The 144,179-nt window shown below is 32.3% G+C and overlaps 8 protein-coding genes across 10 annotated transcripts in view; 5 read left to right on the top strand and 3 right to left on the bottom strand.

Annotated features, from left to right (window-relative positions):
* The window catches only part of LOC139528452 (DNA repair protein RAD51 homolog 4-like), a 23,248-nt gene extending 4,203 nt beyond the window's left edge, over nucleotides 1-19,045 (top strand). The window contains exons 2-9 of the mRNA XM_071324430.1: nucleotides 2,872-2,990; nucleotides 3,960-4,041; nucleotides 5,422-5,547; nucleotides 6,010-6,111; nucleotides 10,111-10,201; nucleotides 17,622-17,692; nucleotides 18,117-18,260; nucleotides 18,716-19,045. Coding sequence (XP_071180531.1) covers nucleotides 2,872-2,990; nucleotides 3,960-4,041; nucleotides 5,422-5,547; nucleotides 6,010-6,111; nucleotides 10,111-10,201; nucleotides 17,622-17,692; nucleotides 18,117-18,260; nucleotides 18,716-18,775 — 795 coding nt within the window. The 3' untranslated portion in view covers nucleotides 18,776-19,045. The remainder of the gene's footprint in view (nucleotides 1-2,871; nucleotides 2,991-3,959; nucleotides 4,042-5,421; nucleotides 5,548-6,009; nucleotides 6,112-10,110; nucleotides 10,202-17,621; nucleotides 17,693-18,116; nucleotides 18,261-18,715) is intronic.
* A 19,166-nt stretch (nucleotides 19,046-38,211) lies between these two features.
* On the bottom strand, nucleotides 38,212-42,393 carry LOC139528450 (thioredoxin domain-containing protein 17-like). The gene is made up of 4 exons (XM_071324428.1): nucleotides 42,010-42,393; nucleotides 40,489-40,570; nucleotides 39,954-40,035; nucleotides 38,212-38,396 (listed from the first exon to the last, which is right to left on the bottom strand). The coding sequence occupies exons 1-4, from the start codon at nucleotides 42,146-42,148 to the stop codon at nucleotides 38,325-38,327; spliced, it is 375 nt and encodes a 124-aa protein (XP_071180529.1). The 5' UTR covers nucleotides 42,149-42,393; the 3' UTR covers nucleotides 38,212-38,324.
* LOC139528451 (uncharacterized) lies at nucleotides 42,198-59,587 on the top strand. Its single transcript, XM_071324429.1, has 5 exons — nucleotides 42,198-42,290; nucleotides 49,171-49,338; nucleotides 58,036-58,135; nucleotides 58,469-58,599; nucleotides 59,265-59,587. The coding sequence occupies exons 2-5, from the start codon at nucleotides 49,177-49,179 to the stop codon at nucleotides 59,454-59,456; spliced, it is 585 nt and encodes a 194-aa protein (XP_071180530.1). The 5' UTR covers nucleotides 42,198-42,290; nucleotides 49,171-49,176; the 3' UTR covers nucleotides 59,457-59,587.
* Nucleotides 59,588-64,719: 5,132 nt separating this feature from the next.
* LOC139526627 (52 kDa repressor of the inhibitor of the protein kinase-like) lies at nucleotides 64,720-65,571 on the top strand. The gene has a single exon (XM_071321786.1). The coding sequence runs from the start codon at nucleotides 64,720-64,722 to the stop codon at nucleotides 65,569-65,571; it is 852 nt and encodes a 283-aa protein (XP_071177887.1).
* Nucleotides 65,572-65,656: 85 nt separating this feature from the next.
* On the top strand, nucleotides 65,657-66,607 carry LOC139526626 (52 kDa repressor of the inhibitor of the protein kinase-like). The gene has a single exon (XM_071321785.1). The coding sequence runs from the start codon at nucleotides 65,657-65,659 to the stop codon at nucleotides 66,605-66,607; it is 951 nt and encodes a 316-aa protein (XP_071177886.1).
* A 1,306-nt stretch (nucleotides 66,608-67,913) lies between these two features.
* Nucleotides 67,914-87,778, top strand: LOC139528449 (solute carrier family 13 member 2-like). The gene is made up of 13 exons (XM_071324427.1): nucleotides 67,914-68,184; nucleotides 77,077-77,226; nucleotides 78,168-78,283; nucleotides 79,063-79,208; nucleotides 80,151-80,409; nucleotides 81,883-82,017; nucleotides 82,645-82,728; nucleotides 83,432-83,542; nucleotides 84,280-84,386; nucleotides 85,017-85,129; nucleotides 86,112-86,273; nucleotides 86,665-86,802; nucleotides 87,509-87,778. Exons 1-13 carry the CDS (start codon nucleotides 68,071-68,073, stop codon nucleotides 87,647-87,649), a joined length of 1,776 nt encoding a protein of 591 aa, XP_071180528.1. The 5' UTR covers nucleotides 67,914-68,070; the 3' UTR covers nucleotides 87,650-87,778.
* Nucleotides 87,779-88,665: 887 nt separating this feature from the next.
* On the bottom strand, nucleotides 88,666-113,751 carry LOC139528448 (zinc finger Y-chromosomal protein 1-like). Of its 2 annotated transcripts, XM_071324426.1 has the most exons (9): nucleotides 113,665-113,679; nucleotides 113,463-113,524; nucleotides 108,164-109,603; nucleotides 107,475-107,684; nucleotides 106,980-107,110; nucleotides 105,546-105,622; nucleotides 104,987-105,073; nucleotides 103,346-103,428; nucleotides 88,666-89,322 (listed from the first exon to the last, which is right to left on the bottom strand). In XM_071324426.1, the coding sequence occupies exons 3-9, from the start codon at nucleotides 109,586-109,588 to the stop codon at nucleotides 89,029-89,031; spliced, it is 2,307 nt and encodes a 768-aa protein (XP_071180527.1). In that variant the 5' UTR covers nucleotides 109,589-109,603; nucleotides 113,463-113,524; nucleotides 113,665-113,679; the 3' UTR covers nucleotides 88,666-89,028. The 2 variants fall into 2 exon arrangements, with proteins under 2 accessions (XP_071180527.1, XP_071180526.1); XM_071324425.1 differs by lacking the exon at nucleotides 113,463-113,524 and having other exon boundaries at nucleotides 113,665-113,751.
* A 10,707-nt stretch (nucleotides 113,752-124,458) lies between these two features.
* Nucleotides 124,459-143,476, bottom strand: LOC139528447 (PR domain zinc finger protein 5-like). Of its 2 annotated transcripts, none has more exons than XM_071324422.1 (9): nucleotides 143,323-143,476; nucleotides 137,280-137,400; nucleotides 134,592-135,902; nucleotides 133,057-133,266; nucleotides 130,096-130,226; nucleotides 127,255-127,331; nucleotides 126,396-126,482; nucleotides 125,892-125,974; nucleotides 124,459-125,508 (listed from the first exon to the last, which is right to left on the bottom strand). In XM_071324422.1, exons 3-9 carry the CDS (start codon nucleotides 135,873-135,875, stop codon nucleotides 125,182-125,184), a joined length of 2,199 nt encoding a protein of 732 aa, XP_071180523.1. In that variant the 5' UTR covers nucleotides 135,876-135,902; nucleotides 137,280-137,400; nucleotides 143,323-143,476; the 3' UTR covers nucleotides 124,459-125,181. The 2 variants fall into 2 exon arrangements, with proteins under 2 accessions (XP_071180523.1, XP_071180524.1); XM_071324423.1 differs by having other exon boundaries at nucleotides 137,309-137,400; nucleotides 143,323-143,449.
* Nucleotides 143,477-144,179: the final 703 nt, after the last annotated feature.

Raw genomic sequence — 144,179 nt, 5'->3', positions numbered from 1 at the left:
TTTAAAATTGTTGTTGTGCAGTAAAAACCCATATGGGAACTTTCAAAAGTTGGCGGGTATGTAACAAGTCTTACTATTTTTATGCTCCATTTATGGGCAATATGTTTTCTAGTCGGTCCGTCCGTCCTGCTTCTGGTTATAAAGTTTATGGTCGAGGTAGTTTTTGATGAAGTTGAAATCCAATCAACTTGAAACTTAGTACACATGTGTTCCTCTTGATATGATCTTCTTAATTTTACTGCCAAATTAAAGATTTTACCTAATTTTCATAGTCAACTGAACATAGAAAATGATTGTACGGATGGGAAATCCATGTACTTATGACCTTTTTTTGTTTGAAGAAAAAAAATACATTTTAACGATAATGGAACAAAGCAGCCTGGGTAAGTGGGGCTGCTTTTATGGTAATTCAAGTTACCTTTTATTCACCTTCTTCCACTTCAGAGCTATCAGCTCTTTGATTCTTATATGTCACCGTTATGAAACTGATATTTGATACTGTACTTCCATTAAGAAATAGAGAACCATCTAGGTCGTTTAATTAACATTCAAATAAGGTTCTGGCTCCAGGGTTTGTTTAGGTTATTATGCGTATGCGTATAGTTTTCTTGACTTCAAGGGGTATTAGATTGAATGGTTGCTTTGGATTCCCCTCTCAATTGATTAATTTATAACTCATGGGATCCTTTGTATGTATGTCTGCTATTGAGGGTTATTGTTGTTGCATTATTTTAAATCATGTGCATCATTTAAATTAAAACAAATGTAGTCCACATCGTAAAGATGTAACTACAACACCCCTTCAGGCGAAATGGAGTCTTCAATATAATAGTTTCGAGTTGTCTCCCTTCCGGAAGTTACTTCCGTTATTTCTGACGATACAACACGTCGAGAAAAATTAACTTGTTCTGTCGATAAACGTCGTATTATATCATGTATATTAAAAACGATTGCAATTTAATCCGAGGAATGTGTGCGGAAAGGAGTCATGAACACTGAACCAAAGGAAATTAAATATTTAAAGAGTTAGGAATGGGGTTCCTCCTAGAATTAATGTAGGAAAATAGGTGATAAGGCTCTCTGAGTCTCAGTGACTGCTGTGGAATTGATAGTACAAAAATAAAACACATTAGGCCCAAGTACATTGTTCATACACTTGTACCCAGGATTGGCTATTTTGTAACTATTCAGATTACGTAAATTACATTTTACATACATGTGCAGTTGAATTAGTTTTGAAAATAATAATATCCAGCTACATGTATACATGTGTCAATGAAAACAATGGCAATCGTATCCCTCAGAGCAATCTGCTCTTTGATTACCATTCTAGAGTTGGCACTTTTAAATAGGAAAAATGGCTGAATTTTTTGTTCCTGTTCTATAACTTTAGTTTTCCTAAACATGCTACACATGTAAACCAAATGGTATGAAACTTAAAAACAATGCATTTTTCAACAAAGATCAAGTTTGAAATTGGTGGTGTCATTGATACTGTTCTAGAGTCCCCTTTTCATATGGAAAAATGCTGAATTTTGTTTTTATTCGACTCCAAAAAAATTTTGGGATCGTATATTGGTATGATGTCGTCGTCTGCGTCGTCGTCGTCCGAAGACACATTGGTTTCCGGATAATAACTTTAGTTTAAGTGAATAGATCTTCATGAAATTTTTTCAGAAGGTTCAATACCACAAAAGGAAGGTTGGGATTGATTTGGGGGATGATGGTCCCAACCGATTAGGAATTAGGGGCCCAAAAGGGGCCCAAAACAAGCTTTTTTCTAGTTTCAAGACAATAACTTATGTGTAATTGTATGGATCTCTCTGAAATTGTACCACAATGTACCATATAACAAAGGGGAGGCTGGGATTAAGTTTTGGGTTAATTGCTCAAAATATGTAGGAATTAGGCGCAAAAAAAGGGCCAAAAAGAAGCATGATTCTAGTTTCCAAACAATCATGACAATAACTTGTGTTTAAGTGTATGGATCTCTCTGAAATTGTACTACAAGGTTCAATACTGCAATGGAAAGCATGGGATTGATTTTAAGGGTTATTGCTCCAAGGGGGATTTTTTGTTTACCATTTTTTGAAGGGCTTCCTTTTTTTTCAAAGAAGTTTCAAGAAGAACAGTATTGTGCAATAGATTTGTTAGATCTTTGACCACATTAATTTTGTGACAAAAACCTATATTATGTCAAAAATTTGATCACAATCCAAATTCAGACAGAATCAAGCTTGAATATTGTGACCAAATTTGCCCCAACTATTCAGGGTTCAACCACTGGGGTCGTATAAAGCTGCGCCCTGTGGAGCACCTGGTTATTCTCTAACATGTCTATAACATGTCTAACTAAAACTTGAATCAACCAAATGTCATTAAACTTGTACACAATGGTTATTACCACAAAACTAAAAATTAAGTACAAATTTTGGTAGTAAAATCATTGTTATTATCACTTATTCTAATGCAATTTTTATGTATTAATTTTTTTCATTGGCTAAAAGTTGCCATTGAATCCACAGTAGACCAGGTGTAATTAAGGAGGGACCTGCTATTGAATCAACAAATGTTCCATTATTACAATATTATTGAAAATAAAAACAACACCTACCTCGAATATGCAGTTGTAATGTAATTTTATCCTAATTTGAATCATAGAGGTAACATGTTTGATCTGACAGTCGCAAATCTCTGTTTTACTGTCTCCACCACGCGTTGCCAGTAAAACTGTATTTGCGACTGTCAAATCGAAAATTGACGGTGGCAAATCTTCAACTACAATACTGTTATTCCTTAATTGGAATTACAGTAACATATATATGTTTAACAATATATTATAGATTCTGATGAATTCATTTTTTCCTGCAGGATTTGGTAGCCATTGTAAATGTTTTGTTAGCACAGTATTCTACATTCCCTGTGACTGGTGAGGCATTGTACAACACTGTCCTTACATCTACCTCAATCTTACCTACAGCTTGTCAAGGGTAAGTTTATGTTTAAAGTAATCTATGTACATATATATATATATATATGCATAAAAATGTTATTAATTTACGTTCTGTAATCTGTTCTTTCTGGTTGTTGTCTCTTTGACATATTCCCCATTTTTTATCTTAATTTTAAAGTTTGAAATTTAAAACATTTTTTGAGAAACCTGTCTGATATAATTATATATTGTTGAAAGGTGTATGTTGGCCTCATGGTGTCCTTTGAATTTATTTCTTTTAAGGTTGCCATCTCTTAAAATATACCTTATCGCTAATCCTGACTGACCCGGCCGCTTGAACTTTTGACGCATGCAACAATCACTTTTCCATTGTGGCGTCAGATATTTTGTTTTATGATGTCAAAATTTTACGGGAACCTGTGTGATTTACAAGAAATGGCGGATAAATAGCGATAAGGTGTATACGGAAATGTGGTATAGTTGCCAATGAGACAACGTGAATAAGACAACTATTCATAAGAGATCAAAGGACAGGGATGTGAACATATATAAGGCAGTATAGTAAGCTATGAAATGGCCTGTTTGATCATTACAAGGCAGTTTAAAGGAAAACCAATGGCCTGAATAATGATAAAAGTGACAAATAGAAAACAAATAAGGCTGTTATCAACCAGGAAAAATCAATAAGACAAAAGGATCCTGACTTCAAACATGCACATAAAGAGTGAAGGGGCAAACAATTTTACCTGGTTCCCTTAAAACATACATGGTACTAAAGGATTGCATGTTGTAAATAAAGTACTCACTTACATTTAGTATTTTTGAAACTTGTACAATATAACATGTCAAAGTCCCATCTTAGTCTATTACTTCAAATTACAGTTGCCTCCCCTTGTCCATGTTTGTATACTAGTAATGAAACAATCCTTAGCATTACACAGGCTGAAGGATGCCTGTGGTATATTTGATTTATTGTTACACTTAATCTTGATATGATTTGATGTAGGTTTGATCAGATATTGGACGGTGGATTGTATACTGGAGAAGTTACAGAAATAGCAGGAGAAATAGCTTCAGGGAAAACGCAGGTTTGTATGTCAAATCTTAAATTATTAGATAGGCATTTTGGAACATGGTATAAATTACACTAAAAGTGTGTAACATCCTACCAACATGTAGAACTTTACACAAAATTTATCTAAAGTGTGTAACATCCTACTAACATGTAGAACTTGACACAAACTTTATCTAAAGTGTGTAACATCCTACCAACATGTAGAACTTTACACAAACTTTATCTAAAGTGTGTAACATTCTACCAACATGTAGAACTTTACACAAACTTTATCTAAAGTGTGTAACATTCTACCAACATGTAGAACTTTACACAAACTTTATCTAAAGTGTGTAACATTCTACCAACATGTAGAACTTTACACAAACTTTATCTAAAGTGTGTAACATTCTACCAACATGTAGAACTTTACACAAACTTTATCTAAAGTGTGTAACATCCTACAAATATGTAGAACTTTACACAACCTTTATCTAAAGTGTGTAACATTCTACCAACATGTAGAACTTTATACAAACTTTATCTAAAGTGTGTAACATTAAGCCAACATGTTTTCACGTAAGAAATGAGTTGTTAGATAAATATTAATGAAATAGAAACCTAAGTATAACACATACAGAGATCTAAACATCCGAAATAATGTCATCTATGAAATATTCACAGTGTGCTGATGACTTGTAAAAGAATTAAACATAAATGCTTATTAACGTATATATATTAACAAACCACTTTCAGAAATAGTATTGTTATTAATGCTATGAACATAATGATTAAGATGACAAATCTAGCTAAAAACATAGTCTTAAAAATGGGATAAACTAGATGTACAACTATTTACTCCTCTGTAATCTTATAGTTTAAATAAAAAACAATACAATAAATAGATAGTAGTTAAAAATCATAATGATTAAGATTAATTAATACTCATTCTAATGCAACAACATTTGTAACGTCTATTTTGATTGGATAACGTCACTAATTCTCATGTCATCAATTCACAAATGATGCTATGAAAACATAAGCCCATACACAAACAAGGTATGGCAGATTTTAAATGTATTATTAAACATTGTTTTCTATCAGTTTCAAGAGAATGGAGATGAAGATATTGAATTTTAAGCTCTGACCGCATCAATTGGTGATTTGATGGTCCCCAGTAAACTTAATTTGCGACCATCAAATCACCAATTGATTAAGATACAATATAGTTATCTCCTAATTTATTGTTACTCAAAGCAACTATTTTTTTTTTACTTTGAAACTATACCTATATATGTAAACCTGAAGAAATGTTTCCTGCTGCACTTATACTTCTGAAACATTTTGTTAAAAATTTTATAAACATTATGAATTGCCAGAATTTATAGCACTCATGTATATTCTTTTGTTTTAGATATGTTTAAGTATGACAGCATTAGTTATATGTCATTCTAAACAGAATGTTATGTTTGTGGATACGTCAGGTGGATTTTGTGCAGAGAGACTGGAGGAAATCTTACACACAAAATATCAACAGGGGGTGAGTAAAAATTGTGCTGAAGATATCATATTAATAGTCAAAAATCACCTACACCTGCTTGGACACCATATAGATTTACCTCATTATAATTATTGATTAACTTTTCAGCATTTTTAAGGCTATTATTAATTTAGATTGTGAAAATTGTTAGAAACCCCCTGTTTTTTGAACAATCAATTGCCCCTCTCCTTTTATCCTGGGGTTGTGAACCCTCCTTTTGAAAATGGCTGCAATCGCCCTTGATTAAAGACCATGAAATGACAAATGTAAAAAATTCAAACTAGAAACTTAAAGGTCTGATTACCGTAAGTACAAAACAATGAACAAAAAACTTATATGAGATACAGCAACAAACGACAACTACTGAATATTTGCTGGCGTCAAACACTACATTTAATATGTTCTTTTTTAATTGTTAGCACAACTCATGAAATACATATAGACATTTAGTTTATTTTGTAGGACAACCCTGATGTGTTTAGCCATATCCGATGCATCCAAACCTATGATATATACAGCCTGTTATCTGAGCTTCAACAAATAAAAGTAAACATTACACAACAGGTAATCAATATATATTCATTACAGAGTGTTAATTGCCTTAGACGTAAAAACTGTAGATATAACTTGAGAATGCTATTTTAAGGTTCTGGCTCAAAAATGGCCAAATCTGTCTTGAGACCTTGCAAACTGACATCTCAATTAAAAGGCCTAGCTAGGACATGTAAAATTTAAATATATTCAAAACCAATAATAAGATCAGTTCAGAACTTTATAGCTGGCTTTAAAGAGATCTGGTGACCTTGGGCAATTATTAAAAGTACCTTGTGACCTAAGGGGATTCCCTACTGAAGCCTTTAGGGATTTTAAAACTTGTAGCTGTAAACATTGTTAGAGTGTGCACTTACATAAGCCATGATAAGGTTGTTCATATAAGGTCAAGTAAGCTTTTCTCATCACTTGTCGTCCGTAAACTTTTACAAAAATCTTTTCCTCCTTAACTACTGGGCAAAATTTTACCAAACTTGGCCACAATCATCCTTGGGGTATCTAGTTTAAAAAATGTGTCCGATTACCTGGCCATCAAACCAAGATGGCCACCATGGCTAAAAATAGAACACAGGGGTAAAATGTATATTTTGGCTTATATCTTTAAAACCAAAGCATTTAGAGCAAATCGGACTAGGTAGAATTGTTGATTAGGTCAAGATCTATCTGCCATGAAATTTTCAGAAGAATCGGACAACTTGTTGTGGGGTTGCTGCCCTTGAATTGGTCATTTTAAGAAAAATTTGCAGTTTTTGGTTATTATCTTGAATGCTATCATAATAGATAGAGATAAACTGTAAACAGCAATAATGTTCAGCAAAATAAGACCTACAAATAAGTCAACATGACCAAAATTGCCAGTCAATCCCTTAAGGAGTTATTGCCCTTTATAGTCAATTTTAACAACTTTTTTGTCATTTTTAACTGGATTTTTGTGACAAAAATGTCTGTTGACAATTAATATTGAGTCACATGGGTTATGTTCTTCTCATATATGTTATGATGGTATGATACTAAACCCCTAACGGGACGGATTGTGCCTGATGTTCATATGATGAAATCATAATCTTTCAGTCAGTTTAATTGAAGTCTGGAGCTGGCATGTCAGTTAACTGCTAGTAGTCTGTTGTTATTTATGTATTATTGTCATTTTGTTTATTTTCTTTGGTTACATCTTCTGACATCAGACTAGGATTTCTCTTGAACTGAATTTTAATGTGCGTATTGTTATGCGTTTACTTTACTACATTGGTTAGAGGTATAGGGGGAGGGTTGAGATCTCACAAACATGTTTAACCCTGCCGCATTTTTGCGCCTGTCCCAAGTCAGGAGCCTCTGGCCTTTGTTAGTCTTGTATTATTTTAATTTTAGTTTCTTGTGTACAATTTGGAAATTAGTATGGCGTTCATTATCACTGGACTAGTATATATTTGTTTAGGGGCCAGCTGAAGGACGCCTCCGGGTGCGGGAATTTCTCGCTACATTGAAGACCTGTTGGTGACCCTCTGCTGTTGTTTTTTATTTGGATGGGTTGTTGTCTCTTTGACATATTCCCCATTTCCATTCTCAATTTTATGTTATTGATTTGGGGATGTACGGCGGGTGGCCAGGCGGCAATCAAATGTTGTCCGTGCATTAACTCATAAACCGTTCAACCAAAGCTTTTAAATTTTAATATGTTATTACTGACAACTATACGAAGGTCAAGTTCAATAATGGCGATTTTGACTTTTACCGTGCAGGAGTTATATATGGTTCTTGAAAGATTGAAAAATGGAGTTTCCAGTCGTGTCCGTGCATTTATGCATGAACTGTCATACCAAAGCTTCCCAAATTTTAATATGCTGTTACTGATGACAGAATGGAGGTCATGTTCAATAATGACGATTTTGACTTTTACCGTTCAGGAGTTATGGTTCTTGAAAGATTGAAAAATGGAGTTTCCAGTCGTGTCCGTGCATTTATGCATGAACTGTTCTACCAAAGCTTCCGAAATTTTAATATGCTGTTACTGATGTCAAAATGGAGGTCAAATTTAATAATGACGATTTTGACTTTTACCGTTCAGGAGTTATGGTTCTTGAAAGATTGAAAAATGGTGTTTCCCGTCGTGTCCGTGCATTTTCTCATGAACCATTCAACCAAAGCTTTTGAAATTTTAATATGTTGTTACTGATGATAAAATAGAGGTCTAGTTCAATAATGACGATTTTGACTTTTACCGTTCAGGAGTTATGGTTCTTGAAAGATCGTTAAATGGTGTTTCCATTCACGTTGTTGCATTTACTCATGAACCATTCAATCTAAGCTTTTCAAATTTTAATATGTTGATACTGATGACAAAATGGAGGTCAAATTTGATATTTACTATTTTCACTTTCACCATTCATCAGTAATGGTTCTTGTGATATTGCCAGGACACAAATAAATGTTAATAAATCCGGTTTGCTGTCGTTGTGACAGCCTCTTGTTTGTAACTTGTACAAAAATCTTCTTCTCTGAAACTACTGGGCCAAATTTAAACTAACTTGGCCAGAATTGTAATTGTGGTATATAGTTTAAAAATTGTGTCTGATGACCCCACCTACCAAACAAAATGGCCGACATGGCTAAAATTAGAACATAAGGGTAAAATGCAGTTTTTGCTTTCTATCTTTGAAACTAAGACATTTAGGGCGAATCTGTCAAGATTTAAATGTCCATCAGAATAAAATCTATACCCTCGCAAATTTTCAGATGAATCTTACAACCCGTTGTTGGGTTGCTGCCCTAAAATTGGTAATTTTAAGGAAATTTTGCAGTTTTTAGTTATTATCTTGAATACTATTATAGGTAGAGATAAACTGTAAACAGCAATAATGTTCAGCCAAGTAAGATCTACAAATAAGTCAACATGACCAAAATTGTCGGTCAACCCCTTAAGGAGTTATTGCCCTTTGTAGTCAATTTTAACAACTTTTTCGTCATTTTTTGTAACTTGTACAAAAATCTTCTTCTCTGAAACTACTGGGCCAAATGTAAACTAACTTAGCCACAATCATAATTGTGGTATATAGTTTAATGCCTCTCCGATGACCCCACCTACCAAACAAAATAGCCAACATGGCTAAAATTAGAACATAGTGGTAAAATGCAGTTTTTGTTTTATATCTTTGAAACTAAGACATTTAGGGCAAATCTTTCAAGATTTAAATGTCCATCAGAATAAGATCTCAGATCCCCTCACAAATTTTCAGATGAATCCTACAACCTGTTGTTGGGTTGCTGCCCTAAAATTGGTAATTTTAAGGAAATTTTGCAGTTTTTGGTTATTATCTTGAATACTATTAAAGATAGAGATAAACTGTAATCAGCAATAATGTTCAGCAAAGTAAGATCTACAAATAAGTCAACATGACAAAAATTGTCAGAGAACCCCTTAAGAAGTTATTGTCCTTTAAATTATAATCAATATTGAACAAGTTTTCGTCATTTTTGTAACTTGTACAAAATCTTCTTTTCTAAAACTATGGGCCAAATTTAACCAAACTTGGCCACAATCATTACTAGAGTATCTATTTTAAAAAAGTGTCTAATGAGTACTGACCCCACCTACCAACCAAGATGGACGACATCAGTAAATACAGAAACAGGTGAGCGACACAGGCTCTTGAGAGCCTCTAGTTTAAAGATACCAATAAAAGAAGGTTGTCCTTGAATTAAAGGACATAGACAAAAAAAGGAGAGGGGATTAAAATACTGACAATTCTAAGTGAAAAACAATTTCAATCATTAATTGAAATGAAATTTTCTTAAATATATCTTTAACCTTGCACAAGAACAGGGCTTGCTGCTTGCACAACTTATTGGTACTATTTTTGACTTCATTTATTTGGTCATCAAAACTAGTATCAAGTTGCACTGGACTCTCAATAGCTGTCCTCAGTCAATTTAAAAAAAAAATTAGGCAAAGGTCAAGTTAAGATGAAATACTTTTTTTATGAAACAAGTCTTAATTTCATGTTTATTTTTCAGTCTGATCCCTTTTATGCTTGCTTGAAACTGATTATAATTGACAATGTTGCATCAGTGATTTACCCAATACTTGGTGGAAACCAGTTAGATGGTAGGTTGATAATAATTACTGATTTATCCAATATTTGGTGGAAACCAGTTAGATGGTAGGTAATAAGTATTTCCCATTTCCATTCTCAACTTTAGTGATTTACTCAATACTTGGTTGAAACCAGTTGGATGGTAGTTGTACAGTACTTGCAACCTTAGGCGTTACTGTTTGACGTGAACTTGACTGATCGGTGAATGATCGGTGACGGATGTTTGACTGATCGATGAGTGATCGGTGATCGGTGACCCATAGGATCCGTCAGATAAGTCAAATAACCTATGTGAGAGTTACCCTGACAACTGTCACCAATCGATCAGTAAATTAAATTTATGCACGGATCGGACAGATACATATATATTTAAAATTCTTATGTAAACCGAACTCCACAGTGTTTACAATCGATGAACGCAGACCTCTACGAAGACACCTTAATTTACACGTTATAATTTGTAATAAAATTAGTTGCAATACAAAAGTAAAAATAGTTCAACAGAATAAGATGCTTAGAGCGTTAAATTGTTTGTGTTGATTAATATTTTCGTATTAAATTTTATAAACATCAGAGACATATAATACATAAAAGAGGGACGAAAGATACCAAAGGGACAGTCAAACTCATAAATCTAAAACAAACTGACAACTCCATGGCTAAAAATGAAAAAGACAAACAGAAAAACAATAGTACACACGACACAACATAGAAAACTAAAGAATAAACAACACGAACCCCACCAAAACTAGGGGTGATCTCAGGTGCTCCGGAAGGGTAAGCAGATCCTGCTCCACATGTGGCACCCGTCGTGTTGCTTATGTGATTACAAATCCGGTAAATAGTCTAATTCGGTAGGTCATATATATGAAAGGGAAGGGGATTGTAGTTACGACGTAAGGAACATATCCGATATCATTTGTGAAACGGTTATTCCATAACGGTCAACCAACTCGTGATGGCGTCCGTAAAATTTACGAAGGGATGATTTCAACTTCACTATTTGGAACTCTTGGTTTAATAGCTTCCTTGTGAGCAGCAAACCTCTATCAAGAAAATCATGATAGGAAATGCAAGCACAATTGTATTATATGACTCTGTTAACATGAACTTATTTCTACGAAAATGGTTATTGTTGACCGCCATTGGATTTTTGAACTTTTAATAGTTTCGAATAGGTTGTTTTTTTCATGAAATTAAAAGAATGTCAAAGAAATGATATTAAAAGTGTGTTGCCATTGTTTAGAATTACCAAAATTAATGTTCTTTTTATCAAATATTGAACTATATTATTTATATAATGAGAATTAGAATACTTAAACTTTTATTTTTGTGGAATACATGTAAGAATGCAGTTATTGATTTATTTTGATGCATATTATTAACTGTAATATGATTTCAGTACTTTTTGTACATAATAATTGGCTGTTCTTCATAAAATAATCTTACTTTAAGGAAAAAGATATTAAATTTTTGTACGCGTTACCTAAAATGCAAATATTTCTTCATTTTACTGAAAATTATTGACCGCCATTGGATTTTTGTACTTTTTATAGTTTAGAATAGTTTTTTTTTCATAAAATTAAAAGAATGGCAGAGAAATCATATTGAAATTTTATTCGCATTGTTAAAAATAACCAAAATTATTCTTCTTTTTATTAAAAATGATACTATTTTATTTGAAATCAGTTATTTTTACCATCTAGAGACAAGTCTTCTAATCAGAATTGAGATATAGTGAGAATTAAAATACTTAAACTTTTACTTTTGTGGAATAAGAATGTACTTATTGATTAATTTTGATACAAATTATTAACCGTCATATGATTTCAGTACTTTTTGTACATCATGATTGGCTGTTCTTCATAGAATAATCTGACTTTCAGGAAAAAGATATAAAATTTTTGTACGCATTGCCTAAAATGCAAATATTGTTTCATTTTACTGAAAATTATTGACCTCCATTGGATTTTTATACTTTTTATAGTTGAGAATAGTTTTTTTCATAAAATTAAAATAATATCAGAAAAATCATACTAAAATTTTGTTCGCATTGTTTAAAATAATCACAATTATTCTTCTTTTTATCAAAAATGATACTATTTTATTTGAAATCAGTTATTTTTACCATTTTGAGACAAGTCTACTAATCAGAATCGAGATATAATGAGAATTAAAATACTTAAACTTTTATTTTTGTAGAATAAGAATGTAGTTATTGATTTATTTTGATACAAATTATTAACCGTCATATGATTTCAGTACTTTTTGTACATCATGATTGGCTGTTCTTCATAAAATATGCTTACTTTTAAGAAAAAGATATAAAATTTTTGTACGCGTTTCCTAAAATGCAAATATTGTTTCATTTTACTGAAAATTATTGACCTCCATTGGATTTTTATACTTTTTATAGTTGAGAATAGTTTTTTTTCATAAATTAAAAATTATATCAGAAAAGTCATACTAAAATTTTGTTCGCATTGTTTAAAATAATCAAAATTATTCTTCTTTTTATCAAAAATGATACTATTTCATTTGAAATCAGTTATTTTCTACCATCTTGAGACAAGTCTTCTAATCAGAATTCAGATATAATGAGAATTAAAATACTTAAACTTTTACTTTTGTGGAATAAGAATGTACTTATTGATTTATTTTGATACAAATTATTAACTGTCATATGATTTCAGTACTTTTTGAACATCAGGATTGGTTGTTCCTCATAAAATAATCTTACTTGAAGGAAAAAGATATTAAATTTTGTACGCGTTGCCTAAAATGCAAATATTGTTTCATTTTACTGAAAATTATTGACCGCCATTGGATTTTTGTACTTTTTATAGTTGAGAATAGTTTTTTTTATAAAATTAAAATAATATCAGAAAAATCATACTAAAATTTTGTTTGCATTGTTTAAAGTAATCAAAATTCTTCTTCTTTTTATCAGAAATGATACTGTTTTATTTGAAATCAGTTATTTTTACCATCTTGAGACAAGTCTTCTAATCAGAATTTAAATATAATGAGAATTAAGATACTTAAACTTTTATTTTTGTGGAATAAGAATGCAGTTATTGATTTATTTTGATACAAATTATTAACCGTCATATGATTTCAGTACTTTTTGTACATCATGATTGGCTGTTCTTCATAGAATAATCTGACTTTCAGGAAAAAGATATAAAATTTTTGTACGCATTGCCTAAAATGCAAATATTGTTTCATTTTACTGAAAATTATTGACCTCCATTGGATTTTTATACTTTTTATAGTTGAGAATAGTTTTTTTCATAAAATTAAAATAATATCAGAAAAATCATACTAAAATTTTGTTCGCATTGTTTAAAATAATCACAATTATTCTTCTTTTTATCAAAAATGATACTATTTTATTTGAAATCAGTTATTTTTACCATTTTGAGACAAGTCTACTAATCAGAATCGAGATATAATGAGAATTAAAATACTTAAACTTTTATTTTTGTAGAATAAGAATGTAGTTATTGATTTATTTTGATACAAATAATTAACTGTCATATGATTTCAGTACTTTTTGTACATCATGATTGGCTGTTCTTCATAAAATATGCTTACTTTTAAGAAAAAGATATAAAATTTTTGTACGCGTTTCCTAAAATGCAAATATTGTTTCATTTTACTGAAAATTATTGACCACCATTGGATTTTTATACTTTTTATAGTTGAGAATAGTTTTTTTTCATAAATTTAAAATTATATCAGAAAAGTCTTACTAAAATTTTGTTCGCATTGTTTAAAATAATCAAAATTATTCTTCTTTTTATCAAAAATGATACTATTTTATTTGAAATCAGTTATTTTCTACCATCTTGAGACAAGTCTTCTAATCAGAATTCAGATATAATGAGAATTAAAATACTTAAACTTTTACTTTTGTGGAATAAGAATGTACTTATTGATTTATTTTGATACAAATTATTAACTGTCATATGATTTCAGTACTTTTTGAACATCAGGATTGGTTGTTCCTCATAAAATAATCTTACTTAAGGAAAAAGATATTAAATTTTGTACGCGTTACCTAAAATGCAAATATTGTTTCATTTTACTGAAAATTATTGACCGCCATTGGATTTTTGTACTTTTTATAGTTGAGAATAGTTTTTTTTATAAAATTAAAATAATATCAGAAAAATCATACTAAAATTTTGTTTGCATTGTTTAAAGTAATCAAAATTCTTCTTCTTTTTATCAGAAATGATACTGTTTTATTTGAAATCAGTTATTTTTACCATCTTGAGACAAGTCTTCTAATCAGAATTTAAATATAATGAGAATTAAGATACTTAAACTTTTATTTTTGTGGAATAAGAATGCAGTTATTGATTTATTTTGATACAAATTATTAACCGTCATATGATTTCAGTACTTTTTGTACATTATGATTGGTTGTTCTTCATAGAATAATCTGACTTTCAGGAAAAAGATATAAAATTTTTGTACGCATTGCCTAAAATGCAAATATTGTTTCATTTTACTGAAAATTATTGACCTCCATTGGATTTTTATACTTTTTATAGTTGAGAATAGTTTTTTTCATAAAATTAAAATAATATCAGAAAAATCATACTAAAATTTTGTTCGCATTGTTTAAAATAATCACAATTATTCTTCTTTTTATCAAAAATGATACTATTTTATTTGAAATCAGTTATTTTTACCATTTTGAGACAAGTCTACTAATCAGAATCGAGATATAATGAGAATTAAAATACTTAAACTTTTATTGTTGTAGAATAAGAATGTAGTTATTGATTTATTTTGATACAAATAATTAACCGTCATATGATTTCAGTACTTTTTGTACATCATGATTGGCTGTTCTTCATAAAATATGCTTACTTTTAAGAAAAAGATATAAAATTTTTGTACGCGTTTCCTAAAATGCAAATATTGTTTCATTTTACTGAAAATTATTGACCACCATTGGATTTTTATACTTTTTATAGTTGAGAATAGTTTTTTTTCATAAATTTAAAATTATATCAGAAAAGTCATACTAAAATTTTGTTCGCATTGTTTAAAATAATCAAAATTATTCTTCTTTTTATCAAAAATGATACTATTTCATTTGAAATCAGTTATTTTCTACCATCTTGAGACAAGTCTTTTAATCAGAATTCAGATATAATGAGAATTAAAATACTTAAACTTTTACTTTTGTGGAATAAGAATGTACTTATTGATTTATTTTGATACAAATTATTAACTGTCATATGATTTCAGTACTTTTTGAACATCAGGATTGGTTGTTCCTCATAAAATAATCTTACTTGAAGGAAAAAGATATTAAATTTTGTACGCGTTGCCTAAAATGCAAATATTGTTTCATTTTACTGAAAATTATTGGCCGCCATTGGATTTTTGTACTTTTTATAGTTGAGAATAGTTTTTTTCATAAAATTAAAATAATATCAGAAAAATCATACTAAAATTTTGTTCGCATTGTTTAAAATAATCACAATTATTCTTCTTTTTATCAAAAATGATACTATTTTATTTGAAATCAGTTATTTTTACCATTTTGAGACAAGTCTACTAATCAGAATCGAGATATAATGAGAATTAAAATACTTAAACTTTTATTTTTGTAGAATAAGAATGTAGTTATTGATTTATTTTGATACAAATAATTAACCGTCATATGATTTCAGTACTTTTTGTACATCATGATTGGCTGTTCTTCATAAAACATGCTTACTTTAAGGAAAAAGATATTAAATTTTTGTACGCGTTACCTAAAATGCAAATATTTCTTCATTTTACTGAAAATTATTGACCGCCATTGGATTTTGTACTTTTTATAGTTTAAAATAGTTTTTTTGTTCATAAAATTAAAGGAATGTCAGAGAAATCATACTTAACTTTTATTCGCATTGTTTAGAATAACCAAAATTATTCTTCTTTTTATTAAAGATGATACTATTTTATTTGAAATCAGTTATTCTACCATCTTGAGACAAGTCTGCTTATTACATTTTTTCAATAACTGATTCTTTCATTTTGTTTTTCCCGAGAATGTTTGGAAAATAATAAAATAAAAATCGCGATGTAGACAGCATTTTAGAACTCACCGGTTGTGAAAATATATAACCTAAATAAAACGAAAAAGACCATTCTTTAATGATGATATTTTAATTTAGGTTTTATCTGTACATTTCTTTTCATTTCAATTCATAAAACTTTGCTAAATAATTAATAAACAAAATGTATCATTGAACGTTCGATTTTCAAGAATCGCCATTTTAATTAGATTAAACGAAACTAAGATTCCGTAATTTTTATTAGGTTATCATGTGACGTATTAAAGTTCAATCCGTCATCAAGGTCGATCGGTACTATCCATCCGATCAGTCAATTACTTTTTTGTATAAGTCAGACGGATTGCTGACGTGAGTTTGACGCGAACTTGACTGATCGGTGACTGATCGATGACCGCTGATTGATCGCTGAAATAGTAACGCCTAAGGTTGCAAGTACTGTATACTATTCATTGATATATCCATACTTGGTGGAAATAAGTTAGATTCTCAGCAAATTGATTTCAGTAATTTACCCAATACTTGTTGGAAACCAGTTAATTGGTAGGAAGCTGATATTTATGAATTTACCAAATACTTGGTTGATCAGTTAGACAAAAGTAAAATCACAAAAATACTGAAATCCTGGCAAAATCAAAAGATAAAACACATCAAACTAATGGATAACAACAGTTGACCTGTTATATTCCTGACCGAGTACAGGAATTTTCTTGTGTAGAAAATTGTGGATTGAACCTGATTTTATAGCTAGCTAAACTTCTCACTTGTATGACAGTCACATCTAATTCCATTATATGAGATTGTAGGTAAACAGTATTCATTGATTTACCAGATACTTAGTTGAAACCAGTTAGATGGTAGGTAAATAGTATTCATTGATTTACCAGATACTTAGTTGAAACCAGTTAGGTGGTAGGTATATAAATAGTATTCAGTGATTTACCAGATACTTAGTTGAAACCAGTTAGGTGGTAGGTAAATAGTATTCAGTGATTTACCAGATACTTAGTTGAAACCAGTTAGGTGGTAGGTAAATAGTATTCAGTGATTTACCAGATACTTAGTTGAAACCAGTTAGGTGGTAGGTAAATAGTAATCAGTGATTAACCCACTACTTGGTGGTAACCAGTTAAATGGTAGGTGTAAAGTATTCATTAATTTACCCAATACCTGTTTGACAAAAGTTAGATGGTAGGTTGTTGGTATTCATTGATGTACATTATACTTTCTCATAATGAAAAGCAATAATACATATTCTGGAACAGCTCTTTAATTTAATCACCAGATATTTTCCATTTCTATTATTTATTTTTAAATTCATATAAATACATAATATTATTGTTTACAGGTCATGGATTAATTACACAGTTGTCACAGCTCCTAAAACTATTGGCTGTTGATTATTCATTGGCTGTATTGGTAAGTCTTAAATAATTTTTATTTGAAATGGTGAGATTTGATTATTTCCCTTTGGAAATTATTCATTAACAAACAAGCAGGGAAATATTCGTTGCTTAATTTTTTTTATTTCCACACTAAAGGTACTTTTGGGATCATTTTACTCTTGTTTTATATATTCTTTTATCATTTTTTTGGGAAACTTATTATGATTTTTTTATAGTTAGTCCAGATCTTCAACAAGTGATTTCACCGGAAATACCATTAATTATGGAAACCCCCTCAGCATAAATTTAATTACTTTATTTCCTATTGTATATGTAAACTAGCAATTAAGGAAAATCTAACAAAATAAATTTAATATCACTAGCTTGCAGAGATTTTCACTTGTTTGAGGTTATTTTGCTTTAATTTGCTTTAGTGGTTTACATTAATTTAATTCTAGGTGAGCAATAATGTTGTAGTAAGTGATGGAGAAAAGAAGGCAAGTTTAGGCAAAGTGTGGTCACATGTACCACACACAAGAGTATTGGTGTCAAGTATGGGAGACCAAAGGAGACAACTCATATTAGTCAAAAGTTCTAGATCAGTAAGTGTACACATTCATGTATCAAAAATTGTTATGTTTTTACAAAAAAATATAAATGCATATGTTTTTATATAAACCAGGTCATCTGTTTTCCAAATTTTGTACACATTGCAGTTGCTTTAATTATTCAGCCATGATAATTTTAAATACTTGATTCTCACTTTTAGTCATTATATTTATGACATTGAAACATCAGCAACAAATCAAAATGTTGAATTATGCACTTTTGAAAAAGAATTTATGATAGACCCAGTGCATTGATATTTGGTTTACTGTTTCAACTTATAATGATCATAAAAGCATTAATTTTAATTTCAAGAAAAATCTGAAGCAATAAAACAGTTACAAATTAATTATTATAATTTAGGCTTCAATTAAAAATGAAAGCACACACAACAAAATAAATTTTTCTGCTTAGACTGCAAAATTAGAATTGATTTTGTTTTTAATTTCAGAAAACTGGACAGACTGCTAATTTTATTATCTGTGAAAAAGGGTGTGTAGATCCAGGATGAAGTTGCTGAATGGTGCTGGATCAACATCTATAATGAATCTCGTGAAGGTTCATCAAGTGTGAGAGCAATGATTTGACTTGATCAGAAGTGCAGTCTGATGTGAATATTGGGAAATAAAAAGTTTCAATTCAATATCAAAATTGTTTTGAAAGTTTTATCTCGCCTGCTCAAAGGTTTTTGAAAAAGATTTTGCTTTTCTGGTGAGTTTGTTGAAGGCAGTAGAGGATGTAAACCGGTTTTATTTTTGAAATAAAATTTAGTAAAAATTTATTCATTTTGATATTGCTTTATTAATGAATTGTTTTGAGGATAAGTTTCTTAAAACATTGTTGTGACGTCATTCTATTGTTGTACCAGTTCTTTATTTTAGTAATTTTTGGGATTACGATTCAGTGTCATCTGTTTGAGATTTTTTGGTGAATGCTACAATAATAAGGTTTTCCTACAAGAGGTCTATCATACTGATAATTATTTAGCAGTAATTATGTTAATTTAGGATGTAATGACAGGAATTCATGAGCTATATGCCTCAGGCTTTCTTGAAAAAATATCAATGACAATGTAAACAGGAACAAAACATTGACACGAATGATGCTCTCTTCTATGTTATAGTTATATATGGGTATCAGGTCCATTCGCCCTAATAACATGAATAACATGTTCGCCTTAGGTCCGTTCGCCCGTAGAAAATGCTATTCAGGTCATTGAAGTTAGATAAACTTATTTAGATATTTATATGGTACCGTATATATTTTGAAATTTAGGAAAAGGTATGGAATTATTTAAAAGTTTATGGCTTTTTTTGGATTGTTAATTGTTCAAAGACATAATAATTCTCACTGATTGTTGTGATACTTGTCTTTTGATGGATTAATAATAAAAACAAACATTTTTTCTTTACTAACTAATTACAGAATGGACTGTTATCGGCTTATATCCTTTACATAAGTTACCATTCACAAACCAAACACAAAATAGACCACACCCTGTTTTGGTAGGGTCCTTTTTTTGCATTTTGTCATAGGTATATGGTCTCTTTTTTTCTTGTGAGCTTTGAGTTTTCCTTTGGTATCTTTAACATCAATTTTATGTAAAACATGGACGAGTCATACATTTATATGCCTTCAACAAAATGTTTATGAATTGTGACCATGTATCAGATGCATATGGACTTATCCTAAAGGACACCTCCGGGTGTTGGAGTTTCTGGCTACATTGAAGACCCATTGGTGGCCTTGGGCTGTTATCTGCTTTTTGGTAGAGTTGTTGTCTCTTTGACACATTGTCTGTTTTCATTCTCAATTTATCATCCTAAAGAAGACGTAGGTATAAGATATCAGCATCACTTTGGGGTCATACTGGAATATAGAGATCATAACTCTTATGAAAAAATATAAAGAATATATGTTTATGATACCATACCAATAACACTAAATGTTGTACAACCATAAATAAAATGACTGGACGGTATGCGTCAATCATAGACAGATGCCCAACGACACAAAATACAAAGGCCACTTGGAGATCAACATACAGTGTCCAACATAAACATGTCTTCACCAAATGGCAATCTTTAATTGTCTCCAATCCAGAAAAGCTTTGAATGAATTTAACTGACTAACAAAAAAAGATATGCAAATATATGAAAGTTCCAAAATTTTTTAAAATACAACCACAGAAGAGACACTTGTAGGTGTGAAGGGTTAATACCTGGATAAAAATAAAACATATTCATGGAGCAATATTTACCTAATATTCTTTACACCAAATCTGTCCTTTATGAGTTTTTACCATTAAAAGATAATTTCTATTAGTTTAACCTACATGCATGTATAATCGTGAAAACTTTAATAGATATAGAATAAGAGTTTCATGTATTTGGTTTTGATGTTATATTTGTTATTCTCATAGGATTTTATCTAATGCTTAGTCTGTTTCTGTGTGTATGTGTTACATTTTAATGTTGTGTCGTTGTTCTCCTCTTATATTAAATGCGTTTCCCTCAGTTTTAGTTTATTACCCCGATTTTGTTTTTTGTCCAAGGATTTATGAGTTGTAACAGCGGTATATTACTGTTGCCTTTATTTAAACTAGAACACAACCGCGAAATCGCGGGCATGTACATCTTTTAAACTGTTGTAGGATGAATTTTTGTAAAAGATATTATGACTGGAGAATTTCATATAAGGTATCAAAAGCCCTCTCCTTATTTTCCAAAGTCCGTTATGTGTTTCCTTTCTGTTAAATTCAATTATTTTTCGTGTTTCCGGCCTTATACCACATTATTATTCTTCCCCTTTGCTACAATGCATTTTTGATAAAAGTCAAATTAAATTAAAAATTTGCACTGCTTTAAACATGAAATAAATGAAACTGCTTATAGACCATTATTAATGTAATAAAATCATTAATGTGCTTCTAGGACAATCCATCAGTTCTTTTCCTTTTGTGAGCCCTATTTACATGCCAATAATGGTAGGATTTGAATCTCGTATAAATGACTAAGGCTCATTTGAGGGGTGGCCTTGGATCTTCTTTCCAAGACCAACTTCTAACTGCCAATCCTTTGCCTTATTTAGCATTCCTGATATGTTCTTTTTACTTTTCTGGCCTACTTCACCCTCCTTCACAAACTGGATCTTGATAGGTTGTTTCTAATGTGTTTTGCATCTTTCCTCTTTTTCTCTATCACTTCAGCGAGTTCCCGGAGTACTTGGTTGTGTCGCCATGTATATCTCCCCTGTGTAAGAGCGATACTGCACCCTGAAAGAACATGTTGTAGAGTTCCTCTGTTTCCGCACAAGGGACAGTCTGGTGTTTCTGAAAGTTTCCACCTGTGCAGATTTGAAGGTGTCGGTAACACATCATACACTGATCTCAGAAGGAACTGCAGTTGGTATTGCGGATATCGCCATATATCTGACCATGTAAGGAATTGTTGTTCCAATTCCCATCTCGACCAAGCGCCTTGGCTCCCTAATTCTACTGTCTTTACTTGTCTGTTTTCTTCTTCTCTAGCTTCTATCTCAATTCTCTCTTTGGACAAGACTTCGTCTTTCTTGGGTGTTAGCGTTCTTCCAGTAGCAACTTTTTGATGTACCAAGGCCCTGTTGTCCTACTGCCACTGTTCCTACGATATCTTTATGCCTCAATCTACTCTCTGCCTCTGAAACTGCTTTTGATGCTGACCATTTTCGTCCTGTTCTTACTTGGACACCTGCTGTTCTTACTTTGTCATCTCTAGATTCTTTCAGTGTCATCACAAGGCGACATTTGCTAACTTTGAATTCTTCCACTAGAGATGTAAATGGTAGCTGCAACTTTGCAGTCCTACTGTACAGTCCTACAGTTGTAAAACTTGAAGGGACACCTAACCATTTCCTAAGATGTCTGTTGATGGTTCTTTCAAGCTTCTCAACTGTTGTCAATGTAATTTCGTACAGCATAAATGGCCATGATATCCTTGGCAGGAGTCCATGTTGGTATATCCATGCCTTTAATTTCCCTGGTAGACCTGTCTTGTCGATGTTCCTCATTCCCTCTGAAACCTGTTGTTCAATTCTGTTGATATTGTTTTTGTCACTTAAAGAGTCATCATACCATTTCCCTAAGCACTTGATGGGATTATCAATTATTAATGGAATTACTTCTCCTTGCACCTTCAGTTCGATCTGGTGTGCTCTCTTCCCTTTTCTTATTATTAGAGCTCTAGACTTCTTTGGCTTGAAAGACATCCTTGCCCATGTTACTGTCTCTCCCAAGGCCTTTAATACCCATCTAGCCTGGACATGGGTATCTGTAGTGATGGTTAAATCGTCCATGAACCCTCTATTTGGTGGTTGCCTGATGTCAGTTGATGTGTTCGGGCCTCTAGTTTCTCTCTCTCCAGATTTAATAATCATATTCATTCCCATGACAAACAAGATAACTGAGATGGTACATCTAGTAACTATTCCTTTTTGTAGTTTCTGCCATGTTTTTGTAAATGTGCTTGTTGTAAATCGCAGCTCAATCCCACTGAGATAACTTCTTATCACTTTCTTAAAGTGGTCGGGAATATGGTAATGGTCTAGTGACTGCTGTATCAGCATGTGAGGAACAGTACCATAGGCATTGGCCAAATCTAGCCATACTACTGTAAGATCTTTCTTGTTCACTTTTGCCTCTTGAATAAGTTGTGAAATGATGCTCGTATGTTCAATGCATCCTGAGAATCCTGGTATTCCGCCCTTCTGTACTGAAGTGTCTACATAGTTGTTATCTGTCATATATGATGTCATCCTTCTAGCCATAATAGAGAAAAAGATCTTTCCTTCTACATTTAGGAGGGAAATTGTCCGAAATTGTGGGATGTCCTCCGATTTCTTCTTTTGGAAGAAACCACCCCTCCCCTCTGCTTTCAGCCAACATGATGGTATGTCCCCTTTACTCCAAACTACTTTCAGTAGCCTACACAGTTGTTTCAAAATTTTTGGGCACTTCTTATATACCTTGTTCGGGATGCCATTTGGTCCTGGTGTTGATACAGACCTGGCTTTCTTCACTACATCTGACACTTCTGTCCATGATGGTTCCTTAGTGTTCATTGCTATTTCTGGTTCTGGTACATTTTCTATCCTATCGCAGTTGCCTAGATGTTCCCACTGCCTTTCGTCGCTGTGTGTCTCTGATAGATGTTTTTCCACTTCCTCTTTCGTGCTTTTTACTGATCCCGCCTTAGTTCCGTCCAGTGTTGCTTTGGTAAACTTGTAGGGGTTGACAACAAACATTGCTCTCTTCTTCCCTCTTTCTCTCCTTGCTTTTCTGATTCTTTCAGCTCTTTGTAGATTGTTTCTTCTTTCCCTCAGTATTGATCTTAGCTCATTCAATCCTTCTTTTCCCATCTCATTTGCTCTTCTATACTGCTTTGTGACATCATTTATTTCGGTTCTGAGTGTTTGTATTTCTTGTTGACGTCTGTTATGTTTCATGTTACCCTGAGTGCCTTCTCTGGTTTTGGTGTTACTAACTCCAAATCGATCTTGTCCTACTGCATATAAAATAGTTGACAATGATGATATCTTTCTTTGTACGTCTCCAGTAAGTGTGTTTTCCAAGATCTTGTCTAGGTCTTCATCAAAGATCTCCCATCTCCTATCATCTGTTGGTGGCCATTGTATCTTTTCTTTCCTGCTGTCTGCTGAAGGTGTCGATGGTCTCTGCTGGTTTTGATTCCATTGCTCCTCCTCAATGTTGATCTGAGTAGCTTCATTAGGTAAGAGGTCCTCAGCACTGTGGTGTGCTTCCTGGCTGTGGTCCTCCGTCGTCTCATCAGTGTTAACTGTGCGTTCCCTTTGCTGCTTCCCAGATCCACACTTAGTTCTTGCCTGGTGTATCTTCAAACCTTTTAAGTTCTTGCAAACTTCCCACAATGACACTTGGTTTCTGCCGTTGTTCCAGTCAAAGTCCGAGTTGTTACTGTCTATATCTATATTGAAAAATATTTAAATGATAAGATGTAAATCCTTGATGAAAAATAAATGATAATTAAGCATACATATTTAAAAAAAAAAAGATAATTAAGCATACATGTTCATATATTAAAAAAATTACTAAAATACAAGTTATATTGTTTCTTTTGTGTAAGTTCACATATCCCTTAAAATGTACAATCAAAATTTGAATTATGCGTTCATTTACACTATTACGAAGAATTCTTACAATATAAAAAATCCGTGTATATATGTTACAGTGAATTTGTATAATCAGGGATTATGTAGAATCCTTGATTTTTCAGGGAATATATAGAATCACTGAAATCATTAGTAATTATATATAATCCCTGAATATGACCAGTGATTTTACATAATCACTGAACATTTAAATAATAAAAAAAAATGTATCACAAATTATATCGGATATGTTCCTTACGTCGTAACTACAATCCCCTTCCCTTTTCTGAATGTGACCTACCGAATTAGACTATTTACCGGATTTGTTATCACATAAGCAACACGACGGGTGCCGCATGTGGAGCAGAATCTGCTTACACTTCCGGAGCACCTGAGATCACCCCTAGTTTTTGGTGGGGTTCGTGTTGTTTATTCTTTAGTTTTCTATGTTGTGTCATGTGTACTATTGTTTTTCTGTTTGTCTTTTTCATTTTTCCTTTGGTATCTTTCGTCCCTCTTTTAATAATTATTCTACATATTCCCTAGTATGAGTTTAAGGGATTATCAATAATGTAAGGATTTGTTTGTTGGAAAAATAAATAATTTAGACAAATTATCATTTTTATACGCCCGTCAAGATTTTGACGGGACGCATTATGGTATACAAATGTCCGGTGTCCGTCCGTCCGTCTGTCTGTCTGTCTGTCTGTCCGTCTGTCCGGCGTAAACATGTCGCACCGTAACTTGAGAACGACTTATCCAAATTTATGAAACTTCATATATTTGTTTCTTATGATGGTCAAATGATCTGTATACTTTTTGGTGAAAATAAGATTTAAACCTTTTGAGTTACGACACTTTGTAACTAAAACAGGGGTGTGTTTTTTTTCACATGTCGCACCGTATCTCAAAAACTTTTCTTGATTATTGCTTAAAACTTTACACACTTCTTAGTTATATTAATCTTTTTATCTGTATACTTTTTGGTGATGATTCAAAATTTCATTTTTGAGTTTTTGAGTATTTTGTAAAAATAGGGGAGGTTTTTTTTACATGTCGTGCCGTATCTCAAAAACGATTTATGATTATTGCTTAAAACTTTACACACTTCTTTGTTATATTAATCGAAAGATCTGTATACTTTTTGGTGATGATTCAAAATTTCATTTTTGAGTTATTGAGTATTTTGTAAAAAAGGGGGAGGGTTTTTTTTACATGTCGTGCCGTATCTCAAAAACGATTTATGATTATTGCTTAAAACTTTACACACTTCTTTGATATATTAATCTAAAGATCTGTATACTTTTTGGTGATGACTCAAAATTTCATTTTTGAGTTATTGAGTATTTTGTAAAAAAAGGGGAGGGTTTTTTTTACATGTCGCGCCGTATCTCAAAAACAATTTATGATTATTTCTTGAAACTGTACACACTTCTTTGTTATACTAATTTAAAGATCTGTATACTTTTTAGTTTGATTCAAAATTTTATTTTAGTGATATTTGTAATAAAAAAAAAACAGGGTGGGGGGTTTCACATGTCCCACCGTGTCTCAAAAACAATAAATGGTTATTGCTTAAAACTTCCTCAGAAATTATTTATGATTATTGCATAAAACTTCCACACAAGACGTCGGGCGTATCATGCGCTCATGGCGCAGCTGTTTATTTTCTTTCATATTCCTTGCCAGATGAAATAATTCTGCTTTTAAACACAGAGGATAATCTTAAACACAGGGTTTTGAGATAAAGTTGAAGACTTCAAAATTAATAATAATCAACATTCCCTTTTTAGCGATAACTTTACATGTATTGTTTGTTGCTATTTGTAATTCCACAGAACTTGTTATTCGTGGTACAGAAGATTATGGAACATCTGTTTTGTGGTGTTTTTTTATTATGTTTTTTGTCAAATGAACAAGAAAATTCAACTGAGAGAAATTACGCATCTAAATGTCATAATGATAAAACAGGCAGAACTAAGGATTGATAAATAGAACAAAATTTAGAGGAAGCTGGTATTTGGTATAATATTCTCCAAGTAAGTCTGCAGGGAAAAAAGAAAAGGGAAACTCAAAAAACATAATCATTGGCAATTGTTCACAAAAAGTCTGAAAAAAAATATTGCCTGGACACAAAACGTGGTATTTTGCTTGAACAGGTTCAAGGTTGCTCATTCCCTTTTTTCGGGATACCTTGAGATGGTTTTACTGGACACTTTATTTTTCTTAGGCGTGTCGAAATATTCGATATGTGAAGGAAAAGTTTTTTTTAGATGTTGGTATTGTGATAGAAACAGATGTGACACATATTATTTTAAAATATTGCGTTTAACATTTTAATATATTGTGCCTAACATTTTTTTAAATGGGGTTATCATTTTGATATATTTTTCTTAACATGTTACAATTAATGTTTATATTGATGTTTTAATATGATTTTATAGAATAAATTATTTGGCTTTTATTCATTTTCTTTATAAATAAAACTATTTCTTCATTTCAGTTATTATGTATAATCCCTAACATTTTTTCTAGTGATTCTACATAATCCCTGAAAATTTTAGTGATTATATATGTAGGACTCTAAAGTGCGATGGTACTCTAAAGTGCGATGGTCACGCTAAAGTGCGATGGTCTACGCTAAAGTACGATGGTGTCTAACGCTAAAGTGCGTTGTTCGTTTGTTCGCTAAAGTACGATGGTGTATCACGCTAAAGTGTGATAGTCCAAAGGGTAAGATTCGAAGTATTAAAACATTGAGGTTTAAAAAGTCTTTTTGCAAAAACTATTATGCTATATTATGCTAAGGTATAACATATGTGAAAGGCTTTACAATTTACCGGTAGGCGGAAGTAATTGTTTCTAAATTAACAAGTCCGACCAAGTAATAATTTCCTATAAAGGTAATTTATGTTTTGCTAATATTATATTTCATGTAAAATGAATTTTTAAAAATTCGGAGCGTATTGAATATTTGAATAATTGGTGTAGATTGCCGTTCACTCTAATGTTACAACCTACCTCCTATTACATTTGTCAGAAAATTAAAAATTCCTAATTCGCTCATTGTCGGAATATGTACATAAGCTTAAATTTAAATACGAGAGAAATGCAATGTTCGCCGAGCTTTCTCCTTTTGCATGTTTTTCTACAATACACAGTACGAACTTATGTTTTAGAAGACAATTTATAGTTAACGCATGAAAACATGTATCTCTATTATACCGACGTTATTATCGATCTACCTTTTTACGTCTATATTTTCCCGGACCATCGCACATTAGCGTATGAAACCACGTACTTTAGCGTAGACCATCGCACTTTAGCGTGACCATCGTACTTTAGCGTCCCAATCGCACTTTAGAGTCCTACATATATAATCCCTCAACTAGCCAGTGATTCTACATAATCCCTGAAAATTCTACATAATCACTGATTATACAAATTCACTGTAACATATATGCATTGTGTTAACTTTATATATTAAAGGGGCACTAGCTGTCAAATTTATGTTCATCGATTCTGATCAAATTCTCATATTTGATTTATAACAATGTAAAACATTTATACAAATTACCTATTTGATTTAATCAGGCAAAACAAAGGCCTATATGGAATTTTTATCAAACTATAAATACGGGATCAAAACTGTATCGTATGCCCTTCTTCTCGGTTCTTTTCGGTCCTTTTCGGTTCTTTTTTGTAAATCGTCGCTCTTTTCTGTAAATCGTTGGACCGCCTACACGCGTTAGCAACCATGACGTTACATATAGTGTAACGTCATGGTTGCTATGTCTTAACGTCATTGTATTCCAGCACTAAATCATCCATTTGTATAGACGTCTTTTTCTTACTTCAAAACACAACGCAAACTACAATTATACGATCACGAGACTGATTGGCTTATCTATTTTTCATTTTTGTAATCTATCATACGATTGGTTGTTCTTGTGCGTGTTTAAAACCGGAAGTCTTATCTATGACTAATTAAAGGTCAGTCTGATAACGGAAACAATATCCGGACACCTATTTTGTCGTTTTTCTCCCAAAATAACTCAATCTGAATAATCATTAGAATGGATGACAAATGCGACTATGCATGTTACCTAAAGAACACAGAGGCATGATGATTAATTTATTGTGGAAGGAAGAGAAGCGACACACAAAATGAGGTCTTCTCGTTTAATAGTATAGATAGTATAGATGACAATTTGTCAATATAAGCAAGAAATTACAGTCAACTCTTTACATGAGTTATTGTCCTTAAATGACGATTTTTACAAAACTTTATTATGAGTATAGAGAAGCTGAAAACTGACAAAAAAATGCTCAGCAATACATTTTTAGCTCACCTGGCCCAAAGGACCAAAAGAGGGACAAAAGATACCAAAGGGACAGTCAAACTCATAAATCTAAAACAAACTGACAACGCCATGGCTAAAAATGAAAAAGACAAACAGAAAAACAATAGTACACATGACACAACATAGAAAACTAAAGAATAAACAACACGAACCCCACCAAAAACTAGGGGTGATCTCAGGTGCTCCGGAAGGGTAAGCAGATCCTGCTCCACATGTGGCACCCGTCGTGTTGCTTATGTGATTACAAATCCGGTAAATAGTCTAATTCGGTAGGTCACATTCATGAAAGGGAAGGGGATTGTAGTTACGACGTAAGGAACATATCCGATATCATTTGTGAAACGGTTATTCCATAACGGTCAACCAACTCGTGATGGCGTCCGTAAAATTTACGAAGGGATGATTTCAACTTCACCATTTGGAACTCTTGGTTTAATAGCTTCCTTGTGAGTAGTAACCCTCTATCAAGAAAATCATGATAGGAAACGCAAGCACGGGAATATCGTATCAATTGGGAGATATATACCCCGTATGCAGGTGCTGCTGGAATGTTGCTACTTAGAAATGGAAAGTTCACCAATTGAGCTTTTCTCATCACTTGGCGACCGGCGTCGTCTGTTAACTTTTACAAAGATCATCTCCTCTGGAACTACTGAGCCAAATTCAACCAAACTTTGCCACAATCATCATTGGATATCTAGTTTAAAAAATGTGTTCAATGACCCAGCCCTCGTACCAAGATGGTCGCCATGGCTTAAAATAGAACATAGGGGTAAAGCGTAGATTTTGGCTTATATCCCAAAAACCAAAGCATTTAGAACAAACCTGAATGGGTTAAAATTGTTTATCAGGTCAAAATGTATCTGTCTTGAAGTTTTCAGACGTATAAGACAACCCGTTGTTGGGCTGCTGCCCCGGAATTGGTAATTTTAAGGAAATTTTGCAGTTTTTGGTTGTTAGCTTGAAACTATTATAGATAGAGATAAACTTTAAACAGCAATAATGTTCAGCAAAGAAATATCTACAAATAAGTCAGATTGACCAAAATGATCAATTGACCTCTTAAAGAGTTATTGCCCTTTAAAGTTAGTTTTTAAAGGTAATCTTTTACAAGTCTTTTTAAACTAAAGCAAAAGTATCACAGTTGCATAATTTCATGTATCAATTGTTTATAAAAATATCAGGTGAGCGACACAGGCTCCTTGGAGTCTCCAGTTTTAGAAAAAATAGAGATCTTAGTCATGAATTATATTCAAGTCTAATGTTTTTCGAGTGCATGGCTATTTTTTGAAAATGCACTTCTACTAAAGTCCAAGTGAGTTGCCTTAAATAAGTTTAGTATAAATATCGATTAGTGAGATAACAAGGATTACATTTATCGAACATACAATAAAAAAAATAGTATAGGACAATTATGGAAATTAACAAAAACACCATTAAAGTAAAAACAATAATGAACAATACTGTATTTACATAACACATTAAATTTACGAAATGTGATATTTGTTTTGTGGCTTAACGATTATGTTGACTAATTATATTTAAGAAATTTCCAGTTATTTTAATATCTATTTCAAAACAGTCTCATTGAGAACCATTTGATAAAAGACCTACTCAGCAATTATGGATTGTGATTCATAGAATCGTCGTTGTTTGTTTTTAGTGGTAACTAATTGGATTCTTTAATGTTACTGTAAGAGGACATGCGAACACAAATACCTAAAAAAAAAGTCAGGGACAATGGACAAATAGATTAGATCGTTACATGTTTATTTGGGGCCCTTTATAGCTTGCTTGGATGGAAAGTTGTCTCATTGGCACTCATACCAACATCTTCCAATATCTATATATGACAAACCGTTGGTTTACCCGTTTGAATGGTTTTACACTAGCAGTTTTTGGGGGCCTTTATAGCTTGCTGCTCGGTGTGAGCCAAAGCTTCGTGTTGAAGGCCGTACCTTGACCTATAATGGTTTACTTTTATAAATTGTTACTTGGATGGAGAGTTTTCCCATTGGCACTCATACCACATCTTCCTACATCTATAAACTGCCTCGAAACACAGGATCTTCTACCTCTAATATACGCCGCTGGATTAACAGCCATGTCGTGCTTTCAGCAAAAGAAAAAGATATATTTGAAATAAGAATAGAAACGCTTAATTGGATATGAATGCGATGAGATGTCAAAAGGGCAGCAACCTACCGATATATCATAAAGATCACGGTATAACAAATTCTTGAAATTTTGAAATCTTGGGGTAAATTTAAGTCTATAAGCTCAAAGCATCTATGTTCATAATTAGATAAATCAACAAAAACAAAGCACGTCAATTTATTTTCTTTTACAAGGAAACTGCTTACATATTTCTCGTCTGAATTGTCTACTCATGGCTATATAAATAACAACATTGTGTAAATAAGAGGTAGCTGTGAAAAGCTCACAGAATGTCTGTCCCGTTCGTGACAGTAACCAAATATCATCACGAGAATTGCCGTAAACCATTTTCAAAGTAAGATATATACAGTTTGGAATTTCTCCTGTTAAAATACTAAACATAACTAAAGCTAATAGTAATGTTTTCTTTCTATGAGACGTCAACATTGTTTCAACTCTCCGAGATTGCAACTTCCGTATTTTTGTTTTACGTACAGTGAGTAGACAGAATCCCATACAAAATGTAATTGTAATGCTTGGGATAATATGGAGAAAAATTATTCGCCAGAAAAGAAAAACCTGCAATATTTCTCCTGACAGCATTATTGGAGAAACGCATATAGCTGTATAATCTCTTATGTCAATGAAAGTTTCCTCTGATAACGTTTTATTATTCAATGCTGGGCAACTCCCTTGCTCAATATCAAAGTCAGTGAAACTTCTATTATACCATATAGAATCGTTTCCCAACGAATCCATATTTGAGAATGTAACTTTACGAAGTGTATGCAATCCATATATATGTGGACTCATAAATCCTATTGGAAGTATAAAGCTGATAGTTATCAACGCAATCTGTAGTTTCTTGTTACATATTCGCCGGCCTCTAAAAGGGAATGCACAAACTACAAAACGCTGCAACGCCAAACTCGTGGTCACTAGTACCGAAATCGAATGCAACAAGCCGGATAGTACATGACTCAGCTGGTAAACTGGACAAAACGAACCATCATTCCATTCGTCGCTGGTAAATCCAGTTAAAGCATGTGTTGTCGCACAGACAATAGATAGTACGTCGCAAATAGCCAACAGAGAAAGGCACATTGTCACCGCTGAACGATTCGAAGGTTTTATCCATATTATTAGCACGACGGTGTCAAAAAGTAGCACTACAGTCGTAAACATGATATAACGGACAACTTGTAGTAAACCTGGTATAGAGACATCTGAACACAACATTGTTTGTGCTGTATCCTTAATTACAGAGGTCTAAAAATAGAAATATGCAATTTGCAATTACTAGTTTATGATTAAACATGGTAATAAAAAAGGTTGTAACTTTTCAATTTTATACAACATCTACTTAATTTATGTTCACATACGTTTTCTTAGTTCTGCTTAGAAAAAAGTTTTACTAATTAAAAATAATATTAAGTATATAATATTTTCAGCGAAAGAATATGTCTAATTATAAACTTACAAAATACTCAGGACTTGTTTCTCATATATATATATATACATGTATATACTAGTATATAGTGTTTACTGCATTACAGCTAACGTTTCAGACTGAAACTTCATTGCCTGTCTGGTAGATTCACCCTCTCTTAGCGACTCCTAATGGGATAACATTTTCCTGAACACTCACAACATAAACTGCTATACTGTCATGAAAACACTGGCAGATAAAATTCAGTCTTTGTAGGTTAAAATCTAACCGAACAATAATATCCAACTCTGTATAATTAGATTTCTGCGTTTTGTTTGCATATCTTAGAACAATGTTCTTATAACGCACTCAATTTTTTAAGATTGTTTCTTTTCAATATGTTTTCTATTTGCCTAATCTTTCTGAATGGTGAATCTCAAGCACTCTCTACAATTTCAATATAGTTATTGCAAAAATCCATTAGAACACTCTGTGAATATTTCTAAAAGTGTCAACAGCCATCCCCACCTGTTTCTTCCTCAATTAGTTGTCATTAATTACTCAGAAAATGCTCATAATTTGTGCAATTCTACAAAAGCCACTTATTAACACTCTAACGGCACGTTTAGAGAATTCAAAATAAACAGACATTAGTTAATATGATGGAATTGTACTTTTAACATGTATATATAGAGAATAGGTTCGAAAGTTTATCAATTGTAAATAATCATTATCAGATTTTAATTTGAAATATTAATTGTACAACTTGTAACTGATATTCTAGAGGTTACGTTTCTATAGATACAAATGTACAAATATTGTTATCATTCACAGCCATCTTATAACCATGATAACATGTATATAACAGCAGCAGACGCTTGACGCATGTTCCATGTGTAAAGGTAAACAATTGATATTTATCAGGAAGGATGAATAGTGCGTGACAACCTCATGATAGTATTATTTATAAGTATAGGCATATTCCCAGAAATATAGATTTATACCTTATACCTGGAACCAGAGATGTTTATATGTCTCTGTAGGAACTGACTATTTCAACTTCGAATACCTCATTATTTAGTTCAACGTCATTCTGGTTTTTTTTTCAAAGTTCAAACATTTTTATGGAGACAAATATTTGTATACTGAAATCATTAGCTCTATTTGTGCTTTGATATCGTATTTTCAATATTTCTATATAAAATATAAAATTGAAGATATTATCTTGCATTTTCAATGTTTCATTTTTGTATGCAACAATGCCATACAGATTTTTTTTTATCAAATCACATGAAATTTTAAAATATTTGTAATCAATTTTCCCATTATTATTATTAATAAGCTTTTAATTCCTTTGATATCTTTTGTTTACATGTAGGCGTATCATTCGACCACTGTGGTCACATTTTCTTTATGACTTCATACTTTTAGTCTTCAAATGGACTGACTGACTCTTGTTTGGATAAGGTTGGTGAAACGAAAGGTTTACATTTTCCTTATTTTGTAATCATCTAGAGATACACTCGGATCTAAAATCGTGACCAGAAAAAAACAAAGATTTGTAAAGACAAAGGAGGCTATAACCAATAAGATCCAAAACAAATAACGTATCTTAATTGCTAAGGTACTAAATATGTGAAACTGATTTTAATAAGAAAAACTACACATTAAGAAAGTTTGTTATAAATCCCAACTACCGAAACAGTATGTTGATGACATTCTCAGATAGTAGCAATCCAACAAAAATGCATTTGATTCCTATTCAAGGGCTCCCGAGTTAAAGCATTCAACATTCAAAGCTCAAATCCCAAGGTTAACTCCAAACCACAGGACAATCTATAAGGCTACTGTACATGTCAAGCTTCTATTCACATGCCAAGCTCTAACTAACATGTAAATGACAAGCTTTCACGTATCACATGAAAATGTCTTACTTGCAACAGAACAAGCCAGCACTGACCACATGGAAAGTTCTAACGAACAAATAACAGGTTCTGGCTAACCCCAAATTACCGGTTCTAACTAACAACATAACATGTTTCAACGTTAACAAATAACATGATAGTTTCCTACAAACAAACATTTGGGTTTTAATCAACCACATGTCATGGTCTTACTTACCATAAAACAGGTTCTAATCAACCATATGCCAGGTTCCAAAAAAAACCCCAACTCAACACATACCATATTTTAACTAAAATCATAACAGATTCGAAATAACCATATTACAGGTTCTAACTAACGATATGACAATTTCAAACTTACCACATAACAGGTTCTAACTTAAACATGACAGTTTTATAGATTACGACATAACACATAACAGATTCTTACTAATCACATAACAGATTCTTACTAACCCCATAACAGATTCTTACTAACCACATAACAGGTTCTAACTAACATAATAACAGCTCCTTACTGACCACATAACAGGTTCAAGGTAACCACATAATATATTCTTACCATATAACAGATAATAACAAACCACATAACAGATTATTACTTACCACATAACAGGTTCTAACTTACCATATAACAGATTTTGACTTACCACATAACAGATGATAACTAACCACATAACAGATTATTATTACCACATAACAGATAACTAACCATATAACAGATTATTACTTACCACATAACAGATAATAACTAACCACATAACAGATTATTACTTACCACATAACAGATGATAAATAACCACATAACAGATTATTACTTACTATATAACATATTTTTACTTACCACATAACAGATGATTACTTACCACATAACAGATTATTATTTACAACATAACAGATAACTAACTACATAACAGATTATAACTTACCACATAACAGATGATAAATAACTACATAACATATTATTACTTACCACATAACAGATAATTACTTACCACATAACAGATGATAACTTACCATATAACAGATTATTACTTACCACATAACAGGTTCTAACTAACCACTTAACAGATGATTACGTACCACATAACAGGTTCTAACTTACCATATAACAGATTATTACTTACCACATAACAGATGATAACTAACCACATAACAGATTATTACTTAACACATAACAGATGATAACTAACCATATAACAGATAATTACATACCACATAACTAACCATATAACAGATTATTACTTACTACATAACAGATGATAACTAACCATATAACAGATTTTTACTTATCACATAACAGATGATAACTAACCACATAACAGATTATTATTACAACATAACAGATAACTAACCATATAACAGATTATTACCTACCACATAACAGATAATAACTAACCACATAACAGATTATTACTTATCACATAACAGATGATAAATAACCACATAACAGATTATTACTTACTATATAACATATTTTTACTTACCACATAACAGATGATTACTAACCACATAACAGATTATTATTTACAACATAACAGATAACTAACTACATAACAGATTATTATTTACAACATAACAGATAACTAACTACATAACAGATTATAACTTACCACATAACAGATAATAAATAACTACATAACAGATTATTACTTACCACATAACAGATAATTACTTACCACATAACAGATGATAACTTACCATATAACAGATTATTACTTACCACATAACAGGTTCTAACTAACCACTTAACAGATGATTACGTACCACATAACAGGTTCTAACTTACCATATAATAGATTATTACTTACCACATAACAGATCATAACTAACCACATAACAGATGATAACTCACCATATAACAGATTATTACTTACCACATAACAGGTTCTAACTAACCACTTAACAGATGATTACGTACCACATAACAGGTTTTAACTTACCATATAACAGATTATTACTTACCACATAACAGATGATAACTAACCACATAACAGATTATTACTTAACACATAACAGGTCCTTACTAACCACATAACATATTATTACTTACCACATTACAGGTTCTTCCTAACCACATAACAGGTCCTAACTAACCACATAACAGATTATTACTTACCACATAACAGGTTCTTCCTAACCACATAACAGATTATTACTTACCGCATAACAGGTTCTTCCTAACCACATAACAGGTCCTAACTAACCACTTAACAGATTATTACTTACCACATAACAGGTTCTTCCTAACCACATAACAGGTCCTTACTAAACACATAACAGATTATTACTTACCACATAACAGGTTCTTCCTAACCACATAACAGGTCCTAACTAACCACATAACAAGTCCTAACTAACTACATAACAGATTATTACTTACCACATAACAGGTTCTAACTTACTACAAAAAAGATTTTAGCTGTCTACATGACAGGTTCCAACTTAATACATAGCAGGTTTTAGCTTACCACATAACCGGTTCAAACTAACTACATAACAGATTTTAATTATTCATATTAGAATGTTCTTAGGGAGCTACCATTTGATTTTTATGGGGGGGCTAGGATGAAAAATTTTGTCCTGCATTTTTTTTTAGCTGTAATCTCTGTCCTGCCTTTTTATTTTTCACTCTGTTTTGTCCTGCCTTTTTTTTTTTAGTTTATCCTGACTTTGTTTTACCTAAATTGTCGTCCTGACTTTTTTTTTTTTGCAAGTGTCTCATCCTGCCTTTTTTTTTTTACTCAAAACTCCTGTCCTGCCTATTTTTTTCAAATTTCATCCTAGCCCCCCCCCCCCCCCCATAAAAATCAAATTGTAGCTCCCTTACTACCCAAATGATAGATTGTAACTCACTTTATTACAAGTTATCAGATGACTGACGCCAAGTGATGAGAAAAGCTCACTTGCCCCTTTGGGCAAGGTTAGCTAAAAATGAGTTATTTCCCTTTTGAACATAAATCTAGTAATTAAGTATTTCATTAAAAATTTAATTCTAGGGAAAGGGCTTTAACTGAACAATGAGAAAAGCTAAAATCATGAAAATCGAACTTGACTTGTAACTTGTCATGATAAAACAATACACCAAATATCAAATCAATATCTTGAAGCATGAATAAAAAAAGTCTGGAAAACTGATTTGCTGGACTGACAGATGGACAGACGGATGGACGGACAGAGTGCAAACCTAAAGTGTCCTTCAACTTCGTCGATAGGGGACTAATAAACCATAACTGAGGGGAGGGGTCAAATAATCTCAATGGTAATGAGATGTGCCAATGCTAATACAACTGCATACACCTGACTTACCACTATAAAAAGCCGACCTAATCACAAACTAATACAAGAAAACTAAGCAAAAGTTTCAAAGTCAATAAACTATAACTGAAGGGGGCGAAGCCAAATAATCTCCATGGAAATGAGATATGCCAATGCTTATACAGCTGCATACCAATTATCATTAACTCACTACTAGTGGTTTACCATAAACTGACCTACTCACAAACTAATACATGAAAACTAAGCAAAAGTTTCAAAGTCAATAGACCATAACTGAGGTGGCATGGCAAAATAATCTCTATGGTAATGAGATCTGCCAATACTAATACAACTACATACCAAATATCATTGACTTACCACCAGTGGTTCACCATAAACTAGACCTAATCACAAACTAATACATTGTTGACTCCGCCGTCGACACCAGAAACAGCTTACATATGTCTCGCTTTTTGACTATATCAAGCAAGACAAAAATGAGGTCAAGCATAATAAACATATGGCAGACCAAAACTTTGCAACATAAAGTTTGTCAGATTTTTAGTGATTTCCATGGCAAGTAAGACAAAATAAACAAAGGATAGTGTTTACATGTAAATAGTTAGGATTTTCGATTTTCAACTCTCATAACTTAAAGAGAAAATACAGCCACATTTGTTGTAATTTTATTACACTGAATAAATAAATACATGGTCACATGATAGCACCTAACACTCTGAATAGAATGTGCACAGCTGGAGACAAATCATCCCAGGAATGTCTAGATCAATCTTCATCAGTAAACATCATCTTTACCAGTTCTTCATTGGCACACTGTTCTTCTTGTAGTCTCTGTGGCTGCAAAAAATAATAATCATAAGTTGGAATTAAGCCAAATTATCAGCACTTTTGTTAGTGAATTAAGTGTTCTGGATTCGATTTTACAAAGAAACTTATGACTAAGATTGATTGTAAGTTTACTGATTTAAACATGACTTAAGACCAATCTTAGTCATAAGTTTTTTTTGTGAAACACACTCCTTTTAATTTGGATAAATTTTTCAAGACCATGAAGCACATTAATGAATACAGTCCAAACCTGTAAACAAAACCCAATGAAAAAAGAACATCTACTATACAGTACATATTAGTAGTAAATAAAGCCCATATACTATACAGTACATATTAGTAGTAAATAAAGTCCATATATACTATACAGTACATATTAGTAGTAAATAAAGTCCATATACTATACAGTACATATTAGTAGTAAATAAAGTCCATCAGTTTGTCCTTTGTTGCTGTCTGCCAATGGCCCATGATTGTTTTTCCTGAGCTTTCTTCTTTAATTTGGTTTCCCTGATAAATTGTTTCAATTTTTGCTATTCAGGGGCCTTTTATACATGTTTAACCTTACATTCCCTGATTTTTGCTTATCATTGAAAGCTGAACTGTTCTCTGTTGTTATTTCATAGTCCTTTTTTCTATGGTGGATACTTTTCTAATTGAAAATAGATTTTGATTGACAAAGTTTTCAGCAAGAGTTATTTCCTATGTGGCTGCTATGGAGGTCTTAAATGCACAAATTTCTTCAAGGATCAGCCAAATTCAACTTGTTATAATTTTAGAATAATAGTTTTCTAAAGCATTGCTTGATTCAAAATATTATCTATTTAGGATCTTTTATCAGATTTGTTTATAAAAGGGGGTAGGGAGGGTCCTGATCCAGAAACCCTGGACTTCCGAGGTCCTGAATTGAAAGAAATTTAAATCCACAGATTGTGAAAAAGGAGTTCCCAGATCCCGAAAGGATCAATCCCAAGCTTAAAAACACCCGATCCCAACGTCCCAAAAAAAAGGTCCTGCAACACCCCCCCCCTCTATATAAATACCATATGTATCAAGTTGGTTAGTCAAATCAGAAAAATCAAACATTTACATCTCCAAAATGGTGGTCAAGGGGAATAACTGTAACTCAAATTAAATCCTATTGAAACCTACCTATAATACTACTTACAGTTTCCTTATATATTTCTGTTTAAAATCTAATGTACAATGTAGTTTATGAGATAACTGAATTGTATTTTAAGCTGGTGATTTGATGGTTGCAATTTAAGTTTAGTGGAGACGCTTTAGTGGAGCCAGTAAACTGGCATTTGTCACCATCAAATCACTTATTGAAGCTGTCGAGGCTTCAAAAAATAAAATATTGTTGTCTTCAATCTAATGAAACTGACAGAAAACAACGTCAAATCATAAATTTAAAATCTGGCATTAGTAGTCTGTGCTTGCGCGTATGTTTTCATAGCATGCCATGAGAATAAGTGACGTTGTCCAATCAAAATGAATGTTACATACAATGTTGCATTAGAATGACCAATATCACTATAGACAAATGATAGAAACAATGTTTACCTTGCCAACAACCATTAATGTAGGAACACTTTTTAATTTGAGATCAGGATCTGTTCTAAACCCATTTGATTGGTCCTTCCAACTAAAAGTAAATAGTCACAAGATTAATAGTGTTTTAAACAAAGTACATTTTCCCAATCAGCATCCAAAACTTTGTGTCTTTCTTGTTCTGTTTTTTCTTTTCTTCTGTACACCAACTGTTATGTGTGCAAAAATTTGTTAGATTAAATTGTTCCAAAATGGTGTGACCAATTTAACTTATCTAATTACATGTATGTCTTGTATAGGAAACATTAGTTATTGTTATGAAAAAATAATTGCTGTAAATTCATTTGTGAAATTTGGTTTGATAAAAATGTATACAAAAAATTCTACAAAATGGTATATGAAGCTTTAATCAAGCAATTTAGGCAATCATTCTCAAATTTCCTGTTATTAATATGCATTTAGGACTTTATAAATACATAAATATACAATTACAATCCAGTTATCTCTAACAAAATATCAGATACTAGTCATGCTAGTCATTACTTACAAAGTTCTATCCCCTACACCACAATGGATAAACACTGCATCAGCAGGTGCACTTGATAAACATTTCTTTATAACAGGGTCAGCTAAAATAAATAATCAACGAAATACTATCAAACAGTTACTTGTTTAACATTCATGTACATGCAACATTTTGTGCAATGTTTAATATTAAAAATCTTTGATATCAGGATGACATCAAATGCTCAACAAATTAAAAAAAATAAACAGAAAAGAGCATCTGGTTTCATGTCAACAATGGTAAATAAAAATTCTCCCTTGAAGTTAACTTAAGAAATTAACCCTGCATTTCAATGCAAAAAAAAAATTCAGAGACATAAAACATACATGTACAAAATGTACGTCTAAACAGTCGTTGGTGTTTTAAAGCAATTTTGTTTTTTTTATTTAATGTTTCAATAAATATTTAAAACAACAATGTGTCCAAAGTACACAGATGCCCCACTCACACTATCATTTTCCATGTTCAATGGACCAACAAATTGGGTAAAAAATCTTATTTGGCATTAAAATTAGAAAGATTTTCTCATAAGGAACATGTGTACAAAGTTTCAAGTTGATTGGACTTCAGCTTCATCAAAAACTTCCTTGACCAAAAACTTTAACCTGAAGCGGGACAGACAAACGGACGAAGGAACGGACGGACAGACCAGAAAACATAATGTCCCTCTACTATCGTAGGTGGGGCATAAAAAAAAAAATTACATACTAACTAAAGCATGTACATCATGCACATGTTAAAACAGAGTGAAAAAGGTGAAAAGTTGCTTGGTATTTTTTTCAAATGAAGGTTCTTTTCTTTTATGCAATGTAATGTATGTGAAATTTTCAATTCAGTACTGGTAGGGATAACACTTTATTCATGCAATGTATTTCCTTTTTTGAAACAAAGATAGATTCTGTACATTATCTTCAAAAAAATGCTTGACATCTTTAGACTATAAATAATGATAAGGTCAAATAAAATAGTATACACGTGTGGTTCCAGTTTATACATCTTCAAAAAAATTAGGGTATTAGGTACATGTGTAGGTAGGGATTTTTGATAATTCTATGTTTTTTTTTTTACATTGAGTCTATGGGAGCAACATTCTAACTTTTACAGTGCTTAATGAAAAATGGCAAAAAATCTTTAGGGTAGTCTATTTTAGAGACTTAAAAGTAGGGACGGTAGGGTAACTGGAACCACACATGGGTTACACTAATGACCGAATGACAAATATAATAAAAAAAAGATAAACTATAAAGAAAGACAGAAAAAAGTATAATAAGGCGTTCACCTGCAACGTATTTTGAAAAAGATATAATACTGTTCCCAGAAATAACTAACTACTTCCAGGGATATTTTTATACAGCATCCTTTTTATACTAAAACAAAAAGATGCACAAATAAACAAACAAGAACACAGATTCTATTTACAAGTAACAGAAAATGCTAACTGAATAAGTCCTAATGATGTGTACATGTACATGAAATAATCTGCCCCCTTTTTCTGATGCTCACCTGCGACACAATCTGGACACCAATTTTTGCCTTCTGAATCCGTTGATCCAGAAAACTGGGCAAAGATTACTTTTCCTTTATGTTCTTCTTTTATTTTCTTGTACTCTTCCAAGCCTTCAACGTTTACTTCAACAACCATGATTTCGTTACAAATTATGGGCAGGTGTCTTTTCTGATGACAGGAAACAAAGAGACACTTCCGGTTAAAGTGAAAGTAGAAAATGAAAGTAGGAAAAATGTAAACAAACCATGATATGGGATAAACAGGGACATATTGAAAGGTAGGTATTCAGCTGAGTGTATTGTGAATAGATTTTTTTAAAGTAAACAATCGAATTTTTGATGAATATTAAGAATTTTCATGCTTTTAATCTGCTGATTACCACCATGCTTATACATGCAACAATGTTATATATAGTGCTTCATTTTGTGTTTTGTAACTATAATATTGCATGAGTGTGTTTTGTCCAAATAATTATGACGTCTGGCAAGGCTGTTTTATTTTCTTTTCTGGGACGCCTTCCTACAAATAAAACAGCCTTGCCAGACTACAACGTAGCAAGAAGGTACGGGGCGCCGAATGGGACTCTTGTGGTTTTGTACAAAATTCAATTCTGTCATAACAAAATCATTTTTGTCTTACAAAACTATGAGCTACAGACTTGTTTTGTGAGAACTTCAATTTTGTAATGACAAAATTCATTTGTGTAGACAAAATTCATTTTTGTCATGACAAAATTCATTTCTGTAGACAAAATTCATATTTGTCATGACAAAAGTTAATTTTGTCTAAAAGGTATGCAAATATAAACATATTTGCATACAAAATTGACTTTTGTTACCTGATATGGAAATTAAATCACAAAAGTCAATTGTGTGAGGTAAGATTCAATTTTGTGAGACAAAATTAACTTTTGTGAGACAAAATTGACTTTTGTGAGACAAAATTGACTTTTGTGAGACAAAATTCAATTTTGTCAATTTTGTTGAGACAAAATTCAATTTTGTCAATTTTGTTGAGACAAAAGTCAATTTTGTCAATTTTGTTGAGACAAAAGTCAATTTTGTTAATATTGTTGAGACAAAAGTCAATTTTGTCAATTTTGTTGAGACAAAAATCAATTTTGTTGAGACAAAAGTCAATTTTGTCAATTTTGTTGAGACAAAAGTCAATTTTGTGACGACAAAATTCATTTTTGTGACGACAAAATTCAATTTTGTAACAACAAAATTGACTTTTATGAGACAAAATTGACTTTCGTGAGACAAAATTGACATTCGTGAGACAAAAATCAATTTTGTTGAGACAAAATTCAATTTTGTCAATTTTGTTGAGACGAAAGTCAATTTTGTCAATTTTGTTGAGACAAAAATCAATTTTGTCAATTTTGTTGAGACAAAAGTCAATTTTGTCTCACAAAAGTCAATTTTGTCAATTTTGTTGAGACAAAAGTCAATTTTGTCAATTTTGTTGAGACAAAAGTCAATTTTGTCAATTTTGTCTCACGAGAGTAAATTTTGTGTAACAAAAGTCGATTTTGTATGCAAATTAGTTCACAGAAACCAAACTAAACTAATTTGAATACAAAATTGACTTTTGTCGCCCAATTTTCAAATTAGGTAACAAAATTCAAGTCTGTGTAACAAAAATGAATTTTGTCATGACAAAAGTGACTTTTGTCCGCTGATAGATAATTTTGTATGACAAAATTTTAAATTTGTAGTATGATACAAATTTTGTTAAACTGAACTTATTTTTGTTGAACAAAAGTCACTTTTGTCCGTACAAAATTGAATTTTGAGTACAAAACCACAAGAGTCCCATTCGGCGCCCCGTAGTACGCGTCCCAGAAAAAAAATAAAACAGCCGGCTTGCCAGACGTCATAATTATTTGGACTAGAGTGTGTTATGTAATATATATACTGTTATGTCTTGCGTGTCGATCAAAACACGGTCGCGAAACACGTGACTTGCTTGTGATCAGTTTCACGGAAAAATGGCGCCTGTCTGAATAAACAAGTTCGCTTGGAGGCAAATTTTGAACGTAAGTATTTACATATCATCGTATTCATACTATAGGACCCCCCTCATCATATGCAGCGTTTTGTTCCGAATATTTTGATGCTCATTAAGTTATATTTCACTGTTGGTTTCATAGAGAACATTCACAGAATATTTCAGATCTGCCGAAGATTGATCAGGATTGTGTACACGATATGTCCGTAAAATCACTATAAATCCATTTATGTATCTTATTTTCGCCAATCGTGTACAGAAACTTGCCCACATTTACTATGAAAAAAAAAAATTATTATTGCGTTCAGCTGACAAAAATGTCAAAAATATACACTGACGCTAGTTTGTATGAATGAATAAGTAATTGTGGGCAAGTTTCTGTACACGATTGGCGAAAATAAGATACATAAATGGATTTATAGTGATTTTACGGACATATCGTGTACACAATCCTGATCAATCTTCGGCAGATCTGAAATATTCTGTGAATGTTCTCTATGAAACCAACAGTGAAATATAACTTAATGGGCATCAAAATATTCGGAACAAAACGCTGCATATGATGAGGGGGGTCCTATAGTATAAATACGATGATATGTAAATACTTACGTTCAAAATTTGCCTCCAAGCGAACTTGTTTATTCAGACAGGCGCCATTTTTCCGTGAAACTGACCACAAGCAAGTCACGTGTTTCGCGACCGTGCAAAAGCTTATGATATGTCCTTATTTATATACTTTGCCGACTCTACCTGAAACTTATTTATTTACTACTAGACAAAAACAAATTAATAAATTATTTTCATTCTGCGTGAACGTGTTATTCGACAATGACCCGATTTCACCCGTATTTCTTAGCCTTGAGATTGATTTCATAAGTAATATTCCTTTGAAATACTGGCAAATTCGTAATTCTTCCATGAACAGGAAGTTCATCTAGCTATGTAAACTGTCAAATTAAGTGACCCATTAAGTGCAACATCTTGAAAACAATAACACACTGTATGAATTACAACATGGATTTAGGGCAAAGCGATCATGTGAGTCTCAAGTTATCTCACTGATGCATGAATTATTTGAAAACAATGACAAAAACATACAAACAGATCTCGTAATCATGGATTTTGCCAAAGCTTTTGACAAGGTACCACACAAAAGATTACTATATAAAATGAAATACTTTGGCATATCAGATCAAATCATAAACTGGGTCGAATCCTTTCTTTCAAACAGAACTCAAACAGTACTTTTAGAAAACATGTCATCTTCAAAAATACCAGTCACTTCAGGTGTGCCACAGGGTACAGTGCTAGGACCCATACTCTTCCTTATTTACATTAATGACCTTCCGGAATACATCAAACATAGCAAAATCAGACTCTTCGCAGACGACAGTATAATCTACAGACAAATTAAATCTCAAAACGACTGCCTCAAGCTTCAGGAAGATCTAGAAGCCGCCATACAATGGGAGCAAGACTGGCTCATGTCTTTCCACCCAGACAAATGCAACATAATGAACATAACAACAAAGAGAACTCCCATCCACTTCTACTACAACATGTATGGGCACATATTAGAATCAGTAAAACATGCTAAGTACTTAGGTATCACAATTTCTTCAGATTTAAAATGGAACACCCACATTCAACAAACAGCCGCCAAAGCAAACAAATCTTTATGCTTTATCAGAAGAAATCTCAAAGTCCAGTCACAAAAAATTAAAGAAAGAGCATACCAAACCATCATAAGACCCAAATTAGAATACTGCTGTACTGTATGGGACCCCTATACAAGCGAAAACATACGATCATTAGAAAAAGTACAGAGACGAGCAGCAAGGTATGCATGTAACAGACATCACAACACCAGCAGTGTGTCTGAGATGCTAGACACCATGAAATGGCAAACATTAGAAACGCCGGCTAAGAACAAGGCTAATAATGTTTCACAAAATTACAAACGAAAATATAGCCATTCCTTCACAAAATTTATTACAGAAGAGTCAGTCCGTCACAAGATCCACCAACAAAGATGCTTACAGACAAATCCAATGTAACAAGGACAGCTACAAATTTTCTTTCTTTTGCCAAACAATTAAAGACTGGAACAAGTTATCCTCAGTCATAACAAAAAACACTACCACAGAAACCTTCAAGGATGCACTCACGCACAATGTGCTCCTTGATACATATCCACATCTGAAGTAATCAGGCAATCATGTTTTTATCTTAAATTAAAAAATAAAAAATAAAAAAATGTAATATTTAAAAAATCTAAATAAAAACGAAAAATCTAAAAACAAAGAAAAATTGTAAAAATTAATAATAATAATATAACAAATATATATACAAAAATATGGAATACATCTATGTTAAACTATATTTATAAATACATAAATTTGAAAAATTTTACCAGGCATGCGCCGGAAAGTAAACATCAGTATGTTGATGGTTTTCTGAAACTAAAGAAGAAGAAGAAGTGCATGGCTTCACTTGACAGCTTTGGTACCGGTGTCAAACACACTGTTAATTAACACCAATTACCTTAGCTTTGATATAATTTTGGTAAGTTTACAGAAATAGAAGGTCCATAATGCATTAATCGAGTAAAAATGGAGCAATTTCAGAAAACTTTAATGACGTCTGGTTTAGGAGGTGTTGGAAAAACCTGATCGATGCCCCCATATAATGCAATGTTCAAGTCCGTATTTTATATAAAGTAACCCCATAAAAGATTTTTACTAAAATTCGAAATAGACGGTGCACAATACAGTCATTATCATTTATGATAAGGAAACCGAATAAGATTAATTAATAGTTATATCAGTGACGGATTCAAAAAAGGGGATCTGGCAATTTGAAACCCTTTTTTAACTATCAATGCATTTGTATGGGAACATATATTTGGAATCCCCTTTTCTCCTGGATTTGACCCCTCTCCATTTAAAAATGGCCGGAACCCCCAATGTATATTAAGTGGTTTATGAGGAGATGCGCTTACAAAACCGGCAAAACATATTGTACCGGTCCAACGGACGAACGGAAAGACGGACTTCTTTATCACTATAACCCCCCGCTTGACAAAGTGATGTACAATTGAGTGTCAAAGAGACAGCTCTACATCTTAAACAAAGTGAAGGAACTGTGATCAATTATAGGCTACAGTACGGCCTCGAATGTGTGTAAATACATGCATTTTTATATAACAACTAAATCTGTGTGTTTGTACAATTTTAAGATTAACGGAGGACATTTCAGAAACCTATATGCTAGTATACATCAAACCTTCCTCTTATTTTAGCAACATTTAAACATCCTTATACTTAATGTAGTAAGTCAAGTACACCCTATTAAGCTAAAAAATGTTTCATAAGTTTTCAGAATGTGAATGTATTGAAATATATTTGTGTTATTAAGAAAAATGCCACCTTCTAATGTATCGTAAATAACTTTGAAATCACCACTAGAATACAGTGACATAAAGACTGATCATACAGTTTTAAAATATACAAGCGAGACTGATCGTACAGTGAGGAATTCAAACAAGTGTAATTTTCTTATTTCTGGCTTCAAAGATCTGGTTGAAACTTTTACCACCACTTGAAATATACTTCATTTAGTTAATTAAGTCAGGTTTTTACGTTAATTTGTATACTAAGAGGGTAAAACGATTGTTTTTAGGTTCGCCGACTGATTTTTCTTAGTGATGTACTTGAAAATCTCTCGATTAAGGCAAAGATACGAATAATGAATGCGCGGAATTTAATTCTAAACCATTTGAGAATATCGATGTCGGCTGAATTAATCATTAAGCAATCTTCAGATGATCAACTTACCGTTTAATTCAGTATTCCCATCAAATTTAAAATGTGATCCAAAAAGTTCTCGCTTCGAAAATCGCGACTTCCGGATAGCGTACAGAATAGTATCTACACTGTGATTTCAGACTGAGTTACACAAATTTATAAAAATCTTTAAAAGTGCAATGAAATAATATTTAATAAGATTTAAGATGACTTAACAAAGTGAACATGCATAAGAACAATGAAGAAAATGTACCATAAATACTGAAATTCAGCTCGAAAAAGTTCGTACGCGTAATTATGACCTGAGATTTGATTCTTCAATGCAGGTCATGACCTGCATTTTCATCGTCACAGGTTGACAGGTATGGTGCAATATTTTTTTCTTTCATTGTGAAAGGCTATTGTATTTCCCGTTTGTTTGTGCACAGACATACAATACCGCCGTACTTACGACCGATCTAAAATTTAACGAGTTGCTGCACAACGGTATCGACTAGGAGAATATTGAACAAAACCGGAGCGTTTGCTAGGTAGGCGACATGCAGTTCCTCAATTCTACCCATTAACAAGTCACTTATATTTTTTCTTGAAGATTTGTCGCAAGAATCCTTTAATGCTTTCCCAACATTGGAAATCAGATTCTATATCTGCTTTTTGAATAATTCAGATGCTTTGCTTTGCTTATTTGCTGTTATTGAAATGCTCTGATAGCTATAGATTTTCTTTGTTATAGGTATACCTGAGTGACTTTAGATAAATAATTTAAAGGCCTTTACGTTTCATCATGTTTATGCTTTATATTATTTAATAATTACATTAGATGTATGTTTCATTATAATACGTTATTCTGATTGGCTAACTAGCAATCTCATGATATTCCTTAATCAATTGCATTACACAATGCAACTTTTCATTCGTGATGACACGAGGTCCCACAATAAAGTGCACAGGTAAATGAAATAAAAACTTGATAAATGGCGTGTTTTCATGATCCTATAGGTTAAAATGTAATTATAAGTATTGAATGCCTTTTTTTGTAACTTTATAGGGTTGTAAAAGCGTTGACCGTGCGCACATTTTTAGTATGAAGCGATTCCGCGCCTCATACAAAATGTACTTCGGTCAACACTTTTACACCCCAATAAATTTACAAAAAAGAGCATTCAATTCTTAAATGTTCTTTTTTCCGACAATTGTAACAATAATGCTATACATTATTTACTCTTTCACCGGAAAATTAAAATTAAAATTTTACACGCCGTCAATGACGTGAGTACATGTAAAACAAATAATCTAGGTATGATAAAATTATATAATTTGCATGACATATCTATTTAGGAAAAGATGGCAGAAGAAAACACAGAAGACAAGAGTAAACCAGGCGTCGGAATGAGAATGACTATTTCTATGATCAGTAAAAAGTTTTCTAAAGCAGCAAACATTAGTACACATACACTGTCTGATTGGATGAAGAATGAAGGCGAGGCTCAGAAACTAGTTTTACTGGTAGGTATAGTAGATTCATACATCTCGAGCTCATGTCGCAATTTATTATATTCGAGGTCCATGATTATAGTTAATATGTTGTCATTCCATAGATAGGTTTAGATGAAAGAAAACCATTTTAGAAATGCCGAAATATTAGATTATGCCACATTTTTTTTCTGTGTTTGAATTAAAGATCTTTTGAATTCATAAGAATCCATATCATTCTAGTTAAGATCAAATGAGATATTTATAGATTATCGTTGATCATCTCAACGAGATTGGTTTTCTCGCTTGAGCCGGGACGGCGAAAGCGAGAAAAGCAATCGAGTTGAGATGACCAATGATAATCTGTTTATCGCTTTTTTTACCTATGACGAAGTTGTCAATTTCATGTCAATTTAGTTAGAAACGCCACGTACCTGCTTATAGTTTCTAGCGATAATTTTCCATCTCAAGCGAAGAGCATGATATGAAAAATTATCACAAAAAAAGATCAAAGGAAACTGAAATGCACAAAATAGCGATAAACCATTTTAGAAATGATTTTGCCAGAAACGTTTTGTCTTGGCATGATAAACTGTCAAAACAGTCGTTGAATGCCAGAGTAATCTTGGGCTACTTGTTTTTGATTAAGACAAATTTATATTCAAATGACCGGGATAATAATTATAATGGTTAAACCTTAGTTAAGATATAGTCCCTCGTATTGTCAATACTGTGAGCTGTGACCAATATATATGTAAATAATGTACAAGTATAATTAGTGAACAGTTTGCCAATGTAGAAACTTAATCATAGTTGATAATTACCTCAGACAATGCCCGTTAAACTATGACAGCAATATTCGATATTTTTTGTAAATAAAAATATCTGTATATTACGCTATTTCGATCGAGTATTACTTTTTGCTTTGTCACGGTTGTTGGATTGCCGTCTAATTGACACGGTTATAGCCTTTGCTTCTTTTTATTCACACACACGTTATAGAAGCACTGGTGCGTGACCAGAACGGTAAACATCCTGCTATGCACCAAGTACAACAATCCTAAACTGCAAAACGGATATTTACATGTGAATGTATCCTTGAAATATGAGATGTAAGATTTAATCTGCTTGTAGTATTAATACGATTGATGGAAATACAATTTTAGACCAGACATCAGATTGAAAAACATTTATTTTAATTGGTTTGCTTTTAGTAAAACGTAATTATGCGTGACTACAATACATAAAAAATAGACGTTCGAACAATAAATTTGAAACCAGTGTTCTGTATAAAAGAATGTTTTTAAACACTAACTACCCTTTATTCGAAAATGTATGCAACTGTCATACTGTTAATTTTTACATGTTGGAATCGGAATGATTATGGACTACATCCAGCCTGTAACATAAGGGAAAGAGCTTCAAGGGGTTTGGGGTGGAGGGTGGAGGCAGTTCATAAGAAAAATATTCTGATCCCAAAATTGATGAAAATAGTATTGTGGTCAAGCAGATGACAAATATAATTCAGAACAAGATTTTCACCTATACCTTACAAAAAAATCTGACTTAGACAAAACACCATAACACCCCTCCCTTTTAAAGTTAAATGGTTGCTCTTTAAACAGAATTATTCGCACTATATTTATCAGTTGACCAGCATACATTCCAAGTGATTATGTCAACAAGGATTTCGTGTCAGTACATTTCATCAGAGACATTGTATGTCTCTGCTTACATATACTACACGAAATGTCATTAGAGTGGTGTTCTTACACTGAGCGTCATTTAGTTACATTAAAAAACGACGAAATGATGATCAGAATAGTTTTTTAATAGATTTTGTATATGCATAACTAATTTGCGACATTGACTTAATACATACAAGATGTTTAATTAAGTAGCATCATCAAAGGTTAAAAGTTAAATCTAGAACTTGAAAGTTTGCGTTAGTTCTTATATAAGTAAAATTATGACATATGTTATGATTGCAAAACAACTACCAACCAACGACCAAAGAACAAGATGTTAATAACCACAGTTTCTGGTATCATGGCTTTCAACAATGAACAAAACACATAACGTTAGGTAAGCTATGAAGGGAACCAGCATTACGATATGTAATTCAATTCAAAACAACAGAAAACCATGGCTTCCTGAACTACATTTGTATATTTAAAAAAATATACGAAAAACAAATATGTCAAAAGGAACTAGAAGAACTGAATTACACGCCCCTTACTTCGAAAAGGCACAACAACAATCATGTGAACGGTCAATTCTTCTTTCACCCGAGAAAATATTGTATTAATGTGAAAGGGGTCTCTTCCGGTATAAATGAAATAACCAAAAGACTTTCTAAGGTTCGGATACTTTATTACCAGAGGATAAAAAACTCTGAAATAACAAAATTATAATCATTAATGATAGTTCATGTACATGTAACATAGAATATATTATACACATATTATATCACAGAAAATTTTAATACAGTTAAGACAATTTCTAATATAACAGTGTTACTACAAACAGTAGATACACATTTACTATGGAATGTTCATTCATTCAATTGTGTAGTGAAATATACATCACATGTCATATGTACTTTTTATAAACCGGTTTCTGTGACCGACATTTAAATATAACAGTAATCAATTTCATTGCGTTTACAACCAAATATGATTCTAATGCAACAACGTTTGTAACGTTCATTTTGATTGGATAACGTCACTTATTTACATGGCATCAATTGACAATTGATGCTATGGAACGTACGCGCAAGCGCAGACAGCATATGACAGATTTTAAATACATGTTTTAACGTTGTTTTCTGTCAGTTTCATTAGAATGGAGATAACAATATTGTATTTTAAGCTCCGACGGCATCAATTGGGGATTTGATGCCGTCGGAGCTTAAAATACAATACAGTTATCTCCTAATTAAATGTATCTTAAAATTACTTTTCGCAAGTACATGAACGTTTACAATTAAACTTAATAAATATTACAACATTCAAAAAGTATTTACTATGTCTGAATACCGACATATAAATTCTATACTTGTAACTCAGATTTGCTAAAAACGCGCAAATCGCCAAAGGAAATAATCCAGGACTAACTACCATTTCTATAGTATAAAATAGTACAAAAACTACAAATTATGCGCTTACCACTTGTGGCGCGAGTTCTCCAGTAAATAAGGAATTTGGCACAAAGTAAATAATCTACATCAGAGTCCTGAAAACCAAAATACAATAATAAGAACGGACTCTTCGTAATTATATAAAATACTAATCACATGACAATTGTATTCAATTCGTCCATATAAAAATAGCATTACACAATATGTAACTCAAATATTCTTTTCATAATATCCTGTAACTTAACATACATGCCGCCATTTTTCTACATGCAGTATTCGTAAAATACTGTTATTACGATATCTCTAAACATTACATAATTACGCTATTATCAGTGGCAAATATTACACTACTCATATAAAAATATGACCAAGCTACTTTACTAAAATACGCTCATTCAAATCTTTCATTCCGGTGTTATAAACATGCAATCTGAAGAGTATTTACTCAAAAACAGGATAGTTAACCAAATCTATTAATTCGTGTCAAAATGTTAATAAAGAAGAAAGTGCAACTTACTAGTCATGTCTGGAAAACTATAAAGCTGAATATAGTAAATATACAATCTGTAAATATGGGTTTCTGATATAATATAATCTGAGTCAATAATGGACGTCTTTCACTGACCAGTGTCCAGGTAAATTCTACCCAAGGTGCACCAAGGAAAACTCAACTTAACCGCCAATAACTAAGAACCAATCAAAACAAGAGTAATTTCAACCCCCCCTGAATATGTACGAGTAACATTACTCAATACGTAAATTATATACTAAATCAAGTCAGCAAGATTTAATATACAAAATGTAAATCAATGATTTCAAAAGTGCAAATTACATTATTTATGAAGCATGAAAAATCACTCTGCTACATCCTCCCCTCTGTTGAAAAAATGACTTCCAAGTCATCAAAACTGTATTCCCCTCTCCAGAAAACACGGGGTCCTCGACATGATGGAACACTAAAGTTCACTCTCCATTATCTTCATAATGGTTCTGGAAAGCTCTATCTCTTTTCCTTTAAATCTAGCATCCTCTGCTTGATGTAGTAACCAGTTAACTCTCCTCAACCAGTCCGGCTGTGTTGTGGCCTGTTTGGACGTGGTGACATAGTCATTGAGGTAAGCTGATGGTCTGCGTTCTCTCTGTGCTCGAGTAACTGGTGGTGAATGTCGTGGTTGTGTTGGCAATATACGACGTTATCGTTGTCTCTGTGGTGGTGGTGTTGGTATTGGTTGTTCTGTCTGAGCTTCTGTGGGTACATCTGCCGGTTCAAGTGACGTGTCAGTCAGCGCACTGCCATCTACCATATCTGAAGTGTCATCTTCATCCTCATGGCCCGTCGCTGTACCATTACCATCGTCAACTACAGGGGTTGGTTCTCCAGTATCCATCTCAACTGCAGGAAGAGCGTCCCCTCCAAAACCAGAGCCCTATCCTCCCTCAACACTAGCATGGCCGTCACCAGTAGCATTGAGAGTCCCTGTTGTCTGGTCCACTTCCACACTTGTAGCATCATTGTCACTGTTGCTCTTTGGGTTCATCTCAGACACAATTACATATAATCCTGCTCCGACTCCTCATCTGATTCCGTCTCATCAATCTGCTCGATGCTTTCGGGCTTCGTTGGTTGTTTCCTGGTAGGCTGTCTCACTTTACACCTGGCTACAGGTGCAGGATCTTTTCTCTTTTCTATATCACTCGGCAGAAATCCAATTGGGAGTAGAAGGTTTCTGAGTAGTGTTCTCTTCTTTCCACCTCCATTTTCTCTCTGAACCACGTACGCTGTGATATCGTTGTTTGGCTGTGAAACAACAAGGTACGGGTCTTCTTCCCACTTGTCCGCAATCTTGTGTTTCCCGTCGAAGGCTACTCTTCTGACAAGTACTTTGTCGCCGGGTTGCAGAATGGCTCCTCTAACTTTCTTGTCATAACCCGACTTCTGTCTTTCTTGTGCTGTTCTTGCTGATCTTGATGCTAACTCGTAAGCATTTAGTCGCTGTTCATGGCATCAACATACTTCGTTGCTGGTTCTTTCTTGCAGTTTATATCTAAACCAAAGAAAAAGTCCACTGGTAATCTTGGTGGTCTACCAAACATCAAGTAGTATGGTGAACAGCCAGTTGTTGTCTGTCGAGTACAATTGTATGCATGGACGAGTCCAGCGATGTGCGACTTCCAATCCTTTTTTTGTGTTGCTTCAAGAGTTCCAAGCATACTGAGCAGTGTTCGGTCGAAGCGTTCTGTCATGCCATTCCCCATAGGATGATATGGCGTGGTTCTCGTCTTCTCCATTGCAGTGATGTGACATAACTCTTTGATGATGTTGGACTCAAAGTTAGCGCCTTGGTCAGAGTGGATTCTCTTCGGCAAACCATAGTGAACAACAAAATGGTTGAAGAAGGCGTCTGCTGTTGTTTTTGCAGTCTGGTTTCTAGTTGGAACAGCTAAGGCATATCGGGTGAAATGGTCGGTGATAACTAGTACATTTTCATAGCCGCCTTTGGATTTCTCTAATGACAGGTAGTCCATGTATACAAGTTCCAACGGTTGAGAAGACCCGATGTTGATGAGTGGTGCTTTCTCCTTGGCTGGTGTTTTACGTCGTATACATCTGTTGCAATGGCTTATCCAATTTCCAACATCTCTGGTCATACCATACCATACAAATCGATCTCTGAACAGTGAAAGTGTCTTGTCACGGCCCTGGTGTCCCATATCATCGTGAAGTGCTGTAAGGACTGTAGTAATACAGGCTTCTGGTAAAACTTGCTGTTTTACTGGCTCTTGGTCAATGCTGATTTCTCTGTACAGTTTACCATCTTCAATAATTAGCTTGTCAAAGTTGATGATAAACCAGATGTTCCATGGCGTTCTTTCTATCTGATGTTTGGCTGGCTTTCTATGCTCTTGGAACCAGTATAACCATTCTTTCATAATCTGATCGTTCTTCTGTGCTGTTTTGATGTTGACCATAGACTTTGGTAGAAAGAATGGATCATCAGCTGTTGTCGTTGACATTAACAAACATTGCAGGTATGGCTGAACGTGCTGCAAGTTAGAGATGGCCTTCACGGATTCAGTACAAATGCTGGAAGTGTTGGTCTTGCTGAGCAGTCCTGGTAACCTTGACAAACCATCAGCATCAGCGTTGGCTTTACCCGGTCTGTAGATGATGTTGAAGTCATATGCCGATAAAACTGAAATCCATCTATGTCCAGTAGCATCTAACTTGGCCGTTGTAAGGACGTATGTCAACGGGTTGTTGTCTGTTAGCACAGTGAACTTGTTCATGTAGAGGTGGTCTTTAAACTTCTCAGTGACAGCCCATTTCAATGCAAGGAACTCAAGCTTGTGTACATGGTAGTTCCGTTCTGCTTTACTAAGTCCACGACTGGCATAAGCTATGACTCTTTTCTTGTTGTCTTGTTCTTGGTAGAGTACAGCACCAAGTCCTAGCATGGAAGCGTCTGTATGCAGCTCAAAAGGTTGGTTATAGCGTAGAAAACCAAGTACTGGTGGCTTCTGTAGCTGTGACTTCAAGTTGTTAAAGGCTTTGTCTTGTTGTTCACCCCATATCCAGTTTGATGTTTGCTTGTAGTTGGTCTTGCATCTCTTAAACTTGTGTGGCGTTGGCATTAAATCTGCTAATGGCCTGGCGATCTTGCTGAAATCTTTCACAAACTTTCTATAATAGCCAACAAAGCCGAGAAACTGTCTAACCTCTTCTGGTGATGTTAGTTTTGGCCAATTCTTTACTTTCTCTAACTTGGCTGGATCAGGCTCAATACCATTTTTGGAGACAATATGGCCAATATACTTAACTTTCTCTTGGAAGAAGGCGCATTTCTTGGGTGATAACTTCAATCCACTTTCTCGTAATCTCTGTAGGACTCTCTCGAGAGGTTCTTGGTGTTCCTCATAGCTATTAGAAAATATGATGAGGTCGTCTAGGTATATGAAGCAGATGTTGAGATGAAGGTCGCCTAGGATATCTTCCATCAATCTCCGGTATGTTGCTGGGCTGTTGACAAGTCCAAATGGAAGGCTCATAGAATCCAAGCGGTCCTACTGTGAAGGCTGGTCTCTGTTTGTGTGATTCTTCAAGCTCCACCTGATGATATCCAGACTTCATATCAAGTACAGTATAAAAGCTGTTTCCACCAAGTGCGTCCAAGATCTCTTCGCTTCTCGGAAGTGCGTATGAGTCCCGAAAAAGTCTGGTTGTTTAATTGCCTATAGTCTATGTACATTCTTAGCTTCCCATCTTTCTTTCTACACAGGACTACATTTGATGACCATGGGGAATGTGATGGACGGATGATACCAGCTGCCAGAAGTTGCTGAAGGTGGGTGCGAACTTCTTCAAACATTGCAGGTGGGATGCGTCGATGTCGCTGTTTAAATGGCCTTTCATCCTTCAAGTCTATTCGGTGGTGAACTCTATCAGTGTGACCAGTATCTGTGTCTGAAGTACTGAAGACATCTCTAAACTGACGAAGTAGTTGCTTTCCCTGTTCTAGTTGTTCATCGTCTAGTAGATCTGTTGGTAGACTAACATCATACAGTACATCATGGTTGTTGGCATCAGGTGTTTTAATGTCAGCAACTGAAACTGGCTGTACTTCATACAAGATGGCGTTTGGTGAAACAGTGATAGTTCTAGTAGTAACGTTGCTGATGTGTACTGGTACTAGTCGATTATCTTTGTAGCTGTAGGAGACTAATGATGGAGCAATGTCTAAATCGGTTGGTATGGCAGCTCTTTCTGTGGGTTGTAGCAAACAACAGACAGGATGGTATGGTATCTCATGGACTAATTATATAAAACACTAATCACATGACAATTGTATTCAATTCGTCCATATAAAAATAGCATTACACAATATGTAACTCAAATATTCTTTTCATGATATACTGTAACTGATCATACATGCCGCCATTTTTCTACATGCAGTATTCGTAAAATACTGTTATTACGATATCTCTAAACATTACACAATTACGCTATCATCAGAGGCAAATATTACATTACTCTTATAAAAATATGACCAAGCTTTTTTATCAAAATACGCTCATTCAAATCTTTCATTCCGGTGTTATAAACATGCAATCTGAAGAGTATTTATTCGAAAATAGGATAGTTAACCAAATCTATTAATTCGTGTCAAAATGTTAATAAAGAAGAAAGTGCAACTTACTAGTCATGTCTGGAAAACTATAAAGCTGAATATAGTAAATATACAATCTGTAAATATGGGTTTCTGATATAATATAATCTAAGTCAATAATGGACGTCTTTCACTGACCAGTGTCCAGGTAAATTCTACCCAAGGTGCACCAAGGAAAACTCAACTTAACCGCCAATAACTAAGAACCAATCAAAACAAGAGTTCAATTTCAACCCCCATGAATATGTATGAGTAACATTACTCAATACGTAAATTATATTCTAAATCAAGTCATAAAGGATAAATATCCTTTAGTAAAAATACTTTGCAAGAGTGAAATAATTAAACTAAAGACTCTGAAAATATAAAATCATATAAGTTGGAAAGGGTTTATCTCATCTGATCACTATGCATGTTTATTTTTAGGACTGTAGACAAGAGGAAGAGTTTGTCGTCAGTCGTATACCGGGAGCAGTTCGAGTTGATTATGAAAACGAGGCAGAAAGTATTCTAGAAAAAATACAAGGTAATAGACTATATTTTTGTGGTTCCAGTTCAGTGGCATGTGTTCAAAAGCTTAAATTCTGACTATTTGAAGTGACAAATCGTGCAATGATAACACACAAAAGAACTAATTAACCTTACATCTAGTAAAACTGTATACTTATTGCTGCTTTTCTGGTAGGCCGAACAAGAATGAAAATCCTTCAACCCAGCATCAGAAAGTTAATCAAACTTCAAATGTGGCATTTATGTTCATGTTTCTTTGATTAAAAATTTCAAATGTCGCATCTACATTTTTTTTTCTAATGTTAATCACACAATCACTGAATTTTAATGATATCACTGATAATTTTAGATGTACAGACTGATAAAAGTGTCCGTATCGTATGCTATTGTGCAGCTGGATACAGATCAAGTTTGATTGTAGAAAAATTACAGGATCATTTCAAGACATTAGGTATGTGTACATGTACTAGTATCTCCATGGTGATCAATTACATTCAAAGTGTCATTTCTACAACAACAACAAAACATCAACAAAGTAAGACTGATGTACGGTGAATTTTATTTTTATTTTCAATCTGAAGAAGCTAATGTGTTCATGTCAGTATATTGTGCTTTACATTCGAATTAAGGAAGTGTTACAAATCTCTTCAATCAAGTAGCTTCAGATGAGACCATATTAAAGAATGATTTTATGATATTTTGAATTATCTGGGATATATGAGTTGGTTGTAAAGCTTCATTTTTTTTTTTATTAAAAATACAATGTAAATAGAATAAACATTGCCAAAATTGCAATTTTTGTTAAAAAATTACCATCTGTTTTCATAGGCCGATCCGGGAGGGGGTGTACACTTGGGGGCGCGACCCCCTTTGGTTAGGACAATTTGGTTGATTATATAGGCAATCACTGCAGCATGACGGGAGCGCCCCCCTCCCCTTATTAAACGTTCTGGTATTTAGTTGTCAGCAACAACCTTACCAAAATATATTATTTGCTATTTGAGGGATTCTTCAATGATGTTGATGTATTTAAAAAAAAAGCGATAGTATCGTAGATACAGCCTACATCTCCCCAGTGAAGCAATGAATGGATTAATAATTTAATCTATCTGTTTATTACAATAGGTACCAAACCTCCTTGGGAGATGTATAACTTAGAGGGAAGTATATTTAAATGGGCAAATGAAGGCAGAACAATGGTCGATGTTTATAATAAAGGGACTCCATTCGCTCATCCTTATAATGCTGTGTTTGGTAAATTACTGGAAAGCCATTTAAGAAGACAAGATGTACAGAAACAAAACGAAGAGAAAATAACTGTAGTAGACAGCCATTAGTGGCATGTTTAATAAGAATGTGAGAGAAATCACGAAAAGACGAAAATGTGACGGAAGGATAACGAAATGCTAACGATATAGTGTAAAAGTCAGTGTTTTCTGGCAATGTCTCGTATAACATTTTGATAATGAAATATTTATATTTGCAAATGTTACATGTACATATTTTATAGTTAAATATATTTATTATTAAATAATGTGATGTACAAATTATTTCCGTCCTTTGAATGTACTAGAGATTGTTTTTGTTGAGTTATTTTACTCAAAATACCAACAAAAACTATAAATGATGTAAACCAAATTTATTCGTACTTTAAATTTTTGGTACGTAAAGGAGTCTTGCACATGAAACATCTGTCTTGTTTTCTGCAATTGCAGATTGACTGACTATGTAAAGATCTGTAATTTTCTGGATGTGTTTAATACACCTAACTATACCATATAGAAGTAAATACATTGTAAATAAAGGCAACAGTAGTATACCGCTGTTCAAAACTCATAAATTCAGGGACAAAAAACAAAATCGAGGTAACAAACTAAAACCGAGGGAAACGCATTAAATATAAGAGGAGAACAACGACATAACACCGAAACGTAACACACACAGAAACGGACCAAGCATCAGACAAAACACCACGAGAATAACAAATATAACATGAAAACCAAATACATGAATTTGGGATAGACAAGTACCGTGCCACGTATGATCTCAATATCTCAAAAATAAGAGAAAACACAAACGACTCAACGTTAAAATGCAACACACACAAAAACGAACAATAATATAACAATGGCCATCTTCCTGACTTGGTACAGGACACTTTTAAAGGGGAATAAAAGTGGTGGGTTGAACCTGGTTTTGTGGCATGCCAAACCTCGAACTTTAATGGCAAAGTTAAATATAACATTGAAATGACAACATAATATTACAGGACTACAATACAAATAAATAGGAGAACATATTAGACAAAGAAAAACATGATTAATAGATAACAAAAAGCATCAGGTTTAAAATTCAATACGCCATATAAAACTTTATGAAAATTAATTGACAGATTAATGTTTCCCCGTTTTGATCATTTTAAATCACGTTGAGAGCAAAAAGTACCTTGGGGAAGAAACAGAATACCGAGGTGTTAAAATAAAACTACTCGCCCATTCTTGCTACGTATGTAGCAAAGATGAAAGAAGAAAAAATAAAGAAAATTGAACATAAGAAACCACATTGAACGCTTAAATGAAAACTGAAAACTGATCAACGCAAAGTCAATTCTATATAAACAAAGGGTTATTATAGATAAAAATCCTGCTCTACAATTTCCACCCGTCATGGTGTATCTGAACAGTTGATAAATAGCTTTCATTGCGAAAATGATTAAGTCGTTTTATGAAGCTATGGCAAATAATTATTATTTGACAGTTTGGGTAAAAGAAGAAGACGAGATTAATTTTTTTTATAGAAACACATACAAATGGATTATACCGGACTTGTTCGTATTTAAATTATTGGAATACTACTATAAATGCTATATTATAATATGAAACAGTTTAAGGACACTGGGTATGTTTCTGATATGTTATATAGAAAAAGTAAACCAACCCGATGGCGCCAAACCTACCACATAGTGAAGTAAGTAGTTATATAAGATTTGTAACTCTCCGTCGATTGAATGTCACTCATTTTTCAAGTAGAATGCTAATTTTTACCAATTTTAAATCAGCTGTCGTCTCCTAGTGCGTCTGTTGAAATGCGTATCTATATAAAAAAAACTCACCAAAGATACCAGGCTTATACAAATACAGAACTCCGAGGAAAATATAAAAAGGAAAGTCACCTATTAAAGGCAAAATTAAAAGCACAAGCACATCAAACGAATGGATAACAACTGTCATATAATTTTGTTCGTCTGTATAAGAAACATAATTGTCAATTGAATCATGAAAAGAAGAAAACTCTGAACTACAACCAAAGCAAACGCCAACATATATTGAAACGGTCTGTCGATAACAACTGCCATATTCCTATCTTGGTATAGGACATTTAAAAAAAAACTTGGTCAAAAAATGATATGGTTTTATGGCTAGCCAAACATCCAGCTTACATGGTAATGTTAAAACAATACTGCTAAAATGACAACGAAACGTGACAGCAATACAGTACAAACACACGCAAAAACACAGAGAACTACATAGATAAATCAAATAGTAGTACATTCCCAGATTTTGGTGGGGTTCGTGTTGCTTAGTCTTTATTATTTTATGATGTGTTTTGTGTACTGTTGTTTGTCTGGTTTTTTGTCGAGCCTGCGACTTTTGTGTAGGTGAATAACCTTTTAATGCGACTTATTTATTTGACAAAAAAATCTCTTATCACAAAAATATTCAAGGACAAATTTTAAAGTATTTGTGCCTGGAAGTAGACAGACACTTTAACTTATAAATATCTATCCCAGATCGCACCTTTAATGCAGTTCATATCAGATCAATTTACCTGTCCCGTAAAAGGAAAATATATTTACATTTTGACATTAGACATTTTAAAGTAGTTGACTTCATATAAGCACGACATATGTACTCGAATGATTCTATATTACGGCTAAAGTTATCAATATGTCTTGGTTTTCTTTTTTTATTATTTCATCATATTGCTTATACGTGTTATACTTGACAAACAAGTTAGACATAGTTTAGAAATATTTTTATTGTATTCGTCAAAAACATCAAAACGTAAGACGACGATCGGTAAATATTGTTCCCCGCCGAATCTTTGGAGGGGACATAGAAATATCGGTCGTCCGTCCTTCCGTCTTATGGTTCGGTCTTGTAAGATCACAGGGGCGGATTAAGGCGGGGCCGTGGCGGGCGTGCGCCCCCCTAAAATTTGCAAAGCATGGGTTGTCCGCACGTAAAAAGTATCCAAAGAGACGACGAAAGCTAGCCTAATGTCGTTGCATTCAATCTGTTTTAACATTCAAACAAGTATTACTATATAAAACAGTAATTTAACAGAATTATTTAACGTGATTACTAATCAACTGACCTATTGTTTATTTAAGTTCTATAAACATGTTACACTTCAAAGGAAGATGTCAAACGCGGTACTGCGTTTGATGACAAATATCATAGGCTTTCAGCAGTTAGAATAAAACAATTATTATTGTGACATTGTAGTTGCAGTTTTAATAAACAATTTCTTTGATAATCGAAGTTCAAAAACATCCCTACATCACTTTCCCACGAAGAAGGGGGAAGTGCCGTACCCGCTATTTGGGTTATTTCATCATGGCACGACCAAGAAAGCAGTCTAAGTTAGATTCTTTCTTAAGGAGAGATAAAGATTATGGTTCAAGCGAGAGGTTAGTTTGTTAATTTGACTCATTATTTAATATCTCTGTGACAATATATGATTCTCACTTGAAACATATCAATTTTGCCGAAGCATGCATAAACGGTCAAGGACCAAACCCGTAGGTACTACAGTATTACATGGGATCCCAAGAAAATAAGCACAATTTTTTAAGGATCTCATTTTGATTTTAGTGGTTAGCGGCCAATTTTTTTTTTACAGTATGTAAAAAGTCTAGCACGACCTCCGAAAATAAAACAAAAATAAAAACACATATTATGAATTAACAAATAAACTGTACCAGTTATAATTTTCGTTTTTAAAATCTTATATTGGTCAGATGAGCTATCGTCATTTGCTTCGTCTCACTTTGCGTCTGTCAGTCCGCCTGTCTATCTGTCAACTCTTCACATTTCCTTCGTCCTTTTTGAAATTGAAGTTTGGCAGGGCTAGTGGTTATCGGAGAGTTAAAGTAATTTTAAAGTTAACCGATTTAATTCCACATTATTGAAACCATGTACAGTTGGCTTAGACACATCGACTTTGTGCAAAACAAGAGATAATTATTTTTGTGGAAATCATGTATCTCTTTAGGTCGCAACTACCGGCCGTGTAAGGGCTGTAAACGTTTAAAACTTCGATATGTTGTATTGCCAATGAGACAACTATCCACAAAAGACCAAATGACACAGAAATTAAAAACTATAGTATAGGTCACCATACGGCCTTCAACAATGAGAAAAGCCTTATCTTGCCAGGTTTAGTGTAGATTTTACCTAATATTACTATATAGATGAGTTTACAACAAGTGCTGATGTCATGATTGTAGATTGGTTTGCAAAGGATTACAACATCAAGGTATGCTAGTAGATGGTGGAAGACAATGCGTTTGTGTCTCCCTGTGTTTCATGGCATCTGTCACTTACGAACCATCTACTCCATCTGACGTTGATTATATCCTTCAACTTGGTACAGATCTTTACCACTCAATATCCACACATAGGGGTTATATGCTTATAAATGAAATACCTAGTACCGTTAATCTTTCGGGAAGAAGTTTACACTTTCGTGTTATAGAGTCGAGAGGCGGATCAACAGCTCATGCAGTAGACGACTGGGACGCCTTGTGTTTTAGTATCAAAGGAGCACCCCCAGTTGTACAATTGGTACAAAAAAGACAGCTAACCAGATGTACTTGGTAATGGACTCGCATAGCAGAGATGAATCTGGAAAATCGGTCCCAGATGGGAAAGCAGTTGTACTTAGATTTCGTTCCTTAGATCAGCTTGTTACTTATATCAGAGAAATGTGTGAATCGCTGTCTTCGTCAGATATGCCATTCAAGGCAACTTCTATAGCATGTTATCCACTAGATACTGTTCACTCACCGATTGCACCATGTGAAGACGTTCAAGATCCTTCGGTTGAAGCTGGAGTAGATTCACAAGTGAATGAAAATGCAACAACAAGCAGTGAACAAAGTACACCTGTGACTCAATGTCAGCGAAATGCAAGTGATCATAGTGACCATGAAGAGACCGACGACGTTCCCGTTGATGATATAAATACACAATCTCAATTGAGTAGTACTGCTTCTATTTTATGTGATATATATGACTGCATGATCATGATACTCCAGATGACATGAAATACCGTTTATACTGCTAGAGAGAACCACATATTTCCTTCAAGTTCCCGTCCAAAACTTACACGGATAAAAGAAGGAAATCTGGAAATTTCAAAAGATCATGTGTGCGGGAATGGTTCTCCGTTTTTAATTTTATATCATATTCTGTTTCTCAAGATGGTCTATATTGTTTGCCCTGTCGTTTGTTTCCGGATTCATCGCATCGACGACCCATCAAATTAATACGAGAACCCTACAGAGATTGGAAACACGCAAAAGAAGACATGAAAATGCACGCTACAACTGACTATCATCAGTCATCGATGGCAAAACTTGAGGCTTTTCGTACTGCACATCTTGAGCCTTCATCAAGAATTGATGCAACACTTACTTCTGAAAATCAAGAAATTATTCAGCGAAACCGTCAGATACTCATGTCTATAATCAAGTCATTGGTATTCTTTGGACGACAAGGTATTGCCCTGCGTGGCCACAGGGATGACGATACTGATAAGGGAAGCAGTACTAACAAGGGAAATTTCAAAAAATTGCTTAATTTCAGAGTGGACGCTGGTGATTCCATTCTAGAGAAACATCTTAACTCTTGTAAGAAAAACGCTACCTACACTTCCAAAACGTCACAAAACCACTTACTATTGTGTTTAAAGAATTACATACAGAACAAAATTGTCAGCGAAGTTAGAGCACTAGATATTGGCCCGTATTACGGAATACAATGTGACGAAGTAACAGACTCTAGTAATTGGAAACAACTGGGTCTTGTCATCCGTTATACTGTTCATGGGCATCCAAAGGAGCGTTTATTAGAGTTTAAAGAATGCGAAACTATTACTGGAGTGGAGATTGCAAGCAAACTTATAGAGTCCCTTAGTAATGCTGGGTTAGATACTCAACTTTGCAGGTCCCAAACCATGGACGGAACAGGTAACATGTCTGGAAAATATAGTGGCTGTGCTGCCAAGTTCCGCGAACACTCCCCAAAGGCCGTTTACTACTACTGTAGTTCACATGATTGGAACTTAGTACTATGCAAAAGCAGCAAAGTAAAAGAAATCCATATTATGCTGGATGCGTTAAAACAGTTAGGGATATTTTTCCGATACTCTCCTAAAAGATTTTGACGTCTAGAAAAGTGTTTTACTGATTTAAACAACACCAGGGAAGAAGATTCAAAAATCAAAAGTTTAAAATCTTTTGTGAAACAAGATGGGTAGAGAAGTTTACTACAATACAATTATTGATTGTCTATCAGCAATCGGTACAGAAAGAGGATGGGATACCAAAGCCGTTACAGAGTCACAGGGACTTCTAAAGCGTATTACAGATGCAACCTTTATTGTATGTTTCCAAACTGCCATGTACTATTACGGTTATTTGAATGGTTTGAGTAGGAAATTGCAAGGCACTGCATTAGACTTACTTCAAGGTTACTCAATGGTAGATAACATTAAGAATGTGTTGATATCGGCAAGAGGAAATGATGCAGAGTATGATAATGTTTATCAAAAAGCTGAACAGATGGCTGAGATAGCAGACACCGAACTTGTTATACCTCGCCGCTGTGGTAGACAGACTCAGCGAAGTAACGTCCCGGGAGATACTCCACAAGATTACTTTAAAAGGGCCGTATATTTACCATATATTGATGCTTTGATCCAAGAGTACAGTAGTCGTTTTAATAGTCTATCTCAGAAGGCAGTTAAAGCGATGGCTTTGATACCGGCTCATTTAGAACAAACCAACAGAGACGCTTTAGACGATCTTTTGGAGGTTTACATTGATGATTTGCCGATGGCTTCAAGCTTTCAAAAAGAGTATAATTTATGGCAAAGGCAATGGTCTTCACAGACGGATAAACCCACTAATATCAAAGACACTCTTGTTGACAGCAGAGTATGCCCATTGTTGTTCCCGAACATTACAAAGGTCTTGAATTTGCTATTGCTTACGTCCGTTACAGCTAGTTCAGTAGAGAGAGCAAACTTTTCACTTCGATTCGTAAAGAATTCCGTCAGAAGTTCTATGAGTGAGGATCGGTTTAATGCCTTAGTTCTGCTGTTTGTCCACAAGGATATTGACATTGACATCCAAGCTGTTCTGGACATGTTTGCTAGGAAATATCCTAGACGAATGTTACTATTAAATCCATTGGCTTAATAAAACTTGAATCATTCAATAGATATTTATATATGAACCCATATACGCAATATGAATCCCTTAGACCTTAAAGAAATTAGTTAGGGTTGTTAGTAGCTTGTTGATTTTACAATTTTTAAGGATATCTTGTCATCAAACCTCAAAGGTTCTTCGCAGAAACAGAGACATATTACTTTACCTCTGTCTCTCCATCGGTCAGTCAGTCACTTGATATTTGGTTCGGTATTGAAATTTTTAAGTTAACCGATTTCATTTCACAATATTGTCTGTATGCGTGCATATACGACTTCCTTACTTCATTTTCCACCGAATATATTCGATTAAATTATAGTAATGTAGCACCAGTTTTCCCAGCAACCATTGACATAAAATTCGTTTATTTTTTTCATATGGAGAATCAGTTGGCACCAGTTTTCCCAGCAACCATTGACATAAAATTCGTTTAATTTTTTTATATGGAGAATCAGTTTGTGTACTCAGAATTGTTTCTATTCTACTTTTGTTCAGTCCCGTTTTCTGGAAAATATATAGAGGTAGTCAATGAACAGAAACTAATAGATTTTTTTGTTAATTATGGTTAATGTAGATTGTCATTTAAATTATGTGGTTTTAGATTGAAACTTTAATTTCTCGCTCATTTTACCACAAATGTTTCTCGCCACACTTCGCTTGGCAAGATATCTATCTACATTGCACACACCCTAGAAGAATACTAAAGACTCATCAGTGACGCTCGAATCAAAATAAGTAAAACAAAATCTATATAAAGTACGAAGTTTTTAAATAACATAGAATTAAAACTCAGACTTGTTTTGCTGTACTCTTTTCGGTATTTAGATTTTGATGCTTTTAACATATCTCTGTGATATATTATTATTATTATTATTATTATTATTATTATTATTATTATTATTATTATTATTATTATTATTATTATTATTATTATTATTATTATTATTATTATTATTAATAATTTTTCTTTTTTACGATTATAATTATAATATTACTAATTCATTAATATTTGTAATCATTATTATACAATTTATATTTATATATTACACTTAATGCTTACAGACATTTTTGAGTGATCATAATTCTAATTTTGGATGTTTTGCATAGTAAAACCTATTTTTATTCACCTTTAATTGTTTTGTTGAGGTGAATAACCCTTTAATGCGACTCATTTATTTGAAAAAAATAACTTGGTATTATCACAAAAATATCCAAGGACAAATACTTTAATGATAATATTAAAGTATTTGTGCCTGGAAGTAGACAGACACTTTAACTTATAAATATCTATCCCAGATCGCACCTTTAATGCAGTTCATATCAGATCAGTTTACCTGTCCCGTAAAAGGAAAATATATTTACATTTTGACATTAGAAATTTTAAAGTAGTTGACTACATAAACACGACATATGTACTCGAATGATTCTATGTTACGGCTAAAGTTATCAATATGTCTTTAAAAGCAGTGAAACTGTTCTTTTTAAATATTTGGGCCATACGGAACATCATTATCGTACTGATTGCTATTCTGGCCCCTATCAATCTTATCAGTGACGACACCAAGGTAAGTCTTATTTATAATTTGTAACATGTATTAATACTTAACATGCTTAACGAGTGTACGACATTGATGAATATACTTTATTATTATGGGATATTTGTTATTGTTATAGATCAGAAAAAATTGCAAGTGCATGTGCATGCGATTTAAATATATGATAAGTAATGACAACAGTTGTATACCGCTGTTCAATAACCATAAATCTATTAAGCGAACAAATCCGGATAACATCAATTTCAAGTGTTATTTGGCAACCCAAAAGAGCGAATTATAAGCTGGAATACATATACCTCTTACCCCTAAGCAACTGTCACTTCGGTTTTAAAACTTTGTTTTGTAAGGCATATACAAAGACAATATAATGCGATAAGATGTCATATTTAACACACAATCATTTTTAACCGGATTTTTGTGACAAAAATGTCGGTTATCGATTTGGGGATGTACGGCGGTCGGGCGGCCGGGCGGTCGGGTGGGCGGCAACCAAATGTTGTCCTTGCATTTACTCATAAACCGTTCAATCAAAGCTTTTCAAATTTTAATATGTTGTGACAGACAACAAAATGAAGGTCAAGTTCAATAATGACGATTTTGACTTTTACCGTTCAGGAGTTATGGTTCTTGAAAGATTGAAAAATAGCATTTCCAGTCGTGTCCGTGCATTTACGCATGAACTGTTCAACCAAAGCTTCCCAAATTTTAATATGTTGTTACTGATGACAAAATGGAGGTCAAGTTCAATAATGACGATTTTGACTTTTACCGTTCAGGAGTTATGTGTCTTGAAAGAGTGAAAAATGGCTTTTCCAGTCGTGTTGTTGCATTAACTCATGAACCATTCAACCTAAGCTTTTCAAATTTTAATATGTTGATACTGATGACAAAATGGAGGTCAAATTTGATATTGACGATTTTCACTTTCACCGTTCATCAGTTATTGTTCTTGTGATATTGGCAGGACACAAATAAATGTTAATAAATCCGGTTTGCTGTCGTTGTGACAGCCTCTTGTTATTTCCTGGTAACACAATTTGATACAATGATAAGGTTGGTAACAAAAATCGTTGTCTTTTCAATCAAATAATGGAAATCTTTTTTATTTGCAAACATCTTTTCATATACATCATGTATGTGATTTTCTTGTCAGTTCTTGTATACGAACATTTGTTTTATCAAGTCCTCCGATCTCTGTCATGACATATATCTGTATCCCACTGGCCATATGATTTTTTTGTTTGTAGAGAGTAGCAGAACGGGTATCACTAGTAGAACAGAAACTGTCTATTCTATGGTGTATGTTTTAGATTTGAGAAGATGTGGTATGAGTGCTAATGAGACAGTTCTTCGTTCAAGTCACAATTTATAAAAGTAAACCATCATAGGTCAAAGTAAAGTCTTCAATACGGAGTCTTGGCTCACACCGAACAGCAAGCTATAAAGGGCATCGAAAACAACTAGTGTAAAACCATTCAAACGGAAAAACAACGGTCTAATCTATATAAAAAATGAGAAATGAAAACACTTACGAACCACATCAACAAACGACAACTTCTGATTATCAGTTTACTGACTTGGGCTAGGTGCAAACAAATGCAGCGGGTTTAAACGTTTTAATAGGTACCAATATTCACCTTTATGTATGTTTGTTTGATATTTGTTTAATGTGGAATTTCTTTACCTACTTCTTTTTTTTATCATTCTGTTTATTGGTAGTCGGTTGGTAATTTTATTGTCTTGGTTTTCTTTTTTTTATTTCATCATATTGTTTATACGTGCTATACTTGACAAACAAGTTAGACATAGTTTAAAAATATTTTAATTGTATTCGTCAAAAAAATCAAAAAGTAAGACGACGATCGGTAAATAGTGTTCCCCGCCGAATCTTTGGACAGGACATAGAAACAGAATGATCAAACGAAGAAGGAGGTAAAGAAATACAATATTCAACAAGTACGAAGTTGAAGAGCACTGAGGACCAAATATTCCTAAAAATTTAGCCAAATACAGCTAAGGTAATCTATTCCTGAACGATTCTTGTCATATATATACTTAATTAATACCAAAGATTCATATCAGCATGTGTCTGATAAGTTTTTTAAAAAGTGCCCTTTTACATTTTGTTTTAGCAATAATGTCCCTTTGAATTATTTTTGTATGGAAATTGCATTATCAAAGAGCTTTTGAGCCTTCTATTCTCCTACACTACAAACCATTAAAGTCTGAAATGGCCTATATCTGTACTCGACCGTACTGATTTTTACTCGACCAGTCTGAATTGGTCTGACTTTTACTTGACATTACTCGACCGCAGTCTGAACCATGCTCGACTGCCCTTATCTTTGCTGTTGAAAATAGTCTGAACTATTACTCGACCAGTCGGAAACAGTCTTAATCCATTCTCGACCTATACTCTACCTATTTTTCCTGTCTAAATCATACTAAACCAAAGGTCTGAACAATACTCGACCAGTCTGAACCATACTAGACCAAAAAACCACCTCTACTTTTTTAACTATTAAAATACATTTCTTTTTAACTGACATGTATAACAAAAGCCAACAAAATTTATAAATTGTTTAACCTCATATTAGAAATATATCTATTATTACTAAATAGATATAGGAAGATGTGGTGTGAGTGCCAATTAAGTATATTTAAGATAAACAAAAATTTTATTATAACGTAACGGTACCCAAATTGCACCGAGTACCCAAATTGCACCTATTTAGCAAAACTAGCAGCGAAAATCTTTCAAGATTTTCTAGAGACTAAACAATTTGTTTTTTTTATGATTTGATACTAAGCACATCTTTCAACATAGGTAAAACTATTTAGATATGCACAAAACGTTCACAGTATCTATCAACAGATGAAGTATTTACTGAAAAAGCAAAATGTACTGAAACGTCGCCATGCGACGTCATCAAAACGTCATCTTTTTAAAATGAGCAAATACAATATGTTACAAGTATCCATTTAAAAAATAATGAAGAGTAAGCATTGACTAATATCCAATTGTTCGAAATATTTAAAGAAATTAAACAAAAGCTCTGTTATTAGACTTCTGACTATGTGAATTTAAGCATGGAAGCAATTTGGGTACTCCTAATTTCAGAATCATTGATGGTTTGGAGGTCAGTTTAGACCATATGGAATAAAAATCAAATTGGTGTACCTTTATAATAAAGAAGGATAGGGCTACAAAATAAACACAGAATGGACATTTTTGTCGTCATCATAAAAAAACGTAGATGAAAAAACTGTCAAAATAGGTGCAATTTGGGTACCGTCACGTTATATATTTTATATCAAAAAGGGATAGAATTAAATAAATAAATAAAATTGTTTTTCTCATTAGTGGTGAAATATAAAGTATTACCTCTGCTTGGGGCAAACTCATAAATAAGACACCTTAAATAACATTTATTCAAAATTGCAACATCCTGTTTAACTTAAATAAATAACAAGGCCTTTCGAGTATACTAGATAAGTAATACACGAAGTTAAGAATATAGGGGTTTCTTTTTACCTGAAAAACACACATGTAGTGAGGTAATTATACCATATTATAGTGTTTTATGTATGCCATGTTTTTAATTTGACAAAAATTACTTAAATTAATTGAAATAAATTTTTACTGTTACTTTGGAACACATTTACTTTTTTTAAAAGGTTATCAAGGACTGCTATGGAAATTCTATTATCATGATTATATTATATTTTTGGTTTAATAAAACAAAACAATTAAGGTCTCATTTTTTTTTAAATTTATTAAGTTGGTTTGTATACTATTATATATATATATTAATAAAAAAAACATTCACTACGTTATAAACTTAACTCAACTGACACCATAAATCTATATTAGGCTTACGTTAATGGTGAAAACAGTTCAGTTACCATAAAAAAAAACTTCTGAAATATTCATAAAATTTTGAATAATATTGAAAATATTTGTCACTATTCATTTATTAGATTATTTCATCAGATTGTTTTATTTATATTTTAAAGTTGATATATATTATTATGTAAGTGTATATTGATATTGTGTTGAAGTATTATTATGATTGATTATTGTGAAATTTTAATTTCAATACTATATTGAATACATTTTTAATTTCAAGTTGTTGTTCAAATTTCATTTTTATAAAAGATATTTCCTAAATTGATAAAATTCAGTTGATAGATACAAAGAATATGTCTAGGTTGTTTAAGACTAGGTCAAGTACGGTTTAGTCTAGGTCGAGTACGGTTCAGACTATGTCGAGTATGGTTCAGACTCGTATACAATGGATAAGTACTGGTCAAGTACAAATTCAGACTGTTAAGTATGGTCCAGACTACAGTCGAGTATTATCAAGTAAATGTCCGACCAATTCAGACTGGTCGAGTAAAAATCAGTACAATCGAGTATACATATAGGCCATTTCAGACTTACTGGTTTGTAGTGCTAGGAATTGATAAAATATTTTTAAAAGAAAAAAAAGAAACAGTTATTATCTTGGGACAGATGCAATATGTTCAACAGGGGGACAATTGAACTGTGTTCTTTTTATTTGTTTTGACTGACTATAGTTAAAATGCTGATTCAGACTTTTAAGGGTTTCAACAACCTAATAAAGATAAAAGTAGTGTACTTATTTATTCGAGTAAGCAAAATCAAATCCGGGTAACAAACTTAAACCGAGATAAACTGTAAAACTCAATAGGATGAAAATTGTAACCAGTATTTTAATATTTCTTTGGTATCAACACAAAGTCTTCCTGCTGATACGTCCGTTCATATATTCATAAACAAATACAGCTATTATGTCTTTCAAAACAAAACAAGTATTCTGTTGACACCAATTTTGACAATGATAACATTTTTAAGTTTATAAAAAGGAAATAAGGTAAACTGATATGATCATATGTTTGACATTAATAAATCGTCATTTGATATCGCGTCGGTGTATAAATTTCTCGAATAAACGGTAGATGTACCTTTTATAAACGTTATATCTGTAAAGTATGGAAATTTAGATATGTAGATATAAAGGAAACATATATATACGATGTTAAGTTAATGTCAGGAAAATGTAAACTTTTTTGTATGAAGCTGAGAAACTGTTGAAGGGCGAGGTTCTATTTTTATGACATTGATCTAATATTGTTTTTTATACTGCAACTTAAATTAATACATTGATAGCTTTTCAAATCGTAACCCAAATGTCAAAATTATTTTCATCCCTTAATGGATCCCTGATTTTGGAGAAAGAGTTCCATCATGAAATTGATTTTATACAAAATATAGCTTTGTTACCATATTTAGGAAATAAACACAACTAATTGCAGTATAAAATGAATTATATCATAATAAAATTAAAGTACATCTATCTTGATTTATGAATACACAGGTTTTGCTTTTATTGGGTTTTTTTTGTGTCTTGAAATGTGCTGATATGTAATTGAAACACTACAGTTATGATTTACAACTGAGTTTCTCAATTTTTTAAAGAATGTTTTAACATTGTAAATAGTAAACATAAATGAATGAAATAGTTAGATACATTTCACATTGAATTAACAACTAATCACTATCGATTTCATTTAGCTATTTAAATTAATACATTTAAAAATAGTTATGATAGCATCTGATATACGTTTTAATAAAAAATTAAAAAATTAAAATTAAAAAAAATACAGTACAAGTCAGTTTTGTATTTATCGATAAAAAAAACATTAAAGCTCTGTGAATTAAAGCATCGTATTACTTTCCTTAAAGTTTGTTTGAGTATTTGTAAACAACTTCCTTAGTAAAAATTGACATGTGCATTTTTATAACTACTTCTCGGTTTTCAGCAAAATTGATATTCGATCAAAATCACTGTTGAAAATCTGAATTTATCAATGAAAATATTGTTAATTTTTTTGGATAAAAAAAGTAATGTTTGGTAAGTGTTTGTTGAAATCAGTCTCATAAGATATTTAAAAATAAAAATGATACACGAAATATTGCAATACTTTGAAAGTATATTGACTCTTGGCTCAAAGTATCAATATTATACAAAGTGATAGGAAAGAAACCAATGAAAGCATCAATAACGGTTTATATGGTCGTTGAACAGTTTATTTGTATCTTTTGGCACCACTTTTCATACAAACGAAACCTCTAAAAATGCTGTTAATTAACTCTGATGTACTTTATACTAAGAAAATTCCCAAAAACGTGATTTGATTTTGCCATTGGATTGGGGACTTTCCGTTTTGAATGTTCCTCGGAGTTCAGTATTTTTGTATTTTTACTTTTATTTTGTATGACCCATCAAAACAGTCTCTTACTTTGTTCAAAACAAAGACATCTGACACATCTAAGTTATAATTAAATATACATAGATGTATAAGTACTGATAAAATACTTTTTAGCTTAAAAGGATCTTCAGGCCATTGCATTTCTATTAGACATACATGAACTATTAACCGTTAACTGATTTTGGTATTATTTGTATTGGTTCAGGTATGGGTCATTTGATACAGTCTAGATGTTTTCTATCTGTCAAAAAACAGTGTCTTTTATCTGAGACAACGATGAAATTTCAAGAACATTGCAAACTGCTGAATAAATATTAGATGTTTTCTTGTTTTCATTAGAAATTAAAATTAGACAAATAAAGCAAGAAAAATAAATACTAAAAACAACACTAGGAAAATCAGTTTACAAGATATAAATACTAATTTATCTATGATTTGCTGTCAAGATTTTTTGCTTATATCTAAAAGTATAATTCTTCTCTCAGAACGATCTATCTCAGTCATTTAAAGATAATTTAAGAACATGCATTTTTTTTTTTCACTTGGTTTTAGGCAGAATGAAGGCCTTATTTTCATTAAGGTTGATAGTAATTCAGAGGCAACAGTATAGTGTAACAATGTTCAAATCTCGAAATTAAATTATAATTATACAAGTCTAGTGTAAAAATACGGAGTAAATTGCATGAATCTCATATTAAGTGAAACTTGGTATGCGTCGACTGGGTAAACAGTAGAAAAACAATGCTCAAAGTTAAACCATTAAACAAATGGAAAATAACTGTCATATTTCTGACTTGGAACAGGCCTTTTTTTGTGTGGAAAATAGTGAATTAAACTTGTTTTAACATCTAGCTAAACATCTCACTTGTAAGCGTATATTGCAATTCTTGTTTTACCGATTGTCATGTTAATTTATACTTAATTTATGTAAAAGACAACAATCTGATCGTTCAAATTACAGATCATCTGACTATTCTAGTAAAGTTAGATTTGAGACTTCTCGGTAGTGGAGACACCTACAAATTGTATCGTTCAACCACTTCAAGATAGTGACCGTGAAAAATTGTAAAGAGTCAATGTCAATCGTTCTACCTCATAGCCGATCTGTTGAAGTTTATTGCCCCATGAGCACGCTTCAATTATGCAGTATTAACTTATATGTTAATTGCAATATGTATAAACATCATTCGATGGTACGAGAGTATGATACGTTCATTATCTGTTAATTTGTTGCTGAAATTATTTTTGAATTAATACTAAGGTTTCGACCCCCAAGAAAAGATATTCGTAATGGTACATTTATTCCAATAGCACAATGTTTTCGGAATTTTCAGATTTCGATTTCGTATTTGATGAGGATTTTAAAAGGTTTTAATTCGAGTGTATCATATGGACGAAATGCGCGTCATTCGTACCAAATTATAAGCCAGAGATTATTCCACTGATGGTGAGGACTTCGAGTAACACATAATTAGTAGTTAGAATTTTTGTGTTGAGATGAAATATATTTGTTTTTAAAGTACACTTATATTGGCATTATTGTATTATCAAAGAGGGCATTTATTCGGTCAGTGAATGTTTACTTGTTCTTGATCATATATCTTTTGATTGGGGTAAAACATTTCAATAGATATTGTATAGTTTGTATTTCTTTGGTGGGATGCTACATTTAGAAAAGAGCGAAGGTTGACACCTGTTTAAACTTTTAAAATCGCTGTATTGTTTGCATTTGTTCAAAGACAGGAACCTGTTGTTCAGTGGTTGTCGTTTGTGTTTGTTTTTCATAAGTGTTTCTCGTTTCTTGTTTTTGATATAGATAAGACAATTGGGTTTTCTGTTACAACGGTTTTACTCCAGTCTTTTTTTGGGCCCTTGGGAGGTTGCTGTTCGATTTGTCCTAAGGCTCCTTGTTGAAGGCCGTACTTTGACCTACGTGTATAATTTACTTTTACAAATTGTGACTTCGTTGGAGAGTTTTATTGCCACACATCATATCTTCTTATATCTATTGTTAACTGTCCATCATTCCTTTAACCTATTATTTGAGTCAAAAGAAAAAAAGAACGTACTGTTGCACTTAAAATAAGTCTCATTCATTATGTTTTTTTTTATTACGTTGTAAGTCGTCAATATACCACATTTTCGTCTTTTGGGAAAAATAGATCCTGCTCACATAGTGCTATGTGGTATTTATTAGTTATATACATGTATTTAAGAATTTACAGGTACAATAATGTGCGTATTTGTAATACCTATGCATAGATAAACATGTATAGTGCAGCATGACGTAGATAAAAAAAAAAGTGGAAACATACTGACATGAATTCTCAATTTATTGGCTAATTTGCAGTGTTGATGTAATTGTATCGCTTGGTAATAAAATATATTTTAAGATCTGGATCAACATATGTAAAACAGGCAACACTTTGGAAATACATAAAAAGGGGGGAAAACGACAAACGGGTTTACAAAGTAAGAGACTGATCAACATGAACCCCACCAAAATCCGGAGATGATCTTAGGTACTCTGAAAGAATCAGCACATCATTTTTCACCCTTTTCACGCGTGACATGAAATATATAGTTATTCTTTTATAATTGTAGGAATCAAAATGTGCCTACGGACTGATTGTAATGGCTGTACTCTGGTTAACAGAAGCCCTTCCTATACCAGTTACAGCTCTCATGCCTGTAATATTGTTTCCATTGTTAGGTGTAGTTCCAGGAAAGACCATATGTACGTTTTTCCTCAACGTAAGTGAAATTTGTTGCACTTTCAGTGTCAATCGTTTTTAAACTTATTTGTTTTTCAAAAGTTACCTTTTCGCAACAATAAAATATAAAGGAATATCGGGTTACAACGAAATGACTGCCTGATGACTGCAGTTCCGCTTGTATGTTTAGATCTTATTCAAGAGAGGCGAAAGATACCAAAGGGAAATTCAAACTCAGAAATTGTAAATAAACTGATATTGCAATGATGAAAAAAGACAAAGGCCAACAAGTACTCAAAACATAAAATAATGAGATATTGAGCCACACAAACCTCACATTAAACCAGAATCTATATATTAATCAAATGAAGAATGATACCAAGACCCCCCAAAAAAACCTTAATAACCAAATGCTTTTCAGAAGGGGGAGATGGGATGCCTCTTCTGCTATGCATGACTTGCCCTCCTTGAAATTCCACATATACAAAATGTCACAAAAGGGAATACGACACTATGGATTTAGGTCAAACGATTACTCGGGTATCTAGTGAAATGAGACTTCTAACGCATGTCCCTTACGAGTTGACAAGGACATTTTATTGGTCATCTTATTGGTTATTTTATGTGGAAAACATGTCTAGTGTTGATTTAAAGTCGTTCATCCTTTTGATTTTTGAACAGTTTAGTTTAAGGAGCACACCGACGTTAATGAATTCTGCATACTATTAGTATGAATATGTACGAATGTATATCGGATTAATTGAGATATGCAAAGACAATACGATAGCATAAAGGAAGGAGTATGCTTTTGCTGAGAAAAGGGAAGTCGACTTTTCAATTGAACATTGGGAATGGTTGTGTAAAGCGTGTGTAGCTGCATAGTTGTAAAGATTGTATTTGAACATTTTTCAGTAGATATTTTGTTTTTATTTTACACGAACCTGCAATCTACAGAACATTGACTGTATTTTATTCCTGTAGGACACAAGTATGCTATTTATTGGAGGACTTATAGTTGCTGTAGCCGTTGAAGAAGTTGGATTACACAACAGAATAGCCATGGGAATTGTTTCTATCTTGGGATCTAATCCTAATATGTAAATATATGTTATGTCAGCGTACTACGTTTTCCCTAGTAGTGATGCTTAAATTCGAGTAAGAAGTTATTGATATTTTGCAACTGCCAGACTTTTTCCCGTATGGTAGTACTTTAGGCAACTCAATATATTTAAATCTAGTGTTCCCTTATTAACTTTTTGTTACTTCCATCAAGTATTTGATATGTGCTAAAAGTTATATATATGAAAGGTACCAGGCTTATAATGTAATACGCCAGACGCGCGTTTCTAAATTGTCAACTGTACTCAACATTTTAAACCCCAAGGAAATATAATGTTGATGGCAGATTGAATAAAAATAATCTTGGTGGTCAGTACTGTATATATCCATCTAAGTTTTTAGTTCATGAGTCTTTGGATTCCTATTTCACTGATTATACTGTGGTGCTCATTTAATGTATATTGGCGGATACATTAATTAAAAAATATCATTCTAATTTCTATTATAAATTAAGAATACTAAAACTAGTACTTCAATGACTCAAATTGAATTGAAATATGGCGATTAAAAATTTTCTTGTAACAACTGCATACATTATTCCATTGCTATTATCGGTATTTGTCTTTTAATTGTCTATCTTATATCAAGTTGTACTACTTGTAGCGGTAATAGGTAATAAATTTACTCATTATTATATAACTTTATATACATGTATTATACTTTATATTCTTACATAGCCCATTTTATAGAATAATGATCATCAGAACCGATACATGCACAGCCATAAAACATTAATAGACTACTGATTGTTTTTCAGGTTGATGTTGGGTCTGATGTTACCCACGTGGTTTTTATCGATGTGGATCAGTAACACAGCAGCGACATCTATGATGATTCCCATTATTGTGGCTGTTATGGACCAGGTTAGAGAAGCAGAAAAACTCCATGGAAATACTACTGATGGTAAGTTATAATCAGTATCATATGAAACCAATGAGAAATGAATCATTCAATGTTAGAGAAAACATAATGGTAAAGTTAGGAGGTTTTAACTGTAACATGTGTTATAAGATACAATTTATCAAAGATATAGGTTAGTTGGCATTATTAAATCCTGGTATATGTTTTGAATGTGACATGCACATCAGATAGAAGAGGTACACAAATAAAGTTCAAATAAAGAATTCTACAGATTGAGCTATATGAGTCCTATGTTCGATCGGGAATTGAACTCAGTTTATCAGAAATATAAAAAGAGAAAGGCGAAAGATACCAAAGGGACTGTCAGTTCATTCTTCACTAGTGACTCGTCCAGTTTCTATTGTAAAGTTAAAACCTGTTGACATCAACATCCTTTTGGAATGAGATAGAAAAATCAAGTCACATCTCATGATCATTTTTTTTTTATATTTTCTGTTTTTTAAACGATGTTTAGTGGAAAATTTTGTAACATCTGCGTATTCGACTGTTTTAACCTGTAGTTTAACATAAGTGCACGTTTCATACGTTGGCGTGAATCCGAGCATAGTTGCCAAATTTTAATATTAAAAAAATGCAATTGTATGAAAATATAGTGGAAAATAGTCAAACAAATGTTTGTGCAATTAATTATTAATTATTTTGTAAACTCATCATAGAACGAGACTTCTGAGTTATCATTAGTGATCAGTTTGTATTGATGAACTACTGGTATAACACTTTCTTGTGATGTTTTTTTCCGCCATAAAATGTCAAATGTTAGAAAAAAGCATAATTTTATAGGAATATAAAGTTCAACATAGTTTATGTGTCCTAGTATTTGTAATGATATTGGGTATTCGATTAACTAAACAAAGTAACGTGTGATGCTACAATCATTTGTATAAAATTATAGGCGATAGACAAAAATTGTTTCAATCGTTTCAGGCAAAGATAATCAAGCATATACAACAGACCAATATGAATTACAGAAGAAAAACGGAACACATTCAGGCGCTAATGATGTTCCAGTGTCTGTTGATGAAATACAGATTAATGAAGGAGAACTTAACCGTGAAAGGGCAGAGGAGTTGAAAAGATTTGGCAAAGGTCTGGCGTTAAGTGTTGCCTATGGAGCGAATGCTGGTGGTATTGCGACGTTGACAGGAACACCGCCAAATCTCATTTTGCAGGGTCAGGCAGACAAGTAAGTAGACTGATATTAGCCGTTTCGCGGGCTTACGGAATATTTTACGTAAGGAATCACAAGTTAGAGGCTTTTAAAAGTCCCCTTTCTGGTGTGTGTCTACCACATTGTTCTCTACAATTGTAGTAATCACGTATAGTGCAATGAAACTGCTACTGTATCGAGTCTCCTAAATCGGTATAGTTAAAAGATATACTTCAGAGAAGTTGGGATTATTTTGTTTCCCACTTAATAGATTATTTTAAGTTGTCTACTCAATGTAATCTGCAGTTAATTTTCAGGAATTGTAATTATCGTACAACATTACAATGTTAACTGACACATGTATCAAAAAACGTCATTCAATAATATGCTAGATTAAATGCAATTGATCAAAATGTATTTTGGCTTCAATTTTACATTGAACATTCGGACAGCGGTATACTACTGTTGCCTTTATTTACTTTGAAAGATATGTTTGGTTGCGTTTTCTATCGCAATTTCCTTCATAAAGTGTTGCGTCTTGATTACATTGAAGTTATTGAACCAAGAAATATTATTAGCTAGGTTAAAAGCAGTACTGCAACAGTTTTAGGGATGTCGTTATGATTTTGGTTTTAACTTTATGTTTCGCTTGTAGTATACCCAATATAGATCTCTTTTCCTTCTATATGGACAAAAAACGAGTTACTTCAACAATACTCTAAATGAATTACCTAAATTAAAATGATATTTGCTGGTGAACACTGTATGTTAATGTCGTTTGCTTTTTTATCAATATCACTCATCGAAATTCTGCCATTTTTCCTTTCTTCGTCGTTAAAATAATGTTCAATGCAATATCATTTTCATTTAAATCTAGCAGTCTTATGTATTTTGTAATAACAAAGTGACAAATTGGTGACAAATTGATTTTGTAATGTGTTTCTAAGCATTGACGGAAAAAAACAGAATTAAAAAAATCAATGGAAGAATCAAAATTCAAATATCAAATAGATAAAAATCAACCTTGGAAAAACATGAAATAGTAAATGGTCTGTAAAAGTGTGAGAACAGAGCATATTGATTAAAATCATTATAGCTTTACTGTTCATTCAATGACATTCATTTATCTACATGTGCAATACATTGAATTCGATCATCTGAAAAAGTAACAAAAAATACATTTTGACACTCACATCTCAAAGTATTGAAGAACAACTTATTCTAAAAAAGTCTAAAATACAAACGAGGAAAAGAAAAAAAATAGACTGAGAAAAACGAACTCATTGTGACTCAAAATAATCACATGTGCTCTGCAGAGTAAGCTTAAACTATCATACTTACTAGCGACATCCATGAACTATTCATTCAGGATATATTTAAGAATAGTCTCTTTTTTCTCATTTTTTTTAATAATTTATACTTTGATACTTAGATGTATTAAATATATACAATATAATACCTTTTGTTTGAATTTGACCAATGCATTAGAGCTTTATTTTATATTTACAGAATATATGAGAAATATGAGAAAGGTTCTGATAGTGGAATAACGTTTGCTAATTGGATGGCTTTTGCTTTCCCTTTGTCAGTCTTAATATTGATTTTGTGTTGGTTGTGGTTACAGATATTCTTTCTAAGATCTCTGTAAGTATATTATATTGTACATCGAGGTATAAATTAGAGAATTCTAGTGTTTGGTGTGAGTATTTTCTTATTCTTTACCTTCGTATTTTTTTACATTGATAAATTAATTCATGTCAGTCATTTCCTGTACAGAAATTGTGTTGCCGTAACTTTTAACCATTGATAAATACTAGAACACATTTACAAATCAAATTCTGTTTATATTACTAAACAAGAATATCAATGTTATTCTTATTACAAAACCATATATTTACAATCATACAACATGTACGTATGTAAAGTAAAGTTTGTGCAGTCAAATTAACTTTATAATAGAATAAATTCAAATAAAAATTAAAATGCCATTTTAAAATCATAACTGCACGGTTATTGCAGACACAATTTAGATGCATGAATACAAGTCTTCGGCAGTTTTCTGCTATTTGGTTGGGTTGGTGTCTCTTTGACAAATTCCCTATTTCTATTCTCAATTTTATTAAGGGCATATAATCAAATTTTGAACTTTACATGCAATGTTTTTAAGAGGTAAAAATCCGATGACCCAAGTATATGTTCCTTTCTTAAAAAATCAAAAATCAAATAGAATATCTTGTATAGATTATAATACCTCCTCTTCCTGCATTGTAGATGCTGTAAGAAATCAGATGAAACAAGGAAAGAGGCAATCCAAAAAGCTATTCAATTAGAGAGAAAAAAGCTGGGGCGATGGACGTAATTATTATTCATAAACACGAAACATCGTTATTATATATGTTTTTATATCGTATATAACAGCAAGTTGGATTCCAATTCACTTCCTTTGCTTCTCAAAAATCAACAAAACACCGACATGAACAAAACATGTTGAACTGCAATATAATCCGAATATAAAAAACTCAGCTATGAAAGTTTTGTGAGGGACAAATTCAGCCGATTGGAACAGGGGCTCGCACACCCTTCGACAAATTATGTTAAACTTATGAAAGGATTACTGATTGGATCAAAAGTCTCTGAAACTTATCAGATTTTGATTTGTTATCTCACAGATGCGAGTAGAATCTGAGTCGTAACTGCATTCAGATATTTTTAATTCTCTTAGTATCCGTCTATGAAATAATGAATCATGATAAAATAATAAACGATACGGATGTATATTTTTATTTTACAAAATATATGAACATGATGCGGTGTTTCAGCAGCTCAATCATAAAAATAAATAAATTTAAGAGCCATCCGCCACCAATGAAAATCTTCTATCCGAGATAAAAATGTTAAGAAACAACAGAGTTATAGTCGCACCCCTTTGACCTGAATTCCTGGATATAGACTTGATGTAGATGGCGTTGATTTCATGTGTTCTTTGAGCTTAAAACTATCCTGCTCAACATGGAACGGACGAACCTATCAAATTTGACTGTATCGAATTATTTTTCAGATTTGGAGAAATTATAGTACTTATATGTTTTATAAGTTTGGCGTTATTATGGATATTTAGATGGATACCTGGATTTGGAGGATGGGCAAACCTATTTCAAGTTGATGTAAAGTGAGTATTTATAATGCTAAGGGTAGGTATTATACAAAAAATTAAAAAAAAATGCTACTTCAACTGAAGTTTTTTGTATTATTTTCGTCGAAAATAACATTGATGTTTTTGTAAAGGTAATCTAGCTATTCTTAAACACGGGCCTTAGGGGAGCAACGGTGGTCGAGTGGTCTAAGAAGATTGAGCTACTATATCACTAGTCAGTCGACACTGAGGCTTTGAATTCGAATCCCGAACGGGTAAGGTGCATTCGACTCTAATCTTAATTGAATTGTCAGTTTCCCTACAGAAGGTCAGTGGTTCTATCCGTGTACTCTGGCTTCCTCCACAAATAAAAAATTACTGCCAGAAAATATTATAAAATTATTGAATAAAGGCAACAGTAGTATACCGCTGTTTAATAGACATAGTTCGATTAAGCATAACAAATCCAGGTAACAAACTAAAACCGAGGGAAACACATCAACTGTTTAAGGAAAACAACGGAAAAATACAAAAGAAAAGCACACCCTAACATCAACAGAAACGGAATGTAGATAACATATTCTTGGTACAGGACATTTTCAGGAAAGAATGGTGGATTGAACCTGGTTTTATGGCTAAGTTTGGGTGGCTTTAAACACCAATCAAACCATCGATCTCTAGCAATGGATTTATCGTGACATTTAATAATTCGGATTTTAAATTAGAATTAGACAAAGATATGTATATTTTAATATAAAAACACTTCTTTTAAGGGGAGGTCCATATGCCAGAGATTCTACTGCTGCTATGTTGATAGCTATTGCATTGTTTGTTCTGCCAAGGAAACTCCCAAATATATTCTGTTGGAATAAGGAGGATGGTAAATCATTATTTTCGTTATAGATATAAAATTATGGAGATCTGGTATGATTGCCAATGAGACAACTATATACCAAATGAAGTGGGAGTACATAAAACAAAATATACCTTATCAGATTTTCCTGTAAAACAAATACGAATTCAATACGTCTTAGTTTATCTGTTTATCTTATTAGTTGTGTAGGTCATTACAATACAAAGTAGTATTGTAATTGGTTCACCAATCACCTCTATTAATAGGACTTAAGGTGAAGGAGAGTGAATTTCATAACATGCCAAAATGAAGAAAAAAACACATTATTATTCAACTTAAACTAGCATTGTGATTTTCCAATCATCGAGTGCAACAAATAGGAACGGTGTGCACATGTAAAAATATAAATAATTATACATATAGTGTATTGGACAATGAGACTCTTAAAAAAACATGATCATAATAACTGCATGATTAACACATGCATGCATGTAAAAAGTTACACCTGTTTTATATTAAAAACATTTTAAAACATGTATGTTTATCTGTCCCTTAGAAAGTCGATAAATCTCAACGGTCGTTCCAAAATCAAATACTGGTATATGCGACATTGAAAGTATGTTTAGAACATCTTGTGACATATGTAGCTCTTTTCAGACAAGAAACCATATTACACACCAATACTAACTTGGGAGACAGCTGTACATAAAGTGCCCTGGGGTATAATTATACTTCTTGGAGGTGGTTTCGCACTTGCAGAGGCCAGTAAAGTAAGTCTTTTAATATAACCCATAAGGACATACATTCGCTGCACAAGGAAAATGTTTCTTTCTATTAATTGACTAGATTTGTCATAGACTAATTTAACCAATAAAGACCACCTGTTAGAATTGTTATCGGTTCTGCAAGTTCAATTTGTCCAAACGATATATGCTCAAGTCTTGTTAGATTGCAGAATTTATCCTTTGTTATGTTTGAATTAATCGGTGTCGATTTTAAGTGCCACAATACACTTTTTTTAAATTAATATATAGTAGTATGCTTCAACAAGATAAATATTTGTAGATTGTAAACGGAAATTATCCTTCATTTTTACATGACAGTACAAGAGACCAAAAATGAGAGTAGTGAACTTAAAATATGTAAAGCTCTGTCAAAGGATAAGTTTGTAGATCTTTTGTTATGACACAGAATTCAAAACAATAACTACTGTTCTAGTTCAAATAGCACTGGTAAAGTCATCAATTTCTTTTCAGGAACTAATTACAACTACAAAATTGTCACCATGTGTTATTAGTTTGTAACTGCTTAGAAAGCTTTTTGATTTATTTAGTAGAAAAAAATATTAAAAAATACTGTACTCCAAAGAAAATTCAAAACGGAAAGTCTCTAATCAAATGGCAAAATCAAAAGCTCAAACACATCAAACGAATGGCTGTCATATTCTTGACTTGGTACAGGCATTTTTTTAAGTAGAAACTGATGGATTAAAATATTAAAGCTGTGAAGAAAACGTCGCTAGTAAACAACTCTTTTGTTGCGTTTCTCTTAGCATTTACATACGTTATAACATGTATTAGGTTAACATGAAGTCCAATGCGTAAAATAAATAACCAAACATGTGGGAGTCCAAAAGCTTATCAAAACTATCATAGATTTCTCTCTAATTGTTGGTAAAAACGTGGAAAAGGAGGGGTAAAAGTTTTTCAACTTCCTTTTTCGCCTTTTTGCATACAATATTTTTCGTTTTAGATATCAGGACTTTCCAAATTAGTTGGATGTCGGTTAACAGTATTCAGTAACATGGATCTATGGGTGATGAATCTCGTTATTTGTTTGATTGTAGCAGCAGCAACAGAAATAACTAGTAACAGTGCAACAGCTACACTACTTATGCCAATCATGGCAGAACTGGTAAGAGATATTGAAGATTAGGACCGAAAATGAAATAATTCCTTGCATAGAAGCCAAGAAAACGTTCACCGTAATTAGACTGAATAAAACCATTACAATTTCATGGCTGGTCTTAATCAGAGGTAAATAACAGTTCCAGTCTAATCTCACCGAGCTTAGCTTGCTCTGTCCGTTATTTGAAGTTCACACTTTTATTGCAATCCTGAATCTATGATTAGTTTACTTACTTATCATTTTTTTAATCTAAAAATAAGATCAGGTCATTTACTACATAATGATACAATCATGCACAAGGGACAAAAATGTACACACTTGGTTTATGTTTCCGTCAAGTTGAATAACATTTGTATATATGATGCCGAGACATTTTAGTTTGCATTTCTGTTTTCAGGCAATCTCCCTCGGACAACACCCTCTCTACCTGATGATATCAACAGCTGTTGCCTGTTCCTTTGCCTTTATGTTACCTGTGGCAACACCACCAAACGCCATTGTCTTTTCCACTGGATTTATCAGAATTCCAGATATGGTTAGTTAAAACGTATAAGAAAAGTAATTAACCCTAAGGGCAAATTTAATAAGGGGACGTTTATAAAATCCTACAACATCAAATGTTTTGAAAGAACAGAACAAGTGAAAACAACTGCCGTATTCCTGGCTTGGTAAAAAAAATTCCAAAGAAAATAGTTAACTACTGTGAAATTGTAAAACGAAACCAATCATAATAGTACAACAATGAAGATGTATTATTTATTTTCATCAAGTTTTATTTAGGAAATGGTGTCAACTATATAAATAACCATATCGAATTTAAAATGCTGAATACAAATAAAAAAACAAACAATTTACCATTTTATCTGATTCAAATCTGATATCCATTTTCAAGTGAACAAAATGTAAAAAAAAACATGTTTATTGAATATTATGTCTAACTCTAACTTCTGTTTATTAGTTGTAAGAGAACCTTTGGTAGCAGTTATCGATTGAAATTGTGTATTCTTTTGTGATGTACTCCAGGGAAGCATTTTTTACTTTGATGTAACTTTAAGATGATCATCTGCAACTTCAGATTTTTCACAAGCTTTTTTTCTTTTTGTATATCATCTCGTGTAGTCTCTAGTATGTTTATTCATTGCTTATATTTACCGTCCGTGCAAGGGCTGTATAGCCAGTGAAGGTCGTTAAAAACGTCCATTTGTTGTTGCTTATATTTTCATAATAAAACTCTTTTGTAGGCTTCTGCAGGTATAGCGATGAACGTCATTGCTATCTTGGGATTGACCCTAGCCATAAATACATGGGCAATTCCAATATTTGGATTGGATGTTTTACCAAGCATATTCAACACAACTGGTGCAAATGCAACATGTCTTTAATGTATCTGATGAAGATGATGTTTAATGTTAAATAAACTATATATCATGACATTTTAATATTGTGTTCAGTATAAAAAAAACATGTTTTATATTTTAAATAAAATCTACAATATATTGTTTCAAAACAAATTTTTGGATTAAATGATGTACTGAATGTGAATCTTTGTTGTGACATGGAGGTAACTATTGCTACCTTATTAAACAATATTAAATGAAATTAACAAGAAGAAGAGGGGTGAAAGATACAGGATGGACAGTCAAACTCATAGACAGTAAGATAAACGGACAACATCATGGCTAAAAAAGAAAAAGACAAACAGACAAATAATATTACACAAGACAAAACATAAGAAAATTAAAGACTAAGCAACACGAACACCACCAAAAACTGAATGTGTCCATAGTACACTGATGCCCTACTCATGCTATCATTTTCTATGTTCGGTGGACTGTGAAATTTGTGTCCAAACTCTAATTTGGCATTAATATTTAAAAGATTATATCATAGGAAACATGTGTACTAAGTTTCAAGTTGATTGGACATCAACTTTATTCAAAATTACCTTGACCAAAAACTTTAACCTGAAGTGGGACAGACAGACAAATGTATACAGAAGGACGAACAAAAGAGCAGATGCATCAAAAAACATAACACCTGTAGGTGGGGTATTAAAACAGATGAAGGGCAGGGGTCATTTCCATTTACATGTATCCTATACCATAAGATACTTATTAAAGTATTTCAAAAATTCATAAACTTCACAAGAACTGTAGAATGGACATCATGATGGTTGCCACTAATAGAGTACCAGAGATCACCCACAATTTGTGATGCTAGTTGTTACATGTGTTCATTCTTGTTTTTGTCTTTTTATCTATGTTGTTTTGTTTGTAATGTTTGCCATGTCATTGTCATTTTCTCTTTCGCTCATTAGTTTTGAAGAAATCTTTTCTATCTTCCACCTCTTTTTTTATAGGTGATTGAATTTAAAGAACAGAAAATCAAAAGTCATGTAAATGGTTCAATCAGCTTTAATAAATAACAACATCTTTCATGAACTTTTATTTATAAAACTTATGTTCTCAGCTTTTCTGAACAAGAAAGGATTGCGAGCTGGACAAATGGCACTAACTTTTGTCTTTTGTTGAAGACAGTGAGCTGTTGTCTATGTCTTCAGTAATCTTATTTTGCAACTGGGTTACTGTTTAATTGGCAAATAGCTTGGTTCAAATCTGTTTTCAGTATTAACAACATATAATTTAACAAACAAGAAGGCCCCAGGGCTGAATAAATCACCACTATTCTTTTGTTTTGTTGTCTAGAAAATGTTAACCTCTAATATCCAAGTTTATGGTGAATGTAAATTAGTTTTCCAAAACTATTCAGTTAAATCTTGGTAGTCTTCTTCTGTATTATCTTCCAAAGGAGGAACACCACAGCTCTCTTCTATTGGTCTTGTTACTATCGATTCTGCTGGGTTCACACCTGGTTCATAAAGTTTTCTTCTAGCCTCCATATATTCATCAAAGCCTGTACCTGTTTTTACAACCTTTTCGTGTAATTTATTAATGGAGACAATCTCTAGTTTATGCATATTCTTCAAATGACTGTTCAAATTTCCTTTTAATTTACAACTGTACTCACATAGATGACAAGTGTATGGCCGTACCTCCTGTAAAAAACAATATACATACAAAATAAATTGATAGATTGATTATTTAACACCACTTTCAGAACTATTGTGCTATGGTACAGTGGTAAGTTTTTATTGGTGGAGGAAGCCAGAATGCCTCAAGAATCTACCGACCTTAAGTATGTAAACTAATAATCCTATTCAATCAAGATTGGAGTTAAATGCACCTGCCATGAGCATGATGAGCAGGATTCAAACTCACAACCAGTGTTGACAGACTAGTGGAACAGTAATTCCACTTCTTAGATCTCCCTGCTACCAAGACCCATTTGAAACAATTTGTATACGTCGTCAAAATTTTGACTAGACGTATTATGGTATACAAATGTCCGGCGTCCGGCTGTCCGTCTGTTTGTCCGGCGTCCACATGTCGCACCGTAACTTGAGAACCTCTTATCCGAATTTCATGAAACTTATTACAGTTGTTTCTTATGATGGTCAAACGATCGGTATAATTTTTGGTGAAAACAGGATTTAAACTTTTTGAGTTACGGGACTTTATAACTAAAACAGGGGTGTGCATTTTTCACATGTCGCTCTGTATCTCAAAAACAATTTATGATTATTGCTTTAAACTTCACACACTTCTTAATTATATTAATCCAAAGATCTGTATACTTTTTGGTGATGATTTAAAATTTCATTTTAGAGTTATTGAGTTTTTTGTAAAAAAAGGGGGTGGGTTTTCACATGTCGCACCATATCTCATAAACGATTTAAGATTATTGCTTAAAACTTTACACACTTATTAGTTATATTAACCTAAAGATCTGGATACATTTTTGGTGATGATTCAAAATTTTATTTTGGAGTTATTGAGTTTTTTGTTAAAAAGAGGGGGGGGGGTTCACATGTTGCATCTTATCTTAATCAAAGAGCTGAAAGCTCTGAAGAAAAATGACGCCACTGTCTCTAATATTGGGATAGTTTTTATGCAAGTCTTGATTTTCACATACCGTAATTAGTTTAACAATGCAACATGTCTCGTAAGCATATAATTGATATTCGTATATATGTGTGTGTGTGAAGTGAAGGTGACAACTGGCTGTTTTTTTAAGACAAATGAATAGGTCAAGACTACCTGAATTGTACAAATAAATACCGTAGAAAGGCTTGTATATTTCTCACTGGTACATAGTCTGAATCCGGGTCCGTTCGCGCCCACTCATGTTCGCCCCCTTTCACTTTCACACCCTAAATGTTCGCACCCAATCTTAATTGGTTTTGTGTTTAATAACTCTGTAAGCAAGTGTTTTCTTAATAAGTATAATTGTTGTCATTGTCTCAAAATAAAGTGAGACAGCATTTTTATTTGTGTTGAATAAATCTTAATCATGTTTTGGATAGCGTATTGTTAAAAATAATAATAATCCTTTCTAATTAAAGTGGTATTTTTTCAACGTTTTATTTTGTGTTGAATAACTCTTAATCATGTTTTGGTAAGTGTATTGCTATAACTTTGTTTCATTGACTTCTTTCAAAATGAAGTGAGATTCTGACTATGTTTTTTTCTGTGTGTTGAATAGATTTTATCATGTTTTGGTTATAATAGTGGATTGCTATATTTTGGTTCCTATATTTTATTGTTTCGTTGTTTCAGATCAAAGGGACCAAGCTGTTAAAAACAATTATCTTTTGTGTTTTTCCTTTAAAATCTTCAATGTTTTACTCATACCAAGCTATAAATACATTCAGTATTTACACCAAAGCAATTTAAAACAACAATCATTATTTTCCAATTATTCAACTTGAATTTGAATTAAAATTGAGCGCGAATGAGTAGAGTGCAAACCTTGGGTGCGAACGTGCGAGGTGCGAACCTGCAAGGTGCGAAAGTGTATTGGGCGCGAACAGACCTGATACCACAAAATATTAAGTAAATAATCTTTTTGTTACTGTTATCAAAGGTCTAATGAAACTCAGGTAATTTCAAACATTTGTCAAAGAATTCTAGTCAAACCGGCACCTGGTTAAATTGGCACCTGGACAAATCAGCACCTGGTTAAATCGACAACTGATATAGTCAATTCGTCACCCATGTTAAATATATATTTTAACAGTATTTTAAGCAAAAAGAGTAAAAATAAGTAAGGGGTTGCCAGAATTTTTTTCAGTATTTAAGCAAAAAGAGTTAAATACTAACTTTCACATTTTTGGGTGTTCATTGTACATTTTGTATATATTTATTTTTCTCAACTAAATGACATTTTGGTGTATTTTTAATGATATATATGTAAACCTCAGATCTGTGTACGACCTCAAATCTGTGTCCGTTTCTCAAATCTATGCCCCATCGTGACGTCAATCGCTAATCTATGTCCGTAAAAAAGATTCGGCCTCAAATCTGTGTCCGATTTTCAATCGTGGCGTCATTCGCAAATCTGTGTCCGTTAAAAAGATAAGGTCTCAAATCTGTGTAATGTATTTTCCAATTGTTTCGCCATGCGCAAAATTTATGCCCGTCTAATAAGTTCCGCCTTATAGGTTTTTTATTTCATTAAGTAATTTCCCATAATTCAATATTAAGTTGGTGTGTGTTCTCCATGTATGTGCAAGAGCTGAAGTATAGTATGCGTTTAAGAAATTCCGGCTAAATTATTTAGCTGGTATTTATAATATTGTTTCAAGTACGGTCTTATATGCTTTTTGTTTTATTAAGTCATTTTTCCATGTGTGTGGTTAAAATCTTTGCATGCGTGGGTTATTATTATATGAGGTCTTTAAGAATGAAACTACACATATTTATTTTACTAAAAAAGACAGCAAAGAATGAATATTTGTTTGCAACTTCGACGTACTTCGTTTTGTCTTATGAATTTGTTCATATCGCTGTTTCGTTGACATTTATACCACTTTATCTATGTTTTTCCTTAAATACTAGTATCAAAAAATCATTCTAAATTGACAAAAGTAAAACGTTCTTTATATTTGAAATATTTGTGAATCACAATAAAACATATATCAATTGTTTGGTCTTAGCTGATATCTATTTAGTTCAAATAGGGGGGGGGGGGTTCCGGTAGTTGGAACCCCCCTTTTTTTGGCCGATCAATGCATTTGAATGGGAGCATATAGTTGGAACCCCCCCCCCCCTTTACTCTGGGTTGGGAACCCCCTTTTTAAAATGGCTGGATCCGCCACTGCACTTGTTTAATGTTTGTTCGGTGTGAGTTAATGCTCCGTGTTAAAGGCCGTACTTACACCTGTAATTGGTAACTTTTCATTGTTTACTTGATGACGTTTGTTATATGTTTTACGTCAATGAAAGGACATAGATTTGAGCCAAAAATGGCCACAGATTTGAGCAAATAAAGGACATAGATGCGAGACAATACAGGACATAGATTTGGAACGTCTATGACGCAATATTAAAAAGGACATAGATTTGAGGCCGGACATAGATTTGAGGCTTACATATATATGAGTAGTCAAAATAATTATTACGTCTGGCAAGGCTTTTTTAATTTTATTCTGGGACACCTTTCTATGACCGCAAGGCTATGTTAATTTTTTTCTGGGACGCCTTCCTACGAACTTCGTAGGAAGACGTCACAGAAAAAAAATAAAATAGCCTTGCCAGACGTCATAATTATTTGGACTAATACATGAGATATTGGATATTTTTATGCATTATTTAAACCAGTTGAGCATTTTACAGGATTGTTTGTTTAATGCTTTTTAAACTTTACTGAAAAAAAAACACCTTAAATTTGCTTATTATTTGGCATGAAAGTTTGATTTATTGAAAGGGACTCATAGTTTTCCATTTTTTTTTAATAATTGTCTAATTGTTAAAACAACAGATTGGGTAAGGGCTTCGTTGTTTACCTTTATAGACAATAGACAATAGACAATATTTTATTCGCACAAACACATTTACATTAAATGGTTATGGCATACAAAATTAAAACAATAAACTGACAATAGTTAAATTGATTATAACTATATTAGAGTGACAGTGGTATTCACAGCGAAGAAGAAAAAGGCTATAAATATCAACAGTTTACACATTGTTAATGTTCATGAACAATTATAAAAAAGAACACAAACAAAAATTAGGTTGCATATTAAACAAAGTTACACAGATGTTCTTAATAAAAGACAATCATTAATATACTTTATGGTGATTTTTATAATGACTGGTAGACTGCTATTTAAAAGTACAGTCAAATGATTTAATGTTATAGTGGACTGCAATTTAATAAAATTGAAATTAAGATTTTTATTAATATTTTGTATATAGGTATCCCTTAATGATTTATAGCATGGACAGATTGAGAAGAAATGGTATTCATCCTCAATTTCTTGTCTGTTACAGGATAAGCAAATGCGTTTATTTCTTTCAATGTTGGTATAACGCCCTCTTTCAATTGCTAGGGAATGCGCACTTAGTTTAAATTTACTGAAAACTGATAGGTCGGTTTTGAATTTACATATATCAATATATGGGGGCCTTTTTCTAATTCTTTTAGTATGACAAAAGAAATTTAATTTTTCACATTTATTGATAGAACAATTCATAATTTGATAAGCCTGGTCATAGATTCTTTGTTGGATACTATTTATGTGATATTTTAAATTAAAAGTATTAAAAGTGAGATGACCAAAACCTAATTTATTTAACCAGTCTTTTACAATGTTAACCCATTTACTTGTTTTCTCTACATTATTATATATTTTATGGACTAAAGTGTTAGGAGAGTTTACAATGTGGTTTAGAAATTTTATAGCTGAAAGGTGAATTTTAAAGTACAAAGGGATTCTGTTTGTCTCAGTTAAACAGGCTACATTTGTTGTTTTGCACTGTACTCCTAAAATTTCTTTAATAAATTTAATATGTAAATGTTCAAATGGATCTGAATCTTTGAACACTTGGCTTACACCCCAAACTTCACTTCCATAAAGAGTTATTGGAACAACTAAAGTATCAAATAATTTTTCAAGCATACTGCAGGAATTATCTAAAGAGACTGTTTTTTTAATTTTAAACCAAGCTTTTCTTCCTTTTTCCATAAGATTTTTTTTTGAATGATTTAAACTTCCTGAACAATTTATAGTTATTCCAAGGTAACAGATAGATTTAACAGTCTCAAGATGTTCTTTTTCTACTTTAAAATAATTACAATGAGATTTTCCATTAGAATTGAATATTATAATTTTTGATTTTTGTTTGTTAACATCAAGTTTCCATAGGGAACAAAATTTAGTTAACTCATTTAGTGCATTTTGTAGCCCTTCTTGGGTTTCAGACAATAAAATAATGTCATCTGCATATAATAATGATGTTAGTTTAACATCTCCTATAATAATTGGTTGAGTGTTTGCATGATCAAGGTCATTTACAAGGCCATTTATATAAATATTAAACAAAGTGGGGCTAAGTACATCCCCTTGTTTTACTCCGCAATTTGATATAAATTCATGGCTAATACCATTTTGAAATTTAATTCTGCATTTGTTGTCATTATACATTGATTGGATGACGTTAAAAAGTTTGCCTGGAAGTCTGTTTTGGAGTAGAATGTAGAATAAACCCTCCCTCCAGACAGTATCAAAGGCTTTTCGCAGATCTATAAATGCTGCAAAAATTTTCTTTTTTTTAGTTTTATATTTGTCTACAATAGACTTTAATGAGAATATATGATCTGCTGTTCTAGCTTTTTCTTTGAAGCCAATCTGATTTTCACTTATCAAATTATTGGTGTTAATAAACTTCATAAGTCTAGTGTGTATAATTTTATTGAATAATTTTCCCAAATTAGAAGTCAATGAGATACCTCTATAATTAGAGGGGTCAGATTTGTTCCCCTTTTTATGAATTAAAGTAATCAGACTTTTGTTCCATAATTTTGGGAAGCTGCCTTTCTTAAATACTAGGTTAAAAAGTTTTAATAGGGGTTCTAATAATACTGGCATACCGCATTTAATCATTTCGTTAGAAATTAAGTCTTCAGCTGATGATTTACCATTTTTAAGTGTTTTAACTGCATTTAAAATTTCAGCTGGCTGAATGTGTTTATTAAATTCGTTGTCAGAGTTGCATGTATTTAGTGTCTTTTTTAAGGCTGTTAATTTTTCAATAATTATGTCATGGAATTTATTGTTTTGGATATTAGAAGTACTGTTCATTTTTTTAAAGTAGTTTATAAATAATTCTTGATCAAAATTGTTTTCCTCTTTTATTTCTGAAAGAGAACTTAATTTGTTAAGTAAATTCCAAAATGTCTTTGGGTCTTTTTTCATATTTAGTGAAATTTGGTCACAGATTTGACTCTTGTAACTTCTTTCTTCTTGTTTACACCTTCTTCTTAATTTAGATTTGAATGAGTAAAATGATTTTCTATAGGATCCATTGTCTGGAAACTTATTTACAAGTAAACAGTACTTTTTAACTGTAGTATGGAGGTCATGACAAGAGTCTGAGAACCATGGTTTTTTATTTTTCTTAATAGGCCTATTCATGATTTTCTTTTGAACAAATTTAGTGGATAAAAGTGCTGTATCACACAAAATAGCGTTGAATTTTTCAACAGCTGAATTACAATCAATCTGTTTATCATTTACAAATTCATCTAGTCTTTGTTTTACATGTGAGTTTTGAATGTTTGTAGTATAACAATCAATTGCTTTGTTATCCCAAATAAATTTACCAGGGAGAGGATCTAATTTTGTCTCTATAGTTTTACATTTGTGAAAGCAAGTAAGTAAAGAGCAACTGATAGGACAGTGATCTGATATTGGCGTAAAATCACTAACTTTAAAGTTTCCTATGCATTGTAATAAATTAGAAGACACAAGTGTATAGTCTACAAGACTGGAACCATTATATGTTATACATGTACATTTGCCCAAAGGGTCTCCAATAGTTCTTCCGTTCAGTATTCTGAGTCCGGATTCTTTACATAAATCAATTAATAACTTTCCACTCTTATTTGCAGATTTTGAATCAAGATTATTTCTTAAACTATGTGAGTCAATTGAATAATCATTGTCTTTTGATTTTGGGAATTTTGCTTCATCAGAGATAACAAAATCTGGAATAGTATTGGTGTATGCATTAAAATCACCTTGAATTACAATATCTCCGAGTTGACTATAGTGCTCAATATTTCTTAGCAACTTTGAATAAACTTCATTTATATCTTCTGTACAACCAGAAGAATATTCTGGTGAAAAATATACTGTAGCCATAAAAATATCATTCTTAAGATTAAAAAAATGTTTATCTAGTTTAACCCATACAGCATTATTATGAGTACAAGTTAGTTTGGATATACCTTTATATATAGAACTTCTGACATACAGAGAAATACCACCAGAACCACGTCTGGCTCTTTTATGTTTTTTTCTGGTACTATTACATATAAAATCAAATCCAGGAATATTATCAACAGGTTTACCACTGTCACTCCAAGTTTCAACAAGACTAATAATATGCATTTTTGATACAAAATTTACAAATGCATGATCAGAAATTTTTTCTGAATTTAAACCTTGAATATTCCACATGCCAATGTTAAGGTTATATTCAGTAGAACTAAATTTTGGCATTATTTTAGTAAAATGATTTAAAGTATAAGTTAAAAGGACAAAATTGGAGTTGATTTTGGATGATCCTTTGTCAAGGAATTGATAATTTCAAAATTACAATGAATTAAATGATCCATTTTTTGTATTTTTACTATAAATGGTTAATAGAAGTTTCTTTCTTTTTATGATTTATCATATAACATAAAAATGGGGGGGAAAAAAAATCTTTTCCTTTTATAAACAATATAGAATGGAAACAATGGTGTTTTTTTTCCTCTTTCTTATTTATACTATGAATATTCATACTTTATATATATATATATTTGAAAAGAACAAATAAAAACAACAACAAAAAAAAACAAACCCCAAAAACATTGATTTTTAGTCATATCTTGACTTATCAGGCAAATAAGTACACCAAATTACAATTGTTTTTCAACTATAACATGTATAGCTTTTGATATCTAATTAATAATACTGATTGTACCAAATGTTTACGGATAATTTGAAAAGCCATTTTGGTTACTTGGTTGGTTAAATTGGCCCCATGGCCACGGATAAAACGGCAAAGGCGGTAAGTTGACTGGTGGTGCTTGCAGGAATGGCGTCCTATGTAGATTATTGTTCATGTTGAATGTTGTTGTTTGTGGAAACGGTTGTCGTTGACTAGTATTCATGTTGAATTGTTGTGGTTGTGGAAACGGTGGTCGTTCTCGACTATTGTTCATGTTGAATGGTTGTGATTGCGGAAACCGTGGTGATTGTGGAAACTCTGGTTGGAGTTGAATATTGTTAACTCGGTTGTTATTATAATTTTTGTATCTTTCGTTTGTTAGACGATCCTCATGTGTTGAGTATTGGTTATATTGGTGGTCATAACGTCTAGTAGTTTGATTGGGTTGATCCCTTTGTCTTGTGGTTGACTTGTACGGTTGTGATGAATTGGTTTTCGAGGGTGTAATGTTCATACCTTTTTTCAAAAATTTAACAAGCGATGGTATGCCTTTAGTAGTGTTTAGGTGCACATGATCAAAGTACATATTGTCTGCTGGTACGAATGGATCTAGTGTTCTAATAGTTTTGAAGCCTTGACTGGCAGATAGTATTGTTTGATTTGCCATCTGCACTTTATCATATGGAATATCTTTCCTTTTCAGTATAGGGAGAACATAGATTTGCGATTTAGGCCATGTTCTTGTAATTTCAGAGAATAACTCTTTGAATTTGTCCTCTTTAACCCCGTCTCCACGAAGGTCTCTTCCTCCAATGTTCATAAGTACCTTTTTGGGATTTAATTTATAACCGGCCTCCTGCACATATTCTATACAACTGTCAGCCCCCCCATTTATATAGTTTATTACTGTAGATTCATATGGGTTGAATCTCCTTGCTTGAATTCTTCTAATTATGGAATCACCAAGAATGAGATTGTCTATGTCTGTTCCTGGTTTAGTATCATCGCCTGGGTGTATTTGAGAACTATCTATACTTTGATCGTTGTTGTTAATGTCCTTCGGCTTGTCCAGGATATTGTTGAGAGAAAATGCAGTCTCATCTTGTACGTTTGGTTTAACTTTTTTATGTTTATCATGTTCCTTTATAATTTGTGTTTCAAACGTATGAAATTTTTCTTTAAGTTCTGTTATTGAATCCTCTTGTTCCTCTCTGTGCGATAGAACTGATTTTTGAATAATATCCAACTTGTCCATAATTTTAATTTGGTTTATATTTAAATCTTTTACTTGTTTATCAAGTGAATTAGATTTCACATGTAGAGACTCTATAGATGTATTGTTATGTTTTATTTTGCTTTCTATAGTACTAAGTTGTTCTTTGATATGTTTTGTGAAAGTCTTGAGTTGGTTTTCACTCTTTGACGATAAGTTGTCAAAATCATTAACAGCATGTTTGATATCTGAAACTATACCAACTATAGAGACAAGTGCTGTATCAACAGTTTCAAGCACAGTAAAAATGCTGTCCAGATTTGAGTGAAGCGTTTCTTGGTGATGGGCCACTTTGGCTTTCGGAGTAAGTGTCGATTTTTTAGACACTGGTGTTGATGTGAATTGTTTATTATTATGCATTGATGAAGGCGAGTTGCAAATATTGTCTTTTTGTTCGATCACTGTCATCTCTGGATCTAAATGTAATGTTAGTGAGCTGTCATCTAAAGTTTTAGGTATAGTGGCTTCCTCGTCAGGTTTTTCTTTCAGTGAAGCTGTGGTTTGGTTAACGTTAATTTGATTTTGTGGATTACAGTTGGGTTGGGCTTCCTGAACAATTTTGACAACTTCGTCTTTGAGAATTTGAAAGTACTTTTCTTCGAATTTTGCACATTTTGCACCTTGAATAACTACTGACCCAGTTTTATATATGTTTATCTTTATTTGAAAAACAGTGCCAGATTCATCGGTAGGTGTTACTTTGATGACCGAGGGGTTGCCACCGTCTTTAATCAAATGTGATGCGTCATTTCCAAAATGGGACAGAAGTACATTTTTCCATACTTCGGTATGCTCGGTTTTGAATGTTACATTATTTGTTCGGCCATCAGATTGTTTATGGATTAACGGATTTTCATTGTTTTTGATAGCATTGTCAATTTCCCCTCCTGTAACACAGTCGTCGAACTTTGCTGGGGGTTTTGATAATCTGGAGCTCATGTTTGTCTCCGAGAATGGCGTGATAAATGAGTATGCTTACTATTCTGTATTTTCGTTTATATTTTGAAGGAATCGATCCTCAATTCAGTGTCCTTTTAACTTATTTTGTTTCTTATTTAAAAAACGTGGACGTCGCCATCTTGACCGGAAGTTTTTATACACAACAACATAATTTCACTTTGGTTTCGTTGTTTACCTAAATACACAACAACATATTCACTATGTACTTGGTAACAGTTGTTAATTAATTGAATAGAAAATATTATAACAAATATTATTGGATGCCGAATTGACGTCAAATAGGTGCCGATTTGACTAGATGCCAATTTAACCAGGTGCCGACTTGACTTGTACGTTTCAATTCCTCTGCGATCGTTTGCGGTATTTTCTTGAGAAAAACCTATTTTCCATCATCAAAGAGAAGAAGAAACTGCTTGAAAATGATTCTGGAACGCTTCATGATTGTTAAAATAAGTTAAATTCACTCAAAAAACAATTTTAAAACTTGCGATGTTTAAACAGGAAGTTTCAAAAGCACGTGTAAAAAAAGAAATTAACCGGTGAGAGTGGAAATCCGTATAAGATAAGATAAGAAATTTTATTTTAAGTCAGGTTACATTAAATACAAACATAAGCTCTGTAGAGCTTTTTGCCAACATGACAGATACATAACAGATATCACTATAGTACGACTTTGAAAGCAAAACAGTTCCATCCTTTTGTAAAACAGTCTTTAATATACCTATCACATTAATGTTTGAAGGGTCTTAAGCTTATTCAAACCATAAAAGTCGGTATGAAACACCAAAACGGAATGAACAAAAACCGATTACGTTTTGTAGTTTACAAATTCTAAACTGGTTCCCGTCAAACTACAACACTTTGTCCGAGTGTAGTGGAATACAAGCAGAAACCAGTTAGTTTGTAAACTGGTTCCTGGCTGATTACTACACAATGACCTCTCATGCATAATTAATGATAACACAAGCAGATTCCAGTTTGTATAGAAAATAGTAAATACGAAACCAAGCGCGGTAGGCAGAGAAATGTAATGAAGTTCAGGTCGCCAGTAATGGAACAATGACTGCGTCATTTTCCAAAAACCATTAATGACTATTGCTTAAAACTTTACACACTTCTTAGTTATCTGTATATTTTTTGGTGATGATTCAAAATTTGATTTTAGAGTTATTGAGTTTTTTTGTAAAAAAAGTTTTTTTTCACATGTCGCGCCATATCTCAGAAACTATTTATGATTATTGCATAAAACTTCTCACACAAGACGAAGGGTGTATCATTATAAATGATAAATTATCGTTTGGGTGACAATAATCGCCAACAACATTAAGTTCCTGACTTCTTTTAAAACATGTCATTACATTTTTACGGTTTAAATTTTAAAATTTGTAAGAGAGCATAATTGTTCATAGTTTTTTAACGCCCGTCAAAATTTTGACGGGACGTATTATGGTACACAAATGTCCGGTGTCCGTCCCTCTGTCTGTCCGTCCCTCTGTCTTACCGTCTGTCCGTCCGTCCGTCTGTCCGTCCGTCCGTCTGTCTGTCCGGCGTAAACATGTCGCACCGTAACTTGAGAACAACTTATCCAAATTTCATGAAACTTAACATAGTTGTTTCTTATGATGGTCAAATGATCTGTATACTTTTTGGTGAAAATAAGATTAAAACTTTTTGAGTTACGGCACTTTGTAACTAAAACAGGGGTGTGTTTTTTCACATGTCGCACCGTATCTCAAAAATGATTCTTGATTATGGCTTAAAACTTTAAACACTTCTTAGTTATATTAATCTTAATATCTGTATACTTTTTGGTGATGATTCAAAATTTTATTTTTGAGTTATTGAGTATTTTGTAAAAAAAGGGGGAGGTTTTTTTTACATGTCGCACCATATCTCAAAAGCGATTAATGATTATTGCTTAAAACTTTACACATGTCTTTGTTATATTAATCTGAAGATCTGTATACTTTTTGGTGATGATTCAAATTTCATTTTTGAGTTATTGAGTATTTTGTAAAAAATGGGGAGGGTTTTTTTACATGTTGTGCCGTATCTCAAAAACAATTTATGATTATTGCTTAAAACTTTACACACTTCTTTGTTATATTAATCTAAAGATTTGTATACTTTTTGTTGATGATTCAAAACTTTATTTTGGAGTTATTGAGTATTTTGTTAAACAGGGGAGTTTTTTTTTACATGTCGCGACGTATCTCAAAAATAATTTTTGATTATTGCTTAAAACTTTACACACTTCTTTGTTATATTAATCTAAAGATCTGTATACTTTTTGGTTTTGATTCAAAATTTTATTTTAGTGAATTTATGTAAAAAAAAACAGGGTTGGGGATTTCACATGTCCCGCTGTGTCTCAAAAACAATATATGGTTATTGCTTAAAACTTTCTCAGAAACTATTTATGATTATTGCATAAAACTTCCACACAAGACGTCGGGCGTATCATGCGCTCATGGCGCAGCTGTTTATTAGGATATTAAATTCACAAAGGTAATTTTACGGGTACACTAAATTAAAGAAATTTCTGGTATTTAACATACATGACATATGCATACATGTATGTAATTTCAAAATCAATGTAAACTTATTTCTCTTTAAATACCTATTGCACCATTAAATTTTGGTTTGTAACTTGTTCCAATGAAAAACAAATCCATTCATTAATTTTATGCATATTCCTATTTCAATTGATTCTTCTGACTACTAAAAACAGTATAAATGATGAAGTTTTGTCATTTCATTAACTGATTAAGGAGGTATGTTACTCAGTTTCAAAATAGCTAGCTTTAGTATGCATTGATAGGGGATTAATAATGGAACCTAAAGAGCAAAAATAAAATGTAGATCTTGATTTTTCATAGCTTTAATTTACCATTGATAAGTTTAGGTGCTCAAAAACTATTAAAAAATTACAACGATTTTATAAGACTTATACAGATGGCTTATAATGATACATGTAAAAGATTTATAATAGGAAAAATATAATCAATGATCAAAATTTTCTAAGGCATTCAAATGGATAAAACCAGAGGATTCCGAAAAATCTGACAAAAATTTCAAAACCTGACAAGCGAACATCCTTAAATGCGACATTCTCAATTGCACTTCAGAGATCTGCTAGTATGAAGTTATACATGTCATTAGCAGTAACAATGGAGGAGACTAAGCATTTAATGGTACAAAAGCCATGATTCTGTTTGTCTTGACTCAATATCTGCTTCAGGAATTGAAAACTTCAATCAAAGTATAAAATTAGACAAGAATGATACTTTTAAAATCAAAAACATTACAGGCCAAGACCAGGCAAACTCAGTACAATTGCTCATTCATTTGCAATTCACAAAAGCAAAAACAATCTTGACGTGCCCAGATGCCTCCCATTTTAAAGTAAATGGCATCTTTTTCTCTGATAACAGCAGACTGCATATTTATATTTAAAGCTCCAAATTGTTCCTCTTTTAAGGAAACAACCATTTAACCTAGCTAAAGGGGGATATAGTTTTATAAGTTTGTTTGAGAAAATTTAGACAAATGGACACATTAAAAAAAAAATCAGCTACAAATATACCAAATTATTTTTTCTTACTTAGATGAAACATTTTCAATGCTCACAAAGAAACAGTGTGTACACCTCATTTAGAATATTTTTTTGAATTGAATTAACCATGTTAAGCTTTGCAACCAATCAATTTTATCTAAAAATTCAGTTTATTAGATTGTTATGAGAAGCTATATATGATTGTAACCACTATAATATCAATACTTACAGAATGTGTACTCTGTTGATGAACTTGTAGTGTCGTCTGTGATCTTGTTGTGTAACTACACTTGTCACACTTAAAAAAGTTTGCTGAAAACAAAAATTGAGAGCTTAAGAAGGGATAGCCAAATTGCATTCATCAAATTCATAATTTTGTTATGGCATTTAAAAGCATATATGCACCCTCTTCTGACTGCATAATTAATTATCTACACATGATACAATGTAAAAGATTCTGTGTCTGCCAATATTTGATTGAATAAATAAAATATGAAACTACTTTATTTGACAATATTAACATGATTAAGTTTAGGTTGTCTATATTATTGCAGTTACAATAAAGTCTTCTTCATTCATCTGAATTAGTTGTGCTTGTCATAATATTGTTCCTTATTTCTTTTAGCATTTAAAATTCTTTATAAAAGCAACTAGGAGCTGAAATTCCTTATTTGTTCCAAGAGAAGATAACTCCTGACAGACTTAGTTTTTGGAAGCATTTTTTTCATCAATAGTTTTCTTTAACATTTCACCTTATTTTCAGAGAAGCAGATATTTTAAAATTGGTCGACAAAGCCTTTTTCTGGCAGCTAAGTTTTTGATCTTATCTTTCCAAGTAAGGATCATTTATAGATTCTGCCATACATTTTCACTGCAACTTTAGGTAGAAGTTGGCCAAGTAGTTTCAGACAATAAGATAAAAGTGCCATTTTCGATACTTCTTTTATTAAAGAACTTAATGCATCTTTTTATAATTTTATTGGGGTGTAAGGAAGCACATTTTGAATGAAGTGTATAAGAGCTTCATTCTAATATTATGTGCAATCGATCAACGCTTTTACAACCCTATCAAATTATAAAAGGGAGCATTTAATGCTTGTAATTATATTTTTAAGCTACAATCATGATATTAAGAGTTATATCAAGCTTTTCCTTTCTTTTTCTCCATAATGTTTTAACATTGTCAGGGATATCAGTTATACTAGGTGTTGTATGTTATACAGAATTTTTTTTTTTTATAGGAGTGCACAATTGTTGTTAGCCAATCAAAATTGCAGATTCAAATGAAACATACATAATCTCACCCCTTAATTTATTGATTTTGTATTTACATTGTTTTATAGATCAAATTTATTCATTCAGTGTTTATTCACTTGTTTGTTTTCATATGTCTTTTAATTGAGTTAAGCCATTTCAATTGATATTTCATATTGTGTCTTTCTATGTTGTGATGTTACACTCTTGTTCCATGGCCAGGTAAGGGTGAAGGTTAGTACCTAATACCTATTAAAACGTTTAAATCCACTGCATAAATGTAAGCACCTGTCCTTAGTCAGGAACCTGATGTTCAGTGGTTGTCATTTGTTTAGGTGTTTATAAATGTTTCTTGTTTTACACTAGTCATTTTTTTGGGCCTTTTTATATCTTGCTGTTCAGTGTGAGCCAAGGCTCAGTTTTAAAGACTGTACTTTGACATGTAATATTTTACTTTTACAAATTATGACATTGATGGAGAGTTATCTCATTGGCACTCATACCACAACTTCTTACTGGTATATCTATAATTACATGTAATGTAATTGTTATCATTTACAGTTTTGGGGTTTGTTCTATTGTGATTGTGAAGAGAGAGAAAACTTTAAATACTTACAGCCATGTGTATTGTTATAGTGACCTCTTAAACTCTTTTTGGTTTTAAACTTTTTAGGACAAATAGTACACTGGAAATCTAAGGAATCTGAAGAAAAAAATATTGTATAAAGCAAAACTTTTGAAACCTAATCTAAACAACTTCTGAAAAATATCTTTAACTATGCAAACAGGATGACATATTGCACTTAGCTATTAGATTCCAAAGTTCATAATGGTGCAAGCATGCACACACAATTTCAAATTTGACACACTAAAGAAAGAGTCTGAGTTATTTGCAAACTAAACTATGAATCCTGAATTTCCTCCCTTACAATAAGGCATGCTTTCCCAAATCAAAGATGTTTATTATTACAAAAGGCAAAATATCACTTTATTATATTAGCACAAATATCATGAATATCACAGTCTTAAACACAAGCTTAAGCACTGTCTCTGAATTTTATTTTTTCCTTTAAGCCTTTATACACTGTTATATTAAGGTAGATAGGGGAAAACAATTCCAGAGACAAGTGCCTGTGGTCTAAAACCAGTGACATTTTGTAATGTTCTTAAAATACCTGAATGATTTTCTTGTTGGTGTGTCTTTAAATAACTTGGATAAAAACAATAAAAATCACATGCATCACACTTAAATCTGAAAAAAAACAAAGCATTAAAGACAGTGTAACAGTAGTGTTTGTCATAATTTTCATACAATATTTTGACTCAAATAAAAAAAGAAGATGTGGTATGATTGCAAATGAGACAACTCTCTACAAGAGACCAAATTAACACAATAATTAACAACTATAGGTCACTGTATGGCCTTCAACAATGAGCAAAGCCCATACCGCATAGTCAGCTATAAAAGGCCCTGAAATGACCTTGCATACTGTGTATTTCATTGAAATGGTGGGATACCAAATTTTGTGGATTTCATGGATATTATCTTATAATTTAATTTTGGATTTAACGCATCTTCTGATTGGCTGACATTGTTTTGGTTATCAGCTCATAGACATAATTTTGTCATGTGACCGTGACGTCATCAACATTTTTTCATGGTTTACTTCGGTTTAAAATGGAATTTAGAATTAAATTATAAGAAATGACTGTAACATTTTTTCTGTCTATTTGAAATATAAACATAAAAAATGTGGTGCACACTTTAAAATAACACACTACACGGGTAAGTGTGCACAACATTTTTGATGTTATTTCGAATAGACAGAAAAAATATTACAGTGATTCCTTAAAAGGTTTGTATGCAGACTATGGAAGAACAAAAACAAATATCCACAAATACAATTTTCTCTCAATCCACAAAAATAAAATTAATCCACAGAAGGAATGTGGACAAAAAAATTTAGATTATGAGAGCAGTGTTTTTTTTCATCATTATAATCATGATTATATATGTGTGTTATTTAGACAAAAACAATAGCTTTTCTTTGTTTCATCACCAAACAAGATTAGGACTTGATGGATATAATGGTCAAATTATTAACGTGAAATCAAACATCATGACATCCCTAAGAAGCCTAAGGTTTTAATTATTAAGGCAAAGTCTAGCATAATTATGATGTCTCAAAGCTGTCATACTAAATGTGCTTTTTAATATACTTATTTCACCTGTGTGAAATACTTGGTTGGCCGACATAAAATTTGTGAAATACTTGGCTTATTAGACCCACATAAAATTTGTGAAATACTTTGCTGACTGACATATATTTGTGAAATACTTTGCTGACTGACATATATTTGTGAAATACTTGGCTGACCAACATAAAATTTTTCACCTGAAACATGTACCACTTTATCAACCTCTAAAGTTCATTGTATTTAGGGAATCTGTATTTAGTTGTTAATTCACCAGGATTCTGATATTTAGTCAGGAATTTGGAATTCAGTTTTATGATGACGCAGGAATGGACACCATATTTTCAATCATTACTTACAAGTTCCTTCTTTTCCAGGAATTTTGGTTAAAGGATCTCATAACTCCTACTTACGTTTTCATATTGTCTGGAACCGGTTCTTTATGTCTATTATGCAGGTGTACAATCAGTGATGTTTTATTCTTTGACTTGAATGAACACAAGTGACATAGATTAAAATTCTTGTGTTCAGCAGCCAAGTGTTTCTGAAAATAAATAAAAGCAAAAACTATGCATCTAAATTTGAAAACTACCTGTTTTAAAAGGGTTTTTAGGTTTGTCATAAAACTTTACTCAATTCTAAGTACACAACATGCACAATTTGTGTTTGAAACATCAAATCTAGTATGTTTATTGTTTGATTTCTGAATACGAGTACACAAATGGTTCTCTAAATTTCTATGACTACCAGATTTATAGTAAAGGGAGCATAATAATGCAAGTACAGGAGACACTTCACCATGTTCACTAAGATGACAGAACATATAGATATCCTGTTGTAGAAACTTTGCAGGCAACACAAAAATCAATCAACTTGACTTTTCTTACTCATATACATGATATACTTACCCTAAGTTCATGTTTCCATCCAAATACTTTATCACATTCTTTACATTTAAACTTCATTTCCTCTTCTTTATGAAAAGAGGAATGAGATCGTAAGCCTCCTTCTGAAGTAAATTCCATTCCACAAACATGACATACTAACTTCTCTTTTTTATACTTATGACATCTCATATGATCCTTCATATTTCTACTTAAACTTTTATAGGTGCATCCCTGCAAAAAATTATAAAAAACATTACATTGAACCAATGTTAAATGAATGTATATATCTCTTTGGGTTAAATAACTACTGAAAACCAAATAATTTACTGGAGCAATTTATTTTTCGTGGGCTAGAAAGGACTAATAACGTGAAATAAGGTATCCACTAAAACTAATATATTGTGTAATATTGGTCATGTTGGTTAAAATATGTTTTGATTACATGTGACAAACCTGGACATTTCACTGAACCAATGAATATCTTTACCATCATGACCATTGTTTACCGGTAAATATCAACTGTATGTTGACTGAGCATCGGCATGTGATGGTCTAAACATAACATAGAACCAATGGATATCTTCAGGGTGAATGTTATTTGATATAAACCAAGTATACCTGTATATTACACGCACCAATCTTTCTTGGTCAATAATGACTCTACATGTATCTTGACTGAACATGAACATGTACATGAACTTGTGACATACCTGTACATTACACTGAACCAATGGATATCTTTTAGGGTCAATAACAACTCTATGTTGACTGTACATATGAGAAGCATACAGACATGGCTCTACACCAATATAATCACACAGTTCACAGGGGTATGGCTTGTGAAGATTCCTCATATGATCTGCCCATTCTGCAAATGTCGGATAAACTAAGTTACACTTGACACACTTTCTCCATGAAGGTTTAGGCGTCAATGAATCTTCTGTAATGTCAGATTCAATGTCTTTATTTCCGTCAGTACTGTCATCGTTAACATCAAGTTTGTTTTTGTTGATCACATCTTTTTCCTTTCTCAAATTCCTTGTTGAAGTCCTTTTCTTCTTCTTTATTGTTGTCTTTTCATCAATGTCTGAACTTACTGAACCAAAAGATCGCTTAGTACCACTCTTCACAGAAGTCTTTTTATTTTGACCTTTTGTAGAGTTCTTTTTTGAAACACTGTTGGATTTCTTTGTGCATACCTCTTCTTTTTGGTTAGTTTCTTCATTGTTAACATATTGCCTGACAATTTTTTCAATATGATTTAAAAACTGTCCACCAGGAGGAGAACTAGAGGGTCCCGAGTTGTTAGTACTGTCATTTTCAATTGAACTGGTTTCCATGCCATCATCATTTTCATCACTACTGTGATCCTGATCATTTTTAATATCAGTTACCTTCAAAAACAAATTGTTCCCTTCACTGACTGTTTTTAATTGTGCTGCTTGAATATTGTCATTTCCCGTGGGTATTGCACTGATATTGTCGTTATCAAATGAACTGGTTTCTAAGTCATTTTCATCACTACTGGTTCCCTGATCATTTTTAATGTTGGCCATCTTTGGATAAAGATTGTCCTTTTCACAAACTGTTTTGGTTTGTTTAGTGGGTACAAATGTTACATTAGCATTTCCTACCTCAGGAATTGTATTTGTGCTTTGAAAAGATCCATAACTAAGATCAGAAGGAGAACATGGCTCTTTTTTAATATGTGTTACCTCCTTAAAACTGTCATCCCCTTTATTATTTGAAATTAGATGTTGTTCTGTAACAGGACATTGCTGTTTAAGGGTGTCATATGCAGAGCTTAAATTTAAATCTTCACAAAGTTTCACAAGATCATTATAAAATCTCTCCTCAATAACTAATTCTCCAGAGTATAAAAATATCACCACAGCTTCAATCACATGAATACTGAATTTTGTACAGTCTATTTGCAGTTTTTCATTTGTTTGTGATATCTTGCTGTAGATGTGTTTTTCACTGTTGGCTGCTAAGATAATGCTGTGTATATTTGCAGTGCCATCACATGCTTGTAGTGTAACATCACAGTTAACTCCCCTTTGCTGTAACTGATGCAGTGAGTGGAATACTTGATCTTTGTATCCAGAAACAAAAACACTGATAACTTCATCCATTTTATACTATGTAACCTACAAAACATATTCATGGTTAATTTATACAACTAATTTATAAAGTGTTATTTTTATTTTTCATTCCCTAAACTTAGGGAGCTACCATTTGATTTTTATGGGGGGGCTAGGATGAAAAATTTTGTCCTGCATTTTTTTTTTAGCTGTAATCTCTGTCCTGACTTTTTATTTTTCACTCTAATCGGTCCTGCCTTTTTTTTGTTAGTTTATCCTGACTTTTTTTTACCTAAATTGTCGTCCTGACTTTTTTTTTTGCAAGTGTCACATCCTGCCTTTTTTTTTACTCAAAACTCCTGTCCTGTCTATTTTTTTCAAATTTCATCCTAGCCCCCCCATAAAAATCAAATGGTAGCTCCCTTACAGAAACACAAACCAGGGTACATAATTTTTTTTATGTGCTGATATTTTTTGTCAAACAATGGAAATTCCAAATACATGAAATATTTTCCAAAAGTAAAGTCTAGCAATTGCTACATGTGATCATGTAGAGTGAAAATTCTACAGATGCTGTGTAAGAAAAAAATCCTATTTTGAGGTTAAAGTTTCTAGATTCGAAAGTTTAAATATCTATGTACGTTTTTATACTTCATTATACATTGCATTGTCATAATGATAGTATTGTCATCCCAATTTGAGAAATATCATTACACAGTAAGTAGTGTTAAGACTGGGCATTTCAACTGATGAAAGCAAAATTTTTAGCACTTAGCCAAAAGAAAAATATTATAAATATATATATTGTCATGTTTGTTCAGACCCCCCCTCCCCCCCCCCACAATAAATAAAAGAGCAGATTTCCAATGTCCCCAGCATTGCACATGTTTTATTTATCCAAGGTACAAGGGCAATGACTACAAAAAAAAAACATTTTTGTTGTTCTTTCATTTTTTTTTATAAATATCGTAGAGAAATGAAGGCTTCGTAGTAAATGCAATTAATTTTTACAAGGGGCATAACTCTGACATTAAATATATTTCATGAGAGTGCTAGCAATGCAATTTTCCATATAATTAATATTTTCAAGGGAAATAACTCTTTTGAAAATAATTTGATCAGCACTGATTTTCAAATGTGTTTTGAGCATGTTTCAAAAATTGAGGATATAAACCTATAATACAAATTAAAAAAAACTCTAATTGTACACATGAGAGTGCACTCTGTGGTGAGTGCTATAACAACGCAATTTTCAATAAGATCAATATTTCCATATGAAAACATTGATGATATAAACCTATAATATTGATTTCATAAAAATCTGGTAAGAATTGTAAACATTAGAGCGCTCATAAAGCAATTTTCCATAGAATTATTATTTCCAAGGGGCAGATACCTCTTTAAGAAATAATTAATCAGCAATGATTTTCGAACTTGTCCAAGACACTGCTGATATAAACCTATGATATATTTCAACAACAAAAAAAGAATTGTACATATGAGAGCACTAACAGTGCAATATAACATATTAATGTTTCTAAGGGATATAACTTCTTTTCAAATATCATTGATTTGCATTGATTTTCAAGGTGTCCAAGACATTACTAAATTAAACCTATGATTAAATTTCATCAAAAACTGGAAAGAATTGCACATGTTAGTGCTCACAAAATGTATAAAGCAATTTTCCATATAGTTAATGATTCCAAAGGGCATACATTGTAACTTTAAAAAAAATAATTGATTTAATCTGATTTTCAAACTCCCCGATTTAAACCTATGATATAAGTTGCACAAAAATCAGGGGAAAATAAAACAAGAAATGGTGCACACTGTCAGTCAAAGGTAGTTTTTATACTTCATGTGCTACTTGGATTACTTCATATATTCCTGAAGATTTTTACTTGCATATTATCTAAAAGTTAATTTGTCAAGATTTAGATTATCTCCCCTTAAATTTCTTTAAAAATTTACTTTAACATCAATGATGATCATGAACATGTTAATAGCAAATTTATTTTATAATCTCTGACATTTTCAAGTATTCAATTTGGAGTCTAGCTATCAACACAATCATTATCATGATGACTGAAACACTTTTTTCTTAGTTTGCTAACTTATCTTGATAGTCAGATAGTTATAAAAGAACTACCTATTAAGCAAATGAATCTTTGTAACCCATATGAATAAGTGGTCACATGTAACAAGTCAATTAACTGCTTCAAAAAAGCTCTTTGATTATGCTTTTAAATATATAGGCAAATTAAATATTTTGCTCAAATCCTTGCTGAGATATGATCAAATATGAAGCCTGGATGTTACAAGACTGTTGCTTTTAACTATATATGTAGACAGTATGGTCTGATGTAAAGTTTTTTCAATTTACTGTTTAAAACCTGCATGAAATTTCAGTCTTAAAATGCCAATATTTTAACCACCAGCCATCCAACAGAAGAAAATAAAGGTATTCTGTGAAACAGACAAGTTTAAACAACCAGTAATAAGTGCTTTTGATATAGATTCAGTGCAATCTGTTTAAAGAAATACAATTTTTAAGGGGGTTCGCGGGTCTAAATCATTTATATAGGATTTCTCTATATTTTTCTATAAATGAACTTTATCTTATAGTTAATAGAAAATTAAAATAAAAAAGTGGGGTCACCGTTCATTTGCGCTCACAATCTGCCTTCGAAAGAAGCATACATTTTTGTAAAGGTGGTTGAAGTAATAGGAGAAATATAGGTAATATCGAAATAAAAAAAGAAATTTATTACAGAAATCTCTCAAATTTTACAATAATTTAGTTTAAGTACAGCTTATATGGAAATTATATTAAAAAATATATGTCACCGATGAGTTAAAAAAGATATTTCAATTTTAAAGCCAAAAAAGGGCATTTTTCCACCAAAGGGAGATAATTTGGAACTTTTTCAATGATGTACACATTTTAAATGTCATCTGGGGCCAACACGAATTGATTGTTTTGAATGATTTTTGTACCATATGATAAAGTAACAACTACAAAAGGTAATAAATAAAATTTGTAGTGAAAAACAAATGTTTGTTTTTCTCTGAAATTTTTATACCCTCGAGCCTCCTTAAATGCATAGAACTTCATATTTCACTTGCTTCGTACGGACCGTTAGACCTAGACTATTAAAACAGCACATTTTGCACTCTTTTAATGCTTTTATCCACTTTTCTTTGTGTTCAGAGTTCACAAATGAGTAAAACACATGAAATAAATACCACAAACACAAGTAGATATCAGAAAAAAAATGTCAGAGAAAAATTAAGGATGCTGCTTTTGCAAAAATACCGGTATTGAAAAAAAGTGAAAAAAGCTACTTTTTGTGCTCTTGTGTGTGTCCCCGTCTTGTGGTCTGTCTATACACCAGAGACTCTAACTCTCAAGCCTCCTTGTGGGGTTTTTGATTAGGTCATTAATTTGGCATTTTTTAGTCCAAATAATTATGAAGTCTCGAAAGGCTATTTTAATATTTTTTCTGTGACACCAATTATAGCCTTTCAAGAGTCATAATTATTTGGACTTATAAGTCTATCAGTTTTTATAATGAATTATTTGATTATTTCTAGACAAAATATTTCATAATAATATTTGATTATTTGATAATCTAGGACTATTCTTGTTATATTAGATTGTTTAAAACAAAAGTTAATGATTATGTGATTTTCTTGACATAATATTTGTGATTATGTGATTACTTTGACACCCAATGTGGGCCTCACTCTCCATACACTAACAAAAAATATACTAAACTAAAATACACCACTGAAATTTTTCGCCACAAATGGATTTTTTAACCATATATCATAAAATTTATCGATAGATGTCGTATCAAGTTAGTTTGATCTTTGTTTTGTCGCAGAGAAGATCTATCTGTCAATACCAAAACACACATACCGTGAGAACACTAATCAATATCTCTGAATCACAATGGTGTATTTATACTCCTTCTAACCGATCTAAAATATTAGTACAGAAATGAGTTGTTTATCATAATTATTAAAACAGCAGACTAAATAAGCGTAAAGTGTTATTTCTTCGTTTGGTAAATACAGTATTTTGGTTAATTTTGACTGTTAGACAGGAATTTTCTACTTACGGACAATCACCTGTAGTACCAGGGTCGACTCACAATCCTGATGTTATCAACTCGTCCCAAGTAAACATCCTAGTAGTTTCGTCCCGGTTCCTGTTTGCACCGGGTAGTTGGTCCGAGACCACAATTGTCGTCACCGTTGTTGTCGTCTATAGTCCCTAGTGTTGACAGTGGGTTACTTGCCATTAATTTTTATACCCCTTCCAAATTTATTTCTCCATGTTTAATGCCTCAAATTGCAAGTAGGGGGGTGAAATTACACTGTAAAACAATTTGAGTCCAGATTGAGAATTTTAAAGGAAAGTAGTGATTTGGTCCAGCTGAAAAAGGTTAAAAATTAGCACTTTGGAAGCTGTCAAAAGATTTCAAGACGCCCTAAACATAGAATTGTCCATATTTTGAGTTAGAGCCGATGAAGTTTTCTATAATTTTGATATAATATGGGATGTCCCAAAAGTAGTACAACACACTGTAAAAATTTCTTTGAGAAAGCGCAGTTGGGATATTTTTTATTTTCATTTATGTTCTAAAAGAAATGCACTACGAATTAATTGTGTTCTCGGACCAGTTTCGCCTAATTTTAAGAATTTCTTCATTTTATATAAACTGTCAATTTTTAAGTATTTTTAAGTGTATTTGACCATGGATAATGTGTCATCAAGGACTTTAAAGAAGGTTAATAAGTCTTTGATTTCAGAATTATTTCAAATAAATAATGCGACTGCATGCACACCATCATGGCTCGGTATATTCTCATAGGCGGATACAAGGGGGCGGGGGCTTTGGCTTTTGTGGGAAATTGGCTTTTGTGAGAAAAAAATTGGTTGATTATATAGGGAATCACTGAAGCATGACTGGAGCGGGCCCCCCTTAGGTCAATGAGCACCCCCACCCCCCACCCTTCCCCTTTATGAAAAGTTCTGGATCCGCCACTGATTCTCTAATTGATTCAGTCTATGATATAATTGTTTTTTTTTTTTCTCAACTTAAAAAATTGCCAACTTCCTTAGCATAATATTTTTCTACAAAATGACTATTTTTAAAATTATTGTGCTTAATTCTTTTTCTACATTTATACTTCCCCTCATTAAATATATATCTGCACAAGGCTATAAAACCGAGTCAATCTGTTCTTTCGTTGGTCATATTGTCAAAAATGTTACTAGACTATTACATGGTGAATGGACAATTGACTAAGTTTCAGGACTCTACAAAAAGTGAGAAATTTAAATCAAGAGAATATGACAAATAAATTCTATACGAAGTATGAACACCGCGATCTTCGACTTATCATACATCCGAGTTGTAGCTTATATTATACAGAAAGAACAAAATTATGTCCAGAGGCGGATTTGGGGAGGGGTAGTAACTGGAGTTGATCCCTCTTAGGTAGTCAGTGACCCCTTTTTTTTTAATTTCTGGATCTGCCAGGGCCGCCCACTGATGTTCCCGGAGGGCCATGTTGCAGTGGACAATAAAACCGTTACCCATAACCTAAAAAGGTTTTGCTTGCAAACTTGGAAAAATCCAGGATGAGTAAAACGTTTGATTTAAACGACTATAATAGTGAATCTTTGAGCATTTAATCTTTCTTTTCTGTTAAATTTTAGATTAAAAAAAAAAAATAGTTTAAAAAATAAACGTTAGCTTCAAGGGATAACTGACATTTGACAACGTTTGACACATTTAAACTCTTTTATCTAATAGTGAAAAAGACATTAAAAGACAACAATAGACACAATTCAAGACAACGACTGAATGTGTAATGAATGTACCCGAAACCCTCGTATCAGTTGAGTTGGCTCTCTTCTCGTTTTCATTTTAGCACCACTACAAATGGACAAGTTATGTAGCCACGGGCCTGACATACTGAATCATCAGTCTGGTATCTTGGCTGGGGTATTTCGCATGTTACTGCATGTAAGTGTAAATGTTCCCCTGACTGATTAAAAAAATAGATCACGTTTCGATTTCATAGTAAAATAAAGAGGTATGGTCAATTTTCCCTGTATGTTTTCCCCACTCAGAAGGTCAAAATCTAAAGCCTGCCAAATCCACCTGTAAATTGAATTACACTTACTGAAATACTTTTTAGCAATTTTATATATTTCCTTAAAATCAAAATGAATGTAGTCGTTTATTATACTAAATTGTTTTGCCATATTTTACAACGAATCACGTCGCTAACCAACCGGAATTATTTTGTATTTGCAAAAGTGAGGCGAAGGATACCAAAGAGACAACCAAACTGACAAGTCGATAATAAACCAACAAGTCCATGGCCAAAAATAGAAAAAAGATCAGCAGACAAATAATCACAACACAACATAGAAAACCAAAGAATGAGCAACACAAACACAACCCAAAACTCAGGTGCTCCAGAAAGCCAAGCATATCATGTTCATACAACATTTAACTTTACTATAGTACTAGTCTCAGCAGAATTTTGATTTTTGTTTATTATCACTTTAAATTTGGTTATCTGTTTAGAATACGCCATTATATTTTGAAACTTAACGTACAGACATTAAACTGTGGTACCTAGAATTAAAATGTTTGTACACTATTTCATTATGCATATTTCTGATGACCGAGTTTAGTTTTTTAAACTGATTTGTATACTTCATTTTTATGTTGTTCTTGTACACTTTTGTTCATGGCTGGAGGTCGTATAGTTTGTTATTTGGGTTCTGGTGGAGAGTCGTTTCATTAGCAATTATCACTTGGCGTCCGTCGTCTGTCGTCCGTCGTCCGGCGTCGTCTGTTAACTTTTACAAAAATCTTCTCCTCTGAAACTATTGGGCCAAATTTAACCAAACTAAGCTACAATCATCATTGGTGTATCTAGTTCAAAAAATGTGTCCCGCGACCCGGCCAGTCAACAAAGATGACCGCCATGGCTAAAAATAGAACATAGGGGTAAAATGAAGATTTTGGCTTATAACTCTGAAACCAAAGCATTTAGAGCATATCTGACATAGGTAAAATTGTTTATCAAGTCAAGATCTAACTGCCCTGAAATTTTTAGATGAATCGAACAACCGTTTGTTGGGTTGCTACCCCAGAATTAGTAATTTTAAGGAAATTTTGCTGTTATCTCAAATATTATTATAGATAGAGATAGAGATTAATTGGAAACAGCAATAACGTACAGCAAAGTAAGACCTACAAATGAGTCATGATGAGCAAAATTGTCAATTGACCCCTTAAGGATTTTTTGCCCTTTATAATCAATTTTACCATTTTTTCTTAAATTTTTGTAATCCTTTACCAAGATGGCTGCCATGTCTAAAAGAAGAACATAGGGGTAAAATGTAACAATATTCATAAATTTTGGTAAATTTTTACAAAATGTTTTCTCTGTAACTACTGGGCAAAGTGCATTATAGATAGATATATTGTACAATAGCAAGAGTGTTCAGTAAAGTAATATGGCGTCACAGGAGTGGGCCACAGGCAGTTGTCTAAGATTTTTTTTTATATATACCTTAATATAACACCAGGTACTAAAATAAATTTTTGTCGAGCCAGTCTTGTTATTATTGCAATATAGGGATTGTGATCATAAGATAGTATCAAGAAGAAAATTTTGTAAAAATAAATTTCCACTTTTCCGTATTTTACTTATAAATGGACTTAGTTTTTTTGCCAGAAAAAAAAACATTCACTCTGTCAGTGTGGTTGAAGTTTTTAAAATTTTTATAATGTTCTTAAACTATCCTGGATTTCTACCAAACTTAGACAAAAGCTTGTTTCTGATCATAAGATATTATTCAGAAGTAAATTTTGTAAAAAAAAATCACTTTTTCCGTATTTTACTTATAAATAGACTTAGTTTTTCTTCCAGTTAACATTACATACAGTCTGCAGTTAAAGTTTATAAAACATTTATTAGATTCATAAACTATCCTGGATTTTTTACCAAACTTGGAAGCTTCTTTCAATCAAAAGACAGTATCGAGAGGGAAATTTTTATTGATGTTTTTCCTCATTTTTGTTGAGTCTGCGATTAACAGCAAAAGTAGGCGAGACACGGGGTTCCGTGGAACCCTTACGAATTTTTTGATAAATGTCACCCCGTCCCGAATTTCCGTTATTTTTCGATTTTTCGGTTGTCAAATCTACTTAAACTTATTAGTGCCTGTGGAGTGGGCCAATATCTACGAACACATCACAACCACCAAAACACAATTTTGTCATGATTCTATCTGTTTAGAGCCTCTAGTTTTACATAAATAAGGCCGTTAGTTTTCTCGTTTGAATTGTTTTACATTGTCATTTCGGGGCTTTTATAGCTGATTATGCGGTACGGGCTTTGCTCATTGTTGAAGTGACCTATATTTGTTAATTTCCGTTTCATTTTTGTCTCTTGTGGAGTGTTGTTTCCGATTGGCAATCATACCACATCTTCTATTTCATACATAATATAAGTAGAGTAGAGTTTTTTTTCACATCATTGAGAGGCATAACTTAAGAACAGAAAATAAGAAATCAATGCAATGTGTACTTGACCTGTGTTAAGTAAACCACAAAAACTTCCAAATTTCGTGAATGATTTGGTGTTTATGCTTGAGTTATATGGGCGTTTTTCAATAAAAACGTATTTTCTTGTCCTATCCACTTTAAAAAAAAATGTGTTTGATCTTTGCAAGTAATTTTTTGTGCAGTCAGTACATTGAATTAGATTTTACATTTTTAAGCAAAGAAACAGTTTATTTTTAGAGGGATTGATAAGATATTGACTCCTGAATGGTCCAAAACAACCAAAATGGCATGTCCCTAGACCGCCTGTTCAACATTCATACTCTAAAATATCGTAAAAAAATGAAGAAATAAATGTTTTTTTTACTTTACATAAGTTCTTTAATAATTCAAAAGTATGTTCAGAGCCAACATATTCTAATAAACACATTTCAATATAGGTTTTTTAATTTCAGAAGGTGTGTCCCTCACAAAATGTCCACTACGAAACGAAGTCATTAAAATTTGCCAATAAACAGTTTTATAAAATCAATGTAATTTTTGTTTGCAAGAGATATATACATTAGGGTCTTACAAAAGAAGTGATCCTTTTATAACGGCAATTAAATTGTTGGTAAGAAAAATTGAGCACATCAAATGGACCAGAGTGATACCGTATTTTTGAAAATGTCCCCTACGAAACGGGTCAAATCTCCTTCAGTGTCTTGTTTTAAAATTATGAAAAAAATATCAGTGTACAGCTTGATTAATGCTTTGATGAATACAATCAGTCTTGTTATTATTGCAATATAGGGATTGTGGGGAAAAAATAAAACATGCGAATACGTCCCTTACGAAACGGTCCCCTACGAAACAAGTATGGGAGAAAAACGTTTCGTAGTGGACACTACCACTGCCATGGAGTCTTTTTTAAATCTTTTTTCAATTATATTCGTGCAAAACAAATAACAAGGGTTAGTTTCATGTAATTTTTATTATGTTTTTATTAACATATAATAGGGTTGATGTCTACTACGAAACTTTTTGTCCACTACGAAACGGTTTTGTCCATTACGAAACGCATCAAAATGTCCACTGCGTAATGTGAGTTGAACCTTCATATGTGAAGTACTGTCTAATCTTTATCGATAAAAATGGTTTTCCAATTCAGAAAAAAAAATAATATTTTTCTAGTATTTAAAGTAAACAAACTGGAATGTCTATAGGAAACATTTAAAATTGCAAAAAATATGTGTATTTAGAAGAAATTTCGTAGGGGACTTACGAAACAGTACACAAATTATGAAAATAATATCATTTTAAAGAATATTTAAGATTGCACTTTTTGTTTACAAACAGGTCTATTATAGAAGTATTCAAAATAACTCTTGAAATTAAATTTTAGACAAGTTGATTTTCCATTTTTTTAGGTCTGAAAGATACGCTTTTATTGAAAAACGCCCATATACGACAAAGCAAAGCAAAGATATTGGTAGTAGATAAGGAGAAAAGATTACAATGGTTGATGTCAATACTTTGGCCCAAAAATACTTTTATTCCACATATAATCTTTAACAAGAAATAAATTATTCTATTTATTTATGATGATTCAATATATTAAGTAAGATTCAAAATAATACCTATGATTCTGCATTTCATATGAGAAAAGGAAGGCAGGCTACTATCTCAGCACCTAGCTGTATTGTGTAGATCTTCCTACCTATCTCAGCACCTAGCTGTATTGTGTAAATCTTCCTTTGCTGTATTAGATACATGAGTGTCCTTACAAACCAAGTTATTTTGCTAGGTCTTCCGATTGCTCCAAGAAACTTTTTTCTATATCATAAACATAAATATCATCATCAATTAATCAAAGTCGGGCTTTAGATTTAATGTGAAAGTATACCTACTAGTATACTAGAGGCGGCGTGAATCAGATGTGGATACTAAATGAATCCAAAGATCTTTTATAGTAAATACAATCAGACTCTTTCACCTTGATATACTATTAAAACGTTTGACTTTTCTTCACTCTACACCGTTGAAATATTCCCCATTCCAAACTAACAAACACACTGAAAGAGTTGGTCCTGTTTTGTTCAAACCAAAGAATGACCAAAGTAGAAACAAGTATCTCATCTTAGCCTGGATTGTACTCTGTAAATATCTCAGATTGAAACAAAAAAATTCTCTGAAATTACCATTATCAAGATGCTTGATTTCTTGATTGACAACATATTTGCTACGTTTGGATGCCATGCTTTTAGTCACCAAACAATTTGCATTCTCATGGGAACAAACTGTGCACCTCTTTTTGGCTACTTGTAACTGTAATCATATGTGACTGACTTAGGAAGAGGAAAAAGAAGTAAACAGTATTCTTTAACTTTCACTTTTCAGATACATTGTACCAGCATTGAAATTTTGTATTTACGCACGTTGGTCTACAAAAGACTCACCAGTGATGATCGAATCAAAAAGTTGAAAAGGCAAAATAAAGTACGAGGTTGAAGAGCACTGAGGACCAAAAATTCCTGAAAGTTTTGCAAAACAGCTAAGGTAATCTATTAAAGATTCACCAGATACAATCAAGTCTGTCTCATATCTTGACTAACAACTAGAAATTGACAATGAGGTTTGGTTGGAAACAAAACATTTCGAGTAAAGAGATGAGTTCATCTTCCCAATTGTAAAATGTCCCTTTCTATGTAGCAACAGTATAGGAGCACCTGCACACGGAGTATATATCTGCCAGTTTATATGATATCCAGCCTGTTGCTTGTATTTCCTGTCATGCTGTCCTTAATAGAGAAATACTGCTCATAAGGAAGCTATTCAGCCAAGAGTTTCAAGTGGTAAAATTGAAATCATCCCTTCGTTAATTTAATCACAAATTGTTTATCTGGTATGTTATATCTGTTTCACAGATGACAACAGATGTTCCAAGTGACGTAATTACAATTTCATCACCCTTTCTCCTAAAATGATGTACTTATTAGACTTATCAACGCGTTTGTAGTACTATATGCAACACAATGGGTGCCATATGTGGAGCAGGGTCTGCTTACTCTTCTGAACCTGAGATCACCCCCAGTTTTAATAGGGGTTCCTGTTGTTCAGTCGTTATTTTACTGTTTTGTAAAGACAAAGACATAAAGGACATACAAAAGATTAAATATTAAAATTTATTTTAGAGGTTTTTTTTAACCCAAAGTCGCATAACAATTCAGATCATGTAATTTTGGATAAGTTTGCATTCATGATTTGACTTGTTATCCATGTTCTTACTTAATATCAATAGAATTTTGAGCATTTTGTTGATTGATTGTATTTATGCTATCTGTCTTCGCCTGGCCAAGCTATTATGGACAGATTAAAACACACCTACACCAGTGTGTTATGTAATTTTTTTATATTTATCTCTCTCATTTTTGCTAGTATGCTTTGTCTATTTGTATTTTTGACATTCTTTGTTGACATATTTGTCTGTTTTATAGTGTTTAAGATTATAACACAATGTTGACTGCTGTACCCCTATTTTAATTTTTTTTACCTATTTGTTTTGTTCACACATTGTTGTCAATATAATGGAATTTTATGTGAGAGGTTTATCTAGCTATAAACCCAACTTTGATCCACTGTTTTACAAATAAGAAAATTCCTGTACCAAGTCAGGAATATGAGTTTTTATCCATCCTTTTGATGTGTTTGAGCGTTTGATTTTGTCATTTGATTAGTTGAATTTTCGTTTTGATTTAAATTGATTGGTATTTTTGTTATTCTACTTTTTCCATACAGTGTGTTTACATCAAATGATTTATCATTTGAGGAAAATAATAATGAAATAAATCCTTGAGTGTTTAAAAAGACCCTAAAAAGATATAATTTGAATCACTTGCAATAGTAAAAAGTTCAAAACTATTGCTGTGAGAGCTTTGTTACTCGACTACTTATGTGTAGGTCATATGATTGCTTGAAAACCATTTTTCTCCTAAAATTAGAGCTACTTCACTTTAAATAACAGATCATTCTTTGAACTACCAAAGTGAAATTGGTCAAATCTCAATCAGTATTTAGAGGCCCCTAACATGTTTCAAAATTTAAAATAATTTGGTGGAGAATTACATAAATGGGAAAAACGGGACACAGATGATGCTCCTGCTTGCATATCATATAAAGTTATGAAGGGAGACAACTGAATAATTAATGGTTAAGTGACACTTCCTAAATTTATACCTAATCGGAGTTTTGTGTATAAGTTTCATAACATTTGGTAGAGATAAACTTCAGTTAAGAGAATGGAAACGAAAATTCAGCAGTTTTTCCATTTGTAAAGAGGCATACTGACTATAGACAAGAGTGCACACACTGAAATGTCTCGCCTTCTTTAATAATCATTGATATTATGTTGATAGTCCTTATTGTAAAGCTTTATTCCAACTGTCACATAAACTTAACATTAACCAATAAAACTAAACATTGACAATGAACCATGAAATCGAGGTCAAGGTCAGATGAACCATACTAGGCACGCATGTACAGCTAACAATTCTTCCATACAACAAATATAATTGACCTATTGCTTATAGTTTAAGAAAAACAAACCAAAACACAAAAACTTAACACTGAACAATTAACCGTGAAAATGAGGTCAAGGTTAAATAAAACCTAAAGATCATAAAATTTTTCCATACACCAAATATAGTTGACCTATTGCATATAGTACAAATGTATAAGAAAAAAAGACCAAAAATCAAAAACTTAACTTTGACCGCTGAACCATGAAAATGAGGTCAAGGTCAGATGATACCTGCCTGCTACACATGTACAACAATCATTCCATACACCGAATATTGTAGACCTATTGCATACAGTATAAGAAAAACACAAAAGCTTAACTGTAACCACTGAACCATGAAAATGAGGTCAAGGTCAGATGACACCTGCCAGTTGGACATGAACACCATACAGTCCGTCCATACACCATATATACTAGACCTATTGCTTATAGCTGAGATACGGACTTGACCACCAAAACTTAACCTTGTTCCCTGATCCATGAAATGAGGTTAAGGTCAAGTGTAAACTGTCTGACTGGCATGAGGACCTTGCAAGGTACGCACATACCAAATATAGTTATCCTATTAATATGAGAGAATTTAACATTTCAAAAAATCTTAACTTTTTTTTTCAAGTAGTCACTGAACCATGACAATGAGGTTAAGGACATTGGACATGTGACTGACAGAAACTTCGTAACATGAGGCATCCATATACAAAGTATGAAGCATCCAGGTTAAACACCTTCTGAAATATAAAGCTTTTAAGAAGTTAGCTAACGCCGCCACTGCCGGATTACTATCCCTATGTCAAGCTTTCTGTGACAAAAGTCGCAGGCGACAAAAAGTAAAAGTAACACCAGCAAAATTTTAACTTAATCTGTATTTTGAGGTAAAAGGCATTGTGCATAAGTTTCAAAACATTTGGTTGGACCCACTTAACAAAGTGTTAGTTGCACAAAGATTTAATCTAAAACTATTTATTATATTGTAAAATTTTGATTTCTCTTTAAATCTCTACTTTCCTTTTGACAGATACATTAATGTTTACAATGATTTTTTGTATATACTAGTTTGCTTTAAATGAAACATGATAATAGCAATATCATAGACTACTGCCAAAATGTACTTTGTTTTTCATTCATTTTTTTACATAAATAAGGCCGTTAGTTTTCTCGTTTGAATTGTTTTACATTGTCTTATCGGGGCCTTTTATAGCTGACTATGCGGTATGGGCTTTGCTCATTGTTGAAGGCCGTAAGGTGACCTATAGTTGTTAATGTCTGTGTCATTTTGGTCTTTTGTGGATAGTTGTCTCATTGGCAATCATACCACATCTTCTTTTTTATATTGAAGAGCTCTGAAAGGGGTGGATCCAGCCATTTTTTTCCCAACTCAGGATAAAGTGTGTGTGTGTGTGGGTGGGATACAACTATATGTCCCATTCAAATGCAGTGATTGTCAAAAGTGATTGCTATTTTTCTGTTAGCTAACTTCTTAAAAGCTTTTATTCCAACCCCCAAAACACTCCACCTGGATTGGCCACTGTATAAGTACCCTCTTGGCATGTCGGAAGCTTTCTCATCAGAACAAATCTATGGATCCCTTAAATCATTGATGAAAGGTTTTAAAGGAAGATGTTGATTATGATAATAGTACCTTTAAGCAGTTTACAAAAACACACATACAAACAAAATAGTATTCTGAAAATAGCTACAATTGACAAACAAAACAAACAAAACAAAGGTCGTTTTTCAGATACACAAAAATACTTGTGTTAAACACCTAAATTTTATTTGAAGTTGTTTTCATTAAATTAACATTAATTCTCACATTGGGAGTTACATAATCTTTATATCAATAATAATAAAACAACAAATATATAGAAAGACAGACATGGTAACCACCATGTAATGAGTTTATCATGTCACTAGTTTTGCATTGATTCATACAAACACACTGGTGTACATAAAAACAGTACCTACAGGTTAATGCAATATATACCAACCTAATACATGTATACTGGTGGCTTTCAGCTGTTATTGCACTTTGGTTGGGTTGCTGTCTCTTTGACAAATTCTCCATTTCAATTCTCAATTTTATGGTATTATACAACTACTGTGTGTATAGTGTATGTATTAGACATGTCAGAGCAGACTACATGCATCTGATTATTTTTATCTTTTCTTTTGTTATAAAAAAAGCATTTTGTTTTTAATACATGAATAGCTTCATTGTCACAATTTTTCCAGCTGCAGTAACACTTTCAGAAGATGTTTCATTGATATGGATTAGAATAAAATCTTAATTGCATCTATTTTTCTGTCATCAAATTGATACCTTCTCACTGCTTTTTAGTTTTCTATGCTAATAAATTGCAGACTTTAGCAAAACCAAATATCCAGGTAATAAATTTTTTCTTTCAATCCACATTAATTAGAACCAATGGGATTAAATGAATTCCCAGTATATCATCGGTTCACATGTATCACACATTATGTTAGGACAAAGGTAAATTACAAGTTCTAACAATGTTGAGTAAATCCTGATATTGTTCACCAGTATCATCCTCTGCCATAGGAGCACCACAGCTCTGATCAAGTGGTCTAGTTTCTATTAATTCTAATGAGGTCTTGTCTGGTTCAAAAAAACGTTTTCTTCTAGCCTCCATATATTCATCATAGCCTTTACCTGTTTTAACCACTTTTTCGTGTAATTTATTAATAGAAACTATTTCTAATTTGTGTATATTCTTCATATGACTGTTTAAATTTCCTTTTAATTTACAGCTGTACTCGCAGAGATGACAGGAAAATGGTCGAGCTTCCTGCCAAAAAAGTTGAAAAAAAAAAGATTAATAAAACATCATACTGGATCTTCAATGACAATGAGATGGTTTGTTGGCTCTGCAAAAAGTTGAAGAAAAAAAATAAACAGATTCAACATAAGAAAACATCTGCTGTTTCTTTTAAAAGTTTGCAATTCTGGAACAAAAAATATGTAAATCTTAAAAATAAAATAAGAGCTTTAATTTCTTAACAAAATGTCAGTACTTTGTATGAAAATATATGATGTTATAATGTAATTATCCTGATTATCCTCTAACAACCAATCAAGTTTATATGTACTTACAGAATCATGAATTGATTGTGATGTTTTTGATCTTGCAGAGTTACTGCACTTGTTGCCCCTAGCAACTTAAATACTTACAGAATGTGTGCTCTGTTGATGAATTTGTAGTGTTGTCTGTGATCTTGTTGTGTAACTGCACTTGTCACATTTGTAAAAGTTTGCTGAAACAAAATGGTGGGATTTATTGAATAATTATCTCAAAAACTCAACTGGTATTGTGAATTATTTCAAATCTATCTAGCCAAAACGTAAGAACAATCAAATTATTTTTCTCATCTCTTCTATTCATCTTTGTTGAAATTTTCTCATAATAAACAAGATAGGGATTTTTAAATGGAACATTCTGGCCTGGTAATACTATATTAATATATGCTTAAGACAGGAGGAAAATGAATATTCTGCCACAAAAAATTAGGACACTGCAATAACTACTGGTTTACATTAGTGAAAATACATATTTTTTTGGCAGCACCAAATTAATAACCCAAACAGTAAAAATCTATCTAGAAATTCTAATTGCCATCCCCTTAATAATATGTTTCTCACTATAGCCATCCAAGGAAGATGCTTACATATACTTACAACTATGGGCACAGTCCCAGTGACTTCTTAAAGCTTTCTTACTTTTAAATTTTTTTGGACAAACATTGCATTGGAAATTCATGGAATCTGCAGAAAGAAGACAATGAGTTATATATTGCTTACACAAACATGTTTATCATTCATTGCTATAAGTCAAACAGGAATCATCTTAATTTTTTGTTGTTGTATATCATATTGTTTTTTGTTCATTGTTTATAACATAAATCAGGTCGTTAGTTTTCTAGTTTGAATTATTTCAGTGTCTTTTATAGGGAACTATGCAGTATGCTATTTAATAGCTATCATAAACACAACTAGAACATACCCACAAAATCACAGGCATTTAGTGCGTGGTTAAAGGTATGTAAACTGTTGTAGGATGAATTTTCCTAAAATATTTTATAACTGGCTAATTTCAGGAAGCTCAAATTTTGTCTGTATTTTGTGGTAATAAGCAACGTGTATAAGTTTCATAACATTTGGTTAAGGCTAAAGTAAGTTAGAGAACAGATATTAGAAAAATCTGCCTTTTTTCTCATTTGTAAAGGGGCATTTCTAGTGCTCATTGTTGAAGGACATATGTTGACTTATATTTGTTAACTTCTAAATCATTTTGTATCAGGTAGAAATTTGTCTCATTGGTAAACACCACATTATTTAACAACTATAGGTCACTGTACAAACCTTCAACAATGAGAAAAGTCCATACCACATAGTCAGCTATAGACATTTCACCTTACTAACAATATATATATATTTATATATATATATATATATATATATATATATATATGTTAAGTATGCTATTTTGTTATCATTTCTTAAACATGTATGTTTTACTAACTAAATCTAAGTTTACCTGAATGACTTTCTTGTTTGTGTATTTTTAGATAACTTGGATAAAAACAGTAGAAATCACACATATCACATTTATACCTGAAAAAAAATAAAGAAGAAATAAGTAAAAACATCTTTAACATTCAAAAACAAATTTTATACTTAATCTCAATATTGATATCTGTGTTTGTCATCATGATATTATTTGTGGTATAGATCTACCTAGGAACATCCCATACATGAGGTTACTATTTAAGTCTAAAAATTGTTTTCAAGGATATTTGAACTTCATTTTTATTTTCATGATTTTCCATCTGTTGTTAATGAATTCATTCATACGTGTAGTGATGTACTAGTACATTTTCTGTTTAGGGGCTAGTTGAAGGCTGTCCAGAGTAGAGGATGTTCTCTCTGTGTCGAAGACCCATTGGTGGCCTTTGGCAGTTGTCTGCTCTTTGGTCAAGTTGTTGTCTCTTTGACACATTCCTCATTTTCATTGTCAATTTTAATAGTAATTAAAAAAGTTTCACCTGTTCATGCCATTTATATTCAAGTAATATTTCTTCTACTGAAAGTTCCTAACAATTAAATAACTTCAGTTATTGCAAAAAAAACTAGATATCATTGAGATGGGAGCCATCTCTGTGGGCCCCGCTGTGAATAATGTGCATTAAAAAATTGTATCTTTACCATAGGACATGGGTTTGTCAACTGTAATCAAAGTTTTTGACCTTGACCTTTGACCTAGGAAGTTGTAAATAAATTATGACACACCCTTTGGTGTTGGTTTATATACATGTTAAGTATAAACTTTGAAATGATAACGGTTCTCAAGATATAGAGCGGACACCATCTTTACCATAGGACAGGGGTTGTCAACTGAAACCAAAGTTTTTGACCTTTAACTTTGCCCTAGGCAGTCGTTCATAAATTATGACACACCCTCTGGTGTTGGTTCATATACATGTCAAGTATAAACTTTGAAATCATAACGGTTCTCAAGATATAGAGCGGACACGATCTTCACCACAGGACACAGGGTTGTCAACTGAAACCAAAGTTTTTTGACCTTGACCTTTGACCTAGGAAGTTGTACATACATCATGACATGCCCTCTGGTGGTGGTTAATAAACATGTAAAGTATAAAGTATGAAATCATAATGGTTCTCTAGATATGGAGCGGACACAAAGTTAAAGTGTTACGGACGGACGGACAGACTGATCACCATAGGGCGACCCGCCTTTGACCTAGGAAGTTGTACATACATCATGACACGCCCTCTGGTGGTGGTTAATAAACATGTAAAGTATAAAGTATGAAATCATAATGGTTCTCTAGATTCGGATGGACGGATGAATGGACGGACATCAGACTGATCACTATAGGGCGACCCGCCTAAAGGCAGGGCCCTAATTATCTTTTTCCAAAATAACAAACAACTAAGCTCAGCATGAAAGTTATATTTTTTTGTGACCTTTACTGCTCAAGCTTTTAAGTTTCATTGTTCCATTTACACAATTAGACTTATTATACTTGACTTTTATACTATAACTAATGTATGTCATGTATATATATGATTGCATTTTTGATTTTATAAGATTTATTTTTGTTGCTTTCTATGACGAGGGATTCAGGGAAGATAACTTATACAGCTGACTGTGTAAACCTCTAAAAATAAAGTACAATGTATTGTTGTTGTTATCAATAATGACTCATTTTCCTTTGATTCACATTCAACTGACCTTGAAGTGACCTTTTCAAGTTCATTGTTATAAAATTTATTACCCATAACTTACCATTGAAAACTGTCCAATTTCTCTAGAGATCTTTAATTCACATTTTACTGACCTTGAAGTTCATTGTTGTAAAAATTTGTTACCTTTGTCATATGGTATTTTGAACCCCCCATGGTAAATTGACCCCGGGTCAAAATACTGCTATGGTAAAATGAACCCCCCATGGAAAATTGACCTCCCATGGTAAATTGAAATTCTGCCCTGTTTTTTTCATTCTAGATGATTATAAGAACATTATACATTATTCTAAAGCGTATCGTAGATTAAAAATTATTCATACAAGAAGGGGAGGTCAATTTTCTACGATTGGTTAAAAAAAATATCTTTGCTTGGTACAAGCATGACAAGTGCTCTGAAGTCTTAACCAACAAAACTTCATTCAAAATACTTCTTGAGGCATTTATAACTGGACCATGTAACTTGAATGCTGTAATTATTTGAAATTTCAACATATACTAAAGTGCATACAAAGGTAGTTTTAATTTTTTATGGTAAAAAAGGGGGAGGGGTCAAAATACTCCAATAAGTAGTATGTATGTATTTAACATGCTGGAAAAGATATTTTGAATATTTTAGTTAGCCATGGTATTTTGACCCCCCTGCAGTATATTGAACCCCCTACTATAGACCTTTTATTTAAAAAAAAATCAAGCTATTTTAACTCCTTTAGGTAGTAATAATACACCAATAAGTAGTGTGTATGTATTACATGCTGGAAAAGATGTTTTGAAAATTACACTTAGCCATGGTATTTTGACCTCTTTCCAGAAAAGGCATGATGACTTTATGTAAAAAAGTCAGGATATATTCATAACTAAGAAAGCAAGCTGAACTACATTTACATTGGGATTGCATTTAATTCACATTTTACTGACCTTTTAAAGTTCATTGTTGTAATGTTACCTTCCAATATATTGACAACTGAGTCATTTTCCTTTGATTCACATTTTACAGACCTTGTAGTGTCACCTTTAATGTTTAATTTTTTAATTTTACCTTTCCAATGACAACTGTCCCAATTTTGCCTTTGATTCACATTTAATTACCTGCTACTTTTGAACTTACGTTTTCATTTTCTCTGGGATAGGTTCTGCATGTTTATTATGGAGGTGTACAATCAGTGACGTCTTATTCTTGGACTTGAATGGACACAGGTGACAAAGATTGTGTGTTTTATGTTCAGCAGTCAGGTGTTTCTGAAAAATTCAATTAGGAAAAGATGTCACTGGCATGAGTTATGATTTTTTACAATGAAAACAAACAGCATTATTCTGTGCAAATACATCCTTTATTCTCATAATGTAAATAATTATAAGGTAGTAGCTATCTGTACAATGGGTGCAATGTCATTCCCTTTGCAGAAAAAAAACCCATGCATTATATAAACGTTTGATTAAATTATTGCTCATCTTAGAAGTGAACTGTTTTATATAGATGTAAAACTGTCGATTCACAAAAGAGTAATTAATTTGTTGATAATGATGATTGCCATACATGTTATATATGGACCTACTGTCACCTGCATATCTAATATCAATTAAAGCACTCCATCTTTTTTGTTTTTTAATATACATTTGTAAGCTTGGGACATTAAAGCATTACAGCAGAATGCTTTGAGTGTGTAGTTGAATGTATAATATTTGGTTAGCTTGCTTGTTAGCTGAATTGTGAAGTCATTACATGTATAAGGTTAGGTATACTACCCTCCTTTTGGAGTAGTCTAGTCCTTTAGACAGATAGATTGGTTATCTGTCAAACTAGTCTTCTCTTAAAGGAGGGTAGTTTACCTAACCTAAAAATGATTTCATGGTTCAGCTAACAAGCAAGCTGACCAAAGATTATACCTTTACCTTCACACTTGATGCATTCTGCTGTAAATGTGAATCTTAGCTAAAAACTTGAGTATTATGTGTCAAACTTAGCTTTAAAACCTAAGTATAAGTTAAACTAGATGTGTCAAAGTGACAAGAATGGCCACGTCCCAAAAAGTTAAAAAATCTGCAATTTCAATATAAACACATGTGGCCACAAACATGATGGTAGTCTCATATATCAAACATCAGCTCAAAATCTGGAGGCGTATAGAAAAAAAATCTGTATAACTGTGATTTTCAACAATTTCTCATAGTCCAAAGCCCGTAATTTTAGCAAAAATTAGCGGAGCAGAACTAAACTTCAACTTGATCTGTAACTCATCATGGTTAACTCACATACCAAAAATCAGCCCAATATCTGAAGGCGTTTAGAAAAAAAGTCTGTATAACTGTGATTTTCAACAATTTCTCAAAGTCCAAAGCCTGTAATTTCAGCTAAAATTAGTGGAGCAGAACGAAACTTCAACTTGATCTGTAACTCATCATGGTTAACTCACATATAAAAAATCAGCCCAATACCTGAAGGTGTTTAGAAAAAAAGTCTGTATAACTGTGATTTTCAATGATTTTCAACAAATTCTCAAAGTTCAAAGGCTGTAATTTCGGCAAAAATTAGTGGAGCGGAACAAAACTTAAACTTGATCTGTAACTCATCATGGTTAACTCACATATAAAAAATCAGCCCAATATCTGAAGGCGTTTGGAAAAAAAGGCTGTATAATGGTTTGTTGCGGAATGACAGAATGACGGAATTTCAGAATTACGGAATTTCGGAATTACGGAATTATGGAATTTGGGATTTCAGACAAGGGTAAAACTATATGGCACCGACAACAAAAAACAAAGCATTGCTGTGAAACTAAAGCTAGGAAACTCATGCATCAAATGTAAAACTATGAATTATGTGTTATTTGCTTTAACCAATATAACTTAATATGCAATCAACATGAAGTAAAAACTTAATTCATGCAGAAAATGTGAAAATAAAATGAAGGAAAAAAATGTTCATTGCATAATTGAGAGGAAACTAGGAACTTACACACTAACACTGAAAACCTAGGTATGGAATTGACTAAATCATGAAATTGTAAACTTAGATAAGGGCTGTTTCAAATTATAACAAATTGTTGGTGGTTGCATTTCTTTAGAATTATATTTTCAGTATGAAAGACTTTGATCAAGGACCAATTATAGGATATCCACAAATATATATTATAAATCTTTCTGACACATGTGGAATATATGGCTATATACCCAAGTTGACCTCATAATAAATAGGAGAATTAATTTCATTATTTGTGACTGATCCTATGACCAGATTGGGTTTTAACTCCAACAACTGTTCTCTATATATATCTCGTTGAATTCTTTTTTACATCACTGATTTGTTTATTATTAGTATTTGCGACCTTGACCTTTAAGAAATCTACCCACAATGGTTATAGAATAAATCTTGAAATTTTAGTAAGGTGTGAATGCAATTCTCTATGTTGAAGACCTAAATGTGACTTTGAGATGTAGAACAGCAATAAAAGTACTGTTTGCTTTTGGGTAAAAACGACAAATGCGTTTGTAGTCTGTGTTCATTTTGTGTTTTCAATTCATATATCACAATGTATCATTATCCTTTCTTTTCCACTTTATTAGAGGCAGATTTAGAGTGTTTTCCAGAGGGCCCAGCACAGGGTTCTCATTAAGACATTTTGAAGGCCCATCCAGGGACAAGTAATTTTTGGTCATGGACGTCCCACAGTAAGAAGAAGATATTTAATTGCAATATAATTTATAATTTTAGTCTCCATGACCTAATAGAGCAATGAAATGACATTAAATTCAGATTACTTTTATACTTTTGACTTTGCTATAAAATGATGATACACATCAGAGGCGGATTAAGAGGGGGCCCAGGCCCCCCTTTTCTGGGAAAAATTTGGTTGATTATATAGGGAATCACTGAAGCATGACTGGAGCAGGCCACCTCTTCGGCAGTCAGTCACAGAGCCCCTTCTAATGAAAATTTCTGAATCCACCACTGCACATATGTATGTATGTGTGCTCTGTTTATACAAAAACAAATTGTGAATTGTCCATAAACATGATAAAATAGATCCAAACAATAAATTGACTATATTATATATATATTTTCACTTACACTTAGTTCATGTTTCCATCCAAATACTTTATCACATTCTTTACATTTAAACTTCATTTCCTCTTCTTTATGGTATGATGAATGAGCACGTAAGCCTCCTTCTGAAGTAAACTCCATACCACAAACATGACATACTAACTTCTCTTTTTTATACTTATGACATCTCATATGATCCTTCATATTTATATTCAAACATTTATATGTGCATCCCTGCATAAAAAAAAAACAGAGGTAAAAATACTACGTATATGTAAACTCAGTTACAATTGTAAGAATATTTATATTCATTTACGAGTATAGCCAAAATATATGGATGTCATGTAATTTACTGGCAGCAGCACATCAAAGATGCCAGGCTTATAACTTTATACACCAGATGAACATGAGACTCACCCGTGAGTGGCCCTTAAATTAAGCAATTTCTGTATATCCAAACCAAATCAAGATATTTAGTGAGTGAATTTGGACAACTTTTTCCCTCCCTGATGCAATTCAGATGGACAATAACAAGGGATGACCAAAATTGGACCATCTTGTACGAATCTCATAATGGTTTCAGAAGAAAACTTTTAAGGTATTTTATGAAGTTTAGAAACAGTCATGATAACTACAAACAGATGACTAACATTTTAGCATCAAGTAGTATGTTTTAAAAAGCTTAAAACATGACCTAAATGTCCCATGTAAGCTGTAAAACCCTTTACTTAATTCAAATATTTTGTACAGTAAAATTAATTTATGTTGACCTCATATGTATGAACATGCGGGAGGTTCTCTCTGCATTGAAGACCTATTGGTGACCTGCTGCTGTTATCTGTTCTATGGTCGGGTTGTTGTCTCTTTGACACATTCCCCATTTCCATTCTCATTTTCATGCCTAAACATCACACTGACCCAATTGATTACAACAACTTTATAATGACCCCACTTGTTTGAATCTTTCCAAACTATCATACTGACCAATGACTTTCTTTCTAGGTACAAATGGTATATAATAACTTTAATTTGACCTCAAATACATACAAGAACATCACACTGAACTCATGGATATCTTTCTAGGTACAATGTATATAATAACTTAACTCATGGATATCTTTCTAGGTACAATGTATATAATAACTTAACTCATGGATATCTTTCTAGGTACAATGTATATAATAACTTAACTCATGGATATCTTTCTAGGTACAATGTATATAATAACTGAACTCATGGATATCTTTCTGGGTTTATAATAACTTAATGTTGACCTCACATGTATGAACATATCTGACCATCACACTAAACCAATGGATATCTTGAGTATATAACAATTTCATGTTGACCTCACATGTACATCATGAACATACAAGAACATCACACTGAATTCGTGGATATCTTTCTAGGTACAATGTTTATAATAACTGAACTTGTGGATATCTTTCTGGGTATATAACAACTTTATATTGACCTCACATGTATGAACAAACCTGAACTAATGGATATCTTTCTAGTTTTATAATAACTATATGTTGAACACACATGTATTAACATACCTGAAAATCACACTGTACCAATGGATATCTTTCTGAGTATATAACAACTTTATGTTGACCATACATATGTGAGGCATACAGATGTGGCTGAACGCCCACCCAATCACACAGTTCACAGGGATATGGTTTGTGAAGCTTCCTCATGTGCTCTGCTCGTTCTGAAAATGACTGAAATATAAGATTACACTTGGTACATTTCCATTGTTTTTTAGGTTTAAGGCTTGTTGTGTCATCAGTCATATCATAGTCCTGATGATCTTTGGCATCTTCATCATTGTCAATATTTCTCTGGCGTTTATTACTTTTAATAACCTTTGTTACTTTTCTCTTCTTATTCAATGATGTCTTTTTCTTTTTTCTAGATGGCTTTTCCTTTGTATCTGAACTTAATAATCTAGAAGGTCTTTTAGTAGCCTTTCTACCTAAAGATGTATTGTTTTGATTAAGGCTTGGACATTTTGTCTCTTCACATTTTGATTTACTGTCAGATTTTTCAGAATGTTCAGGTGAGCTATCATTATCCATTGTTAACACTGGAAATACATCCCCTTTTTTTTCTTTTTTTTCATTATCAACACATTGCATTACAATATTTTCTATTTGATTTATAAGGTTTTCACCAAGTGAAGAACTGGAGGGTCTAGAGTCATTGGTGCAACCATATTCAACTGAACAGGTTTCCATGTTATTGTCATCACAACTGGTTCCCTGATCATTTTTAAGATCAGTCACCTTCAGGTACAAACTGTCACCTCTGCTGACTGTTTTCATTGGTGTAGCTGGAAGATCATCATTTCCTAAAGGAATTGTACTGGTGCTTTCATAAGATGAATTACTATTATTTGAGTGAATGTATAGTTCTCTTTCAAAAACTTTGACACCATCTTTATCATAAGTACTAGGATGTACCTTTGTAATTTGATACTGGTGATTAAATGAATCACATGCAGAGCTTAAATATAAGTCTTTACAGATTTGTACAAGATCATTGTAACAACTTTTTTCAATAACTAATTCTCCAGAGTATAAAAATATCACTACAGCTTTTATTACATGAATTCTGTATTTTGTACAGTCAACTTGATGGTTTTCATTTGTTTGTGAAATTTTGCTGTAGATGTGTTTTTCGCTGTTGGCTGCTAAGATAATGCTGTGTATATTTGCAGTGCCATCACATGCTTGTAGTGTAACATCACAGTTAACTCCCCTTTGCTGTAACTGATGCAGTGATTGGAATACTTGATCTTTATATCCCGGTACAGAAACACTGATTACTTCATCCATTTCAGTCTACCGGTATGTTACATGTACCTAAAAATGTATGGTTATTTTACTATCTATTATACACTCATAATATAAAATAAAGTTCATTATTTAAAGATATTTTTCAATAAACATGAATACTATTTAATGGAAAAATAAAAAAAAAAATAAAAATATGCAATGAGTGACTGAACAACTCATGAATTCATGAATGTATGTAGGACATGAGTTAATTGTCAGTGGTGATGGTTGCAAGTTGAATATTCTTCATTTTTCAATATTGATAAAACTTGAGTAGGTGTTTCGATATATATATATGAATAATATTTTGAATAAAACAGCATATTCACCTTCAGAAAAAGTATTAAGAAAAAAATTGTTTGCTTTTACTCGGATCATGCAGGAACATGCATATATATTAGTATACTGTTCCTAGGTGAGCTCATATGTGAGACTCACACATAAGCTCATTTGAGGTGAAAGGAGTACGGGCAATAAGGCCTTGTTTTGGCCCAAGAAAATCAAATGTTTGATAACTATTTCAAATTGGCATATAATGTTTAGAAATGCATAGGGTCAAGAAATATAAATGAAAAATATAAAGATTTTTATCTGATGACATCACAATTATGTCATAACATGTACTGTTTTCACAAAACCAATGAAAAATACAGAATATATATGCAGTTTTCTATCTTTATTTCCATTGAGGAAACACTGTGCGCAGCCAAGAAACAACAAAATAATTTAACAGAAGCTTTATTATAACTATTGACATAATCTCACCAAATATAAAGTTGTTTCTTGGGTGCGCACATACTTTTTCAATCAAAAATATACTTAAAATTCGATGAAAATCAAGGAAAATATGGAATTTTACAAAATATGCAAATTAAGTCATGATTTGTTACCATGGTCAAATGATGGCCACTTGTTCAATGACAAATATGTTTTGTTTTTCTGAATACCTTGTACCTTAGTCAAGTTTTCAGTAATTTAAGAAAATGTAAGATAGCTTTTAAATTTGCAGTAATTTTTGGGCCAAATACAGGCCTTATAGCCCCTACTCCTTTATATGAAATTTACATTTTTTGTATATATGTGAAATTGTCTTGTGTAGATTGGAGCATTGTCATCTTCTTCTAAGATAAATCTTGCCACCTAATTTGTTTTAAAATTTGATTGTAGATCGATTCATTTAGGATTGGTTGGTGTTGAACACCAGCATTCTTAGCTTAGTCATTGTGGCCAGCTTTTACTGACAGAAAAGGTCAAGTGCTTGGAGGGAACCACAGACTAGTCAAAGTAGGACAAGAAGACTTTCATTTGAGATATGCTATAAACCACAAGGGAGACAACACATTTGCATCCATAATTTTGTCCATTGTCCAAATATCATAATTACAAAATGTACACAACACATACTATTATATGGTTAGTATAGATATATATACTAGTACAAAGGTCTTCTTTTAAACTTCTAACCATTATAACCATGCTGTCCTTGTATTGCATATTGATATTCCCTATATTGCAATTTGCAAAACTGAAAAAAATAAACAATGATATATACAATGATATATAAATGTATAGATGTAAGTTTGTTTTCCTGTTTGAATGGTTTTACACTAGCAATTTTTTGGGGCCATTTATATCTTGCTGTTTGGTGTGAGCCAAGGCTCTGTGTTGAAGACTGTACCTTGACCTATAATTATTGTAAGTAGTGATAATGATAGAGTAAGTATGACAATATTCAGAACCAGCAGTTATAAACTTCATTTTGAAATTGGTAGATACCTCTATACCAAAAACTCCTATAAATAAATTCAGTGGAACAATGTGGAAGATGAGTAACTTTTTCTATTCAACCTCCTGAAATTTTCTATTTGAAGGAAGGAGTTAGTGTACAACTGTTTAAATAAAAACATTTCTAAAACTAAACATATTAATTCTCAGTTTATGTAGTTGTTAAGTAAATTACTATAATGAAAACACTGATGTATTCAGAAGTATAGCCAAGTAAAATGTGTTTTTTACTTAGAGCAAATGTGTGCAATGTTTTTATATTGTTTGCTATTTATAACGTACATGTGTATATCTACATCATGTACATTAATAAACTGATTTTTATTTCGATGTCATTCTAGAGTTACTCCCATTGGAACACACAATATTTTTATACTTGTTTAGTATTAATTGAAGTGAGAAGTTTAAAAGTTATTATTTGTTGTACATGTATCTCTGCTAATATTGACTTATGTTTATAATTGAGCTTTCTTTAATAAGATATTTCATATTTGTATAAGCAAATACAAATTAGGAATTGCATGTATACGTATCTGCAATAATTTTCATTTTCGCTATTTTGTGCATTTTTACTTTGATCTTTTTCTGTGATAATGTGTCATATCATGCTACTTGCTTGAGATGAAAAATTATCGCTATAAACTAAGGAGGCACGTGGCGTTGTTAATGAAATTGACATGAAATTGACAGCGTCGTCATAGGTAAAATAGTGATGAACAGAATATCATGGGTCATCTCAACTCCATTGCATTTCTTGCTTTGGCCGCACCGGCTCGAGCAAGAAAATCAATCTCATTGAAATGATCAACGATAACAACAATAATCTATAAGTCTACCACTTATACAGAGTGATATTGTGAATATTACATATCCCTGGACTTAATAACATTATCTGTAAATTCTTTTTCTAACTGCATTCTTCCACTTGATAAAAAGAAATGGAGAATGTGCCCATGGGACACAGATGATGCCACCACTTGCAGATAACGATATAAAGAGACATAACTAGAAAACTGTTCAAGTGATGCCACCCAAATTCGACCCTGATCAGTGTTTAGTGGTAATAAGCATTGTATAGATTTCGTAACATTTCTTGAGATAAACTTAAGTTACATGTATATATCTTTTTCTGTATATAAAGGGACATAACTCTAAAAGAGTAAAAGTGTTCGCACACCAACAAACTGTAGAAGGGAAACTCTAAAATTCACCCATTTCTGTTTTATAATGGAACATTTCTTGAGAACGGTAAAAAATGACCCCAAAAATTTGAAATTGACATGAGTTTTGTGGCATTGTGTATAAGTTGTGTATAAGTTTCAGAACATTTTGGTTGAGAAAAACTTAAGTAAGAGATATTTTACCACATATACAGGGACATAACTCCATAAGGGTAAAAGTGAACCCACACAGGCAAATTAAAGTTGGAAAATGGAAACTAAAAAAATCAGCATTTATTCCATTTGTAATTAATGGAACATTCTTAAAAACAGTAAAGAGACCCTACTCAAATTTTAAATTGATATGAGTTTAGTGGAATAAGCAGTGTATAAGTTAAATGGTTTTATAACATTTGGTTGAGGCAAAGTAATGTAAGAGAACTTTTCCCATATAACTAAAAGGGACATAACTCAAGAAAGGTAAGTGATCAATGGCATCCAAATTCTGTGTTTTGTAGTAATAAGCATTGTGTATTTATAAGTTTCATAAAACTTGGTAATAATTAGGCAAACCTAAGTTTAATAATGGAAACAAAAATTTCAGCATTTTTCCCATTCATTATTAAAAGGGACATAACTCTAGAATGGTTGAGACAAGCTAGAGAACTGAAACTAATTTTGGGATATATATACATGTGTATCCTAAAAATTAATGCCCCATCGCTGCATTTTAGTACTTATTGTGAATTTCTTGTATATTTTGTGAAGATTTTAAATATATTTACTTTTTTATCAGTGGTAGGGTTTTTGGTGTGTCAATCATGTTTTTATTGTTCATAAGTGGTATAAAAAAATAAGCAGTTAGACAATAAACAGGTTGGGAACAACCCCCCAGGGGAGGGGTGTATTGTGGTGCAAAATTGAGATAATTAAACAGCCAAGTAATTGAAATTATATCTAGCTGTGAAACCGTAGGTCTTAGGTCCTTATATTTTTTTTTTACTATTTGCAGACCATCTATGGTCCACAAAAAGTCAAAAAATAACATAAGGACCAACACTGGCAACAGCTACAGTTCTGTCACAGAATGTAAGTTCCATCATAATATTTATTCCAAAGATAATTCATTATGTAACAAAAGTTCCACTTGGAATTATTGTTATGTGATATTTAATTCCATCAGTCCTTTTATTATCCATCAGCATAATAAAAGGACTGATGTCTCAGAATTTTTATCACATAAAATAAATTCCAACAGAAAGTTTTATTACATAGCATATAGCCTCACCGGACACAATTACGAACAATTTTTGAACTGTGATTAATAATTTTTTTATGTAGACTACTTTTCTTGAATTGTTTATACCATAGAATTTAAGATGTATGAAGGCTTTCCATTTTGCATCATATCCCACATAAATTTTTATTCACGTTAGGCTTCTTTAGTAAGATTTGCGTGACCTCGTTTTACAGGTCAAGAGAGCCAAATATGGACGCAATTCCGAACAGCACTATATTGATATATTTTGCAGGAGAAATCAATGACAACAGTCTAGATTGATAAAGCATACATTAATCTTTATCTCAACACACATTTGCATAGGAAAATAAGATGCACAAGTTTGTTTTTTACTTCAATTACTTCCGCAGTGGTTGCAGACGAAATGTCGGTCATGTGTAAAGGAAAGATTTCTGATTTTTTTTGTTTTTTGTAAGTTCCTCCTTTAAAGGAGCCCTGAATTCAAGTTTATCCATTTCGGTGGTGTACTTATCATTAATCTATGAATTTTTTTTATATAGGTCAACATTTCTTTCGGAGTTCTCTGGAATTTTCAATAAAATTAACATATTTTCTTTTGACCATAAATACGGTCACAAGAGTCTGAAAACCGTCAATTGTGGGGTTATTTGGGCAAGATAAAAGGCATTACGCATATGACGGAATCAGGAGATATTTTTCTTTCTATATATTAACAAAAGAAGGCAATATGCACTTACCTTTATGTTTTTTTTTATATAACTTGCTGGCCAGATTGCCGTTCTTATAATATTTTCAGAATGATTTTGTCATCGTCATCAACATTCACCAAGTGCACATAAATTGTATTATCACAAAAACAAGGGAATTTTAATAGGGTTTTTATTTATAAAAACATTTATTGATAAATATAAATAAATATGATCTCAGAGGGCAAATATTGGAAATCGTTCGTAATTGTGTCCAGTCGTAATTGCGTCCTGTGGGGCTAATAAATTATCTTTGGAATAAATATTATGGTGGAAATTTTATCTTATGACTGGTATAACATTTTGACTTTTATCATTTTGAAATATCATTCATTAAAATGAAAAAAATGGAAAAAATCTGATGTAATAATTATTCCGATTGGAAAAAGTATTATGTTTAATTCTAAGTATTAGGGTTTATTCTACATTCTACTCCAAAACAGACTTCCAGGCAAACTTTTTAACGTCATCCAATCAATGTATAATGACAACAAATGCAGAATTAAATTTCAAAATGGTATTAGCCATGAATTTATATCAAATTGCGGAGTAAAACAAGGGGATGTACTTAGCCCCACTTTGTTTAATATTTATATAAATGGCCTTGTAAATGACCTTGATCATGCAAACACTCAACCAATTATTATAGGAGATGTTAAACTAACATCATTATTATATGCAGATGACATTATTTTATTGTCTGAAACCCAAGAAGGGCTACAAAATGCACTAAATGAGTTAACTAAATTTTGTTCCCTATGGAAACTTGATGTTAACAAACAAAAATCAAAAATTATAATATTCAATTCTAATGGAAAATCTCATTGTAATTATTTTAAAGTAGAAAAAGAACATCTTGAGACTGTTAAATCTATTTGTTACCTTGGAATAACTATAAATTGTTCAGGAAGTTTAAATCATTCAAAAAAAAATCTTATGGAAAAAGGAAGAAAAGCTTGGTTTAAAATTAAAAAAACAGTCTCTTTAGATAATTCCTGCAGTATGCTTGAAAAATTATTTGATACTTTAGTTGTTCCAATAACTCTTTATGATAATGGAAGTGAAGTTTGGGGTGTATGCCAAGTGTTCAAAGATTCAGATCCATTTGAACATTTACATATTAAATTTATTAAAGAAATTTTAGGAGTACAGTGCAAAACAACAAATGTAGCCTGTTTAACTGAGACAAACAGAATCCCTTTGTACTTTAAAATTCACCTTTCAGCTATAAAATTTCTAAACCACATTGTAAACTCTCCTAACACTTTAGTCCATAAAATATATAATAATGTAGAGAAAACAAGTAAATGGGTTAACATTGTAAAAGACTGGTTAAATAAATTAGGTTTTGGTCATCTCACTTTTAATACTTTTAATTTAAAATATCACATAAATAGTATCCAACAAAGAATCTATGACCAGGCTTATCAAATTATGAATTGTTCTATCAATAAATGTGAAAAATTAAATTTCTTTTGTCATACTAAAAGAATTAGAAAAAGGCCCCCATATATTGATATATGTAAATTCAAAACCGACCGATCAGTTTTCAGTAAATTTAAACTAAGTGCGCATTCCCTAGCAATTGAAAGAGGGCGTTATACCAACATTGAAAGAAATAAACGCATTTGCTTATCCTGTAACAAACAAGAAATTGAGGATGAATACCATTTCTTCTCAATCTGTCCATGCTATAAATCATTAAGGGATACCTATATACAAAATATTAATAAAAATCTTAATTTCAATTTTATTAAATTGCAGTCCACTATAACACTAAATCATTTGACTGTACTTTTAAATAGCAGTCTACCAGTCATTATAAAAATCACCATAAAGTATATTAATGATTGTCTTTTATTAAGAACATCTGTGTAACTTTGTTTAATATGCAACCTAATTTTTGTTTGTGTTCTTTTTTATAATTGTTCATGAACATTAACAATGTGTAAACTGTTGATATTTATAGCCTTTTTCTTCTTCGCTGTGAATACCACTGTCACTCTAATATAGTTATAATCAATTTAACTATTGTCAGTTTATTGTTTTAATTTTGTATGCCATAACCATTTAATGTAAATGTGTTTGTGCGAATAAAATATTGTCTATTGTCTATATTGTAATATCTATTCCCATTGGAAAAAATATTATATAATATCATTCCTGACCCAAAAATCAGGAACAAATCTTATTCGGAACAAATATATAGGTTGACAGTTCCACAGCTATGAAGATTTTTTAAAGTAAGATTATACAACAGTTTAAAGGATCAAATCCATGCATGCTTATAACAAATATCTCACTATGTACTACAATCCCTTATCAATATCATATGCATCATGTGCATCATTTTGTGCATGTAGTGATTTAGTCCAAATAATTATGACGTCTATTCAAGACGTCATAATTATTTGGACGAGTAGTGATTGTGAAGACGCATGAAGAGCCTCAGCCAGCCTTTGTAAAATAAATTCAGAAAAAAGAGTTAAACGTACCATAACTATGGACATGTATTTGTGTGTTTGTTTGTGCATATTATTTGAAGGACAACTTGGTTATTGTACAGTGATGAGACCATCATGAATGTTATTATTTTAATTTGTTCCCAAGGTCTGCTCCAATAACCATCCCAACAAATGGAAACGCCCATTGTGGCATTTCATTTTGTATTAAAACAACAGAATACATTATTGATAGTATAGAATTAAAATCATGCGACCTGATATATTTATTGTATTAAAATTTTGTTAAAAGGATATTTGATTAGGATTTATATTTAATTAACGTTTCTGGTTATCAGACTCTCCTTACACAATAAGATAATTCGGCCCAATGAATTTCGGCCCATGATGTTCATATTATAGCGATAGACTAGTCGATTCATAAGTTATAACCAATCAATGTTATGACTGACAGAAAAAAAAAAGTTATTGCTTTTTCCAAATTCCTAAACAGATTGGCTTAAAATTTGGAAAATGTCAAGATTTATTTTTTTCTTCTTCTTAGAATACAAGTGTGGACACAGATCAGTGTGGATAGAATGTTTGGATGTTTGCCAGTGTTTTCTGACAAAAAGAGCTCTCTGGTTTTTCCCATAGGGTTCTATATTAAACTGTGTTGCACAATGGAAGCCAACCTGAACCAAACACTAAACATTAGCAGTGTTGTTTATTTAATATTTAGTTTTTATGTTCAAGACTGTCATCTGAGGAGACACTCGCTTTCAGGTTTGGATATACAGTGACCTGAGGCGGCATATGATGATCCATAGGTATCTTTGGGTACCTATTATTTGACATTTATATAAATGTTATACAGTTACAAATATCAATGATACCAGTACAGTAAACTA

Source organism: Mytilus edulis, chromosome 6, assembly GCF_963676685.1.
Source record: "Mytilus edulis chromosome 6, xbMytEdul2.2, whole genome shotgun sequence".
NCBI lineage: Eukaryota > Metazoa > Mollusca > Bivalvia > Mytilida > Mytilidae > Mytilus > Mytilus edulis.
This window is presented reverse-complemented; position numbering and strand designations above follow the sequence as displayed.

Coding starts and splice junctions, on each gene's coding strand:
- LOC139528450 (XM_071324428.1), bottom strand. CDS start 42,148: ATGGTTGTTGAAGTAAACGTTGAAGGCTTGGAAGAGTACAAGAAAATA. Junction 40,571..42,009: donor GTGTCCAGATTGTGTCGCAG/GTGAGCATCAGA, acceptor TATTTATTTTAG/CTGACCCTGTTATAAAGAAA. Junction 38,397..39,953: donor CATTAATGGTTGTTGGCAAG/GTAAACATTGTT, acceptor TATTTTTTGCAG/CCACAGAGACTACAAGAAGA.
- LOC139528451 (XM_071324429.1), top strand. CDS start 49,177: ATGGCAGAAGAAAACACAGAAGACAAGAGTAAACCAGGCGTCGGAATG. Junction 49,339..58,035: donor CTCAGAAACTAGTTTTACTG/GTAGGTATAGTA, acceptor GTTTATTTTTAG/GACTGTAGACAAGAGGAAGA. Junction 58,136..58,468: donor TATTCTAGAAAAAATACAAG/GTAATAGACTAT, acceptor TGATAATTTTAG/ATGTACAGACTGATAAAAGT.
- LOC139526627 (XM_071321786.1), top strand. CDS start 64,720: ATGCACGCTACAACTGACTATCATCAGTCATCGATGGCAAAACTTGAG.
- LOC139526626 (XM_071321785.1), top strand. CDS start 65,657: ATGGGTAGAGAAGTTTACTACAATACAATTATTGATTGTCTATCAGCA.
- LOC139528449 (XM_071324427.1), top strand. CDS start 68,071: ATGTCTTTAAAAGCAGTGAAACTGTTCTTTTTAAATATTTGGGCCATA. Junction 83,543..84,279: donor CTATTTCAAGTTGATGTAAA/GTGAGTATTTAT, acceptor ACTTCTTTTAAG/GGGAGGTCCATATGCCAGAG. Junction 86,803..87,508: donor TTATCAGAATTCCAGATATG/GTTAGTTAAAAC, acceptor ACTCTTTTGTAG/GCTTCTGCAGGTATAGCGAT.
- LOC139528448 (XM_071324425.1), bottom strand. CDS start 109,588: ATGGATGAAGTTATCAGTGTTTTTGTTTCTGGATACAAAGATCAAGTA. Junction 103,429..104,986: donor CTATAACAATACACATGGCT/GTAAGTATTTAA, acceptor TTTTGTTTTCAG/CAAACTTTTTTAAGTGTGAC. Junction 89,323..103,345: donor ATCAACAGAGTACACATTCT/GTAAGTATTGAT, acceptor TGTTTTTTACAG/GAGGTACGGCCATACACTTG.
- LOC139528447 (XM_071324422.1), bottom strand. CDS start 135,875: ATGGATGAAGTAATCAGTGTTTCTGTACCGGGATATAAAGATCAAGTA. Junction 130,227..133,056: donor GATGGAAACATGAACTAAGT/GTAAGTGAAAAT, acceptor TGAATTTTTCAG/AAACACCTGACTGCTGAACA. Junction 127,332..130,095: donor ATCCCAGAGAAAATGAAAAC/GTAAGTTCAAAA, acceptor ATTTTTTTTCAG/GTATAAATGTGATATGTGTG.